This window comes from Tinamus guttatus, unplaced genomic scaffold, assembly GCF_059628265.1.
Source record: "Tinamus guttatus ecotype Peru unplaced genomic scaffold, ASM5962826v1 Tinamus_guttatus_pri_ptg000650l, whole genome shotgun sequence".
Taxonomy (NCBI): Eukaryota; Metazoa; Chordata; class Aves; order Tinamiformes; family Tinamidae; genus Tinamus; species Tinamus guttatus.
In genome coordinates this window covers 1,073,495-1,213,019 of record NW_028289184.1, presented here as the reverse complement: position 1 = coordinate 1,213,019, position 139,525 = coordinate 1,073,495, and the positions used below count along the sequence as shown (strand labels likewise).

At 52.4% G+C, this 139,525-nt stretch overlaps 2 protein-coding genes across 8 annotated transcripts; both read left to right on the top strand.

Moving 5' to 3' along the window:
* The first annotated feature begins 49,569 nt into the window (after positions 1–49,569).
* EPB41L1 (erythrocyte membrane protein band 4.1 like 1) lies at positions 49,570–118,838 on the top strand. Of its 7 annotated transcripts, XM_088536043.1 has the most exons (25): positions 49,570–49,619; positions 86,534–86,735; positions 88,031–88,195; positions 91,179–91,283; positions 91,375–91,417; positions 92,661–92,736; positions 92,935–93,153; positions 93,262–93,349; positions 93,731–93,883; positions 94,657–94,754; positions 95,405–95,580; positions 96,211–96,356; positions 97,244–97,279; positions 99,475–99,666; positions 100,999–101,097; positions 105,916–108,687; positions 109,239–109,346; positions 110,525–110,923; positions 112,514–112,604; positions 113,136–113,209; positions 113,471–113,533; positions 114,453–114,548; positions 116,311–116,391; positions 117,293–117,409; positions 117,813–118,838. In XM_088536043.1, exons 2-25 carry the CDS (start codon positions 86,553–86,555, stop codon positions 117,819–117,821), a joined length of 5,589 nt encoding a protein of 1,862 aa, XP_088392169.1. In that variant the 5' UTR covers positions 49,570–49,619; positions 86,534–86,552; the 3' UTR covers positions 117,822–118,838. The 7 variants fall into 7 exon arrangements, with proteins under 7 accessions (XP_088392169.1, XP_088392170.1, XP_088392171.1 ...); XM_088536044.1 differs by lacking the exons at positions 49,570–49,619; positions 105,916–108,687 and having other exon boundaries at positions 86,538–86,735; XM_088536045.1 differs by lacking the exons at positions 49,570–49,619; positions 97,244–97,279; positions 105,916–108,687 and having other exon boundaries at positions 86,538–86,735.
* Positions 118,839–121,116: 2,278 nt separating this feature from the next.
* Positions 121,117–126,461, top strand: AAR2 (AAR2 splicing factor). The gene is made up of 3 exons (XM_010225631.2): positions 121,117–121,855; positions 122,990–123,219; positions 125,870–126,461. The coding sequence occupies exons 1-3, from the start codon at positions 121,117–121,119 to the stop codon at positions 126,035–126,037; spliced, it is 1,137 nt and encodes a 378-aa protein (XP_010223933.2). The 3' UTR covers positions 126,038–126,461.
* The last annotated feature ends 13,064 nt before the right edge of the window (positions 126,462–139,525 follow it).

The following is a 139,525-nucleotide window of genomic DNA, read 5'->3' as shown; positions in this document are numbered from 1 at the left end:
TCTGGGAAAGCAGGGATCCCGTTTCCTTCTCACCTCCGGCTTTCAGTGCAAACCTCCCAAGCTTCTCTGCAGGGAGATGTGTGTGGCTTCTCCCTGCGTTTAAAGGAACTGCCACATTCCAAGGGCTGATAAAGTGACCCCATTGCACAAGATTGCATGTCGCTTTGTGTATGCTTTGGGGATGACTTAAGATCATCACCATAATCAGTAACATATTGTGCTTCTTTTGGGTGTTCCAACAAGAGGAGCCGAGAGGACTCTCTGCAATCGCTCTCAGCAGTGCACAGCCCTGCCAGGTAGATATGCATAAAGTCCCCTCCACAAAGAGGGGAATTTGTCACTTTCCAAGGTGGAAAATGGAGAGCCAAAGGCTGAGAGAGCTGAAGTAATTTGACTCTGGACCTCACAGCAGGTCAGCTGGCTGTTGGGGAAAACCAACCAGTCTCCAGATCAGCAATCCCATGCTTTGCCCATTAGCCACTGCTGCCTCTCTTCTGTTAAAGAGGAGATAGGAGTTATGATGCTTATTTCCTACTGCTTCCTGTGCCCATGTGGTTTTCCTCAGCCCCTTTTGACTCTGTGTTTGTGTCTTTCCTAAAAGTGGTGAGATTATCATATCAAAGAGGAGCCCAAGCTCCCTGGATGCTCACAGTGCTGCCTGGGGACTCTGCAAAACCCTGTAGAAAGATATGGGTCATTCCTTCTTGCCCTCACTAAACACAGCATTTCATTAGCTACTTTCCACCCTCCAGGACAGTAGAGCATTTCTCCTTAATGTGAGACCTACGAAATAAGAGGTTTCCGTATCACAGTCCCTGCTCACCTGGAAAAAGAGCCCAGCACAAAGAAAGGGCAGATGATTTGTTCATGTTGCATGTTCCTCTTTAGGGACAGCTCACTGTCCATTCAGCAACCCTAAGGGGCATCCAGAATGCTTGGAGACCCTCAGCTACAGCATCCAGTGCAGAGCAAGGGTCACTGGGACCGAGAAGCGGATGCCACAGCTTTGCTTTCCACAGTGCTTTGTGTCATACCTTTTGCCTGCAAGACAAGCAGTATAAAAAAAAAATGATTCAAGTTCCTAACTCTGAATGAATTCACCCTGCTTTATAGGAGAAGTTCAGTATTATCTTGCCTGGGCAGGGAGACAAAGCCTCCTGCCTAGAAGTGACTTTTGGGCATCCATTCCCCTTGGCAGGTCCACAGGGTTCTAATCAGCTGTGAATACTGCCTTATCCAATACAGCCTCTTTTCAGTATGCAGAAAGGCTTGACATGCTTTCTTGATTTCAGTCAAGCTGATGAAAAGCCAAATAAGCATGCAGCATCCATCTGCACATCTGTGCAAGCTGGTGCTGCTGCAGACATTGCAGGAATGTGATGGCTCACAGCGAAACAAAACTCTTATTAGACAGGCAATCTGCAACTGCTTTTCCAGGCTGCTTCCCCTACTGAGACTTGCTTTTAAAATTACAGTCTATTGATTTCTTGCCTATCTGCCCTTTCTTCGCAGCCCTCAGCAGGTAGCATGGCCCTTTGAAGTCCTAGTTACTCATGCCAATGGTCTCTGAATGTCTGTGTTTCCCAGCAATGATTGCTGCTTTGCTCTATTTTTCTTTTCCAGGTGTACTTGCACCTTCAGCACATTGGCTCATGTGCATCAGTATTTTCTGACGAGAAGGACCAGGCAGGACGAGAGGGCAGGGCAGGATGTTATTTTTCACACGTGGAGGTCGTGGAGGTTGTTGTGGCATTCCCCATTGGAAGAGGATGTAAAGGAAGAGAAAGCAGAGGTGTTACCCTCATGTTACCCTCAGAGAGCCTTGAGGAGGCATTAATGTTCCCATTTTCTTTGGCAGGAAATCAAGGCAAGGAAAACAGAAGACGGTGATTCAAGGTCAAGCAGAAAGGGGGCTATTGCAGAACTAATTAAACAGCAGAGAAAAATATTTGTCTGGGTTTTTTCCTAGGAATATCTCAATTTCCCTGGTATTTTTTTCATGCTTTACAAGGTCCAGGTGGGGACTCTGTGTAGAGCCATGTAGCCTTTGGCTTGCTCTGTGACATCCTTAGATATACTTTTCTTTCAATTCCCCTGCTTGCATTGCTGCTCTCTCTGTTTCTGGGCAGCTATCAAGTCCCTTGTTTGGTACTTTGCTGAAAGGGAGTATCCTTTGCATTGGAGATGCTCAAGGCAGCACTTTCCTCCCTGCAGGGCAGCAACCGCACTGTCCTGCTCCATGTCCCGCGGTGGGAGAGAAGTACCAGCCTTGCTTGGCTTTGCGCAGGCAAGTTAGCTAAAACCGTTGGCACAAAACGTCACCCATGGAGCTGCACAAAGTTTGGCAGTGATGCCTACGCTGCCTGTCCCTTGCAGTCGTGTCTGTCTCTCCATCTGTTAGCCCTTTGCCTCTCCCTTGCTCGTGCCCAGGAGGGCAGGGGAAGCGCTCGGGCACAGCACGGTGCCTTCATTCGGAAGCGGCTGCTGAGAGCTGGCAGGCTTAAGTGGAAAGAAAGAAGAAAGAGGAAAATGGCATTTGTGTCCCAGTGCTATTCAAGCAGCGGCCAGGCTGGGGCTCTCACTGAGCACCCCTCTGCCCAGGTCCTGACTCTGGTTTTTCTCTCCTTTCTGCCTTCAAACCTTCCCTCGCTCTGTCCGGTAGCGTTTCCCCTCATCCTAAGGGCACCTAGCACCCAAAGCACCTTAAAGGGCTCCGTCCTACACCTCTGCCCTACAGCTAAGGGTCTTCAAATCTTTATAGACCTGGCTCTTTTGAGAGGGTTTGAAGGCAGGGGACCAGAAATAGCCTTTTTTTTTTTTCCCTTCAAAGCATTTATTGGATTTTTGACTGAAAGAAAATGTCTTTGTGGGTTAAATTTCTCTGGTTTTGGCTGGAACACAGAAGTATTTCCCCTTAATCAAAGAAGCAAACATAAGGCAGCCCCTTCTTAGTGCTAGCTAGTGCAGCACAGTGAATTCACCCAATGCCAGGCCTGTACAGAGCACGTCCAGTGTGTGGACACCATGATTTATCTGTCTTGGGGAGAGATGGAGGTAGCCAAGCTGAAATTCACCGCGGGGTTGATATGATGGCTCTTGGCAGCACATGCACTAAAGGCAGGTGCACTGAGATTGTTTCCTGTCTTGCAGCGAGTCGTCTCTGTCCTGCCTCCACATGGCAAGCATGACCAGGGGTGACGAACTGGCAATTTCCTTTGCAAAGGGCCTAACCCCTGCTAACCCTATGGGAAGGAGGAGATGCCATCTGCTTCCGTAAGCACCGCAGTCACTCCATGAGCGGCACCCTGGGTTTTCCAGGAGGATGGATGTGCCTGCAGGTAGGGCTTGGCACTGCACAGCCAGGGCTGCCTGGGGAGCAGCGCTGCCCCTGGGTCACTGCTGCCTCTCTGTGGAGGACTCTGAGCATGAGGGCTTTTTGCCCATGTTTTTAAAACACAGAATGGGGGTGCGGGCACTGGGATTCAGCATTCTGAGCATCTTAAAACCAGGCTCAGGGGAACCACATTTTCAAAGGTATTTAGCTGGCTAAAGGATCTGAATAACTTCTGCCTTCATTTGGAGCCAAGATCCATGTCAGTGAGAGCACAGAAGTACTTGGAAACCTTTGCAAGAAGGCTACAGAGAAGCATGGGAAAGTCTGCTTTCCACGTGATGCCTAGGCTAGTCTGAGTGAGTCAACTGTGATTATGATGAATACTGTCTTAACTGGAACTCTTCCACAGCTTCTTAGTGCTAAAGGATCTTATGAGAGATGCATGATATTATACTCACAAAGCAAAAGGAAAGTCTGAACCTATGCTATCACACACAGCAAAACTCTATTCCTGGTGGCCTTTAAAGTTCCACATGAACTTAAGGAAAAATTTTTTAACAGGGAGGGTGACAGAGCACTGGAATAGGCTGCCCAGAGAGGTTGTGGAGTCTCCTTCTCTGGAGATCTTCAAAACCTGCTTGGACGCAGTCCTGTGCCACGTCTAGGTGACCCTGCGTGTGCAGGAGGGTTGGACTAGATGACCTCTAGAGGTCCCTTCCAACCTTGAACATTCTATGAGCATTCTACGATTTAGTTCTGAGAAGGGAGAGAGAGAGAGCCTGAAAGTGGCTTCAGTGGTGCTGAATGCTCAGACTAACCCTTAATTTCCCTGGGAGGCAACTGGATAGCTCCACTACCGAGAGTAAGAATTATCGGCTGTGCTTTGGTGCCGTCAAGACCTCCTGACCTAAGCATTATTTCTGTTCTGCAGCTGGAGAAACCAAAGGATAGAGGGCTACAGGTATGGACAGAGCCACAAGCATCTGTGCCCAGGGAGAAGATGGGAGGCTGTGGGACACGCAGGTCGTGGTGCTGCCATCTTACATGGGTCATTGCAGCCTTGCTATGCTCTTGGCTCCTGCTGATACTTGTACCCAACTTGTTCCTTCCCTTCAGCACAGAAGAGGCAGGCCAGAAAGTCTGCTAAGAGCTCAGAGACCCATGGGAAAGGAACCCCCTCTTCGATCAGAACCAAACGGAGTGTTTTTTAGAGCTGAACCAATGTGTTCTCAGCACGCAGGGTTATATTTCACTTCATCGCCCCATGTGCGGCCTCCAGGGGAGCCAACTACCCTGGGCACTCGCATCCCACGGGGCCAGGCCTGGCCGTGCCCGGCGCAGGCCGCGGCCCCCGCGTCCTCCCTCGCCTCTCGCCTGGGCTGTCACACTGGAGCCAGCAGCGCCCGCGGCAGGGTCCGTGCTGGGCCTTTCTCCTTGCTCTGCAAACCCTGGCACACTTTGAAGAGCTGTGTAAATATCAAGCTGCTGGCAGCGCTCCCAGGTAAAATGGGGACACGGATGTCAGGGCCCAGATGCACTGGTGATGGAAGGCCATTCTTTGTGCAAGAAAAGCTTCTCAAGCCGTTTCCTTTCAGACCCTCCTCCAGCTCTTTTTTTCTTCAGAGGATGCCTCAGAGAGCTGTCCAGGCTTTTGGAAATCAGCTTGGCTGGAAGCTAAATTGAGGCCATGCGGCTGGAAGTGCCTTGGCAGTTCTCTTATCTGACTGCTGCTAAACCTTCCAGATTGAGAAAGAAAAAATTGGAAGCAAACCTCACATCTAAGTGACCAGGATTTGCTTATCACGCATTCTGCTTTCCAAGATGCCCACTGATTTCTTTTCCCCTCAGGTGTCAGGAAAGATAATGCTGAGGCAGTGCCAAAGTGGGCTGAGCGGCGCTCACCTGGGCTGCCTTCTTTGCTGCTGTGGCTAATGGCAAGAGTCAGGCACTGTGTTTCAGGAGAGCTCTCTTAGAAAGAAAGGAGAAAAACAGCCCCACAGTTACTGCAGTCGTGTGTGGCAGTGATTTCATGCAAGGTGCTTTGCACCCATCAGCCAGAATGGATTCCTTGCCTTGCTCTGCAGTTCTTCCGGTGCCTCCATCCATGTGCTGGGCCTGCGAGCAGTGGTGTGGGAGACTGCGGCCTGTGGCTCCCACAGAGTGGCTCTGTCCCCGCGGCAGCCAACAGGCAGGCCATGGCACTCCGGACTAGCTCTGTCCAAGGAGATGTAATGAAATTTGTTGTCCTGAGGCTGCTGCTCTGCGTGAGGCAAGAGCAAGGAGCTGCTGCTGGCTTGGCCAGAGCTGATGCTGAATGGGGTAGGAAACCTAGTTTGCAACCTCTTTCCTCTCCAACGAAATACAACCACGCAATGAGTTTGACACTCCTGTTCAAGGCCCAAAGGGCTCTTCGTTTGGAGGCTGTTATCCTCTTCCTCAGACACATCTGAGGAGCAGAGGTAGCAGGCAGCTCTGGTTGCAACAGGGTTCTGCCAAGCTTCTGGGCTCCGAGTGCTTCCTGGCCATGCCGTTGCCCACCTTTCATTGCCATCATGCTGGTTCCTCCAGAACAATCACAGAATGGTTGAGGTTGGAAGGGACCTATAGAGATCATCCAGTCCAACCCCTCTGCTCCAGCAGAGACACCTAGAGCACAGAGTGGCATCCAGGTGGGTTTTTAACATCTCCAGAAAAGGAGAGTCCACAACCTCTCAGAGCAGCCTGTTCCAGTAAACATATTCTATATATTTCTGTACTTTGGTTCTCCCTTTCTTCCTTCTCCAGTTCTCTCTTTCCTTTCATCCATTTTCATGGTTTGTTTATCATCTAGTACCTTTCACAAGATTAATGCAGCATGGATCTATTGGAAAATTGCTCGTTGGCTTGCGCGGAAGGGCTTGGTGTTGCAAGGGATGCATGTCCCTGCGGAGATAAGTGCTCACGGGAGCCTCGTAGCACCCAGTCAGCAGCTGATTGGGCAGCAGAGCAGTTGTAGAACAGCATTGGGCACAGGACCATGTGTTTTATATCCTTCCCCTTGATAGCTGGAGCAAGCAGTGGTGTCCTGGCCTGCACCTCTGTGCTAATTCCACACCTCCCTGCAAGGAAGGAAGGCTGAGGCATGCCCTTCTCCCTCATTTTTCCAGAGGCAGCTGTTCCGCACGCAAGCGCCAGTGAGTCTGTGTTGTGCTAGCAGCTATCTGCTCATCAATGCATCCGCGGTGAAAATTGCCTGCCAGATGCCTAGGTAGGGTGTACACAAATATATTGGAGAGCAGCCTGGGGAAAGGAAAATGGAGAGTTGTTTTAACCCTGCTGCCTTTTGCAGACGGCTTCCTTCAAACGGGAAGGCTGCTCCTCCTTGCCAACATCCCTGTCTTTGTTTGACATGCAAACAGATCTTACACCTTCTTGTGAGCCACCTGAGGTGATGCTGGCATCAAGAGAAGCAAAGCAAAGAGTTTTGCGTATCAAAGAGCAAAGCACCACATAGTCTGCAGGGCTGTGCACTAGCGCCAAGGGGATTTCATGGCACTGCTGCATGGGTTGCGTTGAAAGGAGGAGCACTAGTAAAGTTCCCCAATGTCTGAGCACAACTTTTCCTAAGGAACTGCATCTGGAGACTCAGTAACTGTTCTGCTATCATTTGCTATGCTCAGATGCTCCAGAGAAAGTTGTAACACCCCAAATTAGCTGGGGATTGGGAAAATCTGCTTCCAGATTCAGATCTCCTCTTGAGCTTTGAGCAACGACAGATTCCATTACCAGTGGATAAGCTTTACCTCGCAAAAACACAAGAGCACAAACCCATTGCCAATGAAACAGAGGGAGTAAGAACAGCACTGAGTTTTAAGAGCAATCGGTACTTTCAAGCCCTTAAATGAACACCACCTTATTAATCCACCTGTCTTGAAGAGCACTTCTTTCACTATGGTTATATGTACTGCCCTCAACATTGCAATATGTACCCTCTTCCACTGCACAAAAAACATCCTGATTTTCCAGTGATTCTGCACTGTGTTTCATTCAAACAAAAAAGAAAAGGCAAAATGACCTTGATCCTTCCTTCTTCTTGTCCATCCACCTTGGAAGCAGAGTGCCAGCAGCATTAGCGGCATGCAGCAATGAGTGCCTTTTTTCAAATGGAAAAAATGCAAAACCTGCATGTTTCAGAGCAGAAACTTGTCCCTGTGCATTGTCACCCTGTGCCATTCCTTCCCCAAACTATGAGCATCCATAGGCTACTTCTATAGGGTAATTGCATCTATTTGGGATCCCTCCTCACGGTATATTTATTACAAATGACTCCTGAGGGCCATTCTCTGAGCTGGCATGAGAAGGTAAGTGTTCCTGCACAGGTTTTACCGTTTTCAGGGCAACCAGATTGTTCAGATCTCTTCTGGAGTGTTTGCTTTGTTGTGGGATAAGGTACCCATTTCTTCCTGAGCGCAAGAACCCCAAAAACGCAAATGCCGTCAATTTTTGCCTGGCTTGTGTTGATTTTGATATTGGAGTTGTTTTTGCACACAGCACATGCTCCTCTTCCCTCTCAAAACCTGCATTTTGACTGGCTGAGTGATTCACAATCATCCTTAATGAAGGTAATTAGCAAGGAAATTGTGATTTGTTATTTAGATTGATGGGATTCTGTCAAAAGGAGTTAGTCTTCAAATCTGCCCTGCTTTATTACTTTGACAAGATGTCTTATCTTGGAGTGCTTCTATGCAGGGCTCTTGAAGGCTCAGGACCAAATCTGGATCATCTTGTTCAGGAGAGGTGGTTTACTACAGCTTCACCTGTCAAAAGCAGGGCTGGGTGAAGTGGTTTCAATTGTGTAAACAGATGAAATTCTAGGCAAACAAGAAGTAGGAATAACATTTCCTTTTGATGTTACTTGCTTTTCTTTCTCCAAGGTTGTGTTGTTGGAATAGAGATCGCATGACAATTTCTTGATTTTTTTTTCCTTGATAAAAGCTGTTCCAGCACTCGTAGTCTTGCACTTTTGAAGTGTTTGAAAATTGCAAGCTCAGAAATGAGAAGAGGAATAAAATGTCCCCAGGCTGCTCAGTTCAAAGTAACATGTTTTTTGAAGGCCGGTACCCTCACCTGAGGATCCTTGAAAGCTGGAATTACCACAAGCAGGCTTCTTTGACCATAAAAGTGGATGGTTGTTATGAAAATCAGACTGAATGCTCAGTCCAAGCTCAGACTGAGAGATTGTCAAGTCCTCAGGAAGGGGGAGATTCAGTTTTCTTCAACTTTTGGCCAGCCTGGGTGGGTGATGCCCACCGAGTGGCCGAGGCTGCCTGAAGGCCTTTGCTTGGCATGTTTCTGGGGTGTGACACAGCTTGACTATGCTTCAGAAACATTGCCTGGGGCACAGCACCAAAATCCACAGATTCCTGTAAAACCTACAGCAGTAACACAGGAGCCATTGGAAGGTTGTGTCTTGTGTGAGACTTCAGAGTTTGCTGGTCCCAGTGGTATTGTGAACCGTTCCCTGACCATGAGGAGCCCAGAAAGCCAACCATATTCGTCATATTGTCCAAGCATGGGCATGTGGATGCAAAGAAGCTGTACCCTGCTCTGTGAGTGCTGTAGGTCATGCAGGCTCAAAGCTGTGGGGCTCTCATTTAGAGAGAGAAGGAGCAAAAACCTAGTAAACATCCTAGGAGGAGTTTGTATGGATTATGTGTTCTGGTTCCTTGTTCTCTAATATCAGAGCTTGATATTAGTCCTCTGTCTCAAAACCTTTGTGGCTGGTGGCCTCTCTGCCCTGCCTGTTCTGTGATTGGGTTGTTCTCGTGCCACTTGCATGAGCCTGGGAGCAGCTGTGCTGTACACTGGTCACAGCCTGTTCTCACCTTGTCACCCAAACAGGCAATGGGAGCACAGGAACTCCCTGCTACCTCAGCTGGGAGAAACTACAGTGTGACGGCCCTGATTCTCCTGTGTCTTCAGAGACACATGGACTTGCCTCCACTGCAGGGACACAATCGGGGTGCAGGCATCTGCAGAGCAGCATCACTCTAAATTCTGCCAAAGGGCTGGGAAGGGAGAGGCATGCTGTGTGTAAAACAGACTGCCATGTTGTTGTCACGCTGTTGGCATATGCTGCCATTGAGTTCAGAGATGCTGGATAAGCAGATCCCATCTATACCTAATGATTACAGCTCCTGTATTAGCAAAAGTGAGATCAAAACAGCCCAAGGTTCCCTGGCTTTCTCATTAGCATTCCCATCGATGACTGCAGTTAACCCTCTTTACCCTCCCTGAAAATGGATCTGGCTTTTTAGATGTTCATTTTTAGCTCTTAATTACATATATATTTCCTGTTCTCCTGGCCTGGCATGTCTGAGGTTTGGCACATCTGAACACGCTTGATTCCGAGTCATTTTTCTTCACTTCTATCCATGCTGTGTTTGCTACATCAGCCAAAGAATCGGTCAGCCTATCTCTTTGGAGAGGGCTACCATTACTCCCAGGTCCTCTCACTGATCTGCAGGGGTGACCATGCTTTAGTCTAGCCCCTGAACTTCACTAGAGACAGAGGCATCTGAGCTATTTTCCCTTTCTGCCAATACTTGCCCTGCTTTCTCAGCTGACTTATCTTTCAGAGGGCAAAGCCCATCCCTCTGCATGCCCAACTGCACTCTGGATTCAGTTAATCACTTCTGCTGATTTAATTTAACTTGAGTTGCTGAGCTAGGCTACTTCCACATCCACTGAACCTTAAGGGAAGGGTGGGGTATAGGGGTGTTTTCTACCTAAATTAAGGGCTGTGGAGCGAGAGGATGGTCCTTGGTGAGAAAGCCCATCTCCTGTTCTTTGCAGTGTAGGCTTGGGCTGGCTTCACTCCTTCCTGTGTCTGTGCATCTCCTGAAGGGACAGATGGTTTTCCTGCAAGTAAAAAACTACAGAATAGCTCAGCCAACTGCAGCCTAAATCCATGACCTGAGTCAGAAGCACTGTTACCACCAGCACGTGCATGGAGAAGGCAATCCAAGCAGCATGTCACCAGGAGGCTCCTCTGTGGTTACAGGAGTAACTGCAATAGCAAGACATAGTCTTTGGCTTGTGTTTGCAATATAGCTAAGCTGTGAGGCTGTGCCACAGACAGGACGTTGTGCATGCAGCTCTTCAGAGCACGCTGAGGTTGGGATTTTTCATTTTGCAGCTATGTATCAGCAGAGCTGAAGGATCGCTATCTGTAGCTGAAAACAGTATTGAAGAGCAATATAGTCTTTTCTATAGTAGCGGAGCATCTGATAGCCCTTGCTTTACACAGCTGATGCTATGAAATCAAAAGCAAGTTAATGTGGAATTTCCTGTTTCAGTTTGTGCCTGTTGTCTCTTGTACAGTCACTGGGCACTATTCAGAAAAGCCTGATGCTGTCTTCTGTACTGTCCATCACACGGTATTTATAGACATTGATGAAATTCCCCTGAGCCTGCTCTTCCCCAGGCTAAACTATCCCAGCTCTCTCCTTCTCTGAGAGATGCTCTATCATCTTTGTGAGTTTTTGCTGGACTCAATCCAGGAGTCCATGTCTTCCTTGTGCTGTAGAATGCAGAACTGGACACAGTGCTCCAGACATGGTCTCGACAGTACTGAGCAGAGGTGAAGGATCACCTCCCTGACATCCTGACAATGTTCTTCCTAATGCATCTCAGAATGTGCTTGGCCTTCCTTTTCACAAGGGCATGCTGCTGGCTCTTATACAACTTCTTGTCCCCTCTTCTTCCCTGATGAGCTCTGGAGAGGAGCGTTCCCCAGTCCATGCATGAAAACATGTTGTGGTTGAACCTCTGTCTCCTCTGCTTTGCTGACTGGGCATAAGGTCTTCTGTGCTGGAGGAGCTGATGATGCTGCAGTGATGAACGGTAAAGTCACATGAGCAGAAGGACCTGCCTTGGTGCCCTGGTCCCCATCCAAGGGTCTACTGAGGTCTACAGAGCAGCCTCCATCGCGGTCCCCAGTACGGGGCCCTTCCTGGCAGCCGCCGATTTCTGCCCCAGCTGCCTGCGGGGACACTGCCCCCCATGACGCGGTCCCTGAGCGTGTCCAGCCCTGCGGGGCCCTGTGTCCCCTGGGGCTCGTGGAGCTCGGCCCTGCATCTCCAGGCCCCGTGTCCCTGGGGCGCGACAGCTTCCCTTTGGCTGTGGCTTGGGCCCTGCGGGGACACGTTGTGTGCGGCACCCGGAGAGCTGAGAGCTGCCCCGCGCTGGGGCTGGGGCTCCTTCCCCTTTGGGCATCCCCAGGGCCACGTGTGAAGGGAAGTCCTAGAGGGACCTTTTTGCTGGCCCTGCCCTGCCCCTGCTGTGAGAAATCCTGGGGCTCGACACACACCTGCAGTGGGGATGATTTTTGTGCCTGAGCTCGTGTGGAAACAAGACAGAACAATTAAGCAATGATACAGGAATATATATTTAAACAACAACAACAACAGCAACAATAACAATGACAACATCAACGAAAAACAAACCCCGCAATACCACAGAATCATAGAATCATAGAATGTTCAAGGTTGGAAGGGACCTCTAGAGATCATCTAGTCCAACCCCCCTGCACACGCAGGGTCACCTAGAGCACGTGGCACAGGGCTGCGTCCAAGCAGGTTTGGAAGATCTGCAGAGAAGGAGACTCCACAACCTCTCTGGGCAGCCTGTTCCAGTGCTCTGTCACCCTCACTGTTAAAATTTTTTTCCTTAAGTTCCTGGGGAACTTTTGGTGCTTCAGTTTGTGGCCATTACCTCTAGTTCTGTCTGTGGCCACCAGTGAAAAGAGGCCAGCACCATCCTCCTCACTGCCTCCCTTGAGGTACTTCTAGACAATCCTCAGGTCCCCTCTCAGCCTTCTCTTCTCCAGGCTGAACAGGCCCAGCTCTCTCAGTCTCTCCTCATAGGGCAGATGTTCCAGGCCCCTGATCATCCTTGTGGCCCTGCGCTGGGCTCTCTCCAGCAGCTCCACATCCCTCTTGTACTGTGGAGTCCAGAACTGGACACAATACTCCAGATGCGGCCTCACCAGGGCTGAGTAGAGGGGCAGGATCATCTCCCTCGACCTGCTGGAGACACTCTTCTTAACGCACCCGAGGATCCCATTGGCCTTCTTGGCCACGAGGGCACACTGCTGCCTCATGGTCAACTTGTCGTCCACCATGACACCCAGGTCTTTCTCCGCAGAGCTGCTCTCCAGAAGGTCGGTCCCCAGCCTGTGCTGATGTCTGGGGTTATTCCTCCCCAGGTGCAGGACCTTGCACTTGGCCTTGTTGAATTGCATGAGGTTTTTCACCGCCCAGTTGTCCAGTCTGTCCAGGTCCCTCTGGATGGCAGCGCAGCCCCCTGGGGTATCAGCTACTCCTCCCAGTTTGGTATCATCAGCAAAGTTGCTGAGGGAGCGCTCTGTGCCTTCATCCAGGTCATCGATGAATAATTTGAACACGACTGGACCAAGGACTGAGCCCTGGGGGACCCCGCTAGCTACAGGCCTCCAACTAGACTCTGCACCACTGATCACCACCCTCTGAGATCTGCCATCCAGCCAGTTCCTAATCCACCTCACTGTGCACTCATGTATCCCACACTGCGGAGCTTGCCCAGGAGGATGTTGTGAGGGACAGTGTCAAAAGCCTTGGTGAAGTCGAGGTAGACGACATCTACCGCTCTCCCCTCATCTATCCAGCCGCTCATTCCATCATAGAAGGTTATGAGGTTAGTCAAGCATGATTTCCCCTTGGTGAATCCATGCTGACTACTCTTGAGCACCTTCTTGTCCTCCATGTGCCTGGAGACAACAGCCAGTATGAGCTGTTCCATCACTTTTCTGGAGATGGAGGTGAGGCTCCCTGGCCTGTAGTTTCCTGGGTCCTTCTCACCTTTTTTGAAGACTGGTGTGACATTGGCCTTCTTCCAGTCTTCCGGCACCTCCCCTGTTCTCCAGGATCTTTCAAAGATGATGGAGAGTGGCTTAGCTATGACATCCGCCAGCTCCCGCAGAACTCTGGGTTTCATCCCATCAGGGCCCATGGATTTGTGGGTATCAAGTTTCCTTAGGTGCTCTCTGAGCCAATCTTCCTCTACCCAGGGCAAGTCTTCCTCTCCCCTGGCTTCTTCTCTTGTACCTAGGGCCTGGGGCTCTAAAGGGCTGTCCTTGGTAAACACCGAAGCAAAGAAGGCATTGAGCAACTCTGCTTTTTCTGTGTTATTTTTAACCAGGGTGCCCACCTCGTTCACCAGCGGGCCCACGTTTTCCTGATTTTCCTTTTGCTGTTAATGTATTTGAAGAAGTTTTTCTTGTTATTTTTAACGTCTCTTGCCAGATTGCGTTCCAAATGCGGCTTAGTTTTCCTTGTCGCATCTCTGCATTCCCTGACTACGTTCCTGTATTTCTCCCAGGGAGCCTGTCATTTTTTCCACATTCTGTATACCGCCTCCTTCTGCTTGAGCATTGCCACAAGCTCCTTGCTCATCCACACAGGTCTCTTGCCCCCTCTGCCTGACTTCTTACACACAGGGATGCCCTGTTGCTGGGTGCGGAGGAAGTGCCGCTTGAAAACTAACCAGCTTTCTTGGGCCCCCCTTCCTTCTAGTGCTCTAGCCCATGGGATTCTTCCGAGGAGGTCCCTGAAGAGGCTAAAGTTGGCCCTCCTGAAGTCCATCATTGCAAGGCTACTTACAGCCCTGCCACCTCCTCGTTGGATCCTGAACTCCACCAACTCATGGTCATTGCAGCCGAGGCTACCCCCCACCTTCACATCTCCGACAAGTCCCTCCCTATTTGATAGCACGAGGTCCAGTAGCCCACCTCTCCTCATCGGCTCCTCCACAACCTGCGTCAAAAAGTTATCGTCGACGCTCTGCAGGAACCTCCAGGACTGTGCCTGGCTGTGTTGTCCTTCTAGTTGATGTCGGGGTAGTTGAAGTCCCCCATGAGAACCAGGGCCTGTGACTGTGAGGCAATATTCAGCTGACTATAGGAGGCCTCATCAACCTCATTGTCTTGGTCAGGTGGCCTATAGTAGACACCCACCACAGTGTCTCCCACATGAGCCTACCCTCTAATCCTTACCCACAAGCTTTCAACTTGCTCATCCTCCACTCCCAGGTTGAGCTCCATGCATTCCAGTTGCTCTCTCACATAAAGAGCAACTCCACCACCTCGCCTTCCCAGCCTGTCCTTCCTAAAGAGCACATAGCCTTCCATGGCAGCGCTCCAGTCATGCGAGCTATCCCACCACGTCTCTGTGATTCCAATAAGATCATGTCGCTGGGACTGCACACAGATCTCCAGTTCGTCCTGCTTATTCCCCATGCTTCGCGCATTGGTGTACAGGCATTTCAGGGAAGTAACCAAGCCTGCAGGTTTCCCAGGAGGGGTGAAAGAGGACCCTCCATGATCATTTCCTATCCTCACTTCCCCACTAGCCTACTCCCTCTGGACGCCATCTGACCTAGGCTGTGCGGTACTGCTTGCCGTGTCTGTGTGACACTCCCCTTCCCCCTTCTCGTGTAGTTTAAAGCCCTCCTAACCAGGTTGGCCAGCCTTTTGGCAAAGAGACGTGTGCCCCTCTTGCTGAGATGGATCCCATCATTCCCCACTAGCTGGTGGTCATCAAACAGAGTCCCATGGTCATAGAAGCCAAAACCCTGTTGCCAAGCCCAGCGGCACAGCCAGTTGTTAATCTGCCATATTCGCCTTCTCCTTGAATCCATTCCCCTCGTTGGCAGGATACTACTTGGGCTCCCATACCTTTGATGGCCATCCCTAGGGCTCTGAAGTCTCGCTTGATATCCCTCAGTTTCCCCATGGCATTATTAGCGCCCACATGAAACAGTACCAGAGGGTAATAGTCCGACTCCTGGACAAGCCTTGGGAGCCTTTCTGTGACATCCTTTATTTGTGCCCCTGGCAATCAGCAGACCTCTCTGGATGAGGGAGTCCGGTCTACATATTGGTGCCTCCGTGCCCTGTAGCGTGGAGTCACCCACGACGATCACTCACCGCTTCTTCCAGGTGCTCCTTTTCTCCTTAGGGGGATCAGCTTTGCAGCATGGACCAGACTGCCTCTCTGTAGACAGCCCCCTAGATGGGCCTTGGTTCAAGGCCTCCTATCAACAAAAACAACAATAAAAACCACAGCCCTGTACCCTGCACGCGCAAGGGGCGGCTGCAGCCAGTGCCTCTCCCAACCACCCTCTCCCAGGGAAACTCTTCTGCTCACCCGCACGGACAACCCACTTGGCCATCCTTGCTCATGCAGCCTCCTCTCCTCAGCCTGCACAGGTTGTCTTTGAGGTTGGAATACTCGCACAAATGTGGATCCTGCAGACTGTTGTACTCATTGCCCAGTACATGACAGGATGGATCCCAAAATTAAACTGATCGTATGGCTGGTGAAGCTGTAAGAAACCTTGTGCACAGCAAGATCAGTGTAGAGTGGAAGAGGGAAGAGACAAGGACACCTGGGAGCTTTGTCAGTCCATAGGGTAGCGCTCTCCAGGCTCGCAGTTTTATGGTCATTCCTGGCTCAGCACCTAGCTCAGCTCTAATCCGGGGTAATTGTACCCAAAGGGAAGCTTATTCTCTTTGGAAGGCTCTTCATTCTAGGAGAATCCACAGCTCCACAGCTCCCATCTCGCAGCCATGTGTAGAAGGATCCTTGACCCCTTTCCCCAGCAGAGAAGCCCGGGCGTTTCCAGCTCTGCAAAGACAGAGCTCACGAGAAGTTTTCACTCCCCGCAGAGTCTCCCGGGCCTGCATGAGCATCGCTGGCCCTGCTGGAAGGAGCCCGTCCCCCGGCCGCCTTGCTGCCTGCTGCAAGCAGGGCCCCGCTGCACACTTGTCCAGGGCCGCTCGCCAGGCTGCCCTTGGCTCTGCCAGCTCCTGCCCGGGCACAGAGCTGCGCTGGGAGCTGCTCTCCCTCCTCCTGGACACCACCTGGCTCCTGCTCCTGCCACCTCCTGCCCCCTGGCAGCGCACACACCGGCCCCTGTCCCACTGAGGACTGCAGCTCCCGCTTACAGCAGGATGTCCCACTGCTCTGCTCTGGGAATGTCCCTCTTGCAGGATGCTCAGTGTGTCAGGGCAAGGAAAGCTGGCGGAAGAAGAGGGGACTTTTCTGGCTCACTGCTAGCCAAGAAGGCCAGCGGCATTCTCACTGGTATCGGGAACAGCGCAGCCAGTAGGACCAGGGAAGTGATCATCCCCCTGTACTCAGTGCCCCTCACTCCAAGAAGGACATAGAGGCTCTGGAGCATGTCCAGAGAAGGGCAGCGAATCTGGTTCAGGGGCTGGAGCACAGAGCAGACAAGGAGCAGCTGAGAGAGATGGGTTATTCAGTGTGGAGAAGAGGAGGCTCCAGGGAGACCTTCTTCTCACTCCCTACAACTACCTGAAAGAAGGCTGTAGTGAGGGGGCGGTCGATCTCTTCTCCAGAATAGGACAAGAGGAAACGGCCTCAAGTTGCACCAGAGGAGATTCAGGTTAGATAATAGGAAATATGTCTATACAGAAAGAGTAATCAAGCATTGGAATAGGCTGCCCAGGGATGTTGTGGAGTCGCTGTATCTGGCAGTGTTCAAGAAAGGTGTAGATGAGGCACCTGGGGACACGGTTTAACAAGGATGGTGTTGAAGGACTTAGGGTTGGACTTGATGATCTTGAAGGTCTTTTCCAACCATGATGGTTCTATGATTTGTGATTCTATGATTCCAAGTGTCACGTCTGCTTCTGTAATGCTTGTATTTTGCTCCAGAGTTTGTCTTCTCTAAGCAGGATGTAGCTTTGTGCAAAGGGTGCCATGCTGCTCTGCTTCCAGCGTCACAGCTGGGGGGATGTGACCACTGTTCAGGCAGGCTTTCCCCTGACAGGTACAGTACCTGCCTCTAAGTAACTGTCCTGGGAAGAGAAAGGACTATATGTTTTAACCCTTCAGGCTGTGACCTGCATTCAATGTTTAGGAAGCTCAGACAAAGTATTTTCCACTGGCATTTTAAAAGGAGGGCAGAGTCCTATTTCCTGATTTGTTTCACTGGTGGAGAAATCAAGACACAGAATGGGAAAATGATTTGGCTAAGCCATCCAGCAGGTCAGTGGTTTTTAGCTCCTGTATAAGTCTAGTCACATTCTCATTTATGCTGTCTGTAGATGCTAAAGCATTAATATCCTTGACTGTGATACGGTAATCTTTGAGCAGTCTGACTTCTCAATGAAGTAGCTGAGGATCTAAGAAAAAAAAATGTAGTATGGGGACAGTTGCTTCAACTGGGGAACATTTCTCTCTTGTGAATCCAGAGAAAACTGATGCAGGAACCTGCATATCCTACTCTGCTCAGCTCTCCCAAGGGCTCTGTTTAGTATAAGTTTCCACTGCCAAATTGCCTGCTTTGTCCGCTTTTTTTTTTTTTTTTTCTAATGCCATCTGTACTGCATTTTCTTCCCTCCCTCTAATTGTGACACACATTTCATAAATGATGGCTGGGAAGGCTCTGGGGCAGGTTCCTGGATTTTCAGAAAAGCAGAGAAGGACATTCAGGCATGCATGGGCCTCAGCTTCTGGGCACACACATTTCCCTGCAGTGTGGGCAGAAATGCAGTCCTGTGGCACTGTGGGTTTGCATGCACCTTGGCAGCAATGGAAGGGAAGAGAAAATCATGCCAGTGTTCCCTGGGTTACACTCTGGAGTTTAGAAAGGAGCCTGAACTGGTACCTGCATTCATTTGAGACCCAAGAGTTGTTGAATCCTTTCTGTATGTTGTAAGAAGGTAGGTTCTGGGAAAGGTACAGTTAATTAATTGCCAAAGACCCTGCAGCCTCATGAGCATTTCTACATTTACCAACCACAAGCGAACAAGGCAAATGATGCCCAGCTCCACTGCACAGACCATCTGTCTCTAATGATGTTTCTCACCTGAGACTTTAGAAAAAGTTAGAAGGCAGCAGCAAAGGTGCTAAGATTATAGACCTAGTGCAGTTGCTATTTAAATGTCACAGACTAACTCACACCCTTGAAATGCTCTGCCAAGCAGCATGAATATGATGGGTTCCATGAAGCACATCCATTTGAATTAGATGCTAGGAGGAGTGCTTAGGAGCCAGGATCTGTCTGGCTGTGCTGGCAATGTGTGAAGTGTCCCTGGGCTTCCTGTGCTCGATCACTCTCTTCCAGGAATGGAGACCATGCACTGTGGACTGACCTGGGCTGATCAGCCCTGTAGGCTCTACTGTGCCACACATGAGAAATAGCTACAGACTGGGCTTTCCTGCCTTTTGTTTGAAGCTCTCTTCCTGCTCCTGGTGTAAGAGGCAGATGGAGCAAGTTAGCGAAGTCATAGACCTCTTTTACCCCTGCCATTAGCTAGGTATAGTGGGTGCCCCATGGCATGGGAAGGCTCCTGCATTGTGCTGACAGCTTAGGATGAGGAACCTAGATGTGGAGATAAAAACAGGGTCTCCTTCTGGCATACCAAGGGGAAGGGGTCTGAAGACTCAAGACAAGGAAAGGCAGCATCAAGGCTGGCCTGGGCTCCTAGGAGCTGCCTGTCCTCAAACTGAGGGGCTGCAGTAACCTTGTCCACTATCCTTGTTAATGAGTATCCTCCAAGGACAAGGGCATGTTCAGAATGATTCACCTACCCAATGGTCTGCAGCTACAGCACGCAAGGGACTTCACCTTAGGGTCTTTTAGGGGTGTGCCAGCCAGCATTCAGACTCAGCAGCCTGAAAGTCGGGGCTCCTGGGTTCTCCTGCCTTGCTGCATGGCCATTCCTCCTGCCTATCCCCCCTGTCCCAGACGGACCTGGCGATAAAGCAGCATGGTGGCCCAGCTCTGGTGTTTTCACAAGTGTTGCATTTGTCCTCTGCTCCACTAAGTTGTCCCACTAGCTTATTTGTTGTTGTCTTCCTGTCACAGCCCAATGCTGAGGTGGAAGGTCTCTCCCAGAGAGAGCAGAGACAGATTCATCCCATAAGGGAAAAGGACTATATTTACCATGTGTTGTGAAAGTCTGAAAGGAAATGTTGGACAAGCTGTGTTGCGTGTTCCTTCTTGGTTACCATCCCAGTATTTTTACTGCTCATTTTTCCTGTTCAGTGTCTCACAAATTCTCAAGCATGTCACAGCAATCACACCTTGCAAAACTTGCCTTGCCTCGCAGATCCATCAGGTGTTTAGACCTGCTTTTGCTGGACTTCACAAAGTGCCCCTGTGCATTTCTACCCTTGCTTATCATGAACTATAGGGACCAGGAAAGTTTTTAGTTTCCTAAAAGCAGGTTCCACTGGTGCTGACTTCAGGGTATAGGATAAGAAAGGAAGATGACAAGAAGAAGGAGGAGGTGGATGAGAAGAGGAACAAATGGACCCAAGTTCCTGGGCCTGGAAGGGGTCCTTGTGGAGGGAATGAGACAAGTGAAATGCCCAGGACACAGGCACTGCTGAATATCTGCAGTTTCCTACCAGTGTGGTAGAGGAGGAGCTCACAGCTGACCTCCGTAAACCCCAGGTCTTAGTGGTGCCCGTTATTGTTCAGCTCCATCCTTCAGACCGTGATTCCTGGGGCTTGGGAGAGTGTTGGTTACTGCAGTGAGAGAAGACAGATGTGGACAGGAGGTTGCTGGTGGCTCTAGCTCTGGAAGGGCACTGGGAGCCAGGATTTCTGGAGAATATGGCAACAAGGGGAAAAGATCCAGGTCTCTAAGTAAACTGCCTTTGCTTTTAGTCTAGGAAAAAAACAGACTTTTATCGAAGTCTTACTTTTTTTTTTTTTTTTTTTCCCCCTCTGGTCTCAGATATCAGCTTGGGCCAAAATTGGTGACAGGAAAACCCAGGAAGAAGCAGAAGACTGTGGTGAGGACAAGAGAATAGGGAAAGAGGAAAGAGGTGCTGGTAAAGAAGGAAGGAGAATAAGAACTGACCATGTAGGCCACCAAGCACTCCTCTCAGTCTGACTTTCATGGATTGTAATGTCTCAGTTTCTCTAAACCTAAAAAATTTCCATATAGGATATTTTTAACTTACCATTGAGATTGATAAGTGCAACTCAGACACAAAGACATTGTCGCATGACTGCAAATGCTTAAACATTAAACCCACAGAAATCACAAGCAATTGCTGCATTTGTTACTTTTATACCAGCCTGAAGAGCTTTGGAACTAATTGGTGGTTGCAGTGGGAGAGGAATCAGCAAAAAGCAGGAAGAAACATTGTTTCATGGTTTCGTGATAAACATGGAAGGAAGCCAAAAAGCAGAGCGTCACATGGGTATACAACTCGCAAGAAAAGCCGATCCAGATTCCTACAGAGTTCTGTGTCACCAAAGAAACACTATTGCCAGTGGTCACATAGCCTGAAGTTTTAAGCATTTATTTTCAATCTTGGAATGCCTTTCTGTTTTTTCGCTTGTTTGTTCGTTTGTGTGTTTGTTTTTTTTCTGCCCTTAAAAGTTTTTTTTTTCTGTCATTTGTTGTGTGCTAAGAGGAATCACCAGCAGTTTTCGTTCCACTCCACAGCAAGCTCTCTCTGCTTTTGCTCATGAAAGAGCTTTAGAGACTTAAAAACCTGGTTTTGCACCAGATTTATTTTGCTAAGTGGGGAAATAATTGTTATTTGGATAACTACCATCCCAAAAGTTAGAATTCTCTTTGACAGGTGCAGCACTGTGGCTTCTGGGCTGGGATTTACAGGGGCTGTTAGTTGTCCTTGGCTTTGCGGAGTCTCATCCTGATGAAAGTTGTGTATTCTGGAAGTTAGGCTCTTCTGGGCACTGGGTCACTGATCATGACGCTTTAGTGAGCTTGACCCATGATGTTTCAACCTGAGCATCTATCAGACAATCTTTTGGCCAAATTCTGCCATCTTTCCCTTCTTTCATAATGCTTTTCAACCCAATAGTTGGCATGGCCCATGGCAAAGCTGTTCTGTAGCATCTGTAATGTTCCAGGTCCCCTTGAGCCAGATAGGATGGGTGGCCAGTGAGGTATCACCAGCCTTGCTAGGCAGCCACATCCACCCCCCCGGGGCTGCGTTGGGACAAGGCTGTAGGTCTGCAGTGCCAGGGTCTGAATACAACATCTGCATCCTCAGAGCTGGCAGTGGAGTGACTGAAGACTGGGGGGATGACAGCAAAGGCGTGAGCCTTAGAAAGGCCAAGAGGAACCTCGTGAGGTTCAACAAGGACAAGCGCAGGGTCCTGCACCTGGGCAGGAATAACCCCAGACACCAGCGAAGATTAGGGGTTGACCTGCTGAAAAGCAGCTCCGCAGAGAGGGATTTGGGAGTCCTGGTTGACACCAAGTTACCCATGAGGCAGCAACGTGCCCTGGTGGCCAAGAAGGCCAACAGGCTCCTGGCTGCACCAGGAGGAGCGTTGCCAGTGGGTGAGGGAGGGATCCTGCCCCTCTGCTCAGCTCTGGGGAGGCACCTGGAGCACTGGGGGCAGTTCTGGGCTCCCCAGCACAAGAGGGACCTGGAGCTGCTAGAGAGGGGCCAGTGCAGAGCCACGAAGGTGATGAAGGGACTGGAGCAGCCATCGTGTGAGGAAAGACTGAGCGAGCGGGGCCTGTTTAGCCTGGAGAAGAGAAGAGTGAGAGGGATCTGATCAACACGTACAAGCACCTGAGGGGAGGATGTAGGGAGGATGGTGCCAAACTCTTGTCGGTGGTGGCCAGTGACAGGACAAGGGGTAATGGGTACAAGTTGAAACACAAGAAGTTCCATCTCCATGTGAGGAAGAACTTCTTTTCTGTGAGGGTGCCAGAGCCCTGGCACAGGCTGCCCAGAGAGGCTGTGGAGGCTCCTTCTCTGGAGATCTTCAAAACCCGCCTGGATGCCACCCTGTGCCCCATGCTCTGGGTGTCCCTGCTGGAGCAGGGGTTGGACTAGATGATCTCCAGAGGTCTCTTCCAGCCTCAGCCCTTCTGTGGTTCTGGGAAGGCCAGTGTGCCTCCAAACATCTGTCATCCTGGCTATACCTGCACCTCCTCGATCTCCATCGCTCCTGGCTGGCCCGCTACCCTGGATCCCTGTCCCTTTGCTCTGCAGCCCCATTGCCAGTGCACGTCCCACGGCGTACAGTTGCCTGCGCCAGGGATCAGTGAGGGCTGCTTGCAGGATGAAGGACTTCTTGGACATCCAGCTGCAGAGCTAATTGCCTCCACTCCTGACCCACTGGGCCCGGGGCTGGGCTGGAGCTGTGCTGCTCAGGTGCACGTTCAGGCTTCGGAGACCTCAGAGCTCAGAGATCTGAGGACGTATTGGGAAGGCTGGCTGGTTGGGCAGGTTTATGGTATCTTTATGTTGTAGCAGCCTTCCTGGGGGCCTAACAGATTCAGTGCCTTTCCCTACTTTTCCTGGGGGAAACTTCCCACTCTCCCTCTGTCAACCTTTCCAAAGGTGCTGTGTCAGACAGTAGTTCATGGCAAGAGGCAAATCTCGGCCCTCCAGAGAACAGCAAGGGATGGGGCTTAAGTCTCACAGCCTGTAGGAGCTGAGTGATGCAGTGGGGATGTGTTTGCTGCTGCCGTGTTTTTCCCCTGTTCATTTACTGAGGAGCAAGAAACATATCTGGCTGCTATTGGGCAGCCTCCCCTGCATTGCCCAGATTCCAGAAGAGCTGGTTGTGGGATACCAGTCCTAGCACAGCTTTTCGGGATCTGCTCGGTGAGCAGAGCGGTCATGGCTGGCTTGCCTTGTGCACAGCAGGACTCCCGGGGGTCCTGCAGGCTTCTCTGAGCAGCTGCTGGAGCTCACGTTCACTGTGATGCTTCAGGGAGGCCCTGATGACACAAGCAGTTTGGGGTCTTCTAACATGAGGGGTAGCAAAGCTCATCTGTGCTGGGTTGTTTTGGCACAGCTTGGCACAAGGCCCAGGACACGGAGCCAGCTTAGTGTGGTGATGTGGCAGCGCCAGTCAGCGCCAATGCCCAGACTGCTGCACTGATGGAGAGCAGTGAGAGGAAGGGAAAAGGACCAAGTACCAAAAGAGAGGAAAGAGCAGCGTAGTCCTTCCTCGGGCTGCTGAGGACAAGCGTTCCTGTGGAAATCTGTGCTGTGCCCATGCGATGGGAACATGGGGCCACGTGGCCCAGCCAAGGCCAGCATCCGCGGGCGCTGCAGTGCCACGGCTGGCAGGCGGAGCACGGCACTTTTGGGGATTCCTCCTGGGCGCCACAGTCATCTCCTTGCAGCCTAAACCCATCTGCAATGAGGGGGCGGAGAACCTCAAGCACAAGCAGCGAGCGCTGTCAGAAAAGCCTCTCTCGTGTTGTTATGCAACAGCGTCAGAAAACAAAAAGGCATCGCCTCCTGCAAAAGAGCAGGCGCTAGCTCTGACAGCCTGGAGCTCCCACTCACGTCGCAAGCCCTGGAGCTCCTTCCTCGAGCCTTTCTCTCCATGCGCTGGAGCGCGAGGCCATGGGCTGTTTGCGCTGGACTGTGTGCGCTGACAGCTCAGGATCTCCTTCGCTTGCCCCGCTGAGCATTGCACGAGCTGCCTGGGACCCGCTGACAGCTGCCAAGGCAGCCTATGTCCTTCTCACGCTCCTTTTTGTCAATATTAACCCACCCCAGCACTGACAGGGACACAGGCAAATAGATCTGTCCCCTGCTACTTTGGCTGAGCCTTGATGGGGCCTCAGATGCAGCGTTTCTTTGTGTGTAAACTTCATTTGGAGAATATTGCTAGCAGATGCTACCTGCGCTTTGCCTTCCCTTCCTGCTCGTTCCTGCAAGCGCCCTGGAGAGCCGAGGGGCCATGCTGCTTCTCTGCTAGCTGAACTTCAGGGCCATCGGAGTACTAGTGCAACATCACTTTGAGCCCAGACTGATGGCAGCAGGAGCAATATCTGCTCCATCCAAGGACAAGGAAAACCGTGGTGACATGGCATGGTCTGCAGGAGCAATTTCTGACAAACTGCTTCTCTCTCTGGAGAGGATTTTCCCTGGTGCTTTCTGGCATCTCTGACATTGGTGTTATGTGCAAAGGGTTCTTCTGAACCCAAGCACCAATGAGACACACATCGAGGAGAAATTCAGTGTTAATCTGACTCATACTAAATGTTTTAATTCCTTTGTCAAACCATAACAGTTCTTTTAATCTTGGTGATGCTGCTGACTGCACAGGCTGTTTTCCTGTTTCAGAAGTAACTCTTATTTATTTATTTATTTCTCTAAGTGTTCCACTAGAGAAAAGGATTTTCCTTTCTGAAACCTGGATAAAATGAGTTTTGGAAATTTCTGCTCAGCTCAAGCTGTTGCTGGCTTCTGGACCCTCCGAACCACCCTTGCACTCACGGTATGTGCAATGCTGTATCTTCTGCACGGCAACTAACATTTTGCACCAGTGCTGGGAACTGGGGAGGTGGCTGTCACGGCCACTGGCCACACATAGGAAGCATGATGGGACCCATCTGAGGCTTTCCATTTTTGGACTGACCATCTACCATCCCATCTGCTGGTGTGAATAAACACAAATGTAGCAAATAAGGGAGCAGGCTGGAAGAGCTAGAAACCTCCTCCTGGAGCTGAACATCTCCGGGACTCAGAGTGGCAGCACCAGCTGCAGGCATCAGTGCAGAAGGCAGAGCCTGTTCAGGCAGGGAAAAGGGAGAAGTGCAGCCTTGTTATCCATCAAGGATGTAGGTGCATAAAGATGAGTATTAGATGGTGAGACAAAATGAAGCAAACTGAGGCAGAAAAAGAGTTTTGACTAGACAAAAAGTCTAGAAGAAAATAATTTGTATGTCCAGGGAAGTCTAGATCCACTTTTAAATGAGACAGATAAGCAAACACTAAATGATACATGAGAAGGCTGTAATGTTCACTATCCTTCATATTTTAAATCTTTGCAGAAAGATTAACTGGGACCAGATTATTATTAGCAACAGGAGACAAGGAAAAGTAACAGAAAAACATGGCTGAGGAGTATTATATATAGACCTATTTCAATTGTGAAGGTCTGATAAAATCCAGTCTGGAGTACACAAAGGTCTAGCTACAGTCATCTTGGACCCCATTAGTAATTATCTCAGAAAACATGGGCCATGTGTGATCACCCAGTGGACTGGAACATGCCAAAACATTGCAACTGTCATTAAAAAGGGAGAAAGGGGAATTATACATGAGCCAGATGAACTTTGATGTCTGAAAACATATAGAAAGAAATTATTATACAATCAATTGCCAAGCATCTCAAGGATAAGAGGTGATAAAGAACAGGCGACATGGATTTGTCAATAATGCAACATGTTAAATCAATCTAATTTCCATCTTTGACAGGGTAAGTGACCTAGCTGGTAACAGAAAGCAGCATGTATGATATGTCTTGAGATTCATAGTATATTTGGTACTCTTTGATGTGACATGCTCTTCGGGACTGAAAGTGCAGTTGAAATGTGTCTGAGGTGGGTGTACAGTTAGGTAAAAAATCTGGGAGTGGGGAACACTCAAATGCTGTCAGACTGGGAAAACAGCAATTGAGGTCTGTGAGGGTCTGTCCTGGGGCGGGTCCTATTCAATATTTTCATTAGCTACCAGGTTGAGGGAATAGTGATTATATTTGTGAAATGCTGAAATGAAAACAGGTGGAGAAGGGCTGCAACTGCTTTGAATGGCATGATCCGAATTCAAAACCAAAAAATTTCAATCACTCAGAAAAATGACTTGGAATCAATAAAATGCAATAAAAAGAGGAGTGCAAAGCAAGAAAATGGTGATGCACAAATATCAAGTAGAAATGAACAGGCTGGAGAGCAGTGTTGCAGGACACCTTAGGGAGTTATAGTGGTCATTGAGAGACCTGCCTGAGAGCAAGGCAAGCACATCCTGGGCTGCTCAAGCAAGTTGCCCCTTGCAAGGCATGGGTGGCAGCAGCCCTGTTTTGCTTGGTGTGGAGGGAAGCTCAGCCAGAGAAGCACAGTATTGCATTTTGGGCTGGTCATTGTAACGAGGAGGTAACAAGAAGTAAGAAGTCCAGAACAGACACTACAAGATTGATTGCAGGTTTGGAATATATGAGCTGCAAGGAGAGGAAGAGCAAACTAAGTCTGTGCTGGGAGAAACCACTGCAGGGATGTAGGAGCAGATTTCCAGCATGTTAAAAATTATTAGCAAGAGGGTGGTGATCATTAGTTCCCAGAATACTAAGGATATTTTGTGCTGTAATTGGCTAAATTTGCATCTGTGAAGACTTAGGTAGGTATTAGGATGGCAGGGTGATTTGCCTTGAGCCCTGTTGTGAGGTATCGAAGGCCATCTAGGATCTCGTGGCTCCAAAGCAGTGTGCAAGTACCTATTGCCTGTTGGGGCTGCGGGGCTTCCATGCCCATGCTGTTGCGTGTCCCTGCTCTAGCACTCTGGGACCAGCAGGTCTTGGTGGTACTGCTGGCCCAGGTGGGGACCCCAATGTTCCCAGTGTCCTGGGGAATTCTGTGCTAGTCTGGGAAAGGCTAGGCAGGGCATCGCTGAGCAGCCAGAGCGGCGCTAACCTGGGAAATCTCTCATCTGCTCCTCTGCCATACTCTGCTGTCCTCTCCCATCATTCTGTACCCCTGCTTTGCATCTCCTGCATCACCTCTCCTTGGCTGTGCTCCTCCAGCTCCATCCCTCTTGCTCCCTTCCAGCTGCTCTTTCGAGTCTCCTTCTCATTCCTTCCTGCACCAGATTTTCTTTTTTTAATTCATCACAAACCATTTCCATTTGAATTGCTTTCCTGACTCCATCTAGGACAGGAGCTGAGCCAGGGCACTGCATCCCGTCCCTGGCCTGCATTTGTTAGCACCACGTGGACAGCACCGGCTGTCACTAGCAAGGCCACTCTGTATTCATGGCAGCGTGCTCCCCAGGCCCCTCGCGGCGCCTGCTTAGCGTGTGCTAGGCATGGATTACAGCACACAGAGTGTTCCAGCCTGAATGTGATGGCGAGTGTCACCTGGAGACACACGGGATGTCCCTGTCTGCATTCCAAGAGGAGCAAAACATCCTCCCTAGGCCCTCGTTTCCATGAGATTTGGAAATGGGTTTGCAGGCTGCTTTTCTGAGGATTCAAAGGCATGTCTCTCTGTGCTGTTTCAGCACATCTTTCCTTCGGGGCTAACCTGCAAACCCTGCTGCCAAACTCAGGAAACATGATGGCAGAGCAGGTCAAAGACAGGAGACCAATGCGGTGAGAAGGAGCAGCTGCCAGAAGGACCGAGGTGCATGCAAGAACTTCTTCTCAACCCCTCAGATGGGTTTTCTATCAGGCTGCCTATATGGGGGTGTCCTGCCCTGGCTGTCTCTGAAGCAGCGTTTCTGGCTCAGGTACCTCCCAGCCCTGCAAGGGCCCTGTCAGCCAGTGGCGTCCCACAAGGTCGATTCCTTCCCAAGAAAGGGCCTTCTCCACCTGCTGCTGCTCAGCAGGGTGCTGAGCAGCAGGACAGAGCTGTTTGGGGGCTGACTTGTCCTTTTCTGCATTTTCGCAAGGCCTGATGATGATTGCCTTGCTGTGGTTGCTGTGCAGCCTTGGAATTGCTTGTGTTTTTCATTGCTGCTGCATAGTCCACGATGCAGCAGTCTGAGTGTGTTCCCTGGAGAGTGCATCCCCCAGCTCAGCAGGCTCTGTGCTCCGTGAACTACCCTCTTCCATTTGTTTTTTCTACCCGCGGAAGCGCTTTGGTGTGAGAGCTTTGCTAGAGCCACCTCTGCAGGAACATCTGCCTCCCAAGGAATATGTGAGACGTGAGGGCAGTGCCAGCAGGCGTTGCTGAACTCTGCTCAGCTCCATGTTCCTGCCAAGTCCGTACCAAAGCCAGAATGATTCGCTCTCTGTACATGGTTGGGTCACACAGGCTCGCAGGATTTCTTGCAGCTCCCTGCAGGCCTTTCCCATTCGGACTTGCTCCAGGCGGCTCTGGAGCTGCGGCCATGCTGCAGCACAGTGCCCGCCATGGCACCTACGACCTGCCCCAAGGCGCGTGGTCAAGGTGGGCAGAGCACGGAGTGTGCTCCCACATAGAAGATTTGCTGGTGGATTTGCAAGCTCCTGCCCTGCATTAACTAAAGGGACCTGACAGGGCACCTGCGCAGCTGGGGCCTGCATGGGGAAGAGTTCCCTGGGTTGCTTTTGGGTTTCCAGCTCCAGGAAGCCACAAGCCATGTGTTTTGGGGGAGCAACGCCACATGAATTCACTTCTGCTGCATCAACACCTGCAAGCATCCATCAGGGACCAGACCCCAGTGTGTGAGTGAGGGGTGGGATGTAGGTCCCTATGGCTCTGCAGATTGACTCCTCCTTTGGTTAAATACCCACCCTTGTTGGATGCTGTGAGGGGACTGAATGCTGTCCATAGAGGGGGTGGTGGGGCTGCATTTTCCTCCCTCGCAGCCAGGCTCTGCCGCTTGCTCTTCACGGCAAACCCAAAGGATGGAGAACCAGGCAATCCCACCCGGAAGGTTGTCCCTCTGCTGATAGGAAGGTTGTGAAAGCCCCTGAGATCAGGCCACAGCTCTGTCCTCAGCCCCACCGTTCGCTTAGGCCAGGAAGCATGTGGGACCCTCAAGCAGACTTTGAGTGGGGACACAGCCCATGCTCCCCACCTTCCTCCCTCATCTTCTGGAGCTCGTGTGGGTACGCAGCCCTCAGGAGCTTTGCCTCTTTCCCTTGTAATCTCACAGCTGGTCCAGCCTAATTAAGATTTATTATCTCTCTGGCACCAGGCACACAAACATGCAAACAGCTTCCAGCCTCCTAGGACGTTTCCTTTCCTCCCTAGAGGGTGCTGGTTAACGGTTAACTTCCAGAACTTTTCCTCTCAGCAAACATGGAGCCCTGTGTCATTTTCTTTAACTCCTTGGTGCCCTCCTGGACTGCCTGGTACCTGGTGAACTTCTCCCTGTGCCAGGTGAAGAGACGCCTCTGCTCTGGTGTGACCAAGGCAGGTGGTGGTTGTAGCTGCAGGTCAGCACAGCTTACAGGGCATGGCAGAGAATGCAGTTTGGAGATGTAGAACATCTCGAAGCACAGTCTGGCGGCAGGATGCAGAAGCTGCTGAGTAGTTTATGGACATGTAGCTACCTGGCTGTTTGCCATCAGGAAGAGAGACTGTACTGGGAAGGGCTCTAGCCCCTCTAACGTGTAAGCACATCTGCTCCAGGGACCATGTGCTCCCAGTACCTGCTTCTGAGCTGCTTCTGAGCTCGGTGTCACCATCTCTCTTGGACAAACCTTTCTCTGCACTTCGATTCCCCTCTGTGATGTGAGGAGGAGCTTTTCCATCTCCCCTCGATAGTCAGTGAGATGAGCAGCTGCAAGGGCCTCTCCGAATCCCACAGGTGCCTGGGATCTGGGACTCTGCCATGATTCAGGGTAAGTCCTGAAGACCTTGTTGTGCTATAAATCAAATTTATGCCCTTGTCCTGCTACAGAAGCAGCGCAGTGTGAACAGAGCAAGTGGAGCTGTGCTTTGGTGGACAGCAGCGTGGCAAACTGCCCCATCCCTTCACTCGGTGGGGCACATACCATTTCTTGACAGGTATTTTAAAATATCACTTGATTTCCCTCTGCCATGACGAAGAAAGCAAACAGGCAAAGAGGTTTTGTGCTTGGATTGTTAAATTTTCATTGCAATTTAGCAAGGATGGCTGAGAGTAATTTTCCAGCTAATTTCATTTCCTTTGCCCTGCTCCTGAGCTGCAGGGCCAGGGCCGCAAAGGTGACAGCAGGAAGCTGTTTGTTTGCTGCTTAGTGTCTTGTCATGGACTAAAGCTGACCTGAGAAGCATCGTTACCAGCTTTCAGTAACAGCTCATGATGTTAACTGTGGTCCTAAAATCTTTCCCTGATAGAAATAACCATCTCACATGTAGCCCAGCAATTACAGCAACAAATAGCTCATGCAGCTGGAGAACCTGCACCTTCTACAGCCAAAAGAGAAGAGATATTTATGGGGATAATGATAATTAATGTTAACATGTGGTTTTGAAGGTATTTCTTCCTCTGGAGATTATCTAGCTTTTAGAAGTCGGTACCCAATCTCCTGTGGGACAATTTCTCCCTCCTCTGCCTTATGCGTGGTGTCTTGCTGGTCCCTCTGATGCACCTGGCTTTTGGCATTGCAGGGACCAGGAAGCAGGACTCAGGTCTGTTCCAGTGCCAGGTGGGTTTGTGTTCAAGGTCTGACACTTTGGTATTTTTGAGGCTGTCTGCAAGGGCCTTTTACCATTCCAGTGCATCAGGTCTAGGTGAGCACCTGGATCCCAGGCTGTGCTTGATCCCCAAGTCCTCCTGAGCTGTGACCGTGTACGATGTAAGCTATACATGTGTCAGGCTGTGGTCACTGCTCATGGACATGGGCAGCACACATTGCAAACCTCTCCTGTGTGGCTCAAAGGCTCAGCAGGGCACAAGGACAGAGCACGTATGGCTCCACAGCGGGGATGCTGGAGCTGCTGCCAGGAGCTTGTGTTTCAGGGGCACAGTGGGTTCTGCAGAGCATTTTCCAACACATTTTGCAGTGCTGGGAAAGGAGCTTTCCAGGCTGCTCCAGCCCTTACAGCACTGCAAAGCACAGTCCTGCGCTCAAGACAGCTCATCAGCTGCTTTCTGTACCACCAACCACTGACTTTTCTGCCCAAATAAATTAATGTATCTGCAGAGCTTTTGGAGTTGGTGAGCAAGCGCAGCCAGTGCTGAGGTGTGGGCTGGGAAAGCAGGAAGCCAGGTGGTGCTGTGGACAAGTGCAGCAGCCTGGACCATCTGAGCCTCACCTGGCCGCTGGGTGACTTCTCAGCTTGAAGGAGCAGTGCAAGCAAGGGAGCAGATGTGGCTGCCTACAGAAGTGCCTGGTGCATGGAAGGGCTGGTCCTGGCGCCTCCGCCACACACATGGACAAAGTGGCAAGGGCTGAGAATGGCTCTTATGTGCAAACCACCGTGGGAGCCCCAAAGCCAAGGGGGCAGGATGGATTTCCCACTGCTCCCACAAGCCAGTCAGAGCGTAAATCACAGACATTTCTGTGTTGACACTTCTATCTGACCTGGGTCTCATGCATAATAGCCTCAATTTTAGACAGCATGTCAGGACTTCTGGCAATCAGACTGATCTATTGATTCTGAGGACACAGTGTCCCGGCATGGACCCAGGGAGCCTTGTGTGCTGCAAGGCCAGGAGTACTGGATTGGGTCTGGGAATGAAGGTGACAGAATCCAGGCTTTTGCATGGTCTTGTGCTTCTTGCTCTGCTCTGCAAAGCATCTCTCATTCATCCTGCTTATTTCACATGCTATCGCCACATACCTTTTGCAGACCTACCTGTGGCCCCCAGGTATATCTGTAGCCTCAGAGAAAAACTGTTCCTGTGAGTGGTATCATCTTCAGCACAAAGACTGCCAGCTCTGTCCACATGCAAAACTGCTGGTCTTGCCACTCCTTGAGGTTGGCTTTGTGTTGGAGACACCCGAGGACAGCAATAGGCCCCCCCGTCTGACCATTGGCACTGGGGATGCCCAATCCTTCCCACAGTGGAAATATGGAGTGAACATGCTGAAAAGTACCTGGTTGCCCTCTGCCAGCACTGGCAGGTGGTCCTGGCACCACCTGGGTGCTGTGGCAGCTTGACAGATCAGCTGAGCTCCCTGTCCAGCTCTACCATCCAAAAACAGAGATCAGAAAGGGCTTGATCCAGGCAAGTGCTGGGTGCCTGCTCCTGTCCCTCAAACAAGCTGGAGCGTGCACCCCAGTCCAGGGTGCATCCGAGTCCACCGTCATTGCTGCTAGCACCAGCCTCTCACCAAGGGCATTTGGAGAAGGACCGGGGAGCAAGAGCGGCCTCTCCGGCGCCTCCTCACCCTCCCTGCACACATCTCTGCCTTCCCTCCCCATGCCAAGGCTGAGCACAACAGCATCAGCCCTTCTGCTCTTTCCAAAAGAGTGCTTTGGAGGAGGACCCCTAATGCGGTGAAGCCTCCTTGGCTCCAGTCCTTCCATGAGACACCTTTACCTTGCCCTCAGCCCTGGGAATTAGCTTTCCAAAGCTCCTCTGTGTCATCTGCTCTGATGTACTGCTGAGGGTATACCCAGCTCTGATGGGAATACCCAAGCTGAAGCCAAGGGCTCCGCTCAGATGCAGCAAATGCTGAGGAGATTTGGCTGAAGCAGCCTTGGTATGTGCAGGGCAGGGACATGAGTGGCCTAGGGGGGCTGCAGCTGCTGCAAGATGCTCTGGATTGGGAGCTGCAGCTCAGGGCATGAGGAGCTGGCACATGGGGCAAGCTGCCCCCATGAGTCTGCTCCCTCCTCCTGGCTTTTGATTGTCAGTCAAAGTTGGCAGGGAGCTGGAGGTCTCCACAGGATGAAGACCATAGGAATGTCCTGGGAAGAGGGTAGCAGAGAGAGATTGTGAGCAAAGCCTCTGCAGGAAAGGTGGTGGGATGCATTCAAAGTTTATTAGACACCAGTAAATCCACCTGGGAATAGCCCCATACACTCAGATCCTATGCTCATAGCATGTTCTCTGCTACTGATGATGGATTAACTTGGGAAAACAATGGGATGGGGGAGCTGCAGGTCCTGGGGACTAGGAAGAGAAAACGTCCAAGGGTTGGGGGGGTACAGTAGCGACCCAAGCCTCAGCCCTGGCCCTATGCATGAAAAAGTTCCTGTGTTTCCATGCTAAGCCAGCAAGTACAGGTCGAGTGACTTGCAATGAGCTTATGTTGTAGCTACAAGCGCAGAGTGTGATCTTGGGTGGCTGTGGGAAGCCCCTGCAAGTGCTGAATGCCCATAGCAGAGGATGGTTGTGTACAACCCCCCCATTTTTTTTTTCCAAATGTAATTGGTAACCCCATATGTAATGAGAAATAACAAGGCTGGGATCTTGTTTTGTGCAAGGATGCCCAGGCTAAGCAGAGTGGCCCTGGGGTCCTTTTGTAGCATGCATGGGGATGAGCCCTCGTGGCCCTGCAGCCCTAAGCTCACACCAGGATTTGTGGAGGGTGCTATAAGAGTCCGGAAAGAGAGAAACTCAGCACAAACCAGGATTCGTTTCCTCAGGCCCAGTTCCTCTCCTTGCCTCAGCCCTGTGCAGGTTCTGGTCCAGCCCACATGCTGCCCCCTCCACACTCAATGGCATCAGTTACAAACCTGTCCCCAGGGCTTTAGATGTTGATCTTCTAGTGGAAGGGTCGCCTGTAATCTAGCAGTGTTTTCTCAGGCTTTTCTTCTTAGGTTCTCCTAGACTGCCAGATGCTACTGGCTAGCATGTCCAGGGGCGAGGGACTGTCCTCCCTGTGCATTTCCCACGCAGTTGGTGTGAGGAGGTGGGGTGAAGAGCACCACAGTGGACAGTTTCCAGACCAACTACTTTATGCTGGGTCTCAGTTCAGATAAGGCCCCCCCAGGTGTTTTCTCCCTAGCAATCAGAGAGGTTGGACCACTGGGGCGCCCGCCCTGTGTGGCAAAAGAGGAGGAGTATGAGCCAGAAGCAGGGGCTTCCCTGCTCAGTGAGACTGAGGGGACCCTGGCTTCTGACACTAGGACACCTCCTAAGACAGCATCAGTGGCCCAACTTTCTTCCTGAGCCTGCATGGAAATTTATGATCTCCTTCTAATACAGGAAAGCAGAACTGGGCTGTGGAAATGAGGAGAAGGTCCCAGGATTAAGAAGATGGTGTCCTTTTCTAGGGGAAAGGAAGAGGTGATGAGCTGGTTGGTAGTGAGTCCTGCACTGGGATCTCCGGGGACGGATGGGAACGATATGAATCCCACACCCGAGCCCATCAGCCAAGACCCAGACCTAAGCCCAGGTTGTTTAGGACCACGTGTGGCTTCAGCAGAGATGTTGAAAGCTGCTCAACCCTCCGCATGTGCTGGTCCCAGGACTAGAGTCCTGCTTGGCTGTCCCTGGCAAGTCATTGCAGCATTGCTTTCACAATAATGCTGGTCAGTCTGGGCGGCTTAATATATCTGCATTCAGGGAACAAGTTTTCATGAATTCCTTCATTCAGAGACATCAGAAGACATCCCAGTAAATACCTCTATCCATGGGGTGTGCTGATTGCCTTGAGGATAGTGGAATGAAGCCTCTGCTCCTTGTGATCCACAAACCTACAAAAACTTCCCTGTTCCCATCTGCAGCACCCCGGAAGGAGGCTGTGCCCACCTCTTAGCTAACTTCAGCCCAAGTCTGGAGCAAAGACCCATGGGGGCCTTTGGTGAAGGAAGCAGCATTGTTTCTATGGCTATCCCCAAGATGTCCTGTATGAAACCTGAGTCCCAAATGTCCCTTAAAATCACATGGGTTTCTGATATTATCTATGAAGTTCAAAGAGGTTCAGAAGATGGCTGCAAGTCCAGTTAGGGGGCAGAAAATCCCGTCTGGCAGTGATTAGAAAACTTCCACCTGGAGGGTGTCTCCAGGGATGCTACTGGGGCTATAGGACCAGCACAGGGAAAGGCTTGTGCATAATAACTGTTTTAAAACAGGCACATGTGCAGCAAGATTGAGTGGGTGAAAGTGGCAGGTACTCCAATGGTGGCTGGGGTGCTGCTCAAACAGGGGAGGTCAGATAGGTGGATGATTTTAGTGGTCCCACCTGAATTGTTGGCTTTTTAGTCTGTGCAGGTCCTTAGATCACTTTGACCCCGTGAGTTCTCTTGATTTGTTTACTGACTTTCCAGCCTTTTGGCTTCATTTTTTTCCCCCTGTACTCAGAAAGGTTAAAAGCTGAAATTTTCACATAATCACCTGGCTCTGAGGTTATGTGAGGGTAATCTAGGTTCCAGAAGAGATGACTTTCTCTTTTGTTTCTCCCTTTATGCCTAAGATTCCTAATATTAAAAATTCATACAGTCTCAAAATGTTTATACTGATAAGGAATAGCTTGGGAAGCATGAGATATTAAATGCCATGAAGTCAATTTCTTGGGCAGAAATAGCATTTTCAGCCAGTCCAATCCCCTGAGTCAGCACTCCTGCTGCCATACAGTAATTAATATTGTACCCTCCTTCGTGGCTCCCCAAAGCAGAGCAATTTAGAACAGAGTCAGGTTCATTGTTAAGGAACATCCATCTAACTAGGGCATCCAAGGGGTATGGGAGCTATGTGAGAGGAATGAGATGCTTCTTTAGGAGAGGTGTCAGTGGGAGAAGGTGCTGTCACATGAATCTACTGTTTTCCACCTCGGGAAGTGAGATTTTAGCAGAACAGTGATGGGGTTAAGGGAGCAAACACAAATGCATCCCCATTTCCCCAGCTTATGCCTTGCCCTCCCTCTTTGCCTGCTTCCTCTCTCTTTGGTGCTCGGCGTTTCGGCTAGATGGGTCTCAGCTGTCCCTCTCTGTGGGGCAGGCTGGTGTCAGACTGATTTCATTTAATCCCTGCCGTTCTCCAGCCTCCAGTTAATTGAGCTGTCAGAGGCTCTCCTTTAATCAGAGCATGTCAGAGCTGTGCCAGGGGCTGCCCTCATGCGAACGGATGCTCTGCAGGCAGCCGCTGGGCAGAACAACACAGGATACCCCGTGCCCACTGTGCATCGTGCAACATCTAGCATGGAGCCACAGACCCCCAAGGAACCTCAACAGGATGGGACTGATGCTCTCCAGGGTGGCCAGGTCAAGGATCACATCTAGCTGCTCCATGCAAAAAGCCTAACTAATAAAGGAGAGAAACCTGACCGGCTCTTGCCTGCATAAGGCAGGATGCTCCTGACCCCATCGCTGACTCCCTGGGGGACTTCTCATCCTCCTGGGCTCTGCTGTGATGCCTGCTGTGCAGGTGCTTCCCTCTGTTCCTTCACATTCCTGTTGAGCTCTGTTGTGTGCTCACCTCACACTGAGTCCCTGTTTGCGTGCCTGTGAAGAGGGCAAATGGTCCTTCCTCCCCGCCTACCACAGATGCTGCAGCTCTTTCCACTGTTACGCATATAAGGTGTCGAGGTGAGAAGTGTTGGCACCATTATATGGATTACAAATGTCTTCTAGTTAATTAAGAAGATGCACTGCCTGCCCCCTTTATTCTTAGCTCTCCATGGAAAGCTTAATCTAGAGACAAACTTTGCATCAGGAAAGGCAGACATAGACAGCATTTTTGCACTTGGTTCTGCTACATGGGAAGCAGAGGATGAAGACTGTAGAAGCCTGCTCAACTTCCCAAGATGTCAGAGCTCCAAAACACATAGGGACTATGCGGGCTTGCTCGAGGGTCTCTGATGACACCCCAGTCCCAGGTACATATCTGAGTTTTGGGTCCCACTCAAGCAGCCTGGAGGAAACAGCACAGTTTGGGGCAGTTGCATGGACACCAAGAGCTGGAACTGTTTTCTTGGCTGTCAACATTTGCCTGAATCTCCTTGCGGTGAAGAGGCACCAAGCTGAGCCATGTCTTCACATCATCCCAAAGGCAGGAGGCTCCCAGGAGCGCGATGCAGGGAGCTGTGCCCGTCCTCGCACAGGGCTCGCCAAGAGCTCCCCCTCGCCAAGGATGGAGTTGATGAGCAGCGCCTTGCTGCTCCCAACCAGCAGCTGGCCCCCAGAGCTGCACAAAGGCCTTTTCATGCCCTGCATAAACAAGTGAGAGGCAAGAAGGGTCGTTATTGCAGAGCATCAAGCCTAGTGGTGGCTCCGGTAAGGCTGGATACACGTGCCGTGCACATTCACCCGCTGCTGAAAATCAGGAGGAACAAAACTGCAAGATTTGGCGGGTCCGCATACTATTTTGCAGTAGTTACTAATAACCAGAGAAGTGCTCTAGTAACGATATTTCAAAGGCTAATTCATAAAGTTTGCCCTGTGCTTGGAAGGTGCTAAGTGCCAGCAGTTATTGTTTCTAACAAGGAAATCAGTGTGACGGCAGGGGAGGTTAATAAGAGCTGGTACTGCCAGGGAGAGGATATTTTATCTTTGATTTCAGCTAAACAAGGACTCAGATCCAAGCTCAGGATCCATAAAGCCACTCCTACTCCATAAAGCCAGACCAGACTCATTGCAAAGTTAAACTGTAATGGGAAAACTTGCTAGAATACAAAAACACATGGAGGTCCTGAAGGAGAGCTGCTAAGGGCCCAGTGACCAAACCTCTCCCATCGCTGCAGCAGCAGGCATCTGCCAGTCCTTGCATTTTTTTGCCAGTTCTTGCTTATTTGTATTCACCTTTGTCTGCTCGAGTGCGAATTTGGCCAGGAGATGCTCACTTTGGTTGGAAAAGCACAACCCGACTCCCAGGAGAGGGATATGACGGGGTCTCCAGGGGAGCGACCACAGCCTGCAGCCTCCCGGGGTCCCTCAGGACCTTCACTCACACCGGCCTTTCGGGGGACTTGCAGACTTCCCTTGTGCACAGCTGGGTCGTGAAGGCCTCTAGCATCCTCAGTGCAGCCGGAGAGGCGGTTCCATCCGGCTGTGCAATAGCCCTTTGGTGTTTAATAAAAACTCTGTTCGGCTGGAGAGCTAACTTGTCTTGAAGCACATTTGATTTATGTGAAGAAATAACTTTTAAGTGAAAGAATGCAAGTTGAAAACATACAGAAAACTGAACAAACGTCAGCTATTTTGAATCTCTTCTTGTTTGTTTATTTGCTTTTCAGTTAAGCCTCACCGAAGCCTCATAAAGTTTTCATCTCCTCACTGTTTTCTTGGGGATTTCAAAGGCTGTCCCACCACCCCATGCCTGGAATGCCCAGCTGGCCACCTGTACACTGAGCAGGTCAGTTCTCTGCTAGCTCCACCACTTCGGTGATGCCAGCAGGAACCTGCCGCAATGGAGTGATCAAAAGCTCATTAGATGGCTTTATAACTAAACCGCTTTTCCTCCTTTCAGTGGAAAGAGAATTGCATGATCATGTGTGTGCACAGAGTTTGCTTTCTGTGTCTTCAGGATTGTTGAAGAGCCTCAGTGTTTAGCTCGCTGGCATCTGGAACATAATCCAGGCCAGACCATCATTGGAGGCACTTGCTCTGCTCATTCCAACATTCTGGCTCTTGGGTGCTCACTGGGAACACTGGTGACGCTGGGGTGTCAGGTTGCTCACTATGGATCAATATAGAAGGTACCCATGCTCCTACTTATGCCAATGGGGTCATGCACTGACTCATTCAAAAATCCAAATTCACTTTTAAAAGTTACATTTCCTGTGTTTTCTGTGGAATTGCTGAGGTTCAGATACAAAGTCCTTACTTTTCCCCTGGAACATCCGGAAGATGCAAACAGACAGTGCTGGTTCCCCAAATGAGGTGTACCCAGCTACAGCAGGGCCTAGTTTGAGCAGCAGTAGGGCACAACTTCTTTCCTGTACAAGCTCCCGCTAGGTCCAGCCAAGCAGGACACACGACTGACTTTGCTTGCTCTACCTGGGCTGAGCTATAGCACCTATATGGCAAAACCACACCACCGTGGAGGGCCAGAGGTGAAAACCATGTCTACAGGGGAAATATGAGAAGTCAGTTAAAATGTCCCTCCCTCAAGCCTGGTTCCCATGCAAGGATTTTTTTTTTTTTTCCACGAGTGTTCTGCTATTTACCCAACCTTCCAGCTGGGCTTCACTGAGGCACAAAGAGGCTGGACTTGCCCGAGTTTGCACAGTGAGTCAACAGCTCAGCAGGGGATTAGAGCCCACAATCCTTCTGGCATCGCTGCCTTGGCTCTGAGCGCTGGACCATGCAGCCTCACTTTGTTCCTGGTACTCTCTGCTGGTATGTGGTTTGTCAGGAAAAAAAAAAAAGGCCTCTGTGTGGCTAATAAGGGAGGCCTTTTCTAAAGCGGTTAAATAAGCCTGCTTCATTCCAGCGTGTACCAGTGGCTGTGGCGGAGGGGTCGGGGTTGGAGCGCGTGGCTCTCTCCCTGCGTTAGCTGAAGCAGCAGATTGCCCCCAGGTTCGGTGGCCAGGAGCGCCACGGAGCCACCGGCCGCGTGCCGGACACCCCACTCCTGCTGCCCATGGGGCTGCGACACTGCAGGGAAGGGGGTCAAGTCGCTGAGACCATGACCAGCTACCGAGGCCCAAGGCCACAGGACGATCCACGGGCTCCAGGGACCGGTAAACAGGGTCCCATGGTGACATCACTTCTGGCCTTCTCTCTGCTGCTTCGCAGAGAGTCGAGCCTGCAGTGTGCTTTTCCTCCTGGTTGTGACTAACCTCCCCGAGTCCCCCACAACATTCATCGACTGCCTACAGCAAGCCACAGAAGGCAACGGTCCTCTCCCTGCCTCCCCTTTTTAGCTGCATCTTCTGTAGGGAGCTACCCATCCTGACAACCTGAAAACGGAAAAGTCAAATCAATGGTGCTGCAGTCACCTAGGACCCAGCTTAACGGGTGCCACCGCATCACAGTCACAGAATCACAGAATGGTTGAGGTCCGAAGGGAGCTCTAGGGATCACCTAGTGCAACCCCCGGCTCAGACAGGATCACTGGAGCACCCAGCGTGCAGACGGCCTGCTCCAGCGGGGCGGAACCACGCGAGCTCCAGCAGAGCGGTCCGCACTATCCGCAAGCGACAAAATCCTCCCGCGACTTCCTCCCCGCAGGCAGCCCCGCGCCCAAAGACACCCCGGCGGGGGCGCGCGGGGCCCCGCGGGCTGCGGCCGCGCGCGGGGGGCGGGCGGGGGCGGCGCGGGTGGGCGGGACGAGGCGGCCGCTCCCGCTCCCGCTCCGCAGCGCGGCCCGCCCCGCGCTGCCGCCCCGCGCTGCGCTGCGCTGCGCTGCGCTCCCTCCCGCCGCGGCGGGCGGCAGGGCAGGCGGGCGGCGGCTGCGCCCGGCGGGACGCGGCGGAGCCGGCCGAGGTGAGCGCGGCGTCCGGGAGGCGCCCGGAGCGGAGCGGAGCGGCGCGGCGCGGGGCGGGGCGGCCGGGCCTCCCCGCTCGGTGCCGGGGCTCGGCGCAGCCTCCCGGGGCGGCGGCCGGGCCCCGCGCCCTGCGCCGCTCGCGGTGGCGGCGGGAGGGCCCCCCGCGCTCGCCGCCCCGCGCCGCGTGTCGGGGGCCGCCGTCCGAGCCCGGGCTCGCGGCGGGAACGGGCCGGCCCCGGCGCCGTCTGCTCGCCGTAATAGCGCTTAACCGCGGGGCCGGGATTGCAGGGGGACGGTTTACATTAGAGAGAGAATGTGCAGGGAGCCAGGAACAACTTGGAAGGAGTCCTCGCATATTTCTGCGGTTATTTTTGGAGTATCGTCATATGGCGGGAGGTGGGCTCTGGAGGTATCCTTGAGCTCAGCATTTTCTCCGCAGCCTGGTTACCCGGGAGATTGTAATAGGGGACCTGCGCGGCCCTTTTCTCTCTTCTCTCTCTGTGGTTTCTGTCTGAAACAGACTGTTTCTATTGCTGTTTCCACTGCGGTATTGTTCCCCTCCTGCATGCCTGGTCGGTCGTTTGGTCTCCTGCCTTACGGACCCATCCGTGGACAAACAATGGACGGTCGAGTATTTGCGATGTGTTCCAGGAGCAGATGATGGAAAAGCCCCGTTTACTTCACCAGTAGACAGTGTGAGGAGACTCCTGATCAGACCCCCCTTCTCTGCCAGGCTGTGAAAGGTGTGGCTTTTCCAGCATCCCTACAGAGTGGGGTCCGTGCATCTGCCTCGCTCCTGCACTGAAATGGTGCTTTCTCTCCAGCTCCCTCCTGCTAGACTTGCCCAAGGTGGTCTTTGCTTTGAAGCTGTTTGTGACGAGGAAACCGTGTTACCAGGGTCTGCTCTTTAGGCCTGGCTTGCAGACATCTGCCTCTCTTACAGCCTGCTGTAGGACTCTGTGCCCGCCAGATTCCACTGACTCCAGCTGCCCAGGCTGTGGGTGCGACTTGTACTATGGCTGTGCAGGCTGGGGAGCTCTTCTGGTGGCCTTCAGCAGCAAGACTACGTTGCCTTCAGTTGAATTTGGAGGTTTCGGAGCATAAGCTGAGGGGAGCTGAGTTTGGAAAATGAACATGATAAGGAGGGATTTCTCTATAATTGTGGGTTTTTTTGGTGTCAGTCTGGATGGCTGGAGCCTGTCGGTGTAGTTTCCCCACAGCTCAGAGCTGTGCTCTTGAGGAGATCCCCAGACTGTGCAGGCTCTGCTGAACGCCGTGTTCAGCCCTGGCAGGGGACACAAGGCATCTTCCACCACCTCAGTGCCAGATCGTCGTGCTTGCAGTGGGAGGCAGGTCTGCAGCTTCCGTCCTTATCCTAAAGTGTTCCCTCCTCATGCAGGAGCAGGCGGGACTTGCTCTGTGCTGGGTATCAAAGGATCAGCATGTATCTGCACTGGCAGGAGCTGCCTGTGGGTGATGAATGTTGTCTCCCCTCCATGACGCTGCTTGTTTTTGCGTCCAGTATGGACCTTTTCCTGCTTCCCTTTGCTGCTGGTGCCACTGATGGGAAAGGAGTCCTTGTGTCTCGTCTCGTTTAATCATTTGGTTCTGCTTCTTGCATCAGCAGCAACCTCACATGGTAGCGGAGTCATTAAATGAGACGTTGCTGTGAATAGGAGAGCCCGAGTGTGATCCTTAGTGCCCTGAGTGTCTCGGGAAGGTTGGATGCTGGCCTGGGTTAGCTGCAGAGGTGGTGTTTGTGCTGACAGTACGCTGTCTTTGGCTGAAGAGGATGTGCTTTCTATGTGCTTTTTTCTGCCATGGCTTTGGTTGCATGTTGACTTTTTTTTTTTTTTGGTACCTAGAACTGTCCAGAATTCCGATTTCTCCTGATTTTGAGAAATCATTTTCTGAAACTCTCAAAAAATGTTATGTTTTGGACAAAGCTTCTAAGAAAGGTTTCTAAAGCCCAGTGTTGCATTTATGGTCCAAAAAACCGCCTTGTCTGTGGGAGAGATGTTGTCCCTGGCATGTGATAGGGGAAGGTTTCGGCTCCCCTTCCCCAGGCTGCTGCCACTATTGCCCCCAATACACCAAGCGCGCGGGGTGCGTTTCCCCTGGCACACGGTGCGTGGGCAGCCAAGTGGGGCGGGGGGCTGAGCTGGAAAAGGCCTCAGCGGCCTTGCAATGTAGGATGGGGAAATTTTGAAAAATCAGTGCTCCTTTCCCAGAAGAGCGAATTCCCTTTAAGCTTTGGATAATGAGCGTTGGTCCTGGCATGGAAATGAAGCTTTTTTTTCACTCTCAGAATAGCTCTTCATGCCTCCTCTTAGAGGACTGACCAGAGAGCCTGCATATTGCCGGCACTCCACCTTGCTAGAGCATCGCTGAGCGGCTTTGCATAATTAGAGGAGGTTTTCGGGAACAAGCAATCCCGTCCAGTGCCTGATGAATTTTGCCTCTCAAATCTTTCCGTCGGATAATGAACATTTCCAAATCAGGAAGTCATGGCGAATGGCCTGTTGGTGAAAGAGCAGGGAGCAGAGCTTTTCCTCTCGCAGCCTCGCTCCGTGTTTCCTGCCTTGGCTCGCAGAGATCACTTGATTGGCCTTTGCCTTCATTTTATTCTGGAATAAAAGGGTCATCTTTCGCTGCTGCCTTTGGCATAGTGATGTGGTGCCCTAATGACAGCCGGGATGCTGCTGGCGAAGCATGTGCGAGGAGCAGGGGTGAGACTGGGCTTTGAGGGTGTTGGTACTTTCACTGTATGGCCTTTTGCTGTATGGTAGACTTCACAGTCTTCCATAGCCTTCAAGCTTTGTTTTGAATGTAGACATAAAAGAAGAAGCACAAAATGACAGGAGATCCTCCAGCCCTGTGGCAGGAAGCTCCTGTGCAGGAAGTTTTATGCAGTTTGAGATAACGTGGTTGTAATACGACGTATAAAAATGAGCTTCCATTGAGGCTCTGGCAGCAATGTGTGTTGCGTGGTTTTCTGCTCTCGTTAGAGCAGTTGGGTGGCTCTGAGTCAGCAGGTTTTGCTTTGTCATGGCTGGGGTGGTAGGGCTGAGGAGATCTGTAGGAAATCTGCCTGCAGTCCTGCCTAGGAAAGGCGGGGTGGCCCATCCTGCCCTGCGTTCTGTGCCCTTCATTCTGTATTGTCACGGTGGGTTTTAAGCCTGGAGTCCTGGCTCATACACTCGGTGTTGGCTCACGGTTCCTTTTCCAGCGGGACGGATTCTTCTGCCTTGGGCTGCTCCTGACGGCAGGTATTTTGCCAAGTGGACCTGTCTTTCTCAAGCATGATGGGAAGGACCTTGGGTGCAGGCTGCCTTTGGTGAGTGTTCGGTTAGTCCCCTGTGACCACGATTCCTCTCCCGTGGCAGCAGCTGTGCCAAGCCCAGCCGGGCTGAGCTGTACACACTGGGAACTGCCGAGGTTTGCTCTCCTGTGCTGGAGAGGGAAATACAGGATGGGGTGTGGAATGGGTCACTCTAGAGCCCCGGCTGTGCGTTTGGGTGCGACTACTTCATGGCTACTTGTCCTGTGATTGCTGTGAATTTTCAACCCTGTAACCTTGCATAGAGCGCGTATGCGAGTGGGCACACGTGCTTACATGTGCACATCCTCAGATCTGCTGCTTGGGGGAGCAGGCAGACCCTGAAAATCAGAAAGATAATGCTCTGAAAGATGAATTTGCTTCCATCTTCTGCTGATGGTCTGTCTTTCTGCCTACAAAGGGCAGTAGTGCCGACCCTGGGGGTTCTGCGTGCCCAAGACTAGATCTTCCTGGTGCAGGAGCAGCTCTTCCAGGGAGGAGCCAGGCCGGAGTGAATGGCATCTCGGGTCTCCTGTGGTCAGCCAGGCTGGAGAACAGTCTGTGGGCCACCGAGGGGACCAGGCTGACCCTATTGTGCTCAAAACACAAGACAAATGAGGCTGAAGCTGCAGATCTGCATTTTCCGGCAGGTCAGCAGTTTTACTCGAGCATTTGGTCTCTTTGTGGACATGAAATGTGGTGTCAGTTTAATATCTGATGCATTCCCCATTCAGGAGTCAGCCTTCTACCCGCTGGCTATAATCAGGCCCTCTGGTGATCTCGCTGGGCTTGGCTGTCCCACGCGGCCCCTGCTCCCCATTTGGCTCCCCTAGACTGATACCCCTTTACAGGATCTTGAAAAAAAGGTCACAGTTGGGATCAGCTGCTGATGTAGTGTAGAATGAGTCCCGGATTGGAGCAGATACTGAATGAGGCTTTTACGGCACGACGTTTTTTGCCAGATTCCACCCACCAACTCCTCGATTCTGTCTCTGTTCCTACTAACCCACTGCCTGGGCCCTGTTTACCGCCTCGCAGCAGAGCGGGATGTGTGTGCTGGTCCTTCTGCATATCAGAGGAGAGAAAAACACAGGGTGGAGTCATTGCTCTCTTGCTGCACAAAGAAAATGTTGAGGGCTCTTTTACGGCTTTTGGCGGATTTTTAGGTGCCTGGGAAGAGATTAAAGGGGATCTTAATACATTCGCAGCCCCTTCCCACCTCATTTTGCTGCAAGTCTGTTGTTGTTCTGGTATCATTCAGAAGATATTTTTAGCTTTTTTTTTTTCCTCTCTCTTTTTTCTTTTTTTTGGGAGCGAGGGCAGGGAGGGGGGATATCAGCCTTTGGAAAGGAACCCTGTTTCTATGGGAGAAGAGGACGAGCCATTTCACAAGATACCTTGCTATGGGCAGAAGTACCAGGGATCGGGTTGTGCATTTTTAAAGATACATCATCCCTTTTGTAATCCCCGAATCTTGTGTGCGGAAGCAGGACGACCTCCTGGCTCAGGCAGGGGCAGCCAGGTACGTGCGCTGGAAGGGAAAGGGGGCAGCCAGGACAGGGAGGGCAGCGAGACCAGGAAGGGGATGCCCATGCGCATCCCAAGACGTCCAGCTGCTTGGGCGCGTGATCTGGGTGGCCGTGTACGAAGGGAAGCAGTGCTGAGGGGGGTTCTGAAGGCTTCTCTCCCCTGGGGATTTAGTTGGGGAAGCAGCACCCTGATGAATGATAGAAGCACTTAAATGTCATAATTACACGTGCTGTTGATCCAGGGCAGTTTCTGCTGGCAGGGATTCTACCCAGCGCTGGATAGCACAGCACCTGGGTTTCCTCTTCTCCTTGGGAGTGGGAACAGGTCAGTGATAAGAGAGAAAGACGAAGGTCTCGAGGTGGGAGAGTAGTCTTCTGGGATAGATTTAATAAAATTGCTGGTAGATGAAGTTCCGGCAAAGAAGACTGCCCAGAAGAGCACAGAACACTATTTGGGCTCTGATGCTACTCTGGGCGTACATGTGTTTGCAGGTTCCCTCTGCAGATTCATTGAGGCTTTTATCCCGAGCACCAAAATGAGCCATCTGATAGTCTGGCATGAGCACATCCCTGCTGGTGACCTTGGTGTTGTGTGTAAATACGTTTCAGCTGTTTTCCGGGTGGTCTTGTAGGAAAATGCAGCTAGCCATAGGATGGCTATGTCCATGTTTCGTGTGCTTTGTGGCAGGCATAATTGGAAAGACCGAAGGAATTACAGGTGCAGAAAATGCAGTTGCCCATGCTGTGTTTTTGCTGGGATGAGGCATCTTCCACCATGGCTCCTCTTGTGCTGTTGCAAGAGCTCTTGGACCTCGGAGCTGCCTCCTGTGTGTGTCTGCTGTTGGTTGCAGCAGGCTGTCGTGGGCTTGCAGCTTTCCAGGTTGCCCCCAGGGCCAGGTGCTGTTGTGTCCATGGTGGTCTCCAGTGCTGGGCTGCTCCTGCTCAGCTCAGCAGAGCTGACGTGACCGCAGCGTGGCGTGGGGCTGAGCACAGCTGGACGGCTCCCTAGCCCAGCCTAATGCTCGCCAAGCTGCCCCGGGGCTGCCGCGCTCTGTGCGTTCATGTTTCTGCTCTGGCGAACAGGCACGGGGACGCTGTGAACCCCCGTCCCCTTCCTTGCCCTTTGTTAAATCGATCCGCGTTTTTGCAATGTGTTGGCCTAGATTTCAGTAAGCTGGACTCAAGCTACAGCATCCTCCTCAGTCCAGCGAATGGCTGAGCCTCCCAACATTGCTGGCCAGGATCTGCCCAGTTGTCCGGTTGCTTGAGCCTCTTGGATGCAGTCAGATAGCCCAGCGAGTGCGTTCACAGCCAACACACATGCTTGCCCTTTGCAGGGTTGAGTTGGCTGTTTGCTGTGGAGTTGTGACTCCATAGTGGGATGTTTTCAAGCCCAGAGCAATCGTCTTGGCTGAGAACGTGTCCACCCAAACGTGGGGGAGATGCACAGCAGGAGATCTTGATGCAGTCCAGCACAGATTTTTTGCTGGCTGGAGTGTGATGGGGGGCTGCTTGTTTGCAAGGAAGACTTTCAAGGCTGGGGAAGTCTTGCTCCCAGGTGTCCATATCCTCAGAATACTTCGGCAATAAGGTATTAATTGATGCCTCAGCTCTGATGTCAGAGGGTTTCTCTGCTCAGAGACTGTTGAAATGGAGCCAGCTTTGGTAAAACTTTTCTGCTGCCTCCAGCAGAAGACAGGAAGGAAGGATCTGATTGCGAGTGCAGTGGCATTGTTTGGCACATGTAGATACCAGCACTGTAGAGCAGGCGGGCTGGGAAGGTTTGGTGCCACCACCCTACCTTCAGGGACTGCGTTCTCAGTGCTCCTGCAAAGGATGGACATGACGCAGCCTTGGCAGTGCCTGGAACCTGGGTCTGCCAAGATGATCCCCTCTTTGTCGGGTCTCAACAAATGCCTGCTGCTCTCACAGCTGGCTGTGCATTTGCTTTCTGACTTTTGCCTATCCACAAAAGTCATGGAGCTTGGTGGAACAGTCGCAGGGCCAGGGAAGCTTGTTTCCGTGCTGCACGCATGGAGGGAACGGATCTCTTTGGATTTGTGCAACCTTGTCTTGGTGAGAGCAGGATTTGTTGGTGTTTGAGTCTGCTCCTGCACATCACCTTGACTTGTTGGAGCATCTGTGCGTCCTTCCTGCTGGGAAAGGGCTGAGCTCTTCTCCTCGTGGAGCCTTCTCTTGGGGCTGTAGTTGGGCTCATTAGCCTCTGGGCAGCTGCGTTTGTGTGAAAAGAGGCAGATGCTGGGGAAGGAGAGGACCCCAGGGGGAGCTGGGATCAGTGATGTTTTGGCACGCATGTAGCAGCATGTGGGAGTAGCCTCACGCTGCTGATGCCAGGCTCTGCCTGCACCCCTGCACTGCCGCACACGGGGCGGGGAACACGCTCTGAGCTTAGCCGTGTTCTTGTGAGAGTGCTGGGGCAAATGCTCTTTTTGGATTTGAAAGAATAGCTGGAGCCCTCAGATCGAAGCCCATGTAGGGCTCTAGTGCAAAGGCACGTGGGCTCTGAGCTGGCCTCAGCGGTGTGAGCAGGCGGAGACGTGGAGCTGCGGGAGCAGCCCGTGCGGGATCAGTCTGGGTAAAACTGTGGCCTTTGGATTTACCCTGTGACTGGCCACAAGTGTCTCCACCTCCCGCGTGGCTGTGGGCTGGAGCAGGCTGCCCACAGGAACTGCAGGGTCTCCACACAAACCCAGCTGGACGCTCCTGGTTGATCTGCCCTAGCAGAGCAAGGGTGACGTGGCTGACCCAGATGATCTCCTGAGGTGCCTTCTTACCTCACCTATTCTGTGATTCATCTGGACACAAAAAAGCAGAGAGGGAGGTGTGCTTGGTTGGGACATGTGGCCTGGGTGTTGCTCAACGCTTGGAGCGAGCCTGCGGCCCAGCGCAGCTTGCCGAGATCCCTGACTCCCCAGACTTGTCTAGATACCCAGGTCTTGGCTCCAGGGATGCCTCGTGGTGTCTCCCAGCCCTGCTCCAGAATACAGCTAGACAGCAAAGCAAGTAAAACCGGTCTACAAAGTGGCTACAAAAGAATCCATCCCCAGTGGGTATGGATACACTGGAGAGTTTCCCAACTCCAGCAAGTACCGAGGTTCTTGCCGAAGCTCTCTGACCATACTCAGCTTGCACTTTTCCTGGTGGGAGAGTGGCAGACAGCTGGGCAAAGAGCATGGCACAGCAGGATCCTCTTCCAGCTGTAGCTCTCATGCAGATCATTCAGGGATGAAATTTCTCCATACTCAAAGGTGAATTTATTTCCCTGCAAGTTCTCCCCTCCTGGCCTTAATCTGTCAGCTTTCTGCTGGACAGGAGAGCAGAGGATCCTGGCATCATTCGCGAGGTCCCCAGTCAAATGCAGTAGCTGGCCCAGCTGCTGGGCTGCTGGTGTCCTAAGGCTTGAGGAAATAACATGAGAAGACACCCAATGTTGCTGTACTGCCTGGGGACTCTGGTCCCAGAAGCAACTTTTGTGCACTGAGCAAATTCTGGAGCAAGCTGCTGTGGATCTGTGTCATTCCCGAGGAGCCAAAGCCTGCTTTTAGCACCTCCCTGCAGGGCAAGCTGTGTTGTGCTAAGTGCAGCTGATGAGAGAAATGGTGGAGAGAAACGATTTCACTGACTCACTGTGAGATGTGGCGAGCGAGGCGTAGGACCTGGAGGCTGGGTGCTCAGAGGGGCTTTTAGTGGACATTTTAGTACTTTGCATGGCAGAATGTCCTGCCTGCTTTGCATTTGCGCTCACCCGTGGATGCAGCCACAAACTTTGCCTGCAGGCACATTGAAGGTGCATGTGAGAATTAACCCTTGTTAAAGCAGGACCTATCCTCCTAGCTGCTCTGTAGGATATTTCTTCTTTCCTTTAACCAAAATGCATATTGGGCTTCAGTAATTCCTTAGGCCCGAGAGAATGTCCTTTCCCCCTCAGCCCCTGCCCCGTTTGGTGTAGTTGTAATCTAAAAAGTTGGCTCTGACACTGCTGTTGCAGAATTCATTTAGTTTCCTATTAAAGCTGCTCATTTTACCAGCGAAGCCGCCCGTCTCTTTGTGGCTGGGCAAGGCAGGCTGGTTCCTTGCGGCTCATGCATCATTACCCAGCATAAAAATCCTGCAGACCAGATGTTGCCCTCGGCGACACTGGCCTGGGCTATCGTTTTCGGAGGGGTCGCGCAGGTGAAGCGCGGGGCCGGGAGACAAAGGCACTGCACAGATGGCCCTGAAATTAGAACTTGGGCAGCAACGGGCTGCGCGAGCCAGGGAGGTATCCGTTTCGCCTGTGGAGCTCCTGCAGCACCGCCCGTAGTAAATATTTGCTTTTATCACTCAAATAAGCAGAGCTGGCTCTGAATGCACGCAGCCATCAGGGCTGCTTATTTAGAACGTGCTGTTTTCACATCATGCTCTCGGAGAGCAAAGCTGCATATAAAGTAATCTGTAGCTTAAATTCTCTAGCAAGCAAATTTCTCTGGAATCTAAATGCGGTGTTTGAGCAGTGAGGGCACCATCTTGTGATGAAATGCCTGGCTAACGTCCTTCTGTGTGATCATTCCTTGGAGGGTTTTTATTTTATTTATTTATTTGTCTTTCTGGTAACCACATCTGACCTCTTCTTTGCAGATTCTGAATTGTGCCTGAACAGAGGACTGAGAGCAGCCCCTGGAAGCAGGGTGAGTTTATACTGAAACCCTTTCCTCTCCTTTCCTGATCCATTGTGAGGCTGAGTGATATAAATATATATTTATATTTTTTTTGGTAGTGCAGAATGGCTGCACTGACTGCTGCCAGAGATTAGAAGTAGCATTGCAATATGAGAGGCTTGTGTGGTAAAATGTTCTTTACCTGCGACTCCCTGTGAAGCCCATAAATCTGGCCTTCTAACTGCTGAAGTGCAAGACGCTGGGATCGGGCTGCGTGTGTTGTGTGTGTGCGTGTGTTTGTGTGTGTTGAGAGTTTTTGTACTGAGTTAAGAGTTCAACAACAGCCCCTTTGCCAACAGAAAGGTTCCTACCAGCTGTCTGCATCTTTGCATGCTGACAAAGCTGTTCTTGGGACATTGCACTTCATGCTAAGTCTCACTGTTGTTTTTGTTTTGTTTCGTTTTGTGCAAGGAATTTTGGTGAGTGCGGGGTATTTGCCAACCAGCAAAATGCAACATTGCGTTTTGTGCATTGGCAATTTGAGTTTTGGGTGTAAGTTCCACAGCTGCAGAACGGGCTGGGAAAGGTTGACCTAAGACAGTCCAGGAAAGCTGATATCGCCTGGCCGCTCATAAGACACGAAAGGAAAGCAATAGATTTGAGATGCAAATTTAAATTGATGCAGAGCCTGAAAGCATCTATAGCCTCTTGGCCTGGGTCCTCTGAGCTCTTGGGTGCGTCACTGGCTAGGTGGCTTCACTCTGCTCCAGTACGTTGGTGTGCAGTGAATTTGTCCTGTGCAAAGACCCTTGTGCAGTTCCTGTGTGCTACGTTGTGAGCTTTCCCCAGTGCATCTTGTGGGCAACGTGCTGCAGGGATGGAGCATCACCTGTGAGGAACGGATCTAGGTTCTGCTCTCAGTCTCTAACCTGCAAGCTGACCTTGGGAGAGACCTGAGCAAAGCAGCAGGACTACCTTGGTTGATAGCTCCAGAATGAGAGTAAGGGACCATGGTCTGTAAAATGGGGACGTCCATTGTGGATTGAGGACATTTTGCTGAAGACATGCTGGATGTGGCTGCTGCTGCTGCCTGCTGCTTTCTGATGATCTGCAACATCCCAGGTGATGCATGGTGCCCGTGTGAGACCGAACACCTCAGAGTGCTCATTCCCAGCCCATGGTACCCTCTGTCCCCTTAGAGGATGGGCATTAAACTCCAGCCTTTGGGCAGTGTGTGCTGTATCAGATGATGTTTTGCAGCTCTCCAAAGGCTCCTCAGTCCTTTCTTATAGCTCTTCTGGGTGTCTTGCTGCACCCCACTGTCCTATGTGGGCTCTTGACTAGATACCGAAGTGCATCACTGTCCAGCACAACCAAAGTGCATTGTATATAGCATATACATGTATATAGTGCTGTGCATGTAGCGTGCTGCGGTGCTGTGCACCAAGTGGGGCCTGCTGAGTGTGCTGCTTCCTGCTCCTCACGCCGGCGCTGAGCTCTGCCTTCCCTCTGCACAGGGCTCGGGTCGCTGCAGGGCTGGCAGCCGGGGCAGGCTGAGCTCCGGATGCAGGCGGAGGAGCCGGGGCTTTGAAGAGAGTTATAAATGGGCTGCTGCAGATGTGCTCCCAGGGCTAGGGATATTTCAGACTCTGACGGGGCAGCTTGTTAATTTTTATGAGCAGTTTCTTAGCCAGTCCTTCTAAAGAGAGCGTCCCTTGAGCGAGGCTCTTTGCAGGTCCAAGTGCCAGCCTGGTCTGCAGCTCTGCCACGTCCAGGGGTGCATTCTGGCTGCAGCAGCTCTAAGAAAGGAGGAGGAGGGCTTGACAGAAAATATCAAGAGAAAGGAAAAGGGCAGCATTTCTTGCCTGGTCCTTTTTTTTTGTAGGATTTGGGTGCTAGAAGGACAACGTTGGAATGAGGGGAGGCAGATGTGTAGTCCCAACTCCAAGGCTGACTCACGTGTGCCCCTGCATCCCTGTGTGCTGCTGCAGGAGGGGATGCTCCACATGCTGGGATGCTCCATCGTGCTGTGCTGGGAGCACGTTTCTCCCCAGGGCTATGTACGTCAAGGACTGTTGGGGTTGCCCTGCAAAGCTGGCTCCCCATCCCTAGGTCCGAGTACCCTTTTTTCCTCCATCTCTTTGGAGACAAGTTCCCTTTCCTGAACATCCTGCACCTATTCTGCATGGGATCCCTTCTTTTCCTACATATTTATGGTTCTGCTTAACAAATCGTGCAGAGCCCTGCAGTCTCCTCTTCCCTGTCTCACTGCATATCGGAGCAGGGCTGTGCTTTGGGAGGGCCATGAGGAAGCTGTCCTAAGGGGAAGGATAGTAAAAATCAGATCGAAGGAGGAGAAGCTGTGATCATCTCTTTTGCCTGATGAAGAGAACATCTGAAAGGTGCTCATCTGTGTAAGCCTTTGGTACCCAGGAGGTGGAAGAATGTGGTGATGGGGCTGCGTTTCCCATCTTATTGCCCTGCAGAAGTGGAAGAGATTTCCTGGTGGGCGCCCGGTCATGCCTGTTAAGGGGTGAAGACGGGTGGCTTTGCCAGTCCCCAGAGCACTTGCCAGCCATAAGCAGTCTCCAAAGGAGAGAAGCTGCTGCCGGGAGAGCAGCCCTTCCTTGCCTCCGCTGATCCCTGGGCTGTCCCTGGCCCTCCTGCAGCTCAGGAAGCCACTGGCTTTTCCAGGGGTAGCACATGTGGGTCTCAGCAGTGATGCTTCTGGGCAGCGGGAGCGTTATCCCAGGCAGCGCCTGGGATCTCACTGTCTTTTTGCTCTGTAAGGCTGGGTAAACGGCAGGGCTGCCCCTCGCTGGGGTGAGGTGAAGGAGGGTCTGCTGAGGGGGCTGAGTGCCCTGGGTGAGGAGTGTGGCAGGGGGACAGATGACAAGCACAAAGAAGCCACCTCTGCCTCTCCTCTCTGCTTGGTGCTGCACCTAATGATGCTAGGGAGCCTTGCAATGACTGCAGAGCTGGGCATTGGCCTTGGTATCCGATGATCCCGTTGCTTTTGCTGATGACCGCAGTGTTTCCAAGTGCAGCAGGAGGTTGATGGCCCAGTTCCAGGTGTTTTTGTTTTCTTCTTTCTCTTTTCTGCTGATGTCTCAGTAAAAACACTTCCCTGCTCTAGGCTCAGGCACACGAGCGACTTGGAGAAAACACATGCACATTGCAGCAGAACTAATTTGGCACTGTCTGCTTGAGGCAACTCTGGGAAGACTTGCCAAGCATTGTAGCATCAGGTGCTAGCACAGAGCCCAAGGGCATGAACTCCAGGTAGGGCAAGTAGAGAGTCTCCCTGTCCCGTGTCACTGGTGTAGCACAGGTAGCCTAGGCCAGCTACTACTTTGTGCTGAAGGAAGTATCCCAGTGCTCCTGGAAGGACTGGTGATACTCCTGTCTTAGCATTTTTATTATTCTGTGGATGAGCCTCTTATCTCTCTGGTTTGTTCTGAGACTCCCTCACAGCAGATATAGTAGCCTATCTTGTGAATGTCACATAGGGCTTGCTATTGCATATTGGCAAACAGAAGAGAAGGGAAAGGGCTAAGTTTCCATGGTATAGTTTACTCCGTGGAGATGGTCATTCTCCTAGGAAGTGGTGCATAAGATGTGATTTTCAACCTTGAAAGAAATGGTACTTTTTATTCAGCATTTATCCAGCATTTTCTGGACAGCCCAAGAGCTTGGGACTTCTGTGAAAATGCAAGAAAAGATGGCAGAAGGCTGTGTTGAATACGTTTCTCAGCTAGGCTCCCTTTATTGGCTACTCTGGCTGTATGTATTCTTTTACCTGTAGTTTGCTCACTGTTCCCCTTCCACCACTCTGCTTATAGGTTGGACTTGTAGCTTCTAGGGCGCATTGTCCTAGGTCCGTCTTGCACGTAAGGCATCCGATCTCCATTGGCTGCTACATCGCAGTGCAAGACAGCTCACCCAAAGGTAGATACTTCCCTGTGCTTTTTCATGCGATCAATTCTCCAGTTGCCACAGGGGCAGCAGGTGACTTGGAAATGGGCAGAGGACCTGCTCTCTGCAGGCACCAGCCAGAGGCAGAGCGTTCTGTGATGGTGCATGGTCCAGACAATTTGCAGCACTCCTTGCTTGTCTGGTGCTCCTCAATGTCAGCCACACTCTCTGCTGTCATGTTACATATCTTCTGTGGGTTGAATTGAAAGTTTTTCTTTTCCTTTTTAATGCACCAGTTTTGCTCTTTTAAAGTGGTCAGGTATACTGTAACAGGCTTTGTTTCAATTTGCTCTGCTAGAACTGAGGCTTTTGCGTCAGGCACTTTCTGTCTTGTTCATGGGACATTTACTGTGTGCTGCTACTGGTCTCCACTGTGGTGCCTTCCCTCTTTGACCCACAGAGCAAGAGGGAAGTGAGAGCACCAAGGCCCATGAGATGGGACATGGGGACCAGCCAGGCCAAGCTAGCTCTGCACCCAGACTACCAAGAACACAAGGGACATCCCCAAAGCAGAGGTCCCAGCACTGCTAACACATGGCACTGACAAAGTTCAGCCCTGGTAATTCTGCTTGCATCAGTTTCTAATGGCAGTGAAGCACGGATGGCCACAGTGTAGCTGCTGAGATTGCTCTCAGTGCCTCAGGCAGGATTAGCTCCTTACCAGAAAACTGGCCCAGAACATCACACTGATCTTTCACAGCCTCACTCTGTTTTACAGATCACTTGAGAAGATAAAGCAGCTCTTGCCTCCCTGCTGTTATCCCACTTCCTCATGCAGCAATGGGAGCTTGACTTGGAGCTGGCTGGCACAGGGAGCACTGCCAGCCCCCTTCCCTTGGGATGGCCTTAGGGAAGCCCAGGGAGCAGCCCTGCTCCTTCTGCATGAGCTGGTGGCATCACAGATGTTTGCTCAGAGGTGGCAGCCCTGCCTGGACCAGGTGTGGGGCCCAGTGCACTGCCGGCTCCCCACAGCCACATGAGAGCTGCTGGGGCGCTTCCCTGTCGACCTGGGGCTCATGCTGCTGTAGCATGTGCCTGGATCAACGGAGCTCGCTCTATGAGATCTGGCTTTGGCCTCATCCGAGCAAACTGCCTTGTGCTATGTGGCAATGCACGCCCTGAAGGTTTGTGACAGCTCTGCCAGCTCTCTCCAACTGAGCTTGGCAGAGGATGGCTTGTGGCCAGATATGCTGCTTGCTTTGACTGGTACTTCTAACCCCTTCTGTATCATGTTGGCTAGTAGCCAGGCTTACCACAGTCCTGTTAAGGCTGGGATGGGCTGGAATGCACGTCCCTCTCTGGCTGGCTGCTGTAGGCTTGGCTGCCTGAGGTCACTGCTGGGGCTGTAATCTTGCCCCACCTTTGGCAGTGCTTTTGGTGCTGTCTGTTCGCAGGGCAGAAGCTGCTGTGTTCCTTGGAAGGTGATGCTCTGCGGTGCCCAGGGCCCTGTGCTCGCCTCTGAGATGTTTGGAGGATCTTGGTATAGCCAAGAGCAATGCACCATCTCGGGCACAGATTTTGGCCAAAGGTGTGAAGGATTGGGACAGGCCCCTGCCCTGGCCAGCTGCCGAAACGAAGACCTGTTCATCCTCGGGTCCCTCTGGAGCAGTATTTGCCATCTGGAACTAGAGTTTCAGCAGCTCTCAAGGGATGCAGTGCTGTAGACAAGTTTGGAACAGGTGTAGGCTGGGATGCAGATCCTCAGGACTTGCCCATAGGGGTGAATGGTGAGTCTGAGCCAGGGGCAAGAGACCGCCTTGGCCTAAGGGGATACTCTGGGGCAAGGTCTTACAACAGACCTTACATTAGGCAAGTGCTGATGGTAGCAATTCTCTGGACTTTCTCCAGCCCAGCTCCTCATGCGGCCCTTTCTCCTCTCTCCTTTTGTTTGGCCAGATTTGGGTTGATTTTCCTTTTTTGCCTTTGTCCCTGTTGCCAAAGAGTGGAGTGCTTGGGCCATTTCCCAACCTTGGCAGATAAAAGAGGCAGCTGCTAAAAGCTCCTCCGTGTGAGGCCAGCAGGCTTTGGAGGGGCCTTGCTGGGGGTGCTGCCGTGCTTGTTGCTCTATGCTGGGCTCAGCTGCGTCCTGCTGACAAGCCATGCCAGGGTGCCCGGGCTGCGAGTGGTGACTTTGGCCTGATTCTCATCGTCTCCCCAGTGCCAGCCCCATGGGATGTGCCCATTGCAAAAGGTCAGTGCTTTTTCTGATTCCACATATGGTTGCTTCCTGGCCTGCTACAAGATAGGATCCTCAGCTTAGCTGTTGCTTTCTCTACTGTGTTGCTTGAGGACTCCTAGAAAGGGACAGGTCTCTTGTTGAACCATGTCCTTCCTTGGAACTCGGGTTTTGTTTCATATCTTTGCTCACCTGCAAATAAGGCAGGACACCTGTGTATGGCAATGGGGAAAAACATTTGGCAAGGACCTGGAAGGAGCTCTGTGCTGTGGTGAGGAGTAATTGGAACAGGAAAGGGTCTTCATGGACAGGGAATGAGGTAGGAGCAGACGGTTGGATCTCTTGCAAACACCGTGTTGTGTGCAGGACCATGTGCTTGTCATGGCTCAAAGGCTGTTTGAGGGAACTGATGCTGTGTTCCTACGTATCCGAGACAGCGTTCCTAGCTCCATGTGCTTTGTAGACCCTCTTTCTTCCGTTCAAATCCCAGGCAGCGACTGGGAAATCTCTTCAGCCCCCGTTTGTAGGAGCAAGTGTGAATGTTATGTGCTCCGCAGAGCAGAGATGTGACAAGCCTTTTTCCTAACTGCAGGTTTATATTGGAATCATAAATGTCAAATGAAAAAGGCAGGAGGACAAAAGAAAGGAAAAGGCTTTTGCAATCCCATCGCGGATTCACCGTGGCTGCTTCTGCACAAGACCACTTGGCTGCAAGTAATGAAGTACCGTTATCGGCGTTGCCGAGGTAACGGGAACGTTCAGCCCGGTAGGAGATGTCGCTGGCACTGCAGCCTTGCTTTTTATGCAGTTGAATCCAATCCTTTGCTGTTGCCCGTGTGACTGCCTAAACGGTTGTCTCAAGATAGCCCTGCCAGAGGATGAGCTGGGCTGTAGGGGTGTTCATGTCTGGAAACTTCCAGCAGAAAGTCCTGAAGCGCCTGTGGCTGTATTGGCGATGGAGATCCCGGGAGGGTACGCGACCATCTTGGTGCCTGGGATGGACATCTTGGTGCCTGGGATGGACATCCCAGACCTGGGGCAGCCTGAGGAAAGGCATTAATGGGAGGCCAAATGAATGCAAGTGCTTCAGGCAAGCCCACCCAGGAGCCCACACTTCAAGGCTGTCTCCAGCCAATTTTCTTGTGTTGGCCTCAGGGTCATCTCTCCTGCGTGGAGCATGTGGCACTGGCAGGTGGTGAGGGACTTGCTTTGGGTGACGTATTGGAAGGGAGGACTTTGCTTCTCAGCTTTTTTGTTTGTTTGTTTGGTGGTGGTGGTGGTTGTTGTTTGGTTGGCAGATGAGATGTGTAAAGTGCCTTATCTAGGCAATGCCGGCTTGTTACATCTCTCCTGGAAGGCAACCATCACAGCACGGCCTTCACTTGAGTGACTGTGGAGCCAACCAGCTACGGCATTTTCATGGTCTCTGAATGTCTTTTCATGTTAACCAGGAGGGGGATAAATCTTATAATCTCAGGGCACTGGCCATGCCTGTGTAGATGCATAGCTGTCACATATGTCCTACACCTCTTCCAGGCAAGACCATGCTGCTAGTGCTTCTACTCGGAGCTCATCTTTCTCAGGCCTCAAAGAGATTGATGTCCTGTCTGATGTAGCTGAAGATTCCCTGGGGAAGAACCATCATCAGTGATGGCTGTCATTTATAAGAGGCTTCTCTGGCTTCTTCTGCTCCTTGTGATTCTTCTCTGTCTTGGAGTGACCACTGGAGCCCCTTGCTCCTGGCTGATGGGGCATGATACAGATCTCCCTGTGTGCTGCATGAGAGCAAAGGCTGGTGCTCTGCTGTGCGCTTGGCCCTGCTGCGCAGGCTCAGTCTTCTTGGTAGCCAAAACAGCTACGCAGCAGAGATGTTGAGCTGTGATAGAGCTGGCAGAGCTTTCTTGTTTTCAGCAGTTTACTCAGATGAGTGAAAATTCAAGCCGGAGCATTTGCAGGGTTAACTTGTGCCGTCCTGGCTGTTGGAGGCTGGCCTCCGGTTTGGCTGAGAGGGCAGGGACTGTGCCTAAGTCCACTTGGCACACGCTGTGCTCGAGCTGCCTGGCCTGGTCCCCGTGACAGGGTGCTCCTGCTCTGGGGAGGCTCTGCGCATGGGCTATGAGAACTGGCCCATGGGATGGGCTGCCTGATGGCCCTGGGTGCGGAGGAGAGCTGCCTTCTGGTTTTGCAGACCTTAACTATGGATTTTAACCTGAGTTTAGATGTTTTCCTGTCAAGTTGGGGAAATAACTCTGCTTGGCTCCTCTCCTGGTTAGCACCTTTTGCCTAGTGTAAACTTTAGCCTTTGTGTTGATTGCTGCAGTAGTAAAACATGAAATTCTCCCTTTGTTTTTGCCTGGGGCTCCTGGGCTGACTTCTGTGCTCTGGGAGTGACTCAGCCGTGACACCAGGCTCTGCCATTGGTGGTGAGCAGGGATCCTACTCCCTGAGTTCAGATCACTCCACAGGAAAGTCCTGTGCTTGGATATGGGACTTTGTGCCCTGCTGCTTGGTCCAATGTGCCTGTGCTATTTCATAGGGCTTCTCTGCCATCCCATTTGAGTCTATCAGGAGAAAATACTGATAATCACTTCACAGAGATCTCTGTCCCTGGGTGTGTGGGAAGGGGGGATTTAATTCATTACAAAAAAACCCCACAAAAACAACAACAACAACAACAAAACAAAACCCACCACAATTCTCCAGCCCTTCCTTCTTTCATTATTTAATTGTCCGAGTTCCCAGAATTTCTGTCACTTGCCCCTGGGGGACAATTTGAGCCGCACAAGAAGGGATTGCTAGATTAGCTTCTGCAGGTGCTAAGCATATATTAGCTTTGAGAGCTGGAGGTATAAACAGTGAAGAAAAACAAGCACTAAGGACTGTTGAAGAAGCAAAGTGGAAAAGCTGACTGAAAGGAAAACTCCAGAAGTTTCCTTCCCAGAAAAGATCTCCTCCATCCCTAGGAGGCCCCATCATTGGTGTGGTGGGTGCCTGCAGGGAAAGGCTTTCCCCAGGTTAAGACCTGCCTGGATGCTCTATAGGAGAAAGCAAGACTGGAGTAGTTCCACAGTGGGTTCTCAGGCGTCTCTCCTGTTTCAGCCTTGGCATGGGTTTCTAGATCTGTGTATATCAGGATTGTATCTGTGCATAATATTAATGACTCCACTTCCCATTGTCCCCCAGGGCATTTCGACTCCTTGCTCTGAAAGATGAGTGCGCATCTATTCCGGCTTTCTGTCTGTTACTCTCATTCCCCTCCTGCTGCAAGGGGGGAATAATCACTTTAATCTATTGAAAAGGGTCGTTCCTGATGCCCATTTCAGGCAGGGTGGCTAGCATCTGTATGTCTAGAAGATGGAGGACTGCTATCAGAAATGAAGATAATTAACATTAGGCAGTACATTTGGTGTATGAAATAGGATGGCTTCTTACCTAGTGGTCTGCAAATGCATCTTTCACTGGGTCTCAGTGGTGCGGGTAGAGGACCCACCCTCACCCCCATAGGGACCCTGCCCTGATCCTGAATTGAGGGTTGGTTGGACTGACAAGCAACGCTTGAGACCTGCCTTAAAAATAAAGGCAACTAAAATAGCTAAAACCTTCATTTTGGGGGATAATATGAAGCAAATGGAATGAAATCCAGGAGTTGGTGTCAGCTGAAGTCTTTAGACGAATTCAAGGCAGCGCTTGGAAAGGTGTCAGCAGCTCAGACTCTAGCAGAAGCCGCCTGCTTTGCTTAATGGTTGCCTAGCTGCACGGAGGAGGCATGATGTGGGCGACTCCAGCATTCGCTAATGAGCCCACAGTGGCTCCTGATTGGTACCCAGGCCCCGCTGGTGCCTTTGACCAATCCTTTGTGCTTTTTATTAAACCTACCTTCAAAGAAAAAAAAAATTTTTTTGCAGGCTACAGTAATTATTTTGTTGCACAAAGCATCTCCCTCCCACGCCTTAAAAATGAAAAAAAAGAAAAGCAACAACAATAAAACTGAGATTTTCTATCCTGCTTCATTGCGAAAGCTTTATTTTTTTGATTAGCCCTAGTGAGCAAGTAGGATGCGATAAGATAGGTTGTGTGGATGAGAGCTCTGCAACCACCTTGGGCTCCTTTAGCACAAGGGGCCTTAGTTCCTTGGCCTGCAACATGCTCTGGCTGTCTGCAATATTGGGAGTAAGACAGGATTGCATGTTTGAAAGCAGTATTCTCTGAAGCTCCTTATACTGTTTAACAAGCCCCTAGGACAACGTATTTGTATTCACACTGGTCTCACAACACTGACGATTAATTGGATTCTTTGGTACGATGTCACTGAAAAAGCTTGCTTTTTTCTCAGACTTTGAGTACCCTGAGCCCATGGCAGTCTGGGTCTCTGCTCCAGGGACCCGTGTTGGTCATGGCTTAAGGAAACCCCAAAAGTTTATTTTTTCAGCCTTTATTTTCCATGATTAACATAGCAATTTGCTTTTCTTCTTTCCCACCAGCTAATCAGTCTTTGCTCAGCAATGGGCTTAACAGCAGCATAAATTTCAAGCACTACCAAAAAGGTGTTTACAAGATATTTACGGAGTTCCTTGGACTCCAGTCCTTGCCCATTTGAACTTAACTAATTTGCTGCTTTTCTTACCATGAACTTGCAGCATTTTATACTGTGTAGGGGGGAATTTTGAGGCATTTGGAGGAAACTCCCCCCACTGTAGATCTGCAGCACTTAGGATGTGACAGTGTGGAGGTTTGTTTTGCCCCGCAAGCAGAGCTCTGACTCTCCTGCATGATACGCTTCGGGGATGGCATCCTCTTGGGGGAGAGCTGGCAACCCCTTGGCCCAGAGCTGGGCCTGCTGGAGATGGATGATCTCAGCTGGGGTGGTTTCCTCCAGCCCTTTGCTCTCCCGGTGCTGCGTTAGGAGCCGGGCTTGGTGCGGGAGATCTGGCTTGTCCAAATGCTTGCTCTGTTTCCCCAGGTCTCGGGTAGCAGGGCAAGGCTTGCGGGCTAGTAAGACGGAAGGCCAGAGCAGCCCTGTGGGGAAGAGCCTGGTTGTGGGGTTCAGGGGGGCCAGGAGAGGAGCTGGGTCCTCATGGGGCCGCTCTTTTGGTGGGGAGGGGGACGGACGGGTGGTCGTGGGGAGCAGACACGGTGCTGGGCCGTGGTGTCTCTCCCGGGATAGTGGTTGCTAAGCGACAGCCCTGGTAGAGCTCGCAGGGCCGCTGAGCTGCCCCGCGCAGTGTCCGTCTGCGTCGCGAGCCCCCCCAGCACGGGCACAGCGGGAGCTGCCGCTGTCCCTGGGGCTCCATGTGGCCGCGGGAGCCACCCTGGGCAGCCTTGACCAGGCACTGGGAGCCTTTCTGCCCCAAATCACAGATGCCCTCCCCACGGGCAGGGAAGTTTTGTCTTGGGCAAACGCTTTGGCACGAGGGCTTCCTCCTCAGTGTCCCTGCCCGGCCTGGTTCTTCCCTTTTGCAATAAAATGAGCGGGGAAAAGGGGGAGAACCTTGTCCTCTCCCAGAGCTGGTGGCTCAGCTGCAGTCCCTGGGCCAGGTAGAGACTGTGGCTGCAGGACCTGGGAAGAGGGCTATGAGTTAGAGGGCTATGAGCTCGTTTTCTCTGCACTAAAGGTTGTGCAAATGTAGTGCGGGTGCCTTTGGTCCCTCTTAGATTGTGGTTCTATGGAAAGAGAGACAGGAAGGCCCTGCTAGAGATCCGAAGGGTTTGGATGACCTGAGGTCTTTGGCTCTGCCTGCAGGGCCGTTGCCCATATGCCTGGGGAGGTCGTTGCTTTCCGTCCGTTTTCTTTGCAATCCGCTCCCAAACTCAGATGTTTGTAAGGTACATTCAGAGTCTTCACTTAGAAGCAAAAAATACCTCGGATTGAATGGTATCCTACAGTGAGGAAAACTGCTGTGTCCTGAGCTGTTCTGGGGCTGGATGAAAGGGAAGCTGCATTGGACTGTGGCTCAAACCGGCCATCACAATGGATGGTTTTTGTGCTCAGTGTTAAGCAACCTGTTTTCTCCCCTTCCCGCTGCTCTTTCCTGCCTTCTGCCATAATATTCCCCAAGTCCCTGCCGGTGCTTCTTGCTGGGTTTTGCAGGTGGAGCTTTTAAAGTGCTGAGGGCCCTGGCTGTGCCCTTGAATCCCCAAATGCCTGTGCGCCTGCTCCTGGCATCCTCCCTGCACTCTGCTGGCAGTGAAAACATTCCTGGACTCCTAAAAGCAGTGTTCATGCAGCCTTCATGCCAGACAGTCGACGTGTGAAGGCTTCGGGTTGAAATTCAAGTGCTCCAGAATAATAACCTGCCTTTTGGTGGATGCAGTTGGGCACCTCTGAAGAGCATGGGAGCACCCAGCTGCTGCCCAGGGACTTGGCACTGGCACTCGCAGGCCTCTGGGTGCTTTCCAAAAGGGATTGATATTAACTTTTTTTTTTTTTTTTTTTTTTTTTTTTTTTGAGAAGGAGAAACAGGCTCAAAATCAAGTGTTCCACAGATGTGAATGAAAGCAAATAAATCCCAAGGGTGGTAAGCAGGCTTTCCTTGATCTGCAGAGAGTATGATGCTCTGAGGTCTGGGCTGCATCACTGCTCAGTGCTTGCACAGAATGTCATGGAAATACTTTCATTAATAGGCCTAGGGGAGACAGTGGGGATCACCAAGAGCAGAGAGGGAAGCAAACGGAGATGAAATATGGCTAAGGCATCCCAGGCTGGAATCCGTGTCTGCTTTTTTATCTCACTTTTAGATGTCTTCCGTTGCTCTTTAATCTGGAGAACTGTGTGGGCCTTTAGCACAGTTGAATCATGCTCTCTCCTGACCTACCAGCTGAAGCATCTTCATTTACATGCTAATGAAGTTTCAGGAAAGGTATTTCTTGACTTCCCTCACGGTCCACCAGGAAGGGTCACAGCAATTTAGTCCTGCACATATTTATTCAGCTGGGAGATGCTGCCTCGCAGGGCAGGAGGTGGGTGGCTAAAGCCTTTTTCCAAATGTCCCCAAATGCCCAGATCTTGAACAAAGACTGTTTGCTGTCATGTCTGGTGCGAGCTGGACAGTCGGGAAGCGAAAATGCTGCTTTTATACACTGACAGGCTTGAAAGCGGAGCAGGTTGCAATCCACTCCTAATAGCTGGGACAGAAAATGCCTGTCCACTGTGCCTCCTTCCTGAGACATCCACATGAGTGGTGGAGCCTTTCCATAGCGCCGAGCACATGACAGAGGTCACATTCCTCTTTCCTGTTGTTTCTGGTGTCACAAGGGCTGTTTGCTTTTCAAAGCAAGGCAGCATTTGACAAACAATGTAGGAAAAGCCACAGAACTGGCTAGGTGAGTGCTGTCAAATCCACAAAGGCAGCAAGCTGAAAGAGGGTTTTTTTTTTTAGTCTTTTTTTGTTTGGTGTCACCTGACTTCTCCCAGATCAGCTCCAGTTGCCAAACCAGAGCCTGGCATTTTCAAGCTGAAAGAATATTTAAGTTGCCCATGTCCCTGAAACTTAAGGCTGGTTTGGGGCTATCCCTACCCTCTCTGTATGAACCCAGTGACTTCTTAGCTTTCTTTTTGTCCTAGATTTCTCATGAGTAGTTTTTGACCTATGTCCTGCGCAGCATGAGGCCACTGACTTCGGAGCCACAGGGGAGCTGAGACAGGCTTTTTGATTTGAATGTAGTGAAAGAAGTATGGTCTATTTTAATAACACTGGGGCTGTGGGTTGTCATTATGGGAGAGAGTTCTCTGTCCTTCTCCAGATAGTGATGCACTGGAGAGAATAGTACAGTTTGTGGGGGGAAGGCCCTTTTCTGTGTCAGACGTGTAGCAAAAGCACAACTTCATGCTCCGGAGGCAGATGTCTGCGAACTGCCTGGCTCACATGTGATGAATAAGCAGATGTCCAGCCTCCTGGCAACTGCTGACATAATATAAATACATAATTGCCCAAACACAAATGCAACACGTGTCAATTAAGTCTGATCTCATTTCATCAAAGTGGCCTTGCCAACTCGGCTGAGGAAGGTTAGAAAGCCTCTGGTTGTGGAGCAGGCTGGCTTCTCCCAGTGCTTGTCTGCACTGAGAGTTCTGTGGGCAGCTTCAACAAAGTGGATCTCAAAGCTTGTCATCTCTGTGATGACTGTGCCCTTGAGGAGGACAGCGACTTGATTGTGGCTCTTCCCGCCAGCTTTGGTGGCTGTCCTCCATCCCTGACCAGTCTTTGGGATAGACTAGGGTCATCTCTCCTGGATGACTGTGAGCTGACATGTCTCTGCACTGGTTGCACTGGGAGCATCCTCTTGTGCTTAGTTGGCAATGGTCTCCTTCCTGGCCAAGCTCATTCCTCAGTGCTCCTCCCTGTCTGAAGGCAGGAGATGCAGCAGGACCAGTCCTGCTGATGCTCTGCTCCTGTGTGATGGACCAACCTCGGTTTGATTAACACAGAACAGGGCAGGAGAGTTCAGTTTGAGCAGTGCAAGGTTTGCTCACTGACTGGTGGAAAAGGTGGCTGAGGTGAAGAGGGAATACACATACAATTCTTCATGTTTCTAGGGTGACCTGACCTGCTCTTGTTCAGATCACCTCACTGGATGGCAGGGCAATCACATCTGACATCTGATTTCCAAATGCACCTAGCAAATGGGTGGGACAATGCAGGCTGGGAAGTCACAAAGAAGAGGGTTCACAGAAAATGTGGCTCTGTGTGTGCAGTGACATAGACGGCTGTAGGCCCATGGGTGGTGGTGGGGGGATGATGACTATGAGCATTTCAAGGTTCTAGTGAAGCCTGGGTGAGGGGGAGGTAGTGGCAGGGCATGGATGACTGATAAATCTGCTCCCAGATCCCCCAGTGCCCTGCTGCGTCTGTGGTGACTGACTTCTACCCATGCAAGGTGTCCATGGGAGGTGGTAGCTGTGGTCTCAGATTCTAGACCCATTCTGCCTGTTTGTGCACGTGGAAGTGCTTGCCAGGGAGAGGAATACGGTCATTGGGAACTGGAGGACATCAGGGTGTAAGGCAAAGAGGGAACTACTTTACTGTAAGTGGAGAACATCTGGAGAGACTGTAGTTGTCTGGAGAAGGACTTGGGTGCCAAAACATCCATTTGTGTGAATGTTCCAAGGAACAGACGGAAAATAGCAACACGTAAGGTGAGAGCAGAGGGCTTGAGACAAGGGCACATGCATGAGTGGTCTTTGATACTGCCTAGTGTTGCTGCAGCTGTAGTTATGCATCCAGTGGTAAATTTGGTGTTGCAATAGCAAAGTCCTGCTAGTCAGTCATCCACAACTATGTTCAGCTGTTTTCTGTTTCTTCAGTGCTGTGCAGAAAGGAGCATCTCCCAGCATTGGTTCCTGAGTTCTGGTTGGACCCCAGTGACTTCCTGAATAGCTGTCTTTGGTGTAGGACTACGTTTAGTGGCCCCGTAGACCTACCTGCTCTTTTAGGGTCTCCAAATCACCTTTGGAAGCATCATGAGCTGGAAGAGTGATGGGACCTGAGCCAAGAGCCTTCCTTTTGAGGAGGACACAGGTCGTGCAGGTTGATCAGTGTCTGCAGGGAGTTATTGCCATGGGGCTGAGTGAGAACCAAGGATGTTGCCTTCCGTGTCCGTGTGGAGCTTGTGTGGTCGGCTCTGCCCTTGGTGCTAGGGCACTGCTCTCTGAGCCTGCTCCTAGGAAAGGGATTACTGTGGCCTGGAAAAGGTGGGGAGTTGGGAAATGAGAGAAGAACTCTTCCCTGGCTTCCAGGGAACAGGGGAAGCAGTCACAGCCTTATGCTTTAGGGGAGGACATTTGGGTGAGACCCTGGGAATACCTCTGTAATGTTAAGAAGATGAAATCCTGGAGCAGGCTGCTGTGTGAAGGAGAAGAATTTCCACTGTTGGGGCATAGGAACCTATTAAAGCCTCGTTGGGCCTGCACAGACGGAGCTAGTTCTTGTGTTGGGCCAGGTGGGATTAAATGACTTCTTGAAGCATCTCTGTGGTGCAGTGTTTGAGCTGCTGGTGAACGGACACAGTGACCTCCTTGGGGCTTGCAGAGGAGGCAGTGAGGGTTGGAGGGACAAAACAGGAGGCCTGTCAAGAGCCAAGCATGCAAGAAGCAGCAGGAGCAGTGGCTTTTGCATCAGGGACATCTGTAGCCTCACCTCAGTGAGTCAGCATTTTGGATGCTGATGATTCACAGCAAGAATTCAAGACAGCCAAGGGCTGGTGCAGGACTGAAATTAATTGTCTGGAATGAGGCAGCTCAAGAGGGGAGGACAAGCTGTTTTCTCTCATCTTATCAGCGTTTCCCAAGCACGGCTGTGAGGTGTGCGGGCACCGAGCTGGGAGGGATGTGCTCTGCCTGCAAAGCGAGCTCCACGGCTCAGCTCTCCCTCCGGAGGCAGCCGGAATGAGCAGGGATAATCAGGGCTGCTGGGTGCAGCCTTTGGTACTGTGACACCTCAGGGAAGTGGCATCTGCTCTGAAGTCCAGCCCTTACTGTCCTGCTCTTGGCCCTGCAAAGAGCCCGGGGCTGGGTCGACAGCTCAGCCAGCCCTCCTGGTGCTTCAGGCTCATTCACCTCCTCTCCTGCCAGCTCCCCAGCAGTGAGAATGAGATGATTTCCCACTTGGATGGCTTTCTGTGATGAGAGACTTCCCTCTGCTCCCTGAAAACTATGGTGTTGAGCTCCTTGTGGAGTACATGTATTTCTGGAGTTTAATTTAGAAGTGGAGATTCAGGAGCGGCAGTGGTTTGCTGGGATTTCTGGCTATATTTCCATGGTCATAATGGCCAAGAAGAGTTTAGAAACTGAACAGAGATGAGATTGGAGATAAATTTATTTATAAACCTTATTTGCCACTTGCTCAAATGGGATGAGAAGGAGGACACTGATCCCTATTTTTAGGCAGCAACTTTTGCAAGAAGCAGTTTCGTGTGGTAGGAGGTTGTTAGTCTTGTCAGCAGTGTGAAGGTGAACCTTGAGCACATCTGGAACCTGCTGTAAGTCCACTGAGCTATTTGAACCTACTCAATTATAAGGAACAAGTGTGATTTTTACATTTCAGGAGACTTATTCAGCCATGTTTTTGGGGCTCAGATAGCCTCAAACTGAGTTTGAGATAGTCAGAATTGCAGTAGCCATAATTCTGTCCAAAGCTTGGATGCTTGGCCCCATGCTCGGAACAGGCGGTGGCTCTATTGATATTTCCAAGTGATGGATGTGCAGCAGCCTCTGTCCTCGTGATGTGATGGGAGCCAAACTAGGGCACTGCAAAACCTGTTCGGAGAGCACCCGAGGTGAAGAGCAAATGTTTCTTGGCCCGTCTCGAGAAGGACGTCCTCAGCAAAGCAGGTGCCAAGGGCTCTGCTGCTGCTGGAGCGCATGGGGCACATGTCGCTGATGAGTTGGTGCTATGGGAGCACGGAAGCTCCTCAGGCGACTGAAGCCTGGATGGGAGAGTGACATGGAGCGTGGGGCAGAAGCACATTGGGGTCCGGCCGCAGGCAAGTGGCCACGTTGGAGACTGGAAGTTGCAAAGTGTCCTCAGAGCAGGCTTGCCCAGGGTGGCGTTTTGCTTCGGTTTTCTTTTTGGAGACCTGTAAGATTTTTACAGATGAAGTATAACCTCCCTGCAGCAAACTGAAGCCTGATGACAGTAGGTTTTATGTATGTATGTATTTATTTATGTTCAGCTGCATTTCGCAAGTCGCACAGGGCTTTTCCGCTTGTCTCCAGGGTTGTGTTCCCGTAATGTCTGGGCACTCTTAGAAGTCCATGGACAGATTCTGCTTGGTGGCAGATGGTTCCCTCTTGGCCGGTGAGACAGGCGCTGTTGCTTGCAGGTATGTGTGTCAGTGAGACTAGTGCAGTGTTTTGCTAGCCGAGCAGCCTTGGAGCGATGCACGGAGCGTTGTTCAAGGCTCGAAGCCTCCTGCCTTTGCATCCACTGAAGCAGCTGGTTGAATTTCGCCCTGGTGCAGCTGCAGCGCAGCCCGATGGGGAGGCACCCGCTGGCCCTGACCCCCTCCGAGCGCTTGCAGCCCAGGCCTCTGGCTGCTATTTCTGGCTCCTGCTCACTCCCGTGACTCGTTCAAGTTGCCTTGCTACCTTGTTGATCCTACTTTCTCATCCCTGCTAACTGCTTGAGAGCACGGAAATTTCCAAGTTACAGTTTTTCCCCCAGCAGTTGTAATTCATCCATGCAGCACATATATATTAGTGCTCGGCTACAGCAGCAGGCACTGCAGTGCCAGGCACTGCAGACACCTAGGGAGGCCAGTAATACGGCGGCTTTGGGAATCACATCTTTTGAATTCTTCACGTTCGGTGCATTTGACAGTGTGGTTACAATGCTGCATTAATGGGGCTTTGTTTTTTGTCCTGAATATAAAACAGGCACAGAGAGCAGCACAGGCAGTACTAATTGCTTCTAAAAGACAAGCCGGGTGGATGAGCGGGGACGAAGTGGGAGGAAATCAGGATAAAGCTACTGCGGAAAATGGCTTGTCCGGTGTATGAGCAGTTCTTGGGTAGGGCTGGGAAAGCAGCGATGCCGTAGTGCAGTCCGGACAAGCGGGTGACGCTGCAGTGGGAACCCTGTTGTCCCAAGGGAAGGCGGCCCCACTGCCGAGGAGAGCTGGCTGGAGAGCGGCACCAGCACCAGGAGGTGCCGCTGCGGGTGGGCCGAGAGATCTGTCCCCTTCTACCCTACCCTGCCTTCCTCTCGCTTGGTTTTGCGCTGGCTGTGTGATGGCAGAACCACACCTGGGATTTTTCCTGGGATCAGCGTTGCCAGCAGGAACAGGAAGCGATTAAACTGCAGGTTGCTCTCTGCTTTGGTTCCTGCACCGCCAGGCCCAGCCAAGCAGTGGAGTCTGCTATCAGGAGTGCAGCACAGAGCAGCTGGAAGACACGATCTCCTTGGGGATATGAAGCAGGAGTGGGGGGGCCAGGAGTCTCTGAGACCTTGCAAACCTCTGGGGTACCCATTGGTGCAGGGAGCTCTGAGGAGCTGCTGTTCTCTCTGTGCTTGCACCACGAGCCGGGGCTCGTGCTGTAATTCGGGGCTGCTGTCCGGCTCCCTGCCTCTAGGCTCTGAGACGTTGTATCTGCTGCCACAGCATGGGGAGAGCTGTCAGGGACCCTGCACGTTCCTGCCGTCGAGGCATCCCCTGCTGGGCTGATGCTCTTCCATAGGGCCTTGGCTCCGGGGCGCTCCTTCCTGCGCAATGTCCGTCCAGAAAATCTCCCATCCTCTCCAGGCATCTCCGCATTGGCCTTGCTAGGGCCCAGCGGGGTCTTTAGGGACCCCGAGCATTGGGAAGCCAGCCAAGACAAACTGGAAAAAATGAGGAATTTGAGAGCTGGCCCAGCCCCTGCCGGAGTTTTCCCTTGCAGGCGAGGCTGGGGCTGTGGGATGCTCTGCAGGAGTCGGAGCCGTTGCACTGAGCTTGGGTCAGACCCGGCTCGGTTTGCTGGGCCCGGAGTGCTCAGCACAAAGCGCTGCCCTGGTGCAAATGGCCTCTCCTGCTTGCAGGGCTGATGGAGAGAAGTTGGAAGGTGAAGCTCATCCCGGCTCGCTCTGGGCTGGCATCGGTGCTGCCGGTCGCCGTGCAGCTGGCACAGGGCATGGGCTCGACACAGGGCGGATTGTGCCGCTCTACTGGGTCAGCCAAAAAAGCAGCCACCCGCTCATCATGCAATGTGGGCTGCTCAGTGACCTGATTGTGCACGGACCCAGCAGTAACAACCGTGGCGTGATGGACCCGGCCCCACGCCGACGCAGCGGGCGCAGCGTGTTGGGCCATGCCGAGGTGGCAGGACCACGGTGCCGGCGCTTGGGGCCGGCTCCTGGGTGCACCAAGTGCCTGGCGTCTCCCACTGCAGCATCCCCATGGGGATATCAGGGTGGCTGCGGGGCTCTGGCACGTTCTCAGCTGCGTCGGCTGGTGAGCTGGACCTCCTTGTCTCTCTCCTTAGCCCCAGGTCTGCCCACGTGTCCCCAGGCCCTGTCGTTTCCCACCGGCTGGGGTGTCCCCTGCAGAGTTCACAGCCGATGAGCGGCAGGAAGCCCGGATGTTGTTCCCTCACCCTGCAGGGGCACGGAGTGAACTTGCCTTTTCTTCTCCCCGCACTTTGTTATCCTTTCTTCCTTGTCTTTTAAGATACGTCGCTCTCATCTTTGATAGTTGCCTGCTAGGCTCAAACCTTCAACCTCCGAACTGGAAGGCTCTGAGGCCTCAGAGCCATCCGGCTTTGAAAAGAGGCCAACTCTCCCGCTCAAACCGCTTCTCTGCTGAGCCTGGGAGCATCCGGAGGGCGTGTGGCCCCTTCCTGCAGCCATTCCCGTGGTGGGAAGCGCCATGGGGACGTGGGAGGTTGTTTCTGCGCTTTGCACAAAACTGCTCTTCTCTGAATCTGCTCCTCCGGTCGAGCTGTCAGTCTCCACCTGGGGACAAGCTGCTCTCTGGGTTGCTCCTGCTCTTTCTGCTTTACCTCTCACTTTCGGTGGCTCATCCTCGTCCACGTGCACTGTCCATGTCTGGTAGGTCGATGCCGTGGGCTGGGCTTGTTGTTCGTGCAGAGATAAGCAGGGAGGGCTGCTTCCTTCACATACTTCCCTCTTGCTATTTAGTCTTATTTGTGGATGCTCTGGGATTTCTTAGGGTCATAACACCCTCTGGGCCATTGTCACCAGTAGGGACCTGTCTGAAGATGTCATGCAAGAGAGCTGGAGCAGAACGCGTGCTAATACAAATCTCTGCCAGCATCTCTCTCCCCTTCCCCTCTCTGCCCGCAGAGGTCCTGATAAATTCACACAGCTCCCCTGTGCAGATAGCCTTGGGGGCTCTGGCCAGGGCTGCAATCCCTGCTCCGAAGCAGAAGAGGTGGCCAGGAGCGGGCAGCAATCCCCTTGCTTCCAGCAGCAACAGTGGGGCCGGGCACGCAAGAATGGCCCCGCTGCGGTGCGGAGCTCGTGGGAGGCCGTGGCGGGGAGGTCAGCTCCTCCACAGAGATGTCATTGTTCCCGTTTTCCAAACACAAGTCCCTTGCTGTTGAAACGAGTATCAGAGGGGAAGAAACAAGAATCCTGAGCTGCCCCAGGACTGATGTCTTTAGGTATTCAGCATGACCCAGGCTTCCCGGAAATGGGGAAACTGGTTTAAAAACAACAAATATCGTAACGAAGACCAGACAAGCCCCCGTGAAACCCTGTTGGTGAGCTTTTGAGAGAGGTGTTGAGCTTTCTTTGCTGGTGTGAGGACAGACCTGAATTGTTGTTCAACTAGCAAATGTCTCAAGATGGATGTTGCAAGAAAAGAAAATTTTAGGCAACAATGTGGAGCGCTGTTCTCCGCAGCCCTGGAGTCCCTCCTGCCGGTGTGTGTCCGTCTGCCCTCTCCTCTGGAATTAGGATGGTTTCTCTGCAAGCCAAATGTGAAGGGAAATGCAAACCACCACCGCCTAGCAACGTCATTTGGGCTAAGATTGACGGTGAGCAGCCTATCTAAAGGGGAATGGATTGACAAAGGCAGAAGCCAATTTGGAAATGTTAGTAAAAGTCATGCCCCCGGATCCCCTTAAGGGCATGCTGCTTTGGAAGAGGTCCCATGCACTGGGCTCAGCAGGGCTCAGGCCATGTCCCAGGCCCAGCCCTTGGACCCTTTCAGGAGCACTGCCTTCTCTCTGTTCTCCAGCTCTTGCAGGCCTTGGGCAAATCCAGGCTGTGTTAGGGCTGCTGGCACATCTGGCGGTTGGTATCCAGGTTAAGGGGGCCTGGGCGCATCCTGCTCTGTGAGCTGGTACACATAGGGCTGCTCTCTACCTTTGGAGGAGCTGAGGCTGCTCACCTTGGGGCGTTTTTGCCTTTAGTGCGTAGGGAGAAGGGAGAGCTGTTGGGTGCCCCTGCACCACAGAGTCACAGAAGGGCTGAGGTTGGAAGAGGCCTCTGGAGATCATCCAATCCAACCTCCTGCTCCAACAGGGACACCCAGAGCATGGGGCACAGGGTGGCATCCAGGCAGGTTTGAAGATCTCCAGAGAAGGAGCCTCCACAGCCTCTCTGGGCAGCCTGTGCCAGGGCTCTGGCACCCTCACAGAAAAGAAGTTCTTCCTCACATGGAGATGGAACTTCTTGTGTTTCAACTTGTACCCATTACCCCTTGTCCTGTCACTGGCCACCACCGACAAGAGTTTGGCCCCACCCTCCCCACATTCTCCCCTCAGGTGCTTGTACGTGTTGATCAGATCCCTCTCAGTTTTCTCTTCTCCAGACTAAACAGGCCCTGCTCGCTCAGTCTTTCCTCACACGATGGCTGCTCCAGTCCCTTCATCATCTTCGTGGCTCTGCACTGGCCCCTCTCTAGCAGCTCCAGGTCCCTCTTGTGCTGGGGAGCCCAGAACTGCCCCCAATGCTCCAGGTGCCTCCCTAGAGCTGAGCAGAGGGGCAAGATCCCTCCCTCACCCACTGGCAACGCTCCTCCTGCTGCAGCCAGGAGCCTGTTGGCCTTCTTGGCCATGAGGGCCTATTGCTGCCTCATGGGTCACTTGGTGTCAACCAGGACTCCCAAATCTCTCTCTGTGGAGCTGCTTTCCAGCAGGTCAACCCCTTATCTGTGCTGGTGCCTGGGGTTATTACTGCCCAGGTGCAGGACCCTGCACTTGTCCTTGTTGAACCTCATGAGGTTCCTTTCTGCCCAACTCTCCATCCTGTCTAGGTCTTTCTGAATGGCACCATGAGGCCATTCCACAGAGCACCAGGTAGTGTGGTGCGCATTCTCAGGGGCGGTGTATGAGACAGCAGATGCAGGTCCTGCTGTTGGGTGACGCGTGTGTAGGTGTCCCCTTGTGCACAGGGAGCATCCTCAGAGTACGTGCACGAGGCTCCGGGTGTTGCAGTGGGATCGGGTGCACGTCGGTGGCCCCGTGTGGGCACTTGGCAGCGTGTGCCCGGGTGCCCGGCAGTCTGTGTGTGCAGCAGGCCCTGGCGCCTGGGGTCCCTGCGGGCCCTCTCTGTAGGTCCCTGCGGGCCCTCTCTGTATACGCGGCCACTGCGGTGTCTGGTTTGTTCTCCATGCACCAGGATCAGAAAGCCCTGCCTGTTTGCTCCCAGCAGGCCAAATTGGGAAAGTGCTGGGGAAAGGCCTAGTTAAAAAAAAAAAAAAAGAGAGAGAAAAAATAAAGGAAACTGCTGTGCTTGTAGATTTGAGCTGGCCCACAGCCAGGTATGAGAGAGGCAAAAGGCTTTTGGATTGTGTTTCTGGTGGGACAGGATTTTGCTCCTGGATTCTCTTTCTCTTTGTCCTAGAACATTTTCCCCTGCAGAAGGGGTAGCTTTGAATCAGGGATGGCTACAAAGCAAGACAAGAGTGAGGTGATCCCTGACTCTTCACCCTGTCTGGGCCCCAGCACCATTTACGTACCCTGACTGCTGAATCGTTTCTAAGTCAGGATTGGTTTTCCTGCCTCAGATCAAGCAGAGGTAACGCCTCTAGGGTGCTGAGCAGCCTGCTGTGAGTGACCCTGCTCGAGCAGGGTGGTTGGACAAGATAGTCTCAAAATGTCCCTTCCAACCTCAACTATTGTGTGATTCTGTCAGAGGTCGTGAGGAAGAGCTGGGAGCTGATGGCTGAAGTGACCTCATGGTGCCTTTTGGCCTGCAAGTGTCACGCATGGCCTGAGCAGCAATCACAAGAAGTTACAAATTGAACTCGCCCTCATTTGGCTTTTAAAGCACTTTGAAGGTGAATGTCTTATTTTCTTGCAGGCCTCTGCTCCTGTCTCTGAGGTGGCGGCAGTGTCAGTCGACAACTGGATGCAGGAAAGAGGCTGGCGGGATGGGCCTTGGCTCTGGGGCTGGTATCCTCGCAGTGGGGCAGGAGGTGGGCCCTGCCCTGCAATGTTTCTGCAGGGACACGACCCTGGGGACATCAGGTGGGCTGTGCTGTACCCAGCCCTCCTCTCCAGCTGCTGTAGGGAGGCCTGGAGCTCCTGGGAAACGTGGAAGGTCATTCTCTGTCAGCCTTCCTTACATACGGGCTGTGACTATCGTTAGTTTTGATCAAAACGTACTTATTTTGTAAAATGTGAGTTTGTATTAATCTTTTCAGTTAATTTGCTGGCATTTCCCGGGGAATGGTCATCTTTACAACCCCATGTCCTTCCTTTCTTCACTCCTCTGGAAGATTAATTTCTAGCAGACTAATAAGAAATGTTTTTATGCTCGAAGGCTTTATTTGGGATTGAAGATCTTGAGTCAGGCTTGTAGATAAAATCACCCCATGCAGCAGAGACCTTCATACAGACAAACAGACCTCCTCCTGCTCTTTAAATGCCTCTAAACTGATGGTCTGCAGCCTGTTTTGGAAGGTTTTATGTGGAGGTGCAGAGAGAGCAAAGACTTGTGCCCATCTGCTTCCCACTAGTGATCTTTGAGCCTCCAGGAAGAGCAATGTGCTGCTGCAATCCAGACTTCTCTGGCTGAAGATGCTCCTGATGGGATCTAAGGGCTTAGTATGCTGACAAACTAAAACCTAACACCAAATTTTGCTGTGACCTCTTCTAAGAATTGAGATGCTTCCTATGCTGGTCAGAGGGATCTGGCTCTGTTTCAGTGTGTCTTGAGTCACCGAACAGCACTTCTGGTTGCCGCAGAGGATGCCAGCAATTGCATGCTGTGCTGGTTGTGATTGCAAGCACATGGGACAACTGGGACGCAGTTCAGTGGGATCAGCAGAGCCAGCGAAAGCAAGGGCAGGCTGGCCAGCAAGGCAGCTTGACGTGGTACAGCACAGTGCTTGCTCTGAGCGGGACCATTAAACCCACAAGGCTTGTTGGGTCTCCAGGTTCAGCAGGTCGCCCTCCCCGCAGGGCAGCCTGCGAGGAATTTGGCTGTTAGGCTGGCTGAGGAGTTGCTGTCTTGGGCCCAGCCTAGGGGTTCCGTCTCCATGAAAAGGCGCAAGGTTAGCTGATCTCTTGATGAGCTCAGGGAGATGCCCTGGCACCCGGACACAGTTAGGAATGCTTCAGTTGCACGATGTTATGCCTGCTGTTGTCTTTCTGCTGACCGCTGACAGCCTCTCAAGCTCTGCCAACAGTTTGGCATTCCTTCTTTATTTAAAACAAGAAAATAGGTGCCACACTGGTCAGGCCAATGACACCCTGCAGGGAATACTGCCTCTCCTGAGAGTTAAGAGCTGGAGGGGTTGTCTATGAGGTGGTTTCTCCATGCTGCAGGCAGCACATGCTCTCTTGCACTGACATGCAGCTTTGCTGCCCTCCCAAGAGGGTGTCCTGGCATCATTCCGCAACTGCCCCGTTTTGAGCTGCCCCAAGCTGAGATTGTCTCTGTGTGCGCAGAGCACTGAGGAAGCATCTGGGTGCCTAGAGACAGTCCCTATCCTGGCACTGCAGGGGTGAACGCTCTTCCAGCTGCTTTTGGGATAGGTGCTATTATTCATGAGCAATGTAATAATAATCTATTAGGGATTTTTTGCCTCTTCTAAACACTGGGTACGTCCTTCGTGCTGATCGTGCTCCACGTCTCTCACGCAGCACCTCAGAACATGAGGCTTGTGGCTCTGTTGTTTAAGGTTTTTTTTTTTTTTTTTTTTTTTGCCAGGGCAGAGGGATAAATAAACAGATTGCTTTGCAACAACAACAGAAAAAGTCCAAGCTAAAAACATGGCTAATAATCTTTATTGCTTAATGGCATGGCAATTGATAAAGCTAATAATCCAGGGGGCTGCTGTGCAGTGATTGCAGGAGAGGTTCAACAGCCGTCCTGAAGTGCCATTGTGTTGGTGAATGTGGTGATGCTCCCGCATGCTGCCGTAGCTGTCCTGGCAGGGGCAAATGTTGCGGTCATGGGACTAAGGTCTTTAGCTTCCTTCATTTACTTCAGTTTCTCCATTTACTGGCCTTCTGGGGACTTCTGGGGCACGTTTTTGCCTCTGTCTTGGATTCCCCTTTGCTGTGTCCCGCAAAACGGCTCGGAGCGGGGGCAAGGACACCACCCTGGAGCCGCTGCCTCCTGCTCCTCCGGGAGGACTCATGCTGCGCAGCTCGGCTGCCGGATGAGTGGCCGGAGCCGCTGGTGCCCGTGAGTGTCAATGGGCACGTCACAGCGGCTGCGGGGCAGTGCGACAGGCTTCCTAGCACAGGCCCCTGGTGAAACGGGCAGTTTGGAAGCCCACCACTTCGTAATTATACCTGAAACTCCTTAATTTGGGAGCAACATAGGCATTGATGCCAAGGGGACTAATATGCCCTAGTTCAAACCCTAGTCTTGAAGGCTTTTCCGTGGCTCAGGTCTAGCTCGTTACGGTTTTGGGAGGCAGGGAAGAGGAGTCCCATGTAGGCCAGCAAGGGCTTTGCTTTCTGTTTAGCACAGGGCCAGGCCTGGTCCTTTCCCCATGTCCACTCCTCACCGTTGTGGAACGTTTAGGGATCTCTGTACGATCCAGGTTTTGGAGTGTCTTACTGCTGGTCTCGAGTGTCTGCTTGGATGCAGTAATCTGGCCCCTGTCTTTAAGGCAGAGAGCGCAGCAGCCGTTGTGTCCCGCTCCTGCCTTGTGCCTCCTTCTCTGGGAGCGCTGATGGATCCTGGGGCCACCTGCTCCTTCCCTGAGACTGGTGCTGCCTTCTGCCTCGGGTTGGGTTCGTTGCTTCTTGCCACGCACTGAGGTAAGATCCTCCCTGTTAATAGTTTTTCCACGCTGCCCCCGAGAGTCAACGGAGGGCTGTTCCGTGTGGGTGAGGGATGCTCCCACGGTCTGTCCAGGGGCTGTGGACTGACTTACGTGTCCCCTCAGGCCTGTTTGCTGCTTCGGAGGGTGCAGAGGCGCAGGGCACTGTGTTGGGTGGAGGTAGCGCCTGCCTCCTCCCTTGTTCTCCACAAATATGGCCTGGCGTGGGGGTGAGCTGGGCCGTGGCACGGGCGCTGGGTACAACAGGATAAATTAGGGCTTTCACATCACATGTCACATCCGATCACAACCACGGTTGTAGATTTAGGGCCTTTGTCTGCTGCCAACTCTCCCTTTTCTCCTCCTTTGCATGTCTGTTTTGTCTCCTTTTCCAGTCCTTGTCTCCACTTCTCTTTCCTCTGCTTTCTACATCTTCTCTTCCTTGACTTTTTCCATCTTTCCTTCAAGTCCTTTTTTTTTTTTTTTTTGGAACTGTTTTGTCTGTTTTTTCCTCTGCTTCTACATCTTCTCTTCCTTGACTTCTTCCATCTTTCCTTCAAGTCCTTTTTGTTTTTTTTTGGAACTGTTCTATCTGTTTTTTCCCCCAGTCTCACAGGTGTTATGGGAAGGTTCTGCAGCCGTGGCCAGATACTGATGGCCTGGGGCTGTAAGAGGGCTTTGGCTGTGAACATCAAAGAACTTACCTCCTTCATGAACTGTTTTCCCCCATGTTTTTCTCCTTTCTTGGGGAGGGAGGGGAGTTATGAGGTGGCAGGTTTCCTTGGGGCTCCTTGCAGAGGCCTCAGAGGCAGCGTGGAGCCACTCTCCCCTGAGAAGACTGGAAGGCACATGGAGTATTGCCTGGCATCCGGCCCTTGAGAGCTACTGGCTTGTGGTAACGACTCAGCTTTGAGTGCTCGGAGATGGGTAACATTGGGTTTGATTGCTGTGGGAGAACTCCCTTGCGAATAGAGCTGTCTGGTTGGTAGGAACAGCTCTATCCTGCAATATTTGCAGGAAAAGAGAATCGCTTCTCAAGGCTCAAGGCTGCAAATGCTGGTTGTTTCTTTCGGCTGCTCATCCTTGGTGCCATCTGGCCTGCGATGCCCCTGTGTGCATAGCAGTGCCTGTCCCACCATGGCTGTGGTTGTTTGCCCACAGCTGGGGCTTGGGCAAGCTGGGAGCCCCATCCACATCCCAGTCAGGCTGGTGGAACCTCTTCTGATGAGATCAGAGTGGTCATTTAAGGCCCAGAAGGGTGAGAATGGATTTTGCAAGAAGGGAGCTCATCTTTTATAGTTGAGACTTGAGCTGTGCTCTGTACCCCTGTCTTGCAGGTTCTGGGAAGAAGACTTTGTAGACTGTGTTTGCTCCTGAGCCCTTCTCCAGTTTCCAGCTGTCTGTGACCATTTTCTTCTCGATTTTGGGGCACTAAAATCCCAGAGCATTTCTGCAGGAGCTTGTGGTCTTCTATCGGGTGTGGGCATGTGCAGGGCTTTCTGTGGCTTCCCTGGGAGATGTCCTAGCTGTGCCTGGCCCGACTGCTCCTTCCCTTTCCCAGGTTGCTGCATCTCCATCACTGGGATCACTCTGGCTGGATCCCCTGGACTGGGTGACAAGTCGCTGTTGTCCTTGCTGTCCCCTGCTGATGGCAGTGCACAGCAGGCCCAAATCATCCCCCATCCGCACTGCACCCGCCAGCATTGTGCCCTGATTTCCAGCTTGGGATAACAGGAGCCGGGTGTTTGCTCGCGGAGGTGACATGGCCCTTGCCGAGCTGCTGTGCTGGGCTGGAAATGCCGATGACTGAGCAGGGCTCTGCAGGTGAGCCAGAGGGTATGAGGACCCCAGCAAGAAATGTTGGAAACAAGCTCCTTTCTATATGATTCTTTAAAGCATCCATGTATTGGGTGTGCTGTGTAACACACCCACATCTGTGTGCCGAGGGGGGTACGTTTGTCTTGGTATCCGTACAAGGCTGCAAACAACTGCCTGCAATGCAAAATCTTTACCGTCATCCTTCTTGCTGATGTACTGCCAGCCTCGAGCGGTGTCAGGGGCTTTGGGCCCTGTCCCCTGCCCCGTTTGCTTCCCTAGGGCTGACGTTTGCAGCAGAGAGCATGTGGCTCTGGTGCCCAGCGAGTCATCAGTATTGGGCACAGAGCACTGAGAGCATTTGGGGAGCTCAAGGCAGGGATGACCAGGCAGTTTGGGGCCGAGCAGGCTTATCTCTCCCTGTGGGCTGCTCGGTCATGCTCTGCTTTGGGGAGCCGCATCATGGGTGCCACCACCATGAGGGCCCAGACTCTGCTGGCAGCACGTCTGCAGATTGCTTTCTTTTTGGCTTGTGTGTGTGCTTTTTTCAATGGGATTTCTGATAGCTTGAAGTGGTTAGAAGCTTTCCTTGGCACTTGTCCGCGCTGGTGGGTGCGACTCGAGCACTGTTCTTCTATGTGACTGGCTCTTCTGCGTGCAGGGAAAATACTATCCCATCTCTGCTCTCAGCCCGCCTGTCCACCACCTCTGCCCTGCTAAGCCAGGGCTGGAAGGACATAGGAGCAAAAAGTCGCTGCTTAGCACCAACCCTCTCTTGTATCAGGATTTTCCCACTGCTCGCTGCAGGCAGGATCCATCCCTCCACTCCGGCAGCGGTCCAGCCTGCCGTGTCCTGCCCTTGGCAGTCAGCACTGTGGTGCCGGCTCTCTTGGGCACTCCGTGCTGGGCTAGAGAGGCGTCACTTCTTCCATAACTTCCATAACTTCCACTTCTTCCATAACTCCTTGATGCCTTGTGAAGTAACCGGCTGTGCTGTTTGCTCCAAGCTGATCCTCTCCCGTGCCCAGGGGGTAGTAGGAGCTGTGGATGCAGCAAGCACAGGGATGCTGGGTGTTGTGCTCAGAGCGGAAGGACCAGACTGCAGTATGGAGGGGGTAATAGAAGAGTGTATACTCTCTATATGAGAGTATAGATTCAGTGAGCGTTTAACTCGCACTCTCAGTACATCTCAACATCGACCCGAGTGTTGAGTGCAGGTAGGATACTTGGACAACATGTTTCAGAGTCAGCACGGTGTTTTCTGCCCTGTTTAAGGGCTGCAGGTTATGCAGAGAGGTGCCGGATTAACTTGGAGTGAGCTGGGATAACCGGCTCGGCTCCTGGCCAGAAGCCAGTGCCGCAGCTGGGGCACAGAGCTGGGGTGCTGGCGCATGCAGCGAGGAAGGATCCCGGGGATCCTGCGCCTGTTCAGCGCTCCCTGCCCCAGGATGAGTCAGAGCCTGCAGGCGAGCGCGGGGAGGGAGCTGCGATGCTGCTCACGCGAGGGGGTCTCCTGCGCACCGGGGCCGCAGGTTGGCGGAAGCGACGGCACGAGAGGGGCCATGGAGGCCGTGCGGGGAGTGCAGCGCCGCGGCGGGCAGGGAGCGCGGCCGCGGGCACGGAGCCCGGCGCCGGCCCCGCCGCGGCTGCAGCGCATCCATGCGGGTGCGCGCGGGGGCGTTGAGCGGAGCAAGCGGCCGCTCTGCAGTGAGCGGCGCCGCGTCCGTGCCGGCACGTGGGGCCGACGGGCTCCCACCAAGGTAAGGGCTGCCCGTGCATGGGGAAAGCGAGCGCATGGGAGGCTTTGCGGCAGAGCAGGCTGCCCAGAGAGTGCGGGAGGCTCGCTGCTCTTTTGGCCTCCCTACAGACAGCAGAGCATGAGCCGGGATGTGCTGCAGGTCCCAAGGTTCTGGGGGACGTGGTGGGCAGCCGGGGGCCGCGTAGGGCTCTGCTTCCTGCGGGTGCTGCTGAGGAGGAGCCGCGCTCACTCTCGGAGCCGGGCAGACCTGCATGGCTGCGCGGGCCCTGCCAGTGGGGTGTCTGCCGTGATGGATTTGGCCTTGCTGCGAGGCCGCTGGGCGCATGGCAAGCTGAGGGGGTTCCCGCCCTGCAGCCCCAACTCTTCCAGCGGCCGACCGTGCTGCAGAAAGCTGGCCTGGCGTTAACTGGGGTTTGCTGTGACATCTGCAAGGCTCCCACTCGGTTGGGGGCCCGTGCCAGGGGCTTGGAGACCTCTTTCCTTACTCCCTTTTGATCCTGGAGGGTCCAATCTGCTTTGATCCATCTCCGGAGGATGCCCTGGGCATCTGGAGGTTGCCAGGCGCTTTTTCTAGGCTGGCTCCAAGGCGTCCTGCTCTCCTCCTCCCGGCCGGCCTCTCGCGGCTCAGCCCTTGCCCCAAGGCTGTGGCCTCCACAGAGCTGCCTGGTGCTGCGGAGCGCTGCTGGCCCTGCAAACCCGTGGGCGCTACCTGCAGGGCTGCCCCTGCCTCTGGGAGGCTGCAGGTCTGGAAAGCCATTTGACCCTCTCTGCATGGTGCCATGCACAGCTCTGAGCACCACTGTCACACGGGAGCTTGGGGAGGCCTGCAGGGCTTGAGGAGAAGATAATCCCCCTTTCCCTGTGGTTTGAGCTGGCAAGTTGGATAAGATGCATGTTCACATTTCCAGTAGGCTTTTCAGGGAGACGCTGTGTGTGTGGTGCTTCAGAAGTGGGGTGAAAACCTCCTGCCCCAAGTAGGGAGCAGGCAGATATCCTTGGAGGAGGGTGAGGAGAAAGAGAAGATGACCTAAGAGCAAAAGGGGGCCTTAAAAACAACCCCAGCGAGGAGTGCGTGAAGGTAGAAGCAGCCAGCAGGCTCGGGTAAGCTGCTGCTGTGGGGAGGCCAGGAGGAAGGCTGGAGAGCTGTGAATCTGCCGGCGGGAAGTGTGGGGGAGGAGTGTCTGGAAACCTGTGAATCCCGGCAGCAGCTTGGGGTGGGGGACGAGGAAAACACCGCGGAAAAGAAAGTTGCTGAGGAAGAGGCAGGAGCAGTCCTCTGTGTTGTGAAGCGGATCTTGCTCATGTGGGATCTTGAAGCGGTCAAGAATTGTAATAGTTCGAAACCTGAAATCCTGCTCAGGTGGGCTCTCTAGAAAGCAGACTTCATCCCTCCGTGCTGAGGAGCCCTCCAGCGAACACCTCCGGGACTGCTGTGAGCGGCTGTGGCCTTGGGCAGAGGAGAGCAGGAACGCGGTCCTGCAGGTCGCGCCAGCTCGAGCTTGAAAGCAGAGGAGCCCAGGCCAGGAGAGGTCGGGGCCCATCTCCATGTAGGAAGTTCCATCTCCATGTGAGGAAAAACTTTCTTGTGCAGGTGCCAGAGCCCTGGAACAGGCTGCCCAGAGAGGCTGTGGAGGTTCCTTCTCTGGAGATCTTCAAACCCTCCTGGTGCCACCCTGTGCCCTGTGCTCTGGGTGTCCCTGCTGGAGCAGGGGGTTGGACTGGATGATCCCTAGAGGTCTCTTCCAACCTCAGGCCTTCTGGGATTCTGTGTGTGACAGCCAGGGAGAGCCCGGAGCAACTTTGAGGAGAGCAGTGACTGGAAGCAGCTGAGGTGGTGCTGGGAGGGACCTTGCTGGTGGACAGAAGTTGGACCATGTGAGGAGACAGAGAGAGGAGTTGGTTTGAGAGAACTGAAAGAGCTCAGAGACAGAAGGCTTCGGACCCAGGATGGCATTTTTCCATGTGGGAGAAGGATCTGTGGTCCCAGAGGTGCTTGGCAGCGGAACCTGCTGGCAAAGCCTGAGTCATCCCTGTTGCGTCACTGCTGAGCACTGGCCCGAGGAGACGGTGGCGACTGCTTCCTGCCATCAGTGATGCTTTGGCCTTGGAGCAACAGACCCAAGAGACCTGCTCATGGTTGGGGTTGGCGCAGGAGCGTGCTGTGTGGGGTTGGGGTTTTGCTTCTCGGAAGAACCAAGAGGAAATACAGGAGTTAACCTTGTCTGTGCAAATTAGCTTTTATCTCCTTTCGAAATGGAAAAATGGAAATCATGAGCACAGACACGTCGTGCTCCTTCTGACCATGTTGCTGCTGCGCAGAGGCTCCAGGCTCTGTTAGCTCTGGGGTGGGTCAGGCCCCACTACTGACGAGGCCACCCTGGCCACCAGCTTGACTTGAGAGGGAGAAGATGCGATGACCAAGGCTGGGGACCAGGGAAATGGGGCAGTCACACGGCAGGACTGACAGCCCCGCAGAGCTGCATCCTCCCCTTGCTCTTGCTGTAGATAATATTTAGAAAATGATTCAGGACAGTCTTTCCACTGGCTTCAATTGGTGTAGCTGAACTTGTGGCCTAAGGCTCTTCTGGTGGGTTTTGATGGCAAAGGCATTGCTTCTGCTGTCCCCTTGCAGCTTGCTGGCACCTGTGTCCTTTCCTGCTCCCGTTGTCCCCTGTATCGGGTGTCTCCTGCACAGAGATCCTGCACTCTCCCGCAAGGCGAGATGGCAGGAGACGAGTCTTGCATCTGAAAAGTGCTGTGTAATGCAATGCTGAGTGCTCTGCACGGACTATCTTAAAGTGGGTTTTCCAGCTTTAAAGTGGGGATAATTCCTCCTTAAGTCACCAAGAGCTCTGATAATAAACACCTTCTTCTTGGAAGCTCCAGGATGCTGCAGAAGAGTCCCTGGGGAAGTAAGAAGTCAAGCTTCTTGGGGAGGAAAGGGAGCTGGCATGGCTCATTACCGCTAAGCCTGAGGCAGGAGGGATGAGAAGGCAGAGCGTTGATGGCGTGATGGGAATCCGTGTCGCAGCGTGGCTTGGGGCTGAAGGCAGGTTGCATGGGCTGCCTCAATGGGGCGATTCTCAGCTCTGCGAGTTTGGAAGGTGCCCCCAGCACAGCAAGGAACCCTCGCCGTGGCTTGCAGCCCCACGCGCAGGGTGGGACCCGGGTCGCAGAGAGCCCGGCTCCGCAGAGGCGGCGCTCTGGGCAGTGGCACCCATGTGGCCTCGGGACCTCCTGCCATGGGCGAGCCCCCTTGCAGGCCCTCCCCTTCTCCCCAGCTCTGGGTCAAACGCAAAAGCGTTTGCAGCTCCGGTTCCACCCAAGATGTGCTAGAGGGGAGGGTTTGGAGGAGGAACGCTTCAGTTTGAGGGACAGGCAGGTTTCCCTCCCATTCCTGCCTCTTTTTTTTGCGCCTGTGCTTGCTAAATTCCAGCTGTGCCAGGCACACTGTACCCGGGCTGTGTCTGCTGGGGCAGGGGGGATCCCGGGCAGGTGATGCCCTGGGCCCAGCTCTTCTGCACAGCAGCAACCTGGACCTGCCTCTGGAGCAGCCTTAGACGAGCTTAGAAAACCATTGCAAATTGCGGGGACAGACGTGCCCACTGTAACATTTTTCCAGCAACGTCTCTCTCTCCTGACCCTCCACCTGCTCTTCCTTTCTTCCCGTAGCAGGTGAGCAGTTTCTGCAGGGTCTGCAGCCCGCTGTGCCTGCCTGCATCCAGCGGGATCCAGCATCACTGGCGCTGCAGGAGCAGGGCCACGGAGAGCGAAGGGCTCCTGGGCCGTCACTGCGACCCTGCTGGGGCAGGGCCCCGCGGGGGGACAGGGCCCCGCGGTGCTCGTGTCTCGGCTGTGCTGCACTGCGTCTCGTCTGCCAGGCCCCGACACCGGGACGCTGGAAATGCCCGGGGAGCTGGTTTGCAGCCAGTGCTCAGCAGGAAGGTAGAGTCACTTGGGGGTCTGGAGGAAGCGGGGCAGAGGGGTTTTGCCCCTTTGGCGCTGCCCTGTGTCCCTCACAAGCCCGGCTCTGCCACCAGAAGCGCTGAGGACAGAGGCACCGAGCCAGGCCTGGAGGGAGCTGATAGAAGCCAAATGCTCATGACTTATGAATGACGACGGGAGAGGCAGCGTGAAGGAGGAGCAGGGGGAGAGAGGGCTGCGGAGGCCATGTGGGAGGCTGGTAATGGCAGCGGGCTCCGCGGGGAGCAGCGCAAAAGGGAGGCTCTGTGCTGGGATCCCGCTCCTGCCCGCAGCCCGGGGGACGGGGGAGCTTCCTCCCGTGGCCGGAGGTGGACGTCATCCCATCCTGCAGGCGCCAGCAGCTTCCCGCGGGGAGGCACCAGCCTGCAGGCGCGGGTCCAGGCCAGGGGACAGGCGAAGAGTGCGTGGGAAGGGGCTGGGAGCAGAGCGACCTGCCAGCGACTCCCCTTCCCGCAAGTACTTCCTCCAAGCTCTCTTCCTTTTATTTATTTATTTATTTATTTATTTATTTATTTATTTATTTTCTGGAGTATTTGAATCAGGCTATCTGTAAGTAGGGCTATCTGTAAGAGTTGCAATGAAGTCCTAGTCTCCCATCTTTGAAAAAGAAAATACCCATCCTGTAAGGTCTGCTAGGGAATTGGTGTTGTGTTTTGCGGGGAAAGGGGCTTGGAAGAAAGTTTTGAAACTTTGAGTGAAAAATTCTGTGTCCTTTTGACTGTTTTCTTGTAGAGATTTCATGTTAATTAAAAATGCACACACCGAGCTCCAAACTGAAGCTCCTTGAAATGATGTGCGTGCAGATTTGCATGAGGAAAGTGAAGCTGTGTTGATTTAAAGTTTGAAAGGAGCAACCCTCCATCCTGTTTGCTAGTGGAAAAAGCGCTGCTGACCTGTGGAATCTTCTGAGGAGCTTTGCTAAGTATGTGGATCTGCTGCTGTAACGGGGAAGCGGGACTGAGTGGTCTCAGCATCTCCTCCATGTGGCCGTGTGTCTCCAGGTTAAAGGCTGTTTTCTCACATGGACACTGGTTATTGCATCTCTCTGTGTTGGACATGAGGTGCAGGGACATTCGGAGAGGAGGACAAAGGATGGACTCCTGAGCTAAAATAGACATGGCACGGGGGAGTGTTGGACCGAGAAGGATGGGGGAGCAAGGGGATCCTCCTCAGGCAGAGCATTTCTGCACGTGCATGAGCGGGAAGGGGCTGCCATGGAGGAGATGCAGTTGCTGAGACCTCGCAAAGCTTTGCTTCATAGAAAATGAGGTGTTTGAGTTGCCCTGTTGTTTCAAGAAACTGAATGCTGAGAATTGTTTTCCTCGAATTTACACCCATTTGAAGAAAAGATCATGGACCAGCTCCAGCTGCAGCGACGGTCCTGCAAGTGCTCCCTGCCCCTGGCCGGACACGGAGAGCCTGGGAATCCTTCCTGCACGTTGCTCAGTGCAAATGCACTTTGCAACTACCGCCTGCCGCTGCTGCTGCTGCTGCTGCTGCTGCTGCCGCCTTAGGGCTGGCGCGTGCACAGAGAGCCCAGCAGCGGGGAGCTGGGGTGCGTGATCGGCGGGTGACAAGAGCAGAGGATGCCCCGCGTCCCGTGGCTGCAGTGACCCATTCCCAGGGAGCCCCTGCCAGGCCCAACGCTGCTTCTGGGCCACACGCGGAGCCGCTGGCGTCACGGTCGCTGCGGGCGCCCCTTGGGCACTGTTAATGCAGCCAGGAGCCCTGCACCGAGACCTCTCATGCCAAAGGCGAGCAGAATGTGCATAGAGGACAAGCATAAGGTTTGCAAAATTTGTTTTTTTTTTATTTTTACTGAGCACCCCAAGCCAGGGACAGGGAGCTGTGGACTGTGTCTCCCTTCCCTGCTCCCGGCTGGGAGCTTTGTTTGGGCATCTTGTTGCAGGGGAGGCGCTGAGGCCGCCCGAGCAGAGGCCCTGGAGGCCGAGGCAGGACTTTGCAGGGCCTGGGCGGTGAGGCCGTGGGAACCCAGCTTGCTTACTCCAGGGGGAATTTCCAGCGGGGGAAAAAACAACCATCCCGGATGCAGTATAGAGAGTTGTCAATGTCTGCAAATTCCTATGATAATGCAGCCCTCTTACCTGCTTTTTTTTTCCTCGGGAAAAAAATCCATTTGTAAAAAATGGATATAACTGGATTAAAAAAAAGGATATAAAAACTTGTACCAAAGATGCCAGTGATGGGGAATGGGCTGGGCATGGCCAAGCCTTCCCTGCTGGCCCGCAGTGCTGGGGCTGTGGGAAGGCGAGTGGAACAGCGGGAGCGAGCGCAGCCCTCTGCTCGCCTTGCTGTGCCCAGCTCCCCTCCGTAGCTGTGTTTGTTCAGTGACACTTTGGTCCCTCCTTCCTGTTCCAGGCTCCTTCAGGTCATTAGAGCCTCAAGAGTCCCTGCTCCACTGCTCCTGTGTGTCCTCCTGGGAGCAGGACGGGTCCTGCTGCTCCTGTGCTTAACCGGATAGTTCTCCTCTTTGGGGGCACCGTGGTCCCCACCTTGGAGCCTGGGGGAAGGCCGGACCTGTTGTTCATTTCCTCTGTCTGTCTCTCGTGCCAGGACGCACTAGGCAGCGGTCATGACGACCGAGACGGGCCCCGATTCCGATGTGAAGAACACGCAGGAGGAGGCCGCGCAGCAGCAGCTGGAGGCAGCCGGCCCCACTGCCATGGCTGCCAGCCCCGGGGCCGGAGCCAACAGCCGCGAGGCCGAGGCCAGCGAGAAGCCTGCGGCCCAGCCTGACTCCCAAAACACGGAGCCCGTGAGTAGGCAACGGCCGGGACCTGTGCGACACGCGAGGGAAAGGCTGTGGGTTTGGGTGACCACCGCGAGGAGAAGCCTTCTGTGGTCCCAGGGCAGGGTGTCCCCTGCTCAGAAGCCTTCGATGGCCAGTCCTGACAGCAGAGCCCTTTTCCGCACTAGCCCAGGGCAGGCAGAGTGGCACGGGAGAGTCCGGCACTGGCTCCCCAAGTGTCGTTGCCCCAAACCTGGGGCACGGCCTTCCAGCCACAGACCCTGCAAGCAGAGCACAGGGTGCTGCTTCCACCCAGGTTTGCCCGCTGCCATTCCTGCTCTGAGCTGACAGTCCATGCGTGCAGCCCATGCGTACATGCAAGAGGCCTTCTGGACACGGCAGATGTAGGTGAGGTGTCCTCGCTCCCATGCAGGTGTTGCAGGGAGTCTGTCCCACGCTTCAGGCCCTACAACAACTCCTAGGAGCACTTTCAAGAGACTAACCCCATCAGATCGCTGCTGCGAATAAGTTCTGCCAGCTGTTCCTTTAGCCTGGCTACCTCACAGCTCGTTGCCCAAGTCTTTACAAGGTGGTGGCACTTGGGAAGCAGGAGGACGGGTTAAAAAAGCAAGCGTGCTGGAGACCAAAGCCTAATGCTTTGATTGTGCTCAAAACGGCACCGCCACAGCATCCAAGCCTAAGGAGGGAGAGGGAAATGGGTAGCTGAACGCCTCAGAAACCAGCCAGCCCTAGCAGAACTGCAACCAGCTGCTTTACCTCGGACCAGCCAGCCAAGCAGGGGAGACTGAGCTCCATCCTGCCGAGGGAATGCCTTGTCCTTGTTTGCTGGGCAAGACAGGTTAGCAGGGTGGTCTCAGGTGCTGAACTGACACTAAGCTCATGAGTGACATTGTTTTCACAATGACCCTGTCTGTCTGCTAAAGGCAGGGTGGGCTCTACATAACCCTGACGACCTCTCCAGCCCACAGAACCTCCTCTCTCCTCCTGCTTCGCCATGTGACAGTGATACCGTGTGCTCACAAACCACCACAGCTCCTTGGTCTCCTGCATTGCCAAGGAGAGGGCTTCTTTCCCGAATCCATAGGGCCTGTGCTTGCATGACTGATGGGGTAAAGCCTGTGGAGCAGGATCTGTAGCCCTTTTCCCTTTCCCATATCCCTGAGGGGCAGAAGGAGTGGGTGATTTTCTGCTCTCAGCTGTTGGGAGCAGGTGCCCCTGCTTGGCTGCCAGTCCTCAAGTTCCCCCCAACCCCTACCCTGGCAGTGGGTGCAGGGTGACGGCATGTGCCTCTTGTCTTCCAGGGCACAGAAACGGAGGAGAAGGATTACAGTGAAACGGATGGGCTCTCAGATAAAACAACACCCAGCAAGACCCAGAAATCGCCCCAGAAAATCAGCAAGAAGGTTAAGAGTGCCCTCTGCAGAGTGACCCTGCTCGATGCCTCTGAGTATGAGTGCGAAGTGGAGGTAAGTCTCGCACTGGGGGCTCAGAGATGCTTGTCCTTTCCTCTGCCAAGAGGCAAGGGCCGTTGTCCCCTTTGGCATCCTTCATCATCAGCACATCACTGGGGAGGCTCGCTGGTTTGGACCAGAGAAGAGGCTATCTAATATAGAGAAAATGATTCTCCGTTTGCAAGCTTCATACACAGAAATGTCTATTTAAGTTATACTTAAAAAAAAAGCTGGAAAGACAGAGCCTAGCAGGGATTTTCAGCCTAGACCCTATCTATAGTAAAAAAACATTTAAAAAGTGGAAGATAGGTGGAGGATAGATCTCTGCCTAAAAATATGTGCATGACACATTTCTGTGTGTGCCAGTGTATCCGCTGACGCCCCGAGAGCGCAGCATGTTTGCTGTCCTGCATGCCAAGGCAGAAGATGTGTGCACCTGTGTTTGTGTGAGGCTGCCGGCGTGCACAGAGCGCCTCAACACACGCGGCCAGGGACAGGCACAGACGTGTTTGTGTGCGGCCACGCGCGGATCCGCACGCATTTTGGCACTCGCTGCATCCTCCCTGTTTCCATCCTGCCCTCCTGCCTGTGTCTCCCATAAATCTGGCTAGCCAGGACCGGTGGGTGAGGTGTGCAGCAGGGTGCCCGTGTGTGTGTGTGGGTGAACAGGGGTGTACCTGTACGTGTGTAGCCGCAGATGCATCTCCCTGCGCGCGTGGCGGGCTCAGCCGCGGCGCTCGGCGCGTGGGCACAGTCCGTGCGCCACGTTGCGAGTGTCTGTGAAGCACGTGCACTGGCGAACATGGAGGCTGCATGTGAGCATTGCCAAGCAGGGATCAAGGGAAAGCAAGGATTAATTCAAGGCTGGATTCGGAGCTGGAGTGGGATGGCAGGGTGACTTGATGAGCCAGGTAAGTGAGAGAGCCAGCTAGGGTGAGAGGTGGGTTTGCTGAGAATGCCAGTCTCTGCGCCAGCCCTTGTTGCTGTCTCCTACCCGCAGACTCAGCCAGACAGCCTCTTTTTGACCTGGGTCATGTTGGTACTGGGAGGGCCATCTTGGCAGTTTGGAGGATTAGGAACTTTGCTTTAGAAAATCCAAAGCCGAGACTCTTGGTAAGCAGAAATCCCTGTGCCTTTTCCAGGGAGACCTTTGCAATTGCCACTGGTGACAAGGTGAAAGGATTATTGTTCCCAAATGGAAACAGCAGTGGTCTAGGAGCTGTCTGCGCAGAGCATACCTGGATCTGTATGCAGGTCCCGGCTCTCCGAGGTTTCGGCTGCACGGGATTAATGGACATGAGAAGCGTGGCCGTGCGCTCGCCGTGGCTGCATGGGAATAGCGAGTGCCCCAGGGCAGCTGGTAGTCAGGAGCTCTGTTCCTTGGCTCTGCGTCCTGGGAGCAGGCCCTTTGATCCCGGTGCTCCTCTGGCCCTGGCTGTTGCTTTGACAGGGAAACTTTTCACAAAGAGCTTTAGTGACTGTGGAAAGACGGATAGTCACCAGGATGAAAGCCCTCTCGAGCAATAAATGCAGCACATCACTATAGTGACTCAAATGAGCTCGCAGGCCAGAAAGACCCATGTCCCTTGGCCTTGGCACAGCACGCGGTTTTGCTGTCCTTCCCCCAAATCTCCCATTAAGGTTTGCCAAGCAAAACCCACATGCAGACCGAAATGCAAGCTGTAGAAGTGCCTGCTGCTTCGTTAGCACAACAATGCTCCTTGGGGAGCTTAGGAAAAGCAGCGTGTGGCTGTCCTAGCTCCTGTCAGGCTTTGTTTCTAGTCTGGCTTTGTTTCCAGGGCATGAGGTTGGCACCAAACTGGGACGTGTGGTGCTGTGTTGGCTGTAAAGCCAAGCTCGCCGTTGTTGCAGTTTAAAGCATGGGGGATAAAGCATGGAATAGCATTAACTAACAAGGAGCTTCTGCCCTGTAAAAAAAAAAAAAAGTCATTTGGGGTGACGAGAGGAGAGAAGGAGGAGTCTTGCAAAGAAAGGCTTCTGCTGAAGTTATTCCTTTGCCTTGGGCCTGATGGAAAGAGGTTTTGCCTTACCTGTGTGAAAAGATGTTAGTGCCTAAAAACCAAAAAAGCCAAAAAAGAGAGTGAAACTATTCAGTAGGAACCCTATATACATCACATGTGGTGTGTAGACACCCTGTCTTCAGATCTTGATTCAGTGAGAAGGAAAAGATGCAGGAATGATATCTCTGGGGCAGTGAGGGCCTCAGATCTGGATGGGAGAGTGGTGCCCTGGCCCGTAGTGTGCAGGGCGCTTGTAGGGGGTGCTTACTGGTGAAATGGGATCCTTCAGAGAAGAAAGATTGGCAGCTCCTGATCTAAAAGTCTGTGGTCCAGAAGGCTGTGGGCACACGGGCAGAACAAACAGTCATGGCAAAGAAGCCATTTTTCCATCTCTGTAAGGGATCTCCAGGACTCGCAGCCAGAAGTAACGAGTGGAAGATGGACAGGAATGTTTGAAGGACCGGATGAGGGCATTCCGCATCGTGCTGCATGGCTCAGGCTCTTTTTGCCTCTCTCTTGCCCTGTCATGCTTCAGGAGCCAGTGAGTCCCTGCCAGTCCGGAAGCAGCCTTTGGGGCATGTTTTTGTCAACTCTCTGGAGGTCCCCGGGTCACCTGCACCCGCTCTGCTTTGGAATCACCCTTCCACGGTGATTCCAAATCCAACCCTTCCACGGGTCCTGGGGCCAGCGCTTGGGTGGCTCTGCAGGACGCAGCCGTGGTGGAGAAGGGGCCACGGCTGAGCTCTGCCCGAGGGAAGGGAGGGCCACAGTGGGCTGCCCTCCTGCCGCGGAGCTCCCTGGCTCTTCTGCACGCTCTGGAAACAGGGATGGGGCACAAGGGGCAGATGAGGGTGGACGTTTCCCGGGCCCAGCGGCTGCTGCCTGGAGCTGCCACATCTGAAGCAGCATGGATGGAGGCTGCATGTAGCCTGGCCCTGCTTCTCCCTTGCTGCACTGTCTGCCTGTGTCTCCTGCAGAAACATGCCCGAGGCCAAATCCTCTTTGACCTGGTGTGTGAGCACCTCAACCTCCTGGAGAAGGACTACTTTGGCCTTACGTTCTGCGACTCGGACAGCCAGAAGGTGAGCATGAGAGGGGATCTCCCTGCAGGTTGCTCTCTCCCGGGTCCTTGGCCCTTCACACCCTCCCTAATGTGATGTCTCCTTGTTTCAGAACTGGCTGGACCCCTCCAAAGAGATCAAGAAGCAGATCCGCAGTAAGTGGTCAGGAGGGTTGTTCCTCCCTTGGTTTGGGGCTCCCTGCTGGGTCCCCTTGCTGCCTTGCAGCTTGGCTGAGCCCTCACGGCCGTTTGCCGTGGTCTGTGCCCTTGGTGGCCTCAGATCCCTGACCAACTCAGAGAAACGGGTAGAGATGCAGCCTGGAGCCTGCCACCCGGAGCAGGCTGAGTATAGGATGCCTGGAAGATGGTGGCTGCAGACGAGGCCAACACGCTGACTTTGCTGCTGTGATGGAAGGTCTTCCCTTTTTGCTCCTTCCCACTTCTGTCCCTGACCCATCCCTGGAGTGCAGTCCTCCCCAGCCACAGTGCTCTGTCTTCATGGGGCTTCTCCACAAGCCCATGGGAATTATCCCTGTGTCGGAAGGTCAGCTTGGGGGAGGCTCTGGCGAGCTTCGGTGCTGAGGTGGCATCAGCGCCAGGAGCAGAGCGCAGAGCGAGGATGGTGACAAGGGCAGGGTGCCCCTTCCTGCTGCACAGCCCACGCTGGGAGCAGGGCCCAAGATGGGCCACCAGTGCCTCTGGTATTAGACGGCTGGTGTCACTTGGAGAAGGATTCTTCTGATGTGTCCCCTCCCCACCTGCCCTGGGCACAGGGCTGTCGTTGCCCCATGGAGCTGCCTGTTAGCACTTGGATGGGTCTGCCCACCTTTCCTCTTGTTCTTCTGACAGCCATGAGGAGCCAGACTCTGAGGCAAAGGACCCCGTCTCCACTGTCAGAGCCCTGGGCAGGGATGATGAGGATGGTGGAATAGATTGGGGTGGGTTTGCGGGGTCAAGTACTGGGGCATAGTGGGGCCTTGCTTGCAGTATTGTCTTGTGGATGATGTAGTGGGGTGGCAGGAGGATCATTGCCTACAGTGTCATCTCACTGGAACATGCGAACATTTACTGTGACAATGGGGTTTCCTTCATGAAAGGAGTTGAGCCAAAGCTCCCAGACTTTAATGCTTTTCTCTCCTGAGCTGTTTAGGGAATATTAACCAAAACATGCTGGTGTCTGACTGGTTGAGTGTTCAGAGCAGCTGGAAGCTGTGCAGCCTCCCAGGGGTTCATCTTCGTTCTCCCAAAAATGTTTGGAGTCCCCTTGTCCTGCCTGGTATTGGCCTAGGGTGGGCAAGGATGGAGAGACGGACAAGGAGACCTGTTCCTGTTTGTCCATGAGCAGGAGTGAAGGAGATGCCTGATGTCATTGGCCTTATCGCTCTTCTCCCCTTGCTAGGTGGGCTCTGGAACTTTGCCTTCACAGTTAAATTTTACCCTCCTGACCCTGCCCAGCTCACGGAGGACATCACGAGGTGAGATGCAGAGTGATGGGTGAGTAGGTCTGACAAGAGGCCGAGAAGCAGTGGGCGGTGAGAGGGGGCAGCCCCTGTGATGGCAGTGCCAGCTGGGGTGCCGCCTTTGTCGCATTCCTCACCGGGCAGCGCGAGCTCTGCATGGCTCTCCGGAAAGCGCCTTCACCTGCTCTTGCCCTCTGGCCCATCCTCTTGCAGATACTACCTGTGCCTGCAGCTCCGTGCGGACATCATCACGGGGCGCCTGCCCTGCTCCTTCGTCACACACGCCCTGCTGGGCTCCTACGCCGTGCAGGCCGAGCTGGGGGACTACGATGCCGAGGAGCACGTGGGCAACTATGTCAGCGAGCTCCGCTTTGCCCCTAACCAGACTCGGGAGCTGGAGGAGCGTATCATGGAGCTGCACAAGACCTACCGGTGAGCCCCAGGCAATGTGGGACAGGCGTTGGCAGCTGGTGGCAAGAAAAGGCACCAGAGTGTTGGTCTACATCCTGCTCACATTTTCCTCTCTCTGTCTCTGCCCAGGGGCATGACCCCAGGCGAAGCAGAGATCCACTTCCTGGAGAACGCCAAGAAGCTCTCCATGTACGGAGTGGACCTCCACCATGCCAAGGTATTGGTGCTGCGGAGTTGGGGAGGGCCATGGCAGGGGACCGAGCACTGTCCTGCCCTGGCATACACCTCCCTGCGCAGCTGGGGCTCCTCAGTGTCCTCCTGTCTGTGACTCTTCGTACTGCCTGGAGCTCCCGTGCTGGATTTATACTGGCAGTGCAGTAGCGCGGACAAAATCTCAATGTGAAGCCCCTTTTGTGCAGCAGGGGTGCCCCATAAGCATAAGTGCAAAAGCTGAGCGGTGCCATTGCTCTCTGCCAGCCAGTCTCATGTATCAGGCCTGGGAGGGAATACAACACCCTAATGGAAGGTGGGTGGAAGACAGGACTGCACCTTACTGGGAGTCTGAGCGGTTTCCAGCTGTCTCTCTTCCCTCCTCCAGGATTCGGAGGGCATTGACATCATGCTGGGCGTCTGTGCCAATGGCCTCCTCATCTACAGGGACAGGCTAAGGATCAACCGCTTTGCCTGGCCCAAGATCCTGAAAATTTCCTACAAGAGGAGCAATTTCTACATCAAGATCCGCCCTGGTGAGGTGGGTGCAGTGGGCTCAACATGGCCCAAGAGCAGGGCAGGTTACTGCACTTCCTGTAGCAGGGTTGTGCCTGACAGGGAGGTCTTGGCCTTGCTTCAGTCTCTGCTCCAGCAGTTCCCAAGTTAATGGCCATGGTTAACCAAGAAAGAGCAGCTCCTTTGGCAAATGGGGCTTATTAGCAAGTGTTTTCATGTTGAGTCTCTCATTTTATCATTGACAAAGTGACTTTGGCCAGAGCACATCATCAGCTCACATCTCCCCAGTTCCCTGGGCATTATAGGCCCTTTGGCACTTGGATATTGTGCAGGGAGTGGGGTTCAGAAGTGTTTTTATTTTCCTTTAATTTTCTATAAATACTTTTTCTCTTAAATTTTATTCTTTTTCCTTTCACATGTACTGATGGAGAGCATATTTCTGATCAGTTGTTTAGTAGAGGAGAGAAAAACAAAGAAAGTACATCTAAAGGGGAGAGAGTAAATCTGTCTCATGTAAAGAATTTTTTTTATTTATTTATTGAGGGAGTGTCTCTAGAAGTGAAAAGCCATTGCAGAAAGTTGCAGAAAGTGCTTAGACTGAAAGTGTGGGTGGAAGAATGGATCTTCTCATCCAGTGGTGCTGGTCAAGGATCTTCTCAGTGCTGATTTGAATAAGATACTATTGCATGGCCTTGGCTCCTGCTAGGGGAACCTGAGAGCCTTGGTGAGGAGGTCCCTTCTCATTGTGTCCTTTAGAGCAGGATCTGCATGTAATGGCATGTCTCTGTCTCCTTCAAGTACGAACAGTTTGAGAGCACCATTGGCTTCAAGCTCCCCAACCACCGTTCTGCCAAGCGTTTATGGAAGGTCTGCATAGAGCATCACACCTTCTTCAGGTGAGGGCACCTTCTGCATGCCTCCGAGGTAGACCCCCTGCCACCTGTGGCTTATTTCAGCCTAGTCATGTGGGGAAATAGGAGACCCTGCAGTGCTTTCCTTGGGCTTCCTCTGCACAGCCCTGCGGGGAGCTGGCTGTCCTCCTCTCACCCCTAGCCTGTGTAGGAGCAGCCCTCTGTGCCCTTGCATGCCCAGGACTGTCCCCTGCCTCGTGTTGCTGTGGAAATGGCTACTCTGCTGTTTTGGGGCAGAGAGGAGCAAGCTATGCCCATCTCAGCAATACATCTTCTCTGCCCTGTGGAGTGGGAGGCTTTAGGCTGTATTTTCAATGTGCAGAGCCATCTTTGCTCCATAAGGCAGAAGGTGTCTGCTCAACTCTTCTGCTTGGTAAAACCTTGGCCTTAAGATCCTCATCTCATGATTACGACCCTAAATTCCCCCTTCATCCCTGCTTCCCCATTGGCACCTTGCTGAGGCAAACACCTCTTCCTCATGGCCTCTCTCATCTCTGCTTGAAGTTGTCTGGGAGGAGAGGCCAGGACTTTGCCCTGTATCACTGCAGTCCGTATGCATGCATGGACAGGGCTGGCAAGGCCAGCTGGGTGCCATGCGTGGACTCGCTAACGTATGTTGCCTCACTTGTCCCCAGGCTGGTGTCCCCAGAGCCACCCCCAAAGGGCTTCTTGGTGATGGGCTCCAAGTTCCGCTACAGCGGGCGCACGCAGGCACAGACACGGCAGGCCAGTGCCCTCATTGACCGGCCAGCGCCCTTCTTCGAGCGCTCCTCCAGCAAACGGTACACCATGTCCCGCAGCCTGGACGGAGGTGCGTCCCCAGCGCGGAGCGGGATGGAGCGGGGCAGCTACGGCGGCGAGGGCGAGGGCAGTGCTGAGGGGTAGCTGGCCTTGGTGTGAAGGACCCACTGTGCGTTGTCCTGGCTCGTTTCCACAGGGAAAAGGGCTGCCTGGGGCAATTAGGGTTGCTGCAGGCCATGGGGTGACTCTTGTAGGCGGCCTGATTGGGTCCCCATAGCAGAGGGCCTGTCCCCAACCCAAGGAATGGCCCAGCCTTGTGTGTCCATGTGTTGGCAGCAGGGATGTAGACGTGGCTGGCTCAACTGAGCCAGGACTGGGCCCTGGGCCAGGCTGGGGAGATGGGACAGCTCCACTGGGACTGAGTGGTAGCTCAGCCTGAGTGTGCACGGATATGGAGAAGGACGTAGAGGCCAGGCTCGTGGAAGGGGTAAGCTTCAAAGGAAGGGGGAAAGGGCCTGAGCTTTGGGGCTGCAGCAGTGTCAGCAAGGCCTAGAACTTGTCTTCCCTGCTGCAGGTCCTTTCAGGGTCTCTTAACCAACCGGCATGAGCCATCGTGCGAGGGTGGAAGGGTGAGGAAGGCGGGTGAGCAGGGAATGATGACTTGCATGACTGTGACCTGCACTCTCTTCTGCACGTGCAGAATTCTCACGCCCAGCTTCTGTCAGCGAGAATCATGATGGGGCAGAAGCTGAGAAGCAGGATGAGGACGGTGAGTTTGGCCGCAGGAGACGTTCCGAGGCAGAAGACGAGGAAGTGACTACCCCAACAAAAATCAAAGAGCTGAAGGTACAGCCCTCATGGCCTATGACCTTGGAGGCTAAAGGGTGGGCTGTCTTGCAGGGCGGCTTCTGACATGGACTTGCCTGGACCACTCTGGGCTGTCCCTAGAGAGAGGACAGGTGAGAGGCCAGCAAACAGACATCACGGAGCTGCATCCCAACCCCAGCTTTGGTTGCAGTTTGGAAGAATCCCCTCTGGGCATGGTCTTCTAGAGCCAGTGCTCCACCACACAGCTTGATGTGACCCATTCTCTCACCATTACCAATGGGAATGGGAATGTGACAGAGGCTCAGTTCTGCTTTCTGTTGCCTCCTCTCCTGAAGCAAGTCTTGTTTTTTGCAGGACCCTCCAGGCTATCTCACAGCTTGGCCTCAGTCAGAGATGGCCAGGCTGGACCTGGAAATAGCCCCCAGTCTGTTATGTAGGAAGGACCAAGGGTGCCAGTCATCACTGCTGTGCAGGCAGAGAGCTCCTGGCCACAGGGAATGCTGCCTGGGTCTCTGTCTATCCTTCTGCTCTCCCTGCATCCTTGCAGAGGCACATCCGCACGCAGCCCTTCCCCCAGGCATGCCACACAAATGTGCCCATGAGCAGGCTCACACGCTGGGGACATGCAGCTCTGCTGTGTCCATGGGCTACCTTGGCCACCCAGGCTAGCTCAGAGGGTGCCCCAGCCCGTTTGAACCCCCAGCCTTTCTGCCATCCTGAGAGTTTTCAGTTCTTCTGTGCTTATTCATGCTGGTACGAGTAGGGCTCTACTATGAGTCCTGACTGGGGACAGGGGGGCCCAGCCAGGTCACGTTAGGCATCCAGATTCAACTTGACTGTGATGTTTGTGACAAATTCCCTGGATTGACCCTGCTGGTTGCTTTTAATCCTCTCTTTGCTGCCAGTCGGAGCAGGAAACAACCCCCAGGCACAAACAGGAGGTATTCTTTCTCTGGAGTATCTTAGTCCTCATCGGTGCATCATATTGTCCATCCTCCTCAAAGCAACACTGCGTGTCACCCTATTTACTGGAATACAAGATGCACCAAGGTGGGGGGTTGATCTGCTGGACAAACCCAACGGGCAAACAGCTGGGGGTCTAGCAACACAGCACACACAGCAGCATCTTCTATCCCACTAAGTAAGGCAGTCTTCATTGTGTATGTGAGCAAGAGCCTTCCCAAGGCCCAATGGATGGGCCAGCATGCCGAGTCCTTGGCCCATTGGGAAGACCTGGCTTCTGCTAATGTTCCTGAATCCTTCATGTCTGCTCCTTGTGTCTCTTTGTCCAACCCTGTGGCCCTAACTGTCCCATTGAGGAGGCAGCACAGGCACAGAATGGCTCTATTGCTCCTGCTTCACATTGGGACTTTATGCCCTGGCTTCGTTTCTGCTTTTAGGTTTCCTGAGTTTGGGTATACATCACGTGCTCTGCACGTAGGCTCTATTTTCAAGAAATCCCTTGCTGCATCAGCAGTTTGCATGGCTTGTCTCCATACAGAGCTGGGTTCAAACAGCAGGGCTAGAAACGGCAAGGAATTTGCCAGTTTGCCTTGGGCAAATAAATCCCAGAAATACCTTCAGCATCTGCTTCCTCCTCCTGTCGAAGGCAGGCAGCCCCAACTACCCCTGTGCAGTGGAGGTGCTTGGACTGAGCCTGGCTAGTCCTGGTAGAGAGGGATGTTGCAGAGCAGAGAGAGGCTGTGCTCTCACCAGAGGTGAGAGGTCTTCAGAAAGGCTGCCAGACCCTCTCACAAAGCACTGGTGTAGGTGGTAGCACCTCCATCAGCTGGCAGAGACCTTCAGGGCCTGGTCTTGCTGATTCATTCCAGCCTAAAAATCACAGCTACTCTCAGGACAGTTTCTTCTTTGCTTACAACAGGGTTTAAATAATTGCTTGAGCTATTGACGGAGGCAGAGGGGGTCTCAGTGGTGTACTTGCAGTGCACGGGCCCTTGCCATCCATTCGGCACAGCAAGGAACCCCAGCGAGCGTGGTGGGTGCCACGGTATCCCCGCGGGCTGGTTCCTCACCCGTCACGGAGCTAGACACCCGGCTGCATTCCCTGCACTGTCTGCCTCATTGCTTACTCCTGCTGCATGTACACGTGCTGCGTCCTGCTGCCCTGCGCTCCCCGACACTCCCACAAGCCTAGAGGTGGGCAAGCCATGGGGCACAGGCCTCAGGTGTGCAGATGGACTGGGAAGATCTTCTCACAGGTTCCACCAAACCTTCAGGATCCGAAAAAATGGGCTGAGTTTTTCACAAGACTGCTTTGGGTCTCAGGTCTGTGGCTGTGGCACTCAGGAGAACTAATGGGAAGGAAAGTTATTTTAGTTGACTCCTTTCGAACCTGAAAACAGGTTTGAGCTTGAGACAGAAGTCAGGGTGAGTTGTTGTTTGGAGCTGCTTTGCCCACCCCTATGCAGAACAAGGGAGGTATCCTGGTGCCTCTAACATGCTCTAAATGCTCTAGATGCTCTAAACCCCACATCTCACTTTGCACTTGAGCTATATCTGAGCTGTTTTCTCTATGGCAAGTCAGACCCCACCCCACGCCTGGACTGCTGTTGAGCCTAAGTTGGTCTGTGTTGATTTAGGTTTGGATCCACGTCAGACATCTTTGACTTTGGCTTTACAGGAATCCACTTCTAGGGAGCCCTATTACAAATAGCAATGAGAGAGGCCCAAAAATTCTTGCTGGGAGGACTGGCTGCTCTCCTGCCCCACTGAGTTAGAGTGGGAGTCTTGCTTCCTTTGTGCCTTATGGAGCAGCCCAGCCTGGAGGGAGCCAAGAGACATGAGGCTGCTGTTGTTTCCAGTGCCCCATGCTGATCTCAAGGAGCCCTCCTGCCCCCTCCTGATTTGGCTTGTCCTCAGCAAGCCATACTCGAGATGCCAAAGGGGCATGTTTTGCCCTTCATGGAGGGAAACCAGGTATGTCCATTCTGCCACTGCTCCCTGTAATGGTCCTAGCGAGACTCACAAACCAAGGTTCTCAGACACAACGGTTCAGTTGGGTCTTGAGACCATAGATTGAAGCCCAGTGAAGCAAACCCTCGTTAGCGCCCCTGCTCTTCCCCTTTGTCTTAACCAGTGCTTTAATCATAGCTACCTTCCTCTCTCCTTCCTCAAGTTTTTAGACAAGCCAGAAGATGTTTTACTAAAGCATCAGGCCAGCATCAATGAGCTGAAAAGGACCTTGAAGGAGCCCAACAGCAAGCTGGTTCACAGGGATCGGGACAGGAGGCTGCCTTCCTCACCAGCCTCTTCCTCACCCAAGCATGAAGATGAAACACCAAAGGGAACCCCAGAGAAGGCCAGAGAGGTTTGTTCTGCTACTTTTTTATGGAGGGGACCATGTTATTCATCAGGAGGCGTTCATAGTTTGCTACGTTCCAGTTCTCCATCTCCCATGGAGTCCCATGGGAGTGTGGTGGGATGTGGGAATTGTGTGCTGGTAGCACTGGGTGGAGGAGAGAGCCTCAGACTGGGGCTGTTGCCAGAGTTTTGCAATAGGCTACCCAACTGCATGATGCTGGTGATGGTCACCCCTCCGATGTAGGCACTGCATGGGGTCAAACTTCTCATCTGTCTCCTGGGGTCTGTTTTGGGAGTCAGGCTGCATGAGGCTACGCTGGCCTATGAGCCTGGGGCCTTTCTCACCCGGCTACTGCCAGGTCCTGCTCGGGAGTGCCCCGGGCTGCTGTTCTCCTACAGCAGCCCACAGGGAGCACGGGAGCAGGTCTGGCACAGAGGGTGCCACGGGGCAGCCTCATGGGCCGGGCACCCGTGTGGTGTGCACAGCGAGAGGGACAGCCTCATCGGGCCAAGAGGGACAGTGAGGAGCTGCACTTGGATCCTATATTCCCAACATCATCCTGCCAGCAGGGAGGAAGGAGATGAGCTGCGCCGAGCCCTCCGCGAGGCCGCTGGAGGAGAGCGGGATGCAGCGTGGGCGATGCGCAGGGTGGCTCTTGGGTGACTCAGACCGTGTGGTGCCTCCTGGGCTCTGTGTCCTGGGGCCTGGCAAGGGTGTCTCTGTGCCACTGTGGCTGACAAGAGGGCAAGGTCTCCTGCTTGCTCTCCCCACCTCAGCAGACTCCCCACCGCAGGGGCTGCAGAGCTAGCCCTGGGCCAGCACTGGTGGTCACCTCTGCAGAGCTGGACGGCCACCACACAGACCTGGGAAGGTCTCTCTGAGCAAGAGAGGAAGCAAGGATCGCTGCTGGGAACGGTTCGGGGCCCTGGGAGGGATGCTCAAGCAGGGGTCTCCGCAGGGATTTGTGATGTGCACGTGTGCTTGCTGCTCTCCAGCACTGCTGGGAGAGACGGAGCTGGTTGCTCTGGGCTCCCCGTGGCCAGGGCTGTGGAAGCAGAGGGGAGCTGAGGGAGCTCACAACCGCTCGTCAAAACATGGTGTTTGGGAACGAGAGGCTTCAGCACATGTCTGTTTTACAAGCAAACATGTAAAGTTCAAAGACCTAAATGGAGAATCTAGAACTGGAGTATCTGTGATCTCTGTTCATCCATCCATCCATCTATCTATCTGTTCCTTCATTCCTTCTTACGTGCTCTTTCTCTCTCTTTCTGTGTCTTTCTGTCTTTCTGTCTCTCTCTCTCTTTCCCCATGGGTGCTGGGGTTTTCCTGCTGACACAGAGGATGGAAGAAGATACCCTAGAGGATTTTTCATCTGAGCATGGAGCTTCCCTAAGCATGGAGTCTTTCACGCAGAAAAGCCTTGTCTCCTCTCCTGAGGTTATCACCATCCCCTTTCTGTCCCCACCCCAGTCTCCCATGGTTTTGCACCATGCATAATGCCTCAAACAGGGGTGGCCCCTGCCCTGCCAGCAGAGACCAAGCCATTTGGTGGCACCCTGAGCAGGACCTCGCCTGGATGGGCAGGATCCCTCATCAGGGAGGGCTCTCAGTGAATGCTGCTCCTTTGGCCGGATCTTCCAGGCTTTGAGAAGGGGGTTCCTGGGAGAGACCTTACGGCAAAGCCCCGCTCTGCACTTGCCCGGGGCTGGATGCGATCCCAGCTGATGCTGGGTTTCCCGGGAGGCCGTGCTGAGGCCCGGGGCACAGCATGTGTCCTGTGCCTGTGTCCATCTCACCTAGGTGCAAGCAGGTGCAGCTGCAGCTGACTGTCTTTAGCAATTCCTTGTGTTTTCCTTTGACTTCAGCTGGAATTACTGTTGTCAGGCTCAAGTACTCAGGCTTGGGATAGAGTAGAACTTCTCCCTGGGTGAAGGAGGGTTCCTCTGCCTTTATAGTCCATTTGGGGTGCCTGCCTTGGAGGGATGTGGCTCTCCGTACTGCAGGGTTTTATAGCTCTTACATGTTGGCAGCCAAGAGATATTACTGAGTAGAAGAAAACTGGTCTTTGAGACGTGGTTTTGTTGTGATTGGACCTAGCCACACTGAAAGGTGGTGCACAACAGTGCTGGTGTGCATGTCCTGCCTAAGTGCACCCAGAAAGTCAGCGCTGGTCCAGGACTGGTGCCAAGGCTATACCAGGAAGGATAGATGCTCCTTTGGTGAGACTCAGGCTCTGCAGCAGCATCTGCTGGTCTGTGTGCTGACCCTCTGCCCGCCGGTATTTGGGAGTTAGTGCAAAATTCTTGCAGATGCCAGCTCTGTGCACCTCTGTAACAAGAGAGAATCTTCCAGAGCTGAGCTCCACAACCCCTGGCCAGAAACAGCAGCAGAAAGGTGAGAACACTAGTGCTGAACCCAGGGAGCCATCCCAAGTCATCCTGCTGGAGGCACCCAGAGCGTCAGGGCCCAGCCGGGCGCCCAGCACCGAGCTGGGCTCCCCTTGGATTTCTCACTGGTGCTAGCGACTAAGAGTCACCAGGTGATGTAGAGCTGCTGTGATTTTTGTCCTTATGTGACCTGTGTCTTCCCAATTTGCATCCTTGGAGAGAGCTGCACAGGCCCTGTGTGACCCATCCCAGGGGGTTCTGTGCTCCTCACATATTCTCGCCTTCCCTAGATGGACCATATTGGCAAGTGTGGTGTTTTCCTCTGCTCAGAAGAAGAGAGTGCTTTTTTTTTGAGATTACTGGAATCCCTTTAACTTTGGGTGACAAGGCAACGCCATGCATTGTCTTAAGAAGCAGAATTAATTAATTCTTTCCTCCTTTGGGTAAGGTGGGTTTTCCTTAGGAGCAAAGGGAAATAGCGGATACGGTGGAGTGTGACAAAGGCAGAAACCCCCCTGCCTGACCCTGAGCTCCTCCAAGGAGTTTAAGTGCTGCCTGCAGCCCACAGGTGTATTAGGTTGTCTCTGCTTCATGCCACTTTTTTACTTTCTACCTCTTTGCTATGTCTTGCGACATGTGTAGGCCATAGCTGATAGGTCTTTCCAGCTACTCCTGATTCTTGGAGAAAAATTGTTAGGAAAGATGTAAAGAAAAGCCTTGAAAAAAAATATCCCTTGGGAAATCAAGGCTGTTCTACAGTCAAACCCTTTTCGACATCATGAGTTCTTAGACTCACTTATTGTCTTGGCACACGCTCTGTCCTGCCAGCCCACCGACTGCCTTTTTAAGGTTTTCTTTCCCCCGGCATGCTCTCTTCCGAAGCTCCAGAAGTTTTCAGCTTTCCTGGAGGACATATCCAAGTATCCAGATATCTGCAGCAAACATCCCCAGCAATATCAAGCTCTGGAGACACACAGGCTGCCAAGAACCAAAGCTGGCTTTGAACTGTTTGGAGCAGAGAGTGCAGAGCTCCTCCGAGTATTTGTTTCCATGGAGTGGGCTGTGCTTATACCAACACAGTTTCTTGGAGCTCTGAGGAGAAGAAAGGTGGTTTGGACATAAACGTAGAGCTTTTGGTCTTTTTCTTCCTGATTAAGAGGTGCTGCCATGAATAAACATACTGTACCAGACTTCAGAAGGCTCTCAGATCTACAGCATTTATATGGAGTCTAAATTTCTGAGCAGGAGCCTGACACCAGACTTCTTTGCCCAGGGAAGTGTTCCAAAGGACCCTGGTTTCCAGTTAGAGAAAGGGGAGAGAGGGATTTTGCTCAGGGAAATTGTGCTTCTGTGCATCATCCGCGTGCCCTTGCCTTGCCTGGTATGAGGATTCTGCAATAAGGCCACAGGGCAGGAGCAGAGCAGAAGCTGCTAAGCTCAGGGAGGTAGGCAGTCCTGCAGTTGAAATGCACCATGTTCAACCCTGCCGCACTGGGAGGCTGTTGTTCTGTGACCAGGGCCCTAGCAGGGCTTCCTCACATGCCTAGGAGAGCCAGGGAGGTGGTGGTGATGCTGCTTTCATAGGTCAGATTTGGCTATGAAAGACATAGCTATAGCCCAGTGCTCCTAGAAGTCACTGCCTGCTTCTGCTGTGAGTTCCATGGGCCAGGGAGAAATGAAACCTGCATTCAGGGCTGGCAGAGGAGGCAGGTGTGAAGGAAGCAACGTGAGGAGCAGTGATGGGGAGCATGGGGTAGGGGGAGAAGCAAAACTGGGAGAAGGGGCTCCTAGAGGACAGGGCTGCCTGGCTGTTTTGGGCTGGGGCATGCCAGGTATCCCAGCAGAGCCTGTGCTCAGCCTGCCTGGACTTGCCCACTGTCGAGGAGAAGGATCCTGCTTGCATTTGCACAGGAATGGTGCCGTTTCTGCTGCCTCGTACTCCCAGTTTAGGTCTGGAGGGAGCACAGAACCGGTGCTGGCCATCACTGACAGAACGAGGCAAGGCTGGAGTGACCGTGGTGTCCTCGTGTGCTTGCCGCCTCTGCAAGCTCTGGCCGGAGCACACGTGGGAAAGGAGCTGGCATGATGTTTACTTTTGCCCAAGTGGGGCCAGGCTCATGGCTTTGGAATTCTGCTCCTCAGGAACCCCAGGCCTTCCTTTCTTGGGCACTAGGGGGAAAAAGGTGGGAAATGGGGAATGACATTTGTCTATTGGGTGGTTTCACTGATTTCTGGTCTCCCTTTTTTAACTCCACGTGGAGGCATTCTCACTGGCAATGGCTTTTCCTCCTTTCTCTTCCCTAATATCCTCTTCTTCCATGCCCCCCTTCCCACCCCTTCTCTGCTTCCTTCTGCCCCCAGCTTCCCCTTTTCTATATTCAGTTACCAGGTTTCCCTTTTGGGTGTAAGGGCTGCGTTACGTGCAGACACATCAGCTCGACACCCCTGTCCTGGGCCTGGCATGCCCAGCTCTCCTTGGCACGGGTTTGGCTTCCTGGCTGGTGCAGGGAGAGGGCAGGCAGCTGAGCCTGCTGTGCACGCTCGTGCTGTACAAGGGCAGTCTCACGTCGCGCTACACAACACCGTCCTTGGGCTGAGATGCTGGATTTGGATCTCAGTTGTCTGCCCAAAGGCATCCGCACAGTGGATGGACCCTGTGTCAGTGGGCAGCCTGTGCCTGCCGGCCTGTGGCTGCCCAGTGTGGAGGTCTGCAGGATCGTGCTGGAGGCCTCGTCTTCCACGCGGGTGGTGTGACAGATCCCTGGGGATGAGGGGGAGCCTGCGAAGCATTTCTGTCAGTGGAAATGCCCCTTGGTGTTTTCCTGCTCTTTCCTGCTCTTGTGTTGCCATGGCTTGTTTTCTACCTTCTATCCAGAAGCGGCTGAATTTTTAGCAGTGCTTTGTGCTGGGGGCTCCTACAGTCTGTATGTGTCTTGTAGGGCAAACACAACACAAGAATGTACAAAGTATATGTTTTTGATTATAGCAATAGGAATAGGATCTAGGATCCTTCCCTACACAGCAGCATAGATATGCTAAGAGGTATATTCCATGTTCCCTGTGTCCTGGCTGCAGGATGCTCTACTGCCTTTGCTTGGCCCTTGCTGCAGTATCTGTAGTTGTCTCAGCTGCCAAGCCCAAGATCTTCTTTTATATATTAGAGGTGACCTTTTACAGTGAACTGCATGGTTTCAGCATTGCTAGAAACCTCAGCTAACTTGTTGCTTTTGATGAGATTTCCAGGGAAAGCTAGGAAGGAAGGACTGGCTTTGGAGTGAATCTGAGCTGCAGGATTTGATAAGGACAGGAAAGGCCCTTCTTAACAACTAAAGGTGGTTTCTCTTCTTTGACTTAGCATTAGGGTCTGTGGATGAAGCTGAGAGCCTGGTGAAAACACAGGCAACAGAATCTCACCCTTTGGGGACTGCAGGAGCCAGCTAAGAGCACGGTTGAGATGTGGAGTCCTGGTTTGGTTTAACCAGCTGAGCTCCGCTGCCTCGTGGCAAGTGCTGCGATGGCTTCAGTTGATGGTTGTGATAGGATATTGCCCCCATCTCTTTTTATCCGTCAAGCTGGCAAATAATTCAGATACGTGAGTAAATCATCACCGAGAGCAAATGTTCCCTGGCCGTGGAGGGTCTGGGGGAGGCGCAGTCACCTTTGCTGCATCAGTCCCGTTATTTTCAGTCCCCTCTGCCCTTCCGCCATTTGCGAGGTTCCTAGTAAATGCCTCAGTTATTGCATGAATAATATAATTCACTCAACCCTATAGGAAGCCGATTAGCCTTCTGTTACTTATCAAAGCGTTCCTTGGCTGTTAGGTAAAATATGTTTGACGCTAACTCTTCTTGCTCCAATTGCAATACAGGGCTCGGAGCATTGGGTATTTATAGAGAGAGAAACCTCTAGGCTGGAAGAGGTAGCTCTAAAGAAAGCTCTGAGAGTCAAGAAAGAAGAAGCACGTGCAGGTACATCAGAGGTGAAAATGAGTGTGAGCATGGCAGAAGTGGAGAAAATAGGGAAAGCCAAGGAAGCTGCAGGCCCGGAAGAGCCAGCAGATGCAGCCCTGGATACCCACCGAAGAGCAAAAATGATTGCTAGTCCAGAGGATTTTGAGTCTGTCTGGGAGGATGAGATCTGCGAGAAGGCGACCGGGGAGGAGCCCGGCTTGGAAGCAGAGCACTTGGCAGCTGCGAGTGGCCAGGAGGAGCCCAGAGAGAGGAGGGAGGAGGCGGTGATCAGAGCAGCAGGTCTGCCCAGGCCATGTCAGAAATCTGAAGAGGGGCAAAGGCCTGAGGTTTCAGAGCTGGACTCTCATCGGGGAGAAGGCAAAGTGGGCTCGGAAGAGTGTGTTCCTGCAGCTTCCAGAAGGCAGGAAGCCAGAATGCCAACCACCGCCACAGAGGTCATTAAAATTAAAGTGAAATCTAATGATGACAAGACAGAGACTTCTGCTACACAGAGGATCATCTACTTAGACGATATAGAAGGAGATGAGAAGGACAACAAACCATATGTGCTCTCAGAGGCCGGAGAAAGGCTCGACTTGAAGGAGGGGCTGGAAACTATGGTAAATGAAGCAGAGGAGGGCTCAGGGCCCGCAGTACCTGCAGAACAAGGATCACAGAGCACTCACTCAGCGGGTGAGCAAAGAAAAGCAGTCTCAGAAAGACCTGCCGTAGAGCCAGACCAGTGTGAGAGGGGCTGTGATGAGACAAGCCCTTTGGGACATCCTCACTCCAAGAAGGAGGAAGTTTTGTCAGGTCAACAGGAACAAGCATCTGCTGGGCTGACAGGCCATGAAACACGAGGGAGACATCAAGCCATAGCATGTTCCCCAGAGGTGGAATTGGAGGAAAAAGATCTGCAAAGAGCAACAAGAGAATTTAAGCTGTGTGCTCTGGCAGGTGAAGGGAGAGGAGCTAAGTATGAGCAGCAGGAGGGCGAGATGGAGAACCCAGTGCTGAGACTGGCTAGAGGAGAGCACAGGGACATGGACAGCTCCCCAGCAGAGTGGCAGGTCTCAGAGAGGATCATTGCAGAGGGAGAAGAGGTGGAAAGCTCCAGAGTGGTGCTTCAGATGGAAGAGATAGAGACTAAACCACTCCCTTCAGCTGTGCCTCAGCAGGGCCCTCCTGGTGCCACAGAAGGGCCAGAGGAGGGTAAACTGACAGCTCCCACCTCCGGACCCTTTCCTCAGCAATCAGCTCCTGGCTCTGCAGAGCTGGCCCAGGACATGGGGCCAGCCCAGGACACACAGCCCAAGGACAAAGAGCTGGCCCAAGGCGTCAGCTCGTCAACAGATGTGCAAATAATTAAGAACGTGAAGCTCGCAGCAGAGGTAATGCTCAAGGATGCAAGTCCCAGAGCAGATGCAGAAACACTCAGGGACATGAACTCTGTAACAGAGGTGGAAATACCCAAGGACGTGAGCCCTGAATCTGAAAAACAGCTCCAAGATGTGGGCTTTGCTACAGGAGAAACACATGCAGATGCAAGTCCTGTTGTAGGACGACCACCCCAAAACACAGGTGCTGCTGCAGTGGAGCTCCCCCGAGTTAGAGATCCAGCTCCAGGGGAGGTGGGTCACGACATAGACCTTGCCACAGGGAAGGCAGTTCATAGCCAAGTCCCTGCCACAGAAGAGTCATTCCAGGAAGAAAAGCCCATGATAAAAGAACTATGCAAAGAAATAGAGTCCATGTCAGGGAAGCTGCTCCGACATACAGGCAATACGATGGAAGAACTGTCTTATAGCAAAACTCCTAGCCTGGAAGAGCTTCCTGCCAAGGCAAAAGAAATGGAATTTCAAGCTGGCACTGTAGCTGGGGCCCTGCCCCAGAAGGGTCCTGAGGCTGGAAGGCCACTCCACACTGCAGCCCCCGAGGCACAAGAGCCACATCGGGACTTGGAGCTTAATGTGGGACAGTCTCTGCAGGACAGGAGCCCTGGAGTACAAGAAACCACCAAGCACAAGGGCCCTGCCCCAGAGCAGCCACGGAAGGAAAAGTCTCCGTGTGAAGAAGATGGTCATGTCCTGCATTCCCGCTCTCCTGTAACAGGACCATGTCAAGGAAACAAGTTGTATCAACCTTCTACCTTTAGATATGAAGGCAGAGTAAAGCTGCAAGCTAGCAATAGGATACCAAAAACCGAGTCTGGGTCATTGATGCCCACTGCTGGGCGGATAGAAGCTGGACCCCAAGAGCATGGAGAGATTGCTGTGACTCCAGCCCCAGTCCCCGGGGTCTGGCAGGATGGTGAGATGTATGAGAAAACCTCAGTGGCCTCTAAGATTAAGATATTTGAGCAGAGTGAAGCTGAGCAAAGGACAGCACAGGAGGAACAAGAATGCATGCCTGAAATGGAGACAGCAGCGAAAAAAAGGGGGAAGATGGATCTGGCACAGGACACACTCTTGGACACCAGCCTCCTCTCAGCTTCCACTTTGTCAACCATTCCTGTGGGATCTGTGTCCAGTGTGGGCTCCTTAGCCTTCAGGCAAAGAGGTGGTTCAGGAGACTCGTCCCAGCCTGTGTCTCTGAAGGAAGATGTTTCTGTTGATTTGAAGCATGAAGGAGAAGATGCCGACCTTGCTTCCCCCGACTCCGGCTGCGAACTCACACTGGCAGAAGCCGTGGTAACTCTTCCAATGAACTGTCCGGATGGAAAGTTCATACGCATGTTGTGTGGCTCTTTATTACCATATTCAGTGGCTCTTCACACATCCATTGACTGAGACCCGTCGCTTTGCATCCCCTGTCCTTTTATGTATGTGTGTTCTTTGCTGAATGCAGCTCCGCTGGCCCGGCGGTTCATCGGCTTTTGTTTTGTGAACCCCGACAGTTTGGCTCCTTGGAGAATGCCAGCCGCTACCCCGAAAATGGGCACCCAAGCTTCGTGCCCAGGATCAAGGAAGGGATATGGGGCGGGGGGTGCTTAAAGAGCTGCGGAGCTGTCGCAGACACGCACACACACCTAGCAGCAGCAGCGGGGCCACGCTTCCGGCTTCCCCCTTGCATTTCTTCCGTTGATATCCCTTCTTGCTTGGCTCTCTGGCCTCACCCATCCTCCCCTGTCTTCGGCAAGCTGGTGGCTGGATGATGAAATAGCTTTCTTCTGCTCTTGTAAGCACTAGATCAGCTCCTGTAGAGTTCACTTCTTTAAAACTAACCCTTTTCTCTAATCCAGAGCAAATCTCAGGAACCAAGTGGGGAAGAAAAGAATTTATCTGATCCATCAATAAAATCCAGCCTGAAAGAAGACAATTTAAAGACTGCTATTCCAGTAGTCTCCCAGGTCTCAGTGCTGTTTTACTAACTGCTTCTTGCCATAGTATAAAAGCTCACCTTAACCATCCAAGGACTGTGTGCTTCCAACTCCTCTGCCCTTGCAAAGCTGTTATGTATATATCTATATACGCACACATGTGTGTGTATATGGGTATGCTCCTGTGGAGTTGGTGTGGCACCCTGTTTCTCATACCTCTCAACCTGCCAGCTGTGCAAACAGAGGGTGCCTGCGCTGGCCGATTGGAGGGCTGGCTCCGGCTGCAAACGCTTGGCCCAAAGCCCGAGAGGGGCTTCCTGTGGCATCGGCGGGTTCAGAGCAAATCCTGAGGGAGAAATACACAGAGTGATAATGCAAAATAAAACAGAAGCGTGGAAATGGGTTCCCGTGGCTTTATGGCAGGGAGTGGGAAGAGGAAGCTCACCCTCTGATGGTAGAGTTGAGAGGTATGTCCATGTTTGGAGAGGAGCGAAGGGAGGGAGGCTGCCCCATGGCTCTAATCGTGCTCTCAATCACAGTGATTAAACACCAAATTGGATGAGCCCTTGGTGTCATCCCTCCCTCCATTCCTCCCTCCCACATGAAGGCTGGGGTGATGCTCGGCCAGGACACAAGGCAGACACTCCTTTTGGGGCAAGCTCAGTGGGACTGGCAAGCTCCTTTGCTTCTCTTTGAACATTTGTGGCTGACAAGGCGCCTTTCTTTTGTTCAGACTCTTCTCTCTCTTTCCCTTTGTTTCGTTTGGTGCCCAACTTTACCAACACGTGGTGGCCCTGGCGTCTGAGCTGTTTCTGAATGTCTCTTAAAAGACCTGTTGTTTTGCACACATCTGCTTTCACTAGGTGCACTGACGTGCCTCCAGGCTGTCCAAGCATTTATGTCTGTGGGACTGACCCTTTTACTCATACGATTAATTACCAATAGGCTTTTGGCAAAAAAAGAAAAAAAAAGAAAGAAAAAAGAAAACAGATTGGATAACTTTGGATAACTCCCCTGCTCCCTGCAAAGCTGCTGCTGTCAAAAAGGTTTCAGTTTTCATGCTTGAGTTGTGTTTGACTTTACTCTGTGATGTTTGCTGCAACCTTCTTTTTCCTCCTCCCCTTTCTGCCCCCGTTGGCGTAGCCGGCGCTGTTGTGCCCCTTGGTGCTCACGGTCTCGGTCTCTCTCCGCCCTTGTGTCTTCTTCAGAGAGCGGGCTGGAGGGAGGGTGCCGAGGAGAAAGCTAAGCTGCCTCGGCACAGGGCTCCCGAGAGCGACACCGGCGACGAGGAGCAGGAGCAGGAGAGGGACGCCGTCTTCCTGAAGGACAACCACCTGGCCATCGAGCGCAAGTGCTCCAGCATCACAGTCAGCTCCACGTCCAGCCTGGAGGCCGAAGTGGACTTCACGGTGATTGGTGACTTTCATGGGACAGCCTTTGAGGACATATCCCGGAGTCTGCCCGAGCTGGATAAAGACAAGAGTGAGACAGAAGATGAAGGCCTGGCTTCTTCCCAGGATACTGAAAAAGTAGCTCCTGGACTCGACGAGGATGTCAAAGGAGGGGAAAAGGTCTCCCAGCCTAGCCCAGAAGTATCCCAGCTAGAGGTACAAAAAGAGAAGCCACCACCAAGACTGTCTTAGTACCACCATCCCTCGGTGTTCTGTGTGCCCAGTGTTGCTGCATTGGCATGTAGTCTCGTGTCTGTTTGGAAGAGCAGCATGCTAGCTTTCAAACAGCCCTGTGTTCCCGTCTGCCGTAACTGTTTCACCCTAACACAACTGTCCTCTTTGTTGCATGGTTATCTCGGTTTAGGCAGGTGCATGGCTCTCGTGTGTGTTCTGTGCATCTGCTAACCAGAAGAAGTCACATTCTTCTCTTAATCCGTCGTGTTTGGCCTCCTGCGCTGCTCCTTGCACTATGATGGCATGCTGCCAGCGGGGAAGGGCATGTTCTCTAACCAGCGACTGTCCCTGTGTTTTGCATGAAGTCGGTGAATAGCTTGCATCGTAAAGAGACCTGCACTGCCCACTAACCTCTCTGTGACCGTGCAGGGGGTGGCAGTCACTTGTGGCAGAGCTGGTGTGGACAGCCGCGAGGGCTGGGAGGGTCTGTCCTAGGGGAGCTAAGGAAAGTGCATGCGGCGTGTCCGTGGAAGGGGGAGTTGAGTGCGCAGCGCTGAGCGATGATGGCACAGCCAGCCTCATGGCACGTGGAGGGCAGCGCAGCCGCTGCCGGGGCCAGGGCCAGCCCTGCAATAGCGGCCGCACTGCAGGTCCATGGCCACGGCCCGGCCACGCGCGCTGGGCGGCTGCTCCGCAGGGCAGGTCGGGAGCCCTTGGTGGCAGGTAAGTCCCTGCTCTGCTCCCTGAGGAGCTAGTGGCAGAACAAACCCAGAGCCAGAGCAAAGGAAAAGCAACAGGTGAAAATATATTTTCTCTAGGGCAACCCGTGTGGTGCGTGATCTGAAACCCTTGTGTGGATCGTGTCCTTTGACTTAGGCTGCTAGGCCAGGAAGAGTAGGATTCAGGGAGTCCGTGGCCGTGCCTGGGACAGGGGTGGTTGATAATTCGGGAATGTGGGAACTCACTGGCACTTGAATCAGGCCTGAGTAACCATCACCTGGCAGCAGCTCTAGGGCAGCTCCCCATCCTTGCAGCAGGGATGTCTGGAAACCTCTCTCCTCCCTTCCTACAAGTTAGTCACCATCTGTCACCAAGGGGGTAATCACAACAGCAGGGAACTAAGGCAGACTCATCAACCTACATCAGGTGAAATGAGTTTAGCGGGTCTCACCCAACATTAGAGCATCAGTTTGCCCCAACCCATGGTGGATATAAATCTATGCAAAATTTTAAAAATCTGGTGAGAGCATCCAGCACAGTCTGGGTTATGTCGCTCATTTGGGGCAGTTTGCATGGCAGCTGTCTGCACTCCCATAACAGTGTAGCCTCTGCTGTGTGTTCTTGAAGGTGGAGCTCTGCAGTTTCTCTACACACTGTCTGTGTCCTCACTGAGCCCTTCTGGCTGCCTGTGCCCCCAGGGCTATCAACAAGATACTGCCTTTGCAAGGGAAGAGGGACGCATGCTCGGGTGGGCTAGCGCAAGAGGAGGAATTAGGCTGACTCCTGTTTCTGATTAAGCCCTGGACTAGAGCAGTCTGGTGCGGTTGCTGACTTGCTGTGTTTCTTCTGCAGTCAGCAGTGCTGAAAACAGATGCCACGATGGCTGCTCCGGCATCGGGCGCAAAGAAGCCTGAAGCAGAAGCCTCTGCCCCCCTCAAGGTAGGTGCCGCAGAAGCCACTCGGCTGACGTGGTGCCTTGTGCTGTGTGCGCCAAGGACAGAGCTGGGCTCACCCTCTCATTGCCCTGCTTCTTGGTGGCTCTGCAAAGCCTCAGTCTGTCAAAACCTGCCCCAAACCACAACGCTGGGAGGGCAGATGGCTGAGCCAGGCTGTCAGGCTTCTCTGCTTGTCCTGGTCCTACTGTAATCCCTGAGACATCAAGTCGAAACTCGCATGCATTTTGCATTTACTTTTCCATGCAAGAAACCCCATGCTGGGGTTCCGTGAACCCCAGCCCTGCACCTGCTTCCCTCAGCTCGTCTCCACGCTGCTGGGCAGCCCTGATGTGCAGGGGTGTCCCCGGAGGGTGACACTCACTGCACTGTGCTGCTGAGCATGTGTCTGTGTGCACACAACGCCTTCCCCAGCCACATGCCTTGGCAGCAATGGGACTAAAGCACCGGTCCTGCTCGGGTAGGTCCCTCAGAGGTACCTTCGAACTCACCAGCTCGCTTTTGTTTCTGGTAGGTGGAAGGAGGCACTCCAGGCAGCAAAGACGCAATAGCCACTTCCCACAGTGTCACCACAGAGACCATATCAGCAACCTCCGTAAGCAGGGCTGACTCCTCGGGTGCCAGCGGGTGCTAGTGGCCCATTCAGCTCCTCTGGGTTGGTTGTATTCCCAGGACGGGGTGAGGGAAGCTGAGAGCAGGCCGTGATGCTGGGGGAGATGAGAAGTCCTCAGTCCTGCTGTGAAAGACTCCAGAGGCTGAGGGAGGTTCACGGTACTTCAGTGCTGCCCTCCCAGAGCAAGCTACGTTTGCCCTCACCTTGTGTCCATGCCAATGCTTCCATGTGCTCTTCTTGCAGGATCACAGCACCAAGGCAGGGAAAGGGACAGGAGCCACAACAGAACTTCACTCCGTGTCACCGGTGAGTGGAGGACGTCTGCAGTGCCTCAGTGCAGGGAGGAGACCCTGAAGGGGGCATCCTGGCTCCTGACCACTGTGCCCAGTGTAGGCTGCCTTGGCCAGTCACTGTTAACTACTCAGGAGGCAAGTTCATCCCATACTTCCAGCAGCAGCACCCTTGGCCAGTGTGGTGGTACTGGAAAAGAGTGCAAAAATGCACTTGTGCCTGAGGAGCAGAGGTTTGGAGAGCAAGAGGGCCATGAAGCCCATGCCAGTAGCCTCTTCCCTTTGCCAGACTCACTCTTTGAGCATCAGCTGGAGGAGGAAAGATCCTGAAAACAGACAGGCCCTGGTGAAGTCCTAAGCAGGCTGAGTTTTCCCTAGCTCTGCACATAGAACGGCCTTGAGGGTGGAAGTGGAGGAATCAAATGTGGCAATGAAATCATCTCCCTGCTGGAGACGGCCTTTTCTGCAGCTCTCTGAGCTGCTTGTGGGCACCTCTGCCCAGCCTTCATGCTCCAGAAAAAGTCTCTGCCCCCCAAAAACATGCTCATTTGGAGCAATGCAACATGTCTTTGCTCTTGACATGGTCTACCCTCTGCAAGCCACGTATTTGCTTGGCTCAGTGGCTTTCTCTTGGGAGATGCAGGAATAGCTCTTGTGTAGGCTCTCAATCTCCTGTAAAAAGGGAGACTCAAGTCCTCAGTGATGTTCTGCTCCCAGGAAAGGTGCCAGAGGAGGACAGAGGCTGCAGTAGATGAATGAAAGAGGCTCTTATTTTGCTTTTATTCATGGTTCCATCAGGTAGAAGGAATAAGATGAGGGAAGATACTTATATGAGTCACAGGTATTGAAAACTTGGATGTCACAAATCTTGGAGCCAGCTCTAGTGTCTTCCCGTGCATAATTCCTTACTAACACAGGTGCTTTCTGTCCTATAGATCACCGGCAGCTCTGCTGGGAAGGAGGTGCTCACCAGCATGTTCAGTGCCACTGCAGAAACCCTCTCCACTTCCACCACTACCCATGTTACCAAGGTAAGAATAACTGCAAACATGGAAGCCCAGTGGATTTCTGATGAAAGATGCTATTGGTATTTGAAGAAGGTAGGAGAAAATGCTACTGTCCCACTTAGGAGCTGAAGAAGTGTGTGCTGTCGTGTGGGGAGACCCATGCTGCTTTCCAAAAGCCCCAGCCCAATTCACCCCGTTGTAGAGCAGCTCCTGTTCAGCCAGATGTGACCTAGGGGCACTTTGGGCATGGACAGATCATGTTTTGGTGGGCGTTCAATTTAGGTTGATTGGGTTACCAGCATGGACTGTGACTGTCAACCACGTCCAGCTGGACATGCTGCTAAGTCAGAAGAAGAGGGAGTCATTGGGTTGAGATGAAAGATCCCATTTCAGAATTGCTGACCTCTGTGCACCCTCAAGCCACTGGCAAGGGGTGGAAGAGACTCTGCTTTAGGCTGCCACCAGTCCATGCAGCTGCTGTGTATCTAGTTTAGAGACAAACACCAGATCCCCTTTCCTGCCCGGGGCACTCCCTTTCTGCTACCGTGTTTGTATTTGGTTTACTGGATTTATTAGAGTTGGAATACTGAACATGGGGAAGAAATGTCAAAAAATAAAGTAGGGGGAGCTGCACTAGAGAACCTCACTAGTGGCCATCTCATTCCCAAATTAAATGCTCATAAATGAAAGCTGAAGTTCAGTGTGAGGCCTAGGTGGGCAAGAGTGGTGCTCAATACCTGCAGTCTGGCCCTTTTTTTCACTCTTCTCTCATAGAAATGTAGAATCATTATGGTTGGAAAAGAACTTCAAGATCATCAAGTCCAACCATAATCCCTTCAACACCATGCCTGTTAAACCATGTTTCTAAGTGCCTCATCTATACATTTCTTGAACCCTGCCAGAGACAGCAACTCCACCACTTCCCTGCGCAGTCTATTCCAGTGCTTGACTACTCTTTCCGTGTAGAAATTCTTCCTAATGTCTAACCTGAACCTCCCCTGGCGCAACTTGAGGCCATTTCCTCTTGTCCTATGGGTAATTATTCAGGAGAAGAGAGCGACCCCCACCTCACTAGAGGCCCCTTTTGGGGAGTCGTAGAGAGTGAGAAGGTCTGCCCGGAGCCTCCTCTTCTCCAGACAGAATAACCCATCTCCCTCAGCTGCTCCTCATCAGCTCTGTGCTCCCATCCGTGCTCTCTCACACTCATCATTAGCTGTGTCCTCTGTTGCCCTAGGCTGACAATCACACACTGGTGATACACACAGGTTAATGGGGTTGTGCTCAGCTATTGCAGGAGTTTCTGGGGTGATGCTGGGATTGTCCCTCCCTTGGTGACTGCAGTTCCTTTCCTTTTTCTGGGGGTGCGCTGTAACAAATCCCCCTTACACACAAGGAGAGGCATCGTTGACTCTTGGCTTCATAACGTTTTTATTATCCATCTTGTGACCATGTGGCCACAAGCTATTATCCCCTAGTCAGAAAGCTTGTATCAGAGCCACCCTCAGCCTTCTGCTTTGCTTTTTGGTGTGCATCCAGTCGGCATTCCTGCGGCTAACGTCGCTGTAGGCAAGGCTGGGAGAGAGGGTAGGCATCACGTTTGCTGCAGCACATTTGGGACACGAACCAGACAGGGTTTTAAGGTTCCTCAGCAGTTGTTTGCACCAAAAGGCTGCAGCCCGTAGGGCTGGCGTGATGCCCGTGGTGTGCCACAGTAAGTGGCCGAATGCTGCTGCCAGCAAGGAGGGCTGCAGGCTGGAAGTGAGTTCTGTTTCTTTTACCATTGCAGACTGTGAAAGGAGGCTTTTCAGAGACAAGGATAGAGAAGCGCATCATTATCACGGGAGATGAAGATGTGGACCAAGACCAGGTAGGAGCAGAATGCTGTGGGTTTGCTGCAAGCCTGCTGGCTTCCTCCGGGCTGTGCAGGAGGGTGGTGGTCCCCTTCTCCTAGGGGTACCGCAGTCCCCACAATAAACCCTGTCTCCATCTTGGAAGAAGTGACAGGAATCATCACTCGTGTGCCCTGCTAAAGAGCTGGATCATGATTTATGCTGAACAGGAAGTTTCAGCTTATCTCCCACCAACGCCTGTTGAAGGGAGGACTCAGCAGTAAGGATGATATTCCAGCACAGAGCCCAACTATTAGATTGTCTTTTTCTTGGTGTACATACATTTCCAGTTGACATTTCTCTGTTGAAACACTCTGAAGTGAGCCAGGATTCCCCTTTCTTTCCTGCAGAGTCTCACTACAGGTTGGCTCAGTCCAAATTTATGTGTTTTTGCATTTACCTCCTTAAGAGAAGGAACAAAAACTGATGACGTTTTTATGATGAAACAACAGAGATAGAAATCTCTGGGGCCACAGGCTCTTTTTATTGTGATCTTCATCACTGAAGATTTTTTGCTTTACAGTAGTTTTAAAGGTCCAAAGTTGTTTGAGCAGGATCTAAAATAATTTCAGAATTTTTAGAATTATTCAGCATAATAAATTTAATTAGAACAATATTCAGTTTTTTGAGCTCTTTGGCAGAGAGAATTGCTGATGCTCCTCTGTTTGGGTTTCATTAGTGAGCCTGGAACGCTGTGCAACTCTGCATGCAAACAAGTGAAGAAGCAATAACCTGTGCATCCCAATGCTTTTCTAAACCCCTCCAGTCGGCAGCAGCATTCAGCTCCAGATATTTTTTATACACTAACTCTTTCTGGCAATGTTCATATCAGATTTCAGGGAAGTGATAATAAAATGCTTCCGTCATTCCGGTTTCTAGGCACTGGCTTTAGCAATCAAAGAGGCAAAACTACAGCATCCTGACATGCTGGTAACCAAAGCTGTGGTATACAGAGAAACAGAACCTTCTCCAGAGGAGAGAGACAAGAAGCCTCAGGTATGTAAAGAAATTGCCAGGTATGATTTATACATGCTGCATAAGAGATATATGTGACTGTCCAAGTATCTCCGTGTATCCCTTATGCTCTCAGCACAGTGGGGTTCTTTGCAGAAGTTCTTCTTAGTGATTTCTGCATCTTTTTGGGAGCCGACTAGTTTTGATTTAATGGCTTAACATAAGGGAGACTTCAGAGTGACTCCCTGATAGCTTTCCCATACACCAGCACCAACTCATCAAACTCAGAGGTTTTTCTAATTACTAGAGGCGCTGGTAATCAAGGACATACTGTGGTCCCAAAGTGTTTTGCAGTATTATTGTCCAGAGCCCTCCGAGAAAGAGCAGCCCTTTTAGGGCCCAAAAAGGGAGTTCTCCATGACCGCTCCTTTTCTGCCTTGTACAGGAATCTTGACCATCATGTCCACAGAAGTTGGCATCTGTATTCAAGCCTGGAGAATAGCGAAGAAGGATCCTTTATGCTGGATTTGTCAGCAAGACATAGACATCCTGGCTGCAACGTTCATGGCGAGAGACAAAAATCAAAAAAAAAAAGGAATAGCAAATATATTATATATATATATATACATACATACATACTATATATATATATATATAAAAACAGGAAACAAAATGCATCCTTGCACTGCTACTGTTTGCTGTAAATGAATTAAACCCAACATCAACAACAAACAAAACCAACCATCTTTGCAGATAAATTGAAGAATTTAGCGGATTGGTGATGAAACAAAATTATAAAATCATGGTAATAACAATAGCATTGTTAAAAGTACAATAAGCCACCGTCTTGCATGTTACCTAAAAGGAGACACAATCTTGAGTTCATTTGTTGCACACTGAATGGAAAGGAGAACTGCTTTGCAACAAAGCAAGAAATAAGCAAAATGAAATAACAACCACAAGCAGAAGCAAAACCATTTCCCACCTCTGGAAAGAAGAGAGAAACCATTGAGTTTATTACTTTAAAGTTACTTTCCGATTTGGAACGTGTGGTTACACCCTTTTCCTCATTCTATGCTGGTTCTTTTGCATTTTTTTTTAGTGGGGCATCATTAATTCTGCCCCTTCTGTTCCTTATCTTCCTCTCTGTGCATTTTCCAAGCTCCAAGTTTCCAAGTTCTCTGAAGGTATTTAGGAATGGATTTCATTTCAAACAAAGCAAATTATATGTATATGGTTTCTCACTTATAACAACGCAGCCTGTAGGGGTTTCATATGGATGTGCATTTAAGTTATGTATATTATTATATATAACAAGGGGGGAGGGAGGGAACAATATTGAAATAATTCAACAGTGCTGGTAAATATGATGACGACGTTTTTAAATTATTAACTATTTGATTGACTGTGGTTGGTGTATTTTGAGACTCTTAGCTCATACTTGGGACTCTTTAGCCCTGCAAGAAGAGAATGGGGACAGTTTCAGCCACTCCTGTTTGGGAGTGGGGGGACAAGGACAGGCCAGCTCCCGCTAGCGGATCCACGTGGCAGCAGGAGGGCCGCAGTGGGTGCTGCAGTTTCCTGGGTTTGGGATTGCTGGTCAGTGACGAGGCGGAGGGGCAAGGAAGAAGCTTCAGGCTGCTGTTCCTACAGCCCAGACGCTAGGAATACGCAGGAATGTGGCCTGGCCCCAAGCCAAAGACATTAGGGTCAGCTGGGAACAAGCTGGTGCTGCGCTCCTCGCTCCTTCGCGGCCCGCCGCGCCGTGGCAGCGGTTGGGGTTGGTTTGGTTCTGGAGTCCAGGGATGAAGTGACTTGAGCTCTGCAGTCGGAAGGGCTGGAGGCAAAGCGGAGCCGTTTCTGCCTTGCTCCCGCGACGGTGGCGGTGGCAGGGGCGGCACCGTCCTGGCCCCAGCCTAGCCGCGGGTGCTGCGCAGGGACAGGCGTGGGGACACTGTGGTGTCGGGCCGCCGCGGAGCGCCCCAAGCGCGTGAGGCCGCGGGGCAGAGGAGATGCAGGGCCTCCCGGGTAGGAAGGTCCGTGCTGGGGCGGTGTCAGCGCCGCCGCCTTCCCCACAACTCATCCCAACTTGGCCTTGAGCAACGGGCTTCCTCTGTGACTCCCTTGGAAGGGGACTAGGGGCCAAGGCCGGGGCCTCATACACTGTGAACCAGGCAGTCAGGGTGGACTTGGAACCAAAATCACAAAGGAAAAGGAATAAATGGGTTTCCTTTTAGGAATGACCCCTTTCTCCTGCTGAATCAGAAGGGCCCACAATTCTGCACCATTTTGCCTTTAGTCCTCCACCCCTCGCACTGACTGTGCCCAGAGTAGGTGCATTTTCCCGGTCCCAGCCAGGAAGCCGAGGGTGACCGTGAACAGGGAGAACGTGAGTCCTTAGGCTGTGGTGGGAGCACACTTTGCTCTCTGAGCTTCCTTAGAGAGAGGCTGTTCTCTGGCAGCCTGGTCCACCAGCCACTTGCTATTATGTCCCCATGAAGTCTGTTTTCTTTCTGGCATAAAAGTTTCTTCTGCGAGCACTACAGACAGGCTTCTTGAGAAGTGAATGGACTTGCTGGCTAACGCCGATGAGGGGCATTTCAGGATTCCGCTGAGTTCAGTCACGTAGTCTCCCCCCAGATTCTGCCCGAGTGCTTTCGGTTGCTTGTAACTTGCTGCTTTTAGAGACCAGACCTCAAACCAAAAAGAGTTAAGGCAATTGCAGGGATGCGTCTTTTCTCTCTTTTCTTTTTGAAGTACACCCAAAACAGCTGGAAAATAGGGGAAAAAAAAAAAAAAGCGGTTGCACTTTCTATAAGAGAGACTGCAACGTAGACAGGACTTGTTCTCAGTGCCTGTGCAGGGCATGCAGCCCGTCTTGCCTATTAGCAATGATCCGCACGCACATTGCGTCGGTTGTTCTCCAGTACTGGTTGTAATCCAAATCCAAAGGAGGACTGTGTGGGTTTGGTACTTGTACAACTGAACTACAGGCTGCTTCGAAACTGGATATAAAAACTAGTTATAAAATCTAAGGTCACTGTTGAAATTAGTAGCTTTACATAGTTATGGAATTGATGTGAAATTGGCTTCATGACTGATTTAGGTTTAGAGCTAAAAAGCCTCAGTGGGTAGATCCAGTTTACTGCCTTCTGCAGCTTGTTTGACGGGTGACCAAAAAACAAAAAGAAGATGGAAAGAGGAAGGTTGGCTGTGTGCTCGGCGGGCCGGTGCGGGACCGTGATCCTAGCAAGGCCCTGCATCCCCGCCAGGCCGCTGGAAGGGGTGGGAGACCCCAGTGCCTGTTTTTACCCCATCCCACAGCCTCATTCCAAACCTGGCCTGCGATTGCATGAGTAATAACGACGGTCACAAGAACAGTATTTATTTTTACCCCAAAAGCACCTTAGCAACCAGCAGCAACGCTCTGTTGTTCCTTCACTAACCCCCCTTGCCTCTGCCCGCGGCCGCCGCCTCCCTCTGCCCCCGGCCACGTTCCTTTTCAGTGCTTGGTGCCGTACGCGTGTGTGCTCACTGTTCTTGTACTCAATAAAAGTGAAATAAATGTGTTTGACGCTGAGCCGGCCTGCGGCGTGCAGTGGCCTCCTTCCCGCACGGGCCAGCAGGGCTGCGGGCGGCCCCGGCGGGCCGCGGGGAGCGGAACGGTGGCGCCGCGGAGCCCGGGCGCGCCGGGCGCTTCCGGGGCCGGCGCCGTGGGCGGTACCGGGCGCGGGGCGGTACCGGGCTCCATGGCGGCGCCGTGGCTGGAGCCCGCGGTGGCCACGCGGCTCTTCTCGGAGGGCGCCACCGTGGTGGTCCTGGGCGTGCCCGCGGGCACCGAGTTCGGCATCGACTACCGCGCGTGGGACGTGGGGCCGCGCTTCCGCGGGGTCAAGATGATCCCGCCGGGCGTCCACTTCGTGCACTGCAGCGCGGCGGGCGCCGGGCCGCGCAGCGGCTTCTTCCTGAGCCTACGGCAGCGCGAGCTGCGCGTGCTGCGCTGGAGCCCCCGCGACGAGCGCGTGGAGCCGGCGCCCGCGGCCGCCGAGGAGAGCGAGGCCATGAGGGCGAATCTGCAGGAGCTGGACCGCTTCCTCGGGCCCTACCCGTACGAGACACTGCGGAAATGGGTCTCCCTGAGCAGCTTCATCAGCGAGGCAGTGGTGCAGGAGCTGCAGCCGGAGAGCGGGCAGATCTGCGCCTTCTCCGAGGTGCTGCCCGTGCGGGCCGGCACGCACAGCAAGGACCGCGCCGAGCAGAACCTGCCGCGCTACGACAGCGAGCCCCGGAGCTACGCGGAGGGCCTGGCGCGGCTGCCCGCCATGCGGCCGCGCGCCGGCACCGAGATCCGCTTCACGGCGCTGCCCGCGCACGCGTTCCCCGAGGGCGCGAGCCCGCAGGAGGTGACCCGGCACTGCCTGGACCTGAGCTACGCGCTGGAGACCGTGATCGCGCAGCGCTACCCCGGCCAGCCCCGCCGCTTGCTGGGTGAGCGCCGGGGGAGCCGCGTTGGGCGCTGAAGCAGCGCGGCCGGGGGGAAGCTGCGGTCCTGCGGGCCGTGAGGCCGCGGCGCTTGTAGCCGTGGCTGTAGACAACAGGTTTTGCAAGCTCCGAGGTTGGGGTTATTGCAGCGGGGCCCAAAGGGGAAGCCGGACGCTCTCGCCCCCAGCCTGCAGTGCCCAGACTGCGCCGTGTTGAGCCTGGGCACTGCAGGGACGTGTCTGGGACCTGGCTGCCGCAGGGGGATGCGGAGCACAGATCCCTGCGTGGGGTGAACTGAGGCATCGCGCGCGAATCCACCCTAGTCCCGAGACCGCCCAGTGGGACAGGCAGTTCTTCTGCAGACACATCCGGCTCTCCAGGCTCCTGGTCCCTTTTTGCCAGCAACTCAACCTCTCTGTTTTTATACTTTGCTTTGTAGGCCTCCACTTCCCTTTGCTGGGTTTAATGATGCTTCTGTTCCTTGCAGATTTCCATTTTTTAGGCCTGATGTGGTCTCAAAGTTTTGTGAAATATCTCAGAGCTAGCAAAGAAGGAGCTGTCCATGAGAGAGGCAGCTCCCCTTCTTATACGATTCCGATTGTCCGTTTTGCCCTCTGTGTCTTTTCAGTACAGCCCGTTTCCTTCAAACCCTCTCCTCTCCCTCCTCGGGATGTGGTCCTGGCCATCTCTTGTTGCCACGGTGGCTTTTCAGGAAGCAGTAAGCAAAACGGATCCTTTTGCTATGTGCGTGGAGCAGTCCCCAACACGCGTTGGAGCAGGAGGTCTCTGCTGTGAGCTGCTGGCGACGCTCTGCGGCAGCGCTGGGGATTTGTGAGCTCTGCTGCAAGAGGCAGAGACACGCAGTGTTCATGGGCCCGCTGCAGGCTGTGTCTCCTGCGCTCTGGGTTGCTTGCTGGGCTTTTTTTGATGGCTTGGGATACAAATGAGCGACAGCTCTGAAGATCATCGGGGTTTATTCTGTGCAGGGTGGACTGAGGACTTGGGAAGCTGGCTGAGCTACAGCCTCAAGGGTTGGCTTAAGCCTTTATTGTCACACACCCCCTTGTTTTTTCTCTGTTAACTTTATAAAATTAATTTTTTATCATGTGTGTTTTGTTTTGTTTTACTGAACACCTACAGCGGAGTTGCAGTTTGCTTTCATCTGCTTCCTGATTGGGAATGTGTACGATGCATTTGAGCACTGGAAAAGACTCTTAAATATCTTGTGTCGCTCCGAAGATGCCATAGGGAAGTATCAAGACCTTTACACCAACCTCATTTCAGTGCTGTATCACCAGCTCAATGAGATCCCAGCTGATTTCTTTGTGGACATTGTCTCCCAGGACAACTTTTTAACCAGCACCTTACAGGTATGTCAGTGGCTGTCTCTGCAGGTAGCTTAAAAAATGGGAGTTGGAAGAGAGGGCGTACAGGGCATCAGAGCAAATTTGGAGCAAATTTTCAAAAGGAAGGAAGCTGCTATTGATCTGCATAGGAGGCAGTGAATCCGTGTGCTCTGAACATGCTCCTGTTCTTTCCTTTTTTCCCTGCATTCTTTACACAGACAAACCACTTGTTTGTCTTCCTCTGAGTTCTTTTTCTGCTGAAGTTACACCCAGAGGAGACTAATGCAGCGAAAGGCAAGCAAGTAGAGAGAGGAAAGACTAATGAGAGTGTGAATAACTGCAGTTCAGAAGGGAGGCTGTGTGGCTCCCTTCCCTGTGGCTTTTTTTCCTTTTAGGATGGTTTCTTTGCAAATAATGCGGAAAGTAGTCTGGCATCAGCGTGGCCTGGCTGTGTTTCAGAGTTGTGGATCAGCATATGTGCTGCGAGTGGATTGCACCAGCACACCTTTTCCAAAGGCATCTAAGGTCTTAGGCTATAGTAAGCTACATATAATAATAAGCTATGAGAGAGACTGAGCAAGTGCAATTTTTTTTTGTGTTGCAAGTCATGCAAGTCTTCACGTGTGTTTTTTTTTTTTTTTTTTCCTAAATGCCATTCATTCAAGCTCGATTTGTGAGTGTGTGTGTCATAAAAGATTGGTGATGCTGGCCTTAGTCAGGCTTGAATGGTGTGATGTTTTGTAGGCCGAGGAGTTGCAGTGATACCTTCTCGAGCTTAAGGCATTGATAGTATATTAAAAGCTTTTCCATTCCTGTTAGTCACGTTTGTTTCCTAGGGTAACGTTACTTGTCTGGAGGGAATGTACAGGCAGTCGAGAATGCAGAAAATCGCATATTCTGCTTAGGCTGAGACAGATATGACAGATCTTTATAATTCAGTACTAATAAGACCCATTACTCCCACTCAGGGAAATTATGCTTAAGGCAAATAGTCAAGTTTTATAATGAAGCAAACTCAGTTAAAAATAAAGTCAGATACGTAAGTCAGCAGCGGAAACTTCATCTCAGTGAGAACTGTAGTGGTTTATGTTTTAGTCTGTGGTGTAAATTGTGCATTACCTTCTCCTTTCTCAAAGACATGGATTGCATTTTTCTCCCTGTAATTCTGAGTTGCAGCTGTAGAAAGCAGCAACTCGGGGGTTTGTGTGTGTGTGGTTGGTTTTTTGTTGCTTTTGTTTTTTTTGTCTGAACTCAGCTAGTAAAATTAAGAAGGAAACGTTGCTTTAATCAAGAGAATGACTTCGCTTGACCCCAAGCTTTTACAAATTTGATTCACAAAAAATCAGACATTTTGTTGTTGTTTTTCCTATCCCATTTCAGGACCGGAAAATCCAGCTCTGTTTTTAGCATGCTGGCAGAGCAACCCTTCATCCCATCACATTACAGCAGGACAGAAGAATGTGTCAACCAGGCACTCTTTCCATCCGATGGAAATTCTGGAAGCACCTCTGTGTCTCCGATTATCTTTCCTTTTTGGGTACCCTCGGAGTTCTGGTCTTCACCTTTTCCTTACGCCAGAGGAGTTGGTGGCTTTAGGGTGGCAGGGCCGGTGTCAGCGATCACAGCAAGCCCCAGTGGGGGTCACTGCGCTCCCAGCGACAGGGAAGAAATTTGTGGTTTGACTCAGCCTCTCCGTGTTAAAAATCCTCCTGTTTTCTGCCCGGGGGGTGGCTTCCCTGATGGTTCTGGAATATTTCCAGAGTACATCTGGGACTTACACTCTGTATGCCGAAAGCAGCTGCGTAATGCATCTCAGCTAGGTACAGGCAGGTAGATTGGTAGAAGTGCAAAATGGAGGTGGGAAGAGTGTATTTGAATGCAACAGCTTTATTTTTGGAGTTTAATTTCAGGCAGAAAGAGTTCAGCATAACCACCACTGAGCATACAGGCTCCACAATGTTTAAAGGAGAAAAAAAAAAAAAGGTTTATGAAATAAGTAATTTAAGGTGAAATTCTTTGAAAGAAATGTAAAGTATAACTTTATTTTTTTGTTTCTTAACATGTGTTTTGCTCTCTAAAGGAGCTCTACTGACCTTTATGTACAAAGAGGTATTTAAAGAGGCAGTTTCATGGTAGAATGAACAAGGAAAATGGTCATCCAAAAAGCACCAACCTTTGCTTTTCGCTTTCCGTGTTTTCTCCAGCTGTTAGTTGGATCTCTCCTGCATTGGAGCTTGCTTTGTCCCCAGGTGGTTTCCCTTCGCTGGTTTCACTTCAGTGTTTCCCTGCTCTGAATGTTTCTTTGGCTTTGAAACATAAATCTCTCTCTTTGAAAGTGAATTTTGGGGCACAGATTCAGTACATTAGTAGGAACAGGCAGGTTAGAGAAGGGCTGGATGCAAAATGCCCTGTTTAATCAGATATGGATTTAACTCTCCAAAGTGCTAGCAGAAAGCTGTGAATTTTTGAAAAGCTGAGGAATTTGTGTATGTTTGGATGGCAGGGGCAGGGAGGGAGGGAGAGGAACCAGCCTTCCTTAAAACTTTTTTCCAGGATAGCTGCTTCCTTCCAGGTGGGACTAGCCTGAAATTTTACCTGGTGCACCCTATTGATGAAAAGAGGCAGAGCTCGTGCCAGCGAGTCCTTACTGACATCTGCTTTTTTTTTTTTTCAGGTGTTCTTTTCCTGCATCTGCAATGCTGCCGTTGATAGGACACTAAGGAAGAAGGCTGAAAAATTCAAGACTCACCTGACAAAGAAATTCAAATGGGACTTTGAGGCAGAGCCTGAGGACTGCGCTCCCGTCGTGGTGGAGCTTCCCGAAGGAGAGAAGCTGGACTGAGCTAAGGGCCTGCTTAGAGACAAGCAGTTCCTTGGAGTAACTGTTTCTCCACCATCTCCCCAGCCTTAGCAGCTTCCTCGAGCCTACTTCCCCAGCTGATGCTATTCCTGGTGCAGAGGTGGATTTGGAAACCACAGAGGCATTTCTCTCATGCTGAGGAGACCTGTTCAGGTGTTGCTGTGTGGCGTCGACAGTTGCTTTGGACACTTCCTTTTTTCTAGCTCTTCGGAGCAGCTCCTCGTTCTGCTCTCAGCCAGACCGTTAGATCCCTGGTCTCTTCCGTCTTCCCTGGGCAAGAGGTGACAGCCTGTTCTAAGAACATCTGCGTTTTAGACTTGGAGCATTTGCTGCTCCAGTTTGCTGCATCCAGAGTGAGAAGGGTAGGCTCACGGCACTGATCATTGCAGCTTTGTGCAGCCTGGCCTCCAGCTGTGAATCACAGAGTTCTGCTCTTCCTAGGTTCACGTTACAGGAGTATAATGAAAACCGTTTCAAAACGGTTAGATACTTGTGTTGTGTAATGTGATTTACGGCAATGGCATAAATTCAGTAGTAGTGGAGGGGAGCTCAAAGCCACAGCAGAATTCCTCCTGTTCTGTACCCCTAGTACTGAGACATATTATCCCTCCAGTTCTTTTAAAAGCCTTTTATATTTACTTCTATCAGTATCTGTTTAGCCTGATGTAAAAGAATACTAATTCTGCTAACAAAAAATACAGTCATTGAACAGTAGCCATCCATGTTTCTAAACAGGAAGCAGTCAGAGTGAGATAAAAGGTCAGACTTTTGCATGGACTGGGCCCTTTTATCTTGTTAGGATTGGAAATATTAAGTATTTTAACAGGTGCCAGTTTCTCCTTTCTCCCAATTTTCTCAGGTAGGCTTAACGAGACCTTGGTGCACATTCATAGTTCTGGAAACCCTGGAGAGTGAGTTCAGTGTATTGGCAGCATCCCTGTTGTGTTATCTTGTAACGTGCACTCTGAAGTGTGTAATCACTAAGCTTTTGGGTTTTGTTGTTGTTTTTCACTCCCCCAAAGGAGAATCCTGCTGTGTAGGGATTTGGTCATTCCGCTTGCTTCTTACTTTCTAGGTCTAGGACTCCTTCAGGAATTTGCCTGCATTTATATCTAGCAAGATACGCTGTTTGTTAATCTTTTGTAGTTCAGAATAAATCTCTTCTCATTGCCTTTCTTACAGAAAACATCTGTACAAATTGTGTGTTAGTTATTTAGCCAGAGCTTATGGCCCCTGGTACTGCCCCATCTCTCTTTAGGATGTCCAGTAACTCCAGAGGTAACATAGCAGTGATATCTGTGACATCCAAGAACATCTCATAGTTAAACGATACATGGTGTTGCATGGTGCGAAATACAAAAATACAGCCTTCCTGGGAGGACATATGTGGTAGTGAATTTCCCAAGTAATGCGGTGCTTGTCACAGGAATCAGCTGTCAGAAGTGATAACCAGTTTTGCTGCTGTCTTTTCCCCTTCCTCAAGGGCTCTGTGTGCTTCATTACTCCAGTGTCTTGGTTTGTGTATTTTAAATACTGACCACAGGCCCTTAGGGGACGTGAATTTGACTGGTGTTGCTTCTATCAATGTGTTGCACTTAATTTTTTTTTCGCACTGTTTCTTGTCCTGAATGCCCTTGAAGATTTTCATATCGTCATTTCATGACGCTCTCCTGTCTTTGTGCCCTTGTTTATATCCATAGGGAATGCTGTCTTCACAGTTGGTATTTGGACAAACCCTTTGCAGTCGGTGTTTCCAGCCTTGATGACAAGTCCTTTTTGGCTTGCTGGCTTTTCTTGCACCACCTTGATGAGGGGCTTTGTTGGTTTGGAGCAGAACACTAATCGCTGATACAAGTAGGAAAGATCACAAGAAGCCCTTCCTGTCTGGGAGGGAGATGGGAAGAATAGGGCTCTTGGGGGAGCCTTTCCCTGGCTGCAGGTGGGGCTAGCGAGGCCACGCTGGTGTTTTACAGGCTGTGCTGGCAGTGCTCCCACATCTTTGCTGAATCTCAAAAACAGTAACTGAAAGCCAGTATCCTGAGTGTTAGACACTCAGGTTCCCCTGGTGAGCTGCACGTCAAGCAACTGAGAAAAGAGATTGTAATCGTCTTTCTGCTGTGTCCTTTTTTCCCCTCTCTTTCTTTTTTGCAAGGTTATAGTAAGCAGAGGAGTACTATCTCTTATTAGGCCTGTGAAATAGCTGGCAAAGAAACAGGCCTTTTGCTAGAGGTGAAAGAGAAGCAGCAAACTTTCATCTAAAGACAGGTTGAGGTCAGTTGCTCAACCTTCAGCATGTTTAATGGAATCATTCGGACACTGGGAGAGAAAAAGGAATCTGGCGCATGCGAAACAACACAGGGGATGTGTTAGTAAAAGGAAAGGTCATAAATCTGGGAGGAGAAAGAGGAGGGCTGCTTTTCCTGATGATGTTGGCATGAAGGAGGGTGTAAGAAAACCTGTCGTGTAGTGGAAGGAGCATTTTTTTTCCTTAGGCCAGCTATGGCTTCCTTTCCAACTAAGGCAGATAAAATAACCTGAAACCAGAAGAGAGATTGCATGTGTATGTGTAAATACACCCTACTGCAAGCTAATGAAGTGTAATAGGTGATGTGCTTGCAGCATTGATTCAGCAGTGAATTAGGGTCAGGCCCAGCAGCTTTCGGTTTGTTGTGGAGTGCCACTGAAGCGTGAGGTGTGTTGGCTCTCTGCTTATGTGCAGAGCTGTCCTGCTGCCAACGTAGGCAAGTTAGGCACATTGGTGTCATTCCTGGCCCTGACAAACTTCCATTGCAGCCTGTGTTGGAGCACAGACCCTGCTCAGTCTTGAGGGAAGTGGGTCTCTTATGGATGGCAGAGGGGTGAGCTAACTACTCAGTACCCCTGAAGATGTCCTGCACATCGTGTTTACAGTGCAGACCTCAGTGCAATTTTGTTCGGTCCTGAGAGCTACTGTTCCATTTTTCACTTTGCTCAGTAGCAGTAGCCAGGCTGGAGTTTGGAGATGCAACGATAGTTATCTTGTGTGATGGCCAGTGTGTTCTCCACCACCAGCCACAGCTCCCTCCTGTTTCATGGACCCTGCAAGCCCGAAGTGTTCAGTGTGCTAAGGGAGATCATCCCTTCCTTCCCACGGTGAAGTACACAGTTATTCTACTGGAAATCATGGAGTGTTTACTTTTCCTTCTGCTCAGTGCTCTCCTTGTTGGCCTTTTTCTATCATCGTGCATTTCTAAAGAGAAATGGCACCTCTTGTCCTCTCAGCTCATGGAGCTTCCTTTCTGCTTTGCACCTCTTCCTCCTCAGTTGTTCAAACAGCAGACCATTTCCATCTGCTTTCAGGTGGATTGCTGATGGCAACTTCAGTGCTGAAACTCCTACGACAGCACCATTTGCAGACTTTGAGCAGCACCAAGGTCATATCATGTTACATGCCACCCAAACATGTAGAGAAGTTCTTGTCCCACAGCCCTTATCCTCCATACACAAACTAAAGACAACAGGGAATAGATAGGGAAACTGCAGAAAGCCATCAGTGGCAATGCATAGATCTAGTGCTGTGATTTTTAATAATCTTAAGGGAGCTTAGGGTTAATTATTCCTGGAAACAGCAATTATTTTTATTCCTCTGTGTTTTTACTGTGCTGCTTTATGTTAAACTTAATTTTTGATTATTTGCTCAGTAGTTGCTAACAGTAACCCTTCATGTGCCATGCATGTCTTGTTTCAGTTCAGGTCTGTTGTTGTTAATAGCTTCTTTTATTGTTTGCGTTGTTATTTTTGGATTTAAAAAGTCAGAGTGCACAAAATAAATGACCAGTGGACATTCATGCCTCTGAAGCATCTCTCGCTCCTATTATGGTTAGAGTCTTATGGATACACACCACCTTTCTCTGGAGTGGTTTACTTCTGCTGGTGCTGGGGTATGCTGTTGATGCCAGCTGTTACGGATGGAATAACAGGCACTGAACTTGTGCAATATGGAAAAGGATTGACTAAAACATCCTCATCCCGTTCTCTGAAAAAGGAAGTAAAATCTTTCTCTTCTGCTGCTGTTCAGTATCCAACAAAGCTGTGACAGGGGTTTATTCTCCCTCCTTGTTGCTATATAAGGGATGCGCTATGAATGGTCATTCCTTCGTAATGTGATCAGCTGGTGTTTCATAGCTATTTTTGCTCCTCCTCAGTAAACGTGCATCTCTTGTCCTCACTGCAGGCTGCGGAGCTGCCCCAGAGCAGAGCCAGGCTCCATCTGAGCTGCTGCAACCCATCCTGCCGCAGCGTGTTGCACAAACCACCCCATGGAACAGGGAGGAGGAGGAGGCGCCGCGCAGGATGGTGCTGCTGGAGCGTGTAGCTAATGCATGGGAGACATCGACTGCTTGTGGGTCTCGCTGAGGGAGAGTGTCACCTCAGGGACCTCATTAAGAGAGAGGAAAATGAGCTGCAAGGCAGCCTTACTGCAAATAAATCAACACACTCCAAATGGGTTTATTGATAGGAGGAAAAATCCATATGCAGCAACTATCAAAGTCTCTGCTTGGGTTTTGCTGGGCTGCCTTGCTGCGCCGCCTGCCTCAGCAGGAGCGCTGCCTCGCTCTGAGCGCATTGCATTTTCGTGAGGAAGAAGCTGCCGCCAAGGCTCAGCGGTCGCTGCAGAACTCGGCCGTGCAGCTGCGGCGCTGCTGGGGAGGCGCCAGGCCCGGCCTCGCTTTCTGCCAGCCGGGCTCCTCTGCCGCTGCCAGCCGTGCTCGGCAGCCTCCACGCGGGCGCTCGGCGGCCACCAGGGCCTTGCAGACAAAATGGCGCCGCTCGCAAGCCAAGGCAGCCCCTCACAGAGCCATAGAATCACAGAATCTTTAAGGTTGGGAGGGACCTCTGGAGATCATCCAGTCCAACCCCCCTGCACGTGCAGGGTCACCTAGAGCACATAGCACCGGATCGCAAGTGGGTTTTGAAGATCTCCAGGGAAGGAGCCTCCACAACCTCTCTGGGCAGCCTGTTCCAGTGCTCTGTCACCTTCATTGTGAAGAAATTTTTTCCTTAAGTTCCTGTGGAACATTTGGTGCTTTGGTTTGTGGCCATTTCCTCTAGTCCTGCTGGTGGCCACCACTGAAAAGAGGCCAGCCCCATCCTCCTCCCTTGAGGTATTTGTAGACACTGACCAGCCTACAAAAGTCTACTTGTGCACAGAGTCCCCTCTCAGCCTTCTCTTCTCCAGGCTGAACAGGCCCAGCTCTCCCAGCCTCTCCTCATAGCACAGATGTTCCAGGCCCCTGATCATCCTCGTAGCCCCTTGCTGCAGCCACAAGAGCTCGTTCAGGGGCCTGGTCCCCTGCATCTCCTGAGACGAAAGGGATGTTGATCTCGAGGGGCAAATCCCCAAAGCTGTGGTGCTTGAGGACAGCCTCTGCCCTTCCCCTTGGCTCCTGGAGGCCTGGAAATCTGCAGTTCAGTCACAAGGAGTTTTATCCTGTGCTGAGACTTTGTTGTCTTTTTTCAAAGTGAGATTGAGCCACCTTTGATTTATGGAGAAAAATGAAGGAAGTTTCCCCCAGTGGGCTCACTGTGCCTGAATTCATTAGGACAAGACTGGCATGAGAGGGCAGTGTGAAGGTAATTGCCATGATTTTTATATGGCACAGTGAATTAAAACTCTCAATATAGATGCCAAGTTCCAAATTTGATTTTTTTTAAAAAGGTCTCTTTTTTTCTTGAAGAGAACTATTTTTTTCTCTCTCTCTCTCTTTTTTTTTCCCCTAGTTTCCAAGATCTGATTTCTCTCTATTTGGAAGCATAAGAAAATAGCAGGTAGAGACAAGAAGGGCTTGCCTCAGCCCTCCTCCTTGTGGCTTCGTAGAAGGCTGTTGAGGGTTTTGAAATGAGAGTTGTTGAAGATTTTGTAATTGAAAAATTATGTGTGGGGGAAAAAATACTTCCTTTTAATGTTGAAGCAGAAACTCTTTTGCCCTTAGGATGGCTTATGAAATCCTGTGATGCAAGAACAGTGGGGTTTTTATTTGTTTGTTTGTTTTTTCCTCTGTCTGGAAGCCAAATTTAGGATTCTTGTAGAATAAAGACACCATTATAAGCAGCTTTGAGCAAGCAGAGAGGTATCTGTTTCTGGCTGGAAAGGTCCTTCAGGGATATGGCTTTCTTTGAGAAGCTGATCAATTTAATCCTGATTTTTGTGCTTTCTGAAATGATCTCGGTTTGGACAGGGGGATTTTCTGCTATTTGTCTTTTAGAAACCTGTGCTGGGTATCCCAAACTAATTCTGTAGCTGAAAGATCAGCAGTGACACAGGTTATCTGTGAGACTGTCCTGTTGCTGTGAAATTGAGTGATAACTTTCCAGAACTTGTAGAAGGCTTTGAGTTCATGTGCCAGGAGCAGTCCTGGCAATGAGGCAGATATTTACAGTTTCTCCAGAAAAACAAAACAAAACAACAACGAAAACAGTCCTTGCTTGTATTCTTTTTACTTGTATTGCTCTTCTGCCAAGGTTGTTATGGAGACAGTATCACTGGTTGGAGCACGAGATTAATCTCGTGTTTCAACTTCAACTATTGAAAGCTGCTCAGTGGAAGAGAGATCTCCTTTGAGGAACTGAGGAAGGCAAGGACCTTTGGATGCTTGGTCCTCCTTGCGTTTTAAGCACACAGTAGTTCTGAGCGTTCATGCTTAGTCAATGCAGCAAGGGGGAAATTGTCCTACTCTGTTTAGTCTAAGGAAATGCTTAAACAAGGTAGCTCCACTGAGACCCCTGCCTTGTCCCTGAACACTGGAGAGAGGGATTCTGAGCTTGGACTGGGCTTCCCACATGGAAAGATGATGGAAAAGCTGTAAAGCTCTCGCACAAGGGCTTGTGACACATACTGGCCTGGAAAGGGACTGACTTATTGAGCATTCAGTATCAGCTAATCCAGGTAGCAACAGAAGGAGCCTTGAATCAGGCTTTTAGTTTGGAATTAGTTTGGCAATAATCTGTGTTTTGGGGGCAGTTGTTCCCTCCAAGCAGAGGTCAGCTGTTTCCAGGAGCAGGAAGATGAACTGTTTCTTATAGTAAGGTTTGCTTGAGGATTTCGTTTCTATTAATCAGTAGTCACTCGGTGCCGCTTGCTGTTCCTTCTGTGTGTTCATTTTGTGCCCTTCAGACTGCAGCAGTTTCCCTGAGCATTGGGATTGTCCCAAGGCCACAGGGTGCCGCTAGGCAAAGGATTTTGTATAGTCAGGTTTAGAGGGTTCTGGATGTGACGAAGCCGAGGCGGAGAGCCAGGCATCACGGCAGGAAGGAAAGGTGTTTCAAGTACAAGAAGGGCTGCACAGCCCCACTGACTGAATTCCTCCACTTGTGCACTAAGCACAGGTATTTTTGTTTTGTTTTCAAGCAGCCACTACAGAATTTAAGAACTGTCACTTGAGATTTCATTCATTGTCAAGTGAGCTTTTCATACTTCTGAAATACCTTCTCCTTGCAATCCAGAAAACACATCTCCCAGCTGTGGTGTGTGCTCACGCAGGGCCTCGAAGAGTTTTATTTCATTAGCAGAAGTTCACTGGGAGGCCTGTGCATGTGCATCATTGCTGGAAGTTCACCCTGCTGAGGCGGGTTTGTTTAATGGAGTTACTTTTTTTAACAAGACCAATAACCAGTGTGATCTAATGTTCCTCCTGGGGCCCTGCCTCACTCTATTCCCTGACAGTAACAGGCAGGTCAAGAGCTCTCCTGCATTAGCAAAAAGGTGTTCCACCCTCCTTATTATCCCCAGTTCTCTGCGGAGATTCTTTTAAACTCACAAGGGAAATGACATCTTTCACTTTTTTTCCCTTTTTTGCTTTGTCAATGACAAAACACTCATTCACACTTCAAAAGACCGGCCAACTTCTCTTGTCCTGTCAGGGGTCCTTGTCCAATTCTGATGTGACTAATTCCGCGGCCTCCTCTACATTTTAGTATGGAAAGAAACTGGGTTTTTGTCTTGTGCCAGCAATATTTTTTTTCTTTTTAATTTATTTTTTTTTTCCACAGGTGAGTGCTAGGTACAAAGCACCTTTTGCTTGGCTCTTCTGCTCTGCTTGGCCAGGAACTTTGTGCTGCCAGATCGGTTCTGTCAGTAATAAGCAGCCACCTTTTTGTGCAGAGCAAGATCAGGGACGTGTCCTTGTTCTGTGGGTGCCTGCAGAGAGAAAGGTCCAGCATTCAGGTACCAGCATCACGAGTCAGGAGGCTGGAATCATCCTGCCAAGTGGGATTCCAACTGGAGGGTTTGGAGCCCTCAAGCAGCAGCTCTGCCCTTCCCCTGCTCACTGCCACTGACCCTCAGTGCTTTTCCCTTCCCTCCCGCGTGCGACAGGACAAGAGGGCTCTGAAACCTGTTTTTTTCTGCCCTCAGTGAAATGCAGGAAATGTCCCCCTGCCTCCCCGTTCCGTGCGGTTCCGATGATCCCAGGAGAATGCGTGGGGGGATCTTCACTGGAGCGCAGGGTTGGAGCCCTCGCGGATGGAGCGCAGCGCAGGGCAGGTTTGCTCTGAAGAGCTTTCCTGGCGCGAGTGGCTGCTCTACGCTGGGTTTTGGGAGAGGTGCGGGTGGAGGTTGGCTTGGATTTGCCCAGCAGACAGCAGAAACGCAGCTGGGAGAGACGACCGGGGGCGCCGGCTGCGCTGTCCCGGGCGTGAAACGGGCTGCATCTTCCCTGCATACGGATTTCATTAGCGAATCTGACCTGGCTGGGAAAGAGGCTGCCTCCTCCCTCCACCTCTCCCCTGGGCGCGCTGCTGTCCCCTGCCCTGGGTCCCCTCGTGCCCAGGACGCCGCCAGCGTCTCCGTCGCCGCTGTGGGCTCCGCTCGCTGCAGAGCAGCGCAGGCAGATGGCAGCAGTGCCCTCCACGTGGCACCGTCCCCAGCAGCGGCCCTGCCGCCCTGCACTGCCCTCCGCGCCCCGGGACACCCGGGACTCCCCTGGGTGGCCCTTGGCAATGCCCAGGCCGAGGGGAGGGTCTGCGCAGCCCCGAGCAGGGACCGGGTGCAGGGGGTGTCCCCGGCAGGTCTCACCTGCACCGAGAGGGAGCAGCCCTGCCCAGAGCTGGGAGGGACAGCGTGATCCCGGGGATGGCACCAGCACCGATGTGTCCTTTGAGCAGGTCCAAGTCACTCAGTCTGAGTGCCGGGCCGCTCCCGGGTTGTGCTGGGTGGATGCAGAGACATCCTTGAGGTGCCCTCTGTGGAACGGGTCTTTTTTCCTCCTTATCCTGCTTGGATAACTCCTGCGGGTCTTCATGTTCTCCCATGCAGCAGAGACGGGGCCAGACGATGCCCACGGGAAGGGAGCTGCGCCCACTCTTGCGGCACTGCTCAAAGCCAGCCCTAATATCTCAGCAGATCATACGCTCAGCTGGTTGCTGTGCTCAGTCTGTCCCCTCCCCACAAGACAGTGAACGATGCTGGAAGCCCTTTCAGCAACATGAAGCAAGTGTTTTACTCCGGCCTTGGAAGGAAAGATGTTAAAGAGTAAATTTGGCTGACAGAACACTGTGTCAGGCAAAGCAGCATCCGGCACGGCAAAGCTCAGCGGTACTGGAAGGTGGCATAGCCCCCTCCAAGACAGGGCTGAAGTCCTGCAGACCTTGGCAGGAGGGAGTGTGGTGGGGACTTCTCCCCCTCGCAGGTCGGTAGATCTGTTGAGCCAGCTGCTGTGTGTGCATTTGGTGGGACACAGTATCTGTGTTCGCAGCTACACCCGGAAAGCATTTTGCAGCAGTCCAAGCACTGAAACCAGCATTTCTTGTCTGTAGCTGGCCAAGAATTAGGCTTACGTTTTAGGTAGGAAAACTGCAAAAGTGACATGAGCTCCGTATCAGGCCGTGTGAGCGTGGCAGACCCCGGACGAGTCCCCAGGACTCTTTGAATATCTTCTCTGTGGAGCTTTCCCTGTTTGCAGAGCAGGTGGCAGGATGCGTTGTCTGCTCTCAGTGCTTTTGGATGAGGTGATACTGAGGTTCCCTCTCCCTGTTAGGCTTAGGGAGCAGTGCCTGGGTCATATGCATCATGCTAGAAGCAGATGCAGAACATGCAGAAGTGCCCATGGGAATCTGTGCGGATGGGAAAAGGAAAGCACACCCTGATGTCGCCACGAGATTCCCTGCAGCCTCCGAGACTCGCTGCATGAGCGCAGTGCCGGCTCCTGCAGCACTGCAGGACGGTGACGCGGCTCCCTGGGCACACAGGGCTGCAGGAGCGGCTGCGCCCTCCAGCCGGAGGGTCGGGCTCACCCGCTGCATGGCCTGAGGCAGCAGGGCAGACCCAGTGCCATCCAAACTGCTTAAACCTCCAAGCACCCTGTCCCGGTCCCTTCCCCAGACAGGCCCTGGTGACCTCCAGCTTGTTTCTTCCCTTTCCGTGTTTCTTCTCCCAGATTTTTTCTTTCCAGGCAGATCTCTTTGTCCGGGCGAGTGGATGGCGGTGGCGTGCTGCTTGCAGAAAGGTCCAGCTCGAGGCGGGGGCTCTCAGCCGCGGTGGTGGCGGAGAGGAGCTACCCGCTGCACAGACGTGCCTGTGGTTCCCCCCGCGCCATTCCTGTGGAATATCCTTTCAGGTGACATGAACCCAGTGCCTCTTTCAGTGGGCAGAAAACTGGCTCTGTTTTATGTTTATTTTGTGTTTATTTTATGTTTATTTTATGTTTATGTTTATTTTATTTTATTTTATTTTATTTGTTTGTTTCCTCTGATACCTGCCTGCTGCATTTTGCTTAGGTGACAGATATCTCTGGCCTCCACCATCCCGCTTTGCTCTGGGCTTTGCCAGGCTGTTCTCGGTGCTGTACATATGTTACGTAGCTGCCTGTGCCTGGTGGGCCCACAGCTCAGGAGAAGCCTTTGGCACCATATGCAGGGCAAATCAGGCTCTCATGACTGTATTGCTGAATCTCTAGACCCCAGCACAAGCCAAGCACTCCTAAATTAAAGCAAGTAGGCAGAGGTGCAAGGGCTATTGACCGTCTTCATGCTGGCTAGTGTGTACTGCAGCTTCTCCCCTTAGTAAGATGCAAGGTTCTTGGTGGTGTTCTGATGAACCGAGAAGAGGCCGTTGAGGCAGGTTTGTGCCTGGTTTTGTTGTGCATCCCACAGGGAGAGTCTGGGCCTTGGGCAGCCGCGGGCAGCCTGCAGCAGCTCACGTTGCCTTCACCCCGCACTGGCGGCTCATGGGAAGCCCAAGGAGACCAGGGGTCTCATTTCCAGAGCTCCTCCATGCTCTGTTGTGATGTCTTTTGGCTGTGGGGCTGAGGTGCCTCATCTGGGCATGGCAGAGCAGCTGCAGGAGCTGGGGACTCGGTGGGCCCAAGGGGGAACTGAGCCCTTCTTTGGATCGGGACCTGGTGGCTTGGCCGCCAGCTTCATGTCCCCGTGCACATTTGTACCTACGTTCCTCAGGGAACACCAGAAGGTCGGATGCTCCTTGTTGCCAGAGAAAGAGAGAAAAATCTCTGCACGTCCTGGGTTCATGGCAACCAAGATGGGGTAAAAGCCATTTGCCCCATATCCCGGAGGAGCTGCAATTAATTTTAGAATAGAGCAATCCCTCCTGGTCGAATGTCTCACACGGTTTTGTCCCTGCAAAGCCCTGAGCTCCCCGGCGATCCTGGCGACCCACAGGCCGGGCAGGGAGCTGTTTGCTGGGGCTTTGCACGGGCTCTGCTCCCAGGTCCCGCAAGGAGATCCCACGCTTGGGGCTGGGCAGGGAAGCAGAGAGGGGCAATAATTTCCATCTGTTGAGGTTTTAGGTTACAGATGGCTCCGCGGTACAAGTGAGTTTCGCTGCTGGGCATTGTGCTGGCCCTGCACTTCCCTTTAGAGATCCCAGCCCTTTGCACAGAAGCAGTGGGGACAAAACGGGCTGTTTGCCCTTTGCAGAGGAGACAAGCCAAGGCATGGAGCGAGCTGAGCACTGGGCACAGCAGCTGGGAGGTCAAGTCCCGCCTGCTGCCCCGCTGCTTGGCCAGGCAGGCTCCTGCCAGGGCGGGATGTGGCGGGATGAGTCCCGGGAGGGATGCTCCGGCCCTGGCTGCGCTGTGCTGGCATCCGTGTCCCCTCCACGGGGGGCACGTTCGCAGTGTGGGGATGGCTTGGCAGCCCCAGTGTGGAGGAGCTGAAGAGCGGCTAATTGCAGTGCTCCATGAGAAGAAAGAACGAAAATGCAAGTGACTTCTGCAAGGAACATAATCTCCTGTGGAAGAAATTGCGGCACTGTTCCACCCACGCCGTGAACAAATGGCCTTCGTGCACTGACTAATCCTCCTCCTTCCTGGAAGCGCTGGAGAGGACGGAGCTTCCTGCTGGGGCAGCCCCTGGCGTTTCTGCTGCCGGGCAGACCGGGGGCAGCGCTGCCCGTCTGATCCCTGTGCCAGGCTGCCAGGGCCAAAGAGCCGTCCTGAAGGAGCCAAGGGAGGCTTCGAGGAGTTCAGCTCTTGGTAACTGTGTCCCTAACTGCATCAGGAGCCCTTGGGCATGGGCACGAGCCATCCTTTATGGTCACAGGGCCACTCGCCCGTCCCGAGCCCGACGCTTCTCCCCACTGCTTCCATGTTCTCACAGTCCAGGGAGCTGCAAGCACAGAGCCCTCCCAGGTCCTCTGCAGAGGGCAGGGCATCCTGGCTCTGCAGCGAGAGGGTATGAGCTCTGTGTGCACATGAGCAATGCTCTGAGAGCGGCAAGATCCCATCTTCCATGTTCAGCGGTAGCTGCCTTACCTAAGAAACTGGGAAAGTGTGGAGGGGAACGGGAATATGGGACAGCTTCTGTAGGAGGAGAGACTAAGCAGAGCTGCATGGAAGTGTCTCATGATCTTGGAATCTTTTGTCCACAATTTATATGTGGAACAGTTTGTCCCAAGGTGTTGTAAAGACTAGAACTATGAAAAGAAATTTAAAAGAGAATTTGGCAAATGCAATGATCTATCTGCGACGTTTGGCTCAGGAAACCCTCGAAATCCGGTGGTCTGTCCCGGGAGAATCTAACCTGCAAGTCGGTCCCGTGTGTGTGCCCAGGTGGATCTGCAGGTCAGTGGTGTGTCCTCATCCTTCACTACCTGCTGTGCCGTGGGAGCTGATGGAAGGGACAGGCTGGGATCTTGAAGCACATTTGTCACTTAACATCCACTGTGGAGTCAACAGTCTTCTCTATGTGTGTCAGTCCCACGCTTCTTTCCATCTTTCCTGTCTGCATCTCCTGCTTAGTCATCCCTTGATATCCTTCACCACAGCCTGCTTCTCCTGGTAAAGCATCTAGAACCGTGGTGCTGAGGGGAGGAACTGACTCTTGGCAAAAGGACTTATCCCCAGAATGGGCACCCAGCACTGACTTGCTGGAGGGGAGTAAAGTAATAACTGTCTGGGAAGATGGAGCTGCTTGATGGAGCCTCAGAAGGTCTCACACAGGCTGTGAACATGTGTTGAGGGGGCAGCTCGCGCTGCC

Bases quoted from the DNA above. Each gene is read 5' to 3' on its own strand.
- AAR2 (XM_010225631.2), top strand. From the start codon at position 121,117: ATGGCGGCGCCGTGGCTGGAGCCCGCGGTGGCCACGCGGCTCTTCTCG. The intron at 121,856-122,989 runs GTGAGCGCCGGG...GAACACCTACAG, and splicing joins CCAGCCCCGCCGCTTGCTGG to CGGAGTTGCAGTTTGCTTTC. The intron at 123,220-125,869 runs GTATGTCAGTGG...TTTTTTTTTCAG, and splicing joins TTTTAACCAGCACCTTACAG to GTGTTCTTTTCCTGCATCTG.
- EPB41L1 (XM_088536043.1), top strand. From the start codon at position 86,553: ATGACGACCGAGACGGGCCCCGATTCCGATGTGAAGAACACGCAGGAG. The intron at 99,667-100,998 runs GTTTGTTCTGCT...CTGCTGACACAG, and splicing joins CCCCAGAGAAGGCCAGAGAG to AGGATGGAAGAAGATACCCT. The intron at 108,688-109,238 runs GTAACTCTTCCA...TCTCTAATCCAG, and splicing joins TCACACTGGCAGAAGCCGTG to AGCAAATCTCAGGAACCAAG.